Source organism: Psittacula echo (genome assembly GCF_963264785.1).
Source record: "Psittacula echo genome assembly, chromosome: 12".
Classification (NCBI taxonomy): Eukaryota; Metazoa; Chordata; class Aves; order Psittaciformes; family Psittacidae; genus Psittacula; species Psittacula echo.
This window is the reverse complement of record NC_137747.1, coordinates 9,305,358-9,423,121: the sequence shown is the minus strand read 5'-3', so window position 1 is coordinate 9,423,121 and position 117,764 is coordinate 9,305,358. Positions and strand designations below refer to the sequence as shown.

General features: G+C 60.8%; 14 protein-coding genes across 30 annotated transcripts in view; 3 read left to right on the top strand and 11 right to left on the bottom strand.

Annotated features, from left to right (window-relative positions):
• Positions 1–1,541: 1,541 nt before the first annotated feature.
• On the bottom strand, positions 1,542–4,875 carry LOC308226188 (bactericidal permeability-increasing protein-like; the record flags this gene model as incomplete). Its single annotated transcript, XM_080627687.1, has 14 exons — positions 1,542–1,583; positions 1,661–1,737; positions 1,830–1,893; positions 2,022–2,064; positions 2,282–2,349; positions 2,515–2,682; positions 2,818–2,919; positions 3,027–3,215; positions 3,370–3,638; positions 3,689–3,825; positions 3,935–4,090; positions 4,166–4,294; positions 4,408–4,522; positions 4,665–4,875. The coding sequence occupies 14 exons, from the start codon at positions 4,873–4,875 to the stop codon at positions 1,542–1,544; spliced, it is 1,770 nt and encodes a 589-aa protein (XP_080483813.1).
• Positions 4,876–7,920: 3,045 nt separating this feature from the next.
• ID1 (inhibitor of DNA binding 1) lies at positions 7,921–8,535 on the bottom strand. The gene is made up of 2 exons (XM_080628111.1): positions 8,187–8,535; positions 7,921–8,008 (listed from the first exon to the last, which is right to left on the bottom strand). The coding sequence occupies exons 1-2, from the start codon at positions 8,505–8,507 to the stop codon at positions 7,967–7,969; spliced, it is 363 nt and encodes a 120-aa protein (XP_080484237.1). The 5' UTR covers positions 8,508–8,535; the 3' UTR covers positions 7,921–7,966.
• Positions 8,536–13,635: 5,100 nt separating this feature from the next.
• Positions 13,636–25,311, bottom strand: HM13 (histocompatibility minor 13). Of its 6 annotated transcripts, none has more exons than XM_080628066.1 (13): positions 25,133–25,311; positions 24,118–24,216; positions 22,783–22,865; positions 21,912–22,000; positions 21,142–21,227; positions 20,911–21,036; positions 19,111–19,168; positions 18,510–18,593; positions 18,181–18,217; positions 17,144–17,246; positions 16,823–17,037; positions 16,564–16,649; positions 13,636–14,004 (listed from the first exon to the last, which is right to left on the bottom strand). In XM_080628066.1, the coding sequence occupies exons 1-12, from the start codon at positions 25,301–25,303 to the stop codon at positions 16,577–16,579; spliced, it is 1,224 nt and encodes a 407-aa protein (XP_080484192.1). In that variant the 5' UTR covers positions 25,304–25,311; the 3' UTR covers positions 13,636–14,004; positions 16,564–16,576. The 6 variants fall into 6 exon arrangements, with proteins under 6 accessions (XP_080484192.1, XP_080484196.1, XP_080484197.1 ...); XM_080628070.1 differs by having other exon boundaries at positions 24,583–25,249; XM_080628071.1 differs by lacking the exon at positions 25,133–25,311 and adding an exon at positions 24,576–24,593.
• Positions 25,312–28,060: 2,749 nt separating this feature from the next.
• REM1 (RRAD and GEM like GTPase 1) lies at positions 28,061–29,984 on the bottom strand (the record flags this gene model as incomplete). The annotated part of the gene is made up of 4 exons (XM_080627951.1): positions 28,061–28,338; positions 28,457–28,661; positions 29,469–29,551; positions 29,684–29,984. 4 exons carry the CDS (start codon positions 29,982–29,984, stop codon positions 28,061–28,063), a joined length of 867 nt encoding a protein of 288 aa, XP_080484077.1.
• Positions 29,985–39,682: 9,698 nt separating this feature from the next.
• SOX12 (SRY-box transcription factor 12) lies at positions 39,683–40,522 on the top strand (the record flags this gene model as incomplete). Its single annotated transcript, XM_080627845.1, has 1 exon — positions 39,683–40,522. One exon carries the CDS (start codon positions 39,683–39,685, stop codon positions 40,520–40,522), a length of 840 nt encoding a protein of 279 aa, XP_080483971.1.
• A 5,182-nt stretch (positions 40,523–45,704) lies between these two features.
• Positions 45,705–56,434, bottom strand: TBC1D20 (TBC1 domain family member 20). Of its 2 annotated transcripts, XM_080628188.1 has the most exons (9): positions 56,332–56,434; positions 55,537–56,176; positions 53,245–53,430; positions 52,381–52,461; positions 50,943–51,129; positions 50,193–50,294; positions 49,447–49,588; positions 48,687–48,871; positions 45,705–48,027 (listed from the first exon to the last, which is right to left on the bottom strand). In XM_080628188.1, the coding sequence occupies exons 2-9, from the start codon at positions 55,577–55,579 to the stop codon at positions 47,772–47,774; spliced, it is 1,182 nt and encodes a 393-aa protein (XP_080484314.1). In that variant the 5' UTR covers positions 55,580–56,176; positions 56,332–56,434; the 3' UTR covers positions 45,705–47,771. The 2 variants fall into 2 exon arrangements, with proteins under 2 accessions (XP_080484314.1, XP_080484315.1); XM_080628189.1 differs by lacking the exons at positions 55,537–56,176; positions 56,332–56,434 and adding an exon at positions 54,124–55,447.
• On the bottom strand, positions 56,333–77,824 carry CSNK2A1 (casein kinase 2 alpha 1). Of its 9 annotated transcripts, none has more exons than XM_080628190.1 (14): positions 77,697–77,824; positions 74,383–74,581; positions 65,517–65,707; positions 64,375–64,486; positions 64,008–64,109; positions 63,544–63,594; positions 62,789–62,848; positions 62,240–62,323; positions 61,957–62,067; positions 61,272–61,373; positions 60,387–60,487; positions 59,605–59,753; positions 58,032–58,118; positions 56,333–57,588 (listed from the first exon to the last, which is right to left on the bottom strand). In XM_080628190.1, exons 3-14 carry the CDS (start codon positions 65,615–65,617, stop codon positions 57,473–57,475), a joined length of 1,176 nt encoding a protein of 391 aa, XP_080484316.1. In that variant the 5' UTR covers positions 65,618–65,707; positions 74,383–74,581; positions 77,697–77,824; the 3' UTR covers positions 56,333–57,472. The 9 variants fall into 9 exon arrangements, with proteins under 9 accessions (XP_080484316.1, XP_080484320.1, XP_080484318.1 ...); XM_080628194.1 differs by lacking the exon at positions 77,697–77,824 and adding an exon at positions 73,255–73,341 and having other exon boundaries at positions 74,383–77,184; XM_080628192.1 differs by lacking the exon at positions 77,697–77,824 and adding an exon at positions 67,721–67,925 and having other exon boundaries at positions 74,383–77,184.
• Positions 77,825–83,166: 5,342 nt separating this feature from the next.
• TCF15 (transcription factor 15) lies at positions 83,167–88,289 on the bottom strand. Its single transcript, XM_080627572.1, has 2 exons — positions 85,102–88,289; positions 83,167–83,512 (listed from the first exon to the last, which is right to left on the bottom strand). Exons 1-2 carry the CDS (start codon positions 86,041–86,043, stop codon positions 83,438–83,440), a joined length of 1,017 nt encoding a protein of 338 aa, XP_080483698.1. The 5' UTR covers positions 86,044–88,289; the 3' UTR covers positions 83,167–83,437.
• A 1,294-nt stretch (positions 88,290–89,583) lies between these two features.
• Positions 89,584–91,753, bottom strand: SRXN1 (sulfiredoxin 1). Its single transcript, XM_080627996.1, has 2 exons — positions 91,437–91,753; positions 89,584–91,338 (listed from the first exon to the last, which is right to left on the bottom strand). The coding sequence occupies exons 1-2, from the start codon at positions 91,704–91,706 to the stop codon at positions 91,135–91,137; spliced, it is 474 nt and encodes a 157-aa protein (XP_080484122.1). The 5' UTR covers positions 91,707–91,753; the 3' UTR covers positions 89,584–91,134.
• A 3-nt stretch (positions 91,754–91,756) lies between these two features.
• On the top strand, positions 91,757–93,882 carry LOC308226340 (uncharacterized protein). Of its 3 annotated transcripts, XM_080627994.1 has the most exons (3): positions 91,757–92,695; positions 92,790–93,024; positions 93,194–93,882. In XM_080627994.1, exons 1-3 carry the CDS (start codon positions 92,383–92,385, stop codon positions 93,774–93,776), a joined length of 1,131 nt encoding a protein of 376 aa, XP_080484120.1. In that variant the 5' UTR covers positions 91,757–92,382; the 3' UTR covers positions 93,777–93,882. The 3 variants fall into 3 exon arrangements, with proteins under 3 accessions (XP_080484120.1, XP_080484119.1, XP_080484121.1); XM_080627993.1 differs by having other exon boundaries at positions 91,757–93,024; XM_080627995.1 differs by having other exon boundaries at positions 91,757–93,024; positions 93,178–93,882.
• A 1,134-nt stretch (positions 93,883–95,016) lies between these two features.
• Positions 95,017–97,976, bottom strand: SCRT2 (scratch family transcriptional repressor 2; the record flags this gene model as incomplete). Its single annotated transcript, XM_080627950.1, has 2 exons — positions 95,017–95,723; positions 97,853–97,976. 2 exons carry the CDS (start codon positions 97,974–97,976, stop codon positions 95,017–95,019), a joined length of 831 nt encoding a protein of 276 aa, XP_080484076.1.
• A 3,576-nt stretch (positions 97,977–101,552) lies between these two features.
• On the bottom strand, positions 101,553–103,287 carry SLC52A3 (solute carrier family 52 member 3; the record flags this gene model as incomplete). Its single annotated transcript, XM_080627931.1, has 3 exons — positions 101,553–101,765; positions 101,892–102,015; positions 102,245–103,287. 3 exons carry the CDS (start codon positions 103,285–103,287, stop codon positions 101,553–101,555), a joined length of 1,380 nt encoding a protein of 459 aa, XP_080484057.1.
• A 5,533-nt stretch (positions 103,288–108,820) lies between these two features.
• On the top strand, positions 108,821–112,008 carry FAM110A (family with sequence similarity 110 member A; the record flags this gene model as incomplete). The annotated part of the gene is made up of 2 exons (XM_080628147.1): positions 108,821–108,935; positions 110,851–112,008. The coding sequence occupies exon 2, from the start codon at positions 110,920–110,922 to the stop codon at positions 112,006–112,008; it is 1,089 nt and encodes a 362-aa protein (XP_080484273.1). The 5' UTR covers positions 108,821–108,935; positions 110,851–110,919.
• A 3,820-nt stretch (positions 112,009–115,828) lies between these two features.
• ANGPT4 (angiopoietin 4) overlaps positions 115,829–117,764 on the bottom strand; it is a gene marked incomplete at both ends in the record, with an annotated part of 7,025 nt that continues 5,089 nt past the window's right edge. Inside the window, 5 exons of the mRNA XM_080627770.1 lie at positions 115,829–115,989; positions 116,079–116,209; positions 116,848–117,014; positions 117,106–117,207; positions 117,642–117,757. Of these exons, the coding sequence (XP_080483896.1) occupies positions 115,829–115,989; positions 116,079–116,209; positions 116,848–117,014; positions 117,106–117,207; positions 117,642–117,757 (677 nt within the window). The remainder of the gene's footprint in view (positions 115,990–116,078; positions 116,210–116,847; positions 117,015–117,105; positions 117,208–117,641; positions 117,758–117,764) is intronic.

Genomic DNA, 117,764 nt, shown 5'->3' with positions numbered 1-117,764 from the left:
TACCCTGGGCTGGCAAAGGAGGGAGGCAGGCGAGGGGCAGAGCGCTTGAACCAGCCCCTGCCCTGGCACAAGGGCCCCAGGGGATGAAGGGACAGGGGGAGCGATGCAGGAGGGACAGCAGAGCCCTGGGAGCAGCCCCCCCCCATGGCCCATCCCTGGGGCCAGTGAGGGTTGGCACCGGCCGAGAGCCTCATTGAGGCCATCGGGAGCCACCGGCCTGGCCCCTGTATCCCTGCTCCCCATAGCACAGGCAGACCCTGTCCCCGGCATGGCTGTGACGGGTGCGTGCGGCAGCTTCTGAGCTGAGCTGAGCTTCCAGAACACCCCCCCGGCCCCCGGCGCAGGCAGCGCTGCGGCCCCCGCTCTGCTGTACAGACCCCGTAGGTTTTAACCCGTTTGTGAATACTCTTTAATGCTATTTTTGTTATCGCGTCTGTCCCTATTTATGTGTGGGGCCATGCTCCCTGCAGAGGCCGAGGGGGTGGAGGCGGGGGGGTCCTGCCTGGCCCCCAAGCACGGACTCGTGCTCCCAGTGCAGGATCCGCTCGCTCCAGGAGCAGATCCCGCACAGAGCGCGCAGGGAGCAGCATTTGCCCATTGAACGCTTCGGTTTGCAGGTGGAGGTGGGTCCACAAATAAACTCTTGTCATTGGAGCTGCTGCTGGTGCTGTGGTCTCTGTGAACACCGGGCTTGGCGATGGACAGGGACAGGGGAGGGATGGGGTGGCCCAAGGAGGGGTTGCTGTTGGTTGGCCTAAGGTGCGTGGCTCCATCAGGAGCAGACCCCTGCTCAGCCCCTTCTCTGCACCAAGGCCCGGCCCAAATGCTCGTTCTGTGGCCTCATGAAGGGGCTGTGTGCACTGATGGTGGCAGGGGGAGCATCCACAGTGCTGTTGGGGTGAGGAGGGCTGCTGCTGGGAAGAGGGGAAAGCTGTCAAGAAGCCTGGGAGGGGCTTTGAATAAGGGATGTAGGGACAGGACAAGGGGAATGGCTTTAACCTGCCAGAGGGGAGACTGAGATGAGCTCTTAGGCAGAAGCTTCCCTGTGAGGGTGCTGAGGCGCTGGCACAGAGTGCCCAGAGAAGCTGTGGCTGCCCCATCCCTGGCAGTGTTCAAGGCCAGGTTGGACACAGGGGCTTGGAGCAAGCTGCTCCAGTGGAAGGTGTCCCTGCCCGTGGCAGGGGTTGGAGCTGGATGAGCTCTAAGGCCCCTTCAGCCCAACCCATTCCACGGTTCTATGCTGACACCAACCCCAGCATCACCGCCCCAGCACGCCTCAAGCGCAGGGGGACCCCCCAGCACCCCACTGCGACTCCAGCATCCCCGGTACCGAAGGGGCAGCGCCTGGACACGGGCGCCACCTCGTGGTCACAGGAGGGAAGCGGCCGCGGAGCCGCAGCGCTGGGAATGGAGGCACAGGACTTGAATCCCTGAGGAGGAACCCCCCGGGAGGGGCTGGGGGGGTTCCACTGCCGGTGATGGGGCCACCGGGGCAGCGGGTCTCGGATAGTGACGGTGAAGGGGACACGAGGCATCCGGTCTCACAGCTCGTGCTGCAGGTCCGTGGTGATGAGCATGAAACCCTGTGGGAAAGGGGGGTGAGATGGGGACAAGGGGGGTTTAGGGGGCACCGCGGTGGGGGGACGGGAGAAGCACCCACCTCCTGCAGCGAGAGCCGCGGGTTGAGCAGGCGGAGGCCGTGCGGGGTGGGCAGGGGGACACGGGCCTGGAGCCACTCTGTGGGGAGAGCAGAGCATAAGGGGACAGCCCTGGGGCAGCCGGAGGGGGACAATGGGGACAGGAGGGGACAGCACAGGGATATCACTCACTGTTGGCTCTGGGCACCCCGAAAAGCCTCAGCCCCAAGCTGAGCAGCGTCTCCAGCCTCTGCACCTGCAGGAAAGGCAGCCCTGAGCCCAGCACGAGGCCCACAGCACCCCCAGGACCCCTGGCCCTGCTCCCAGGGGATGCAGAGGACAAGGCTCCCCTGTCCTGTCCCTGTCCCACCCACGGCCACTCACCTCCACCGGACCCACGTGCGATGTCACCTGCGTCACTCTGAGCCTGGAGGATGGGAGCAGGGTGAGAATCAGGGACAGGGATGGGGATTGGCCCCTCCCAGGGAAGGGATGGGTCCAGCTGAGGACCCAGCCGGGTACCAGTGCCAGGGCAGCAGATACAGGTGATACAGGACCCACGGAGGAAAACAGCCACAGGTGGGGAATGGGGAGAGCTCCCGGGTACATCCATGGGGAGGCCAGACCCAGCACTGGGCACTCACCCCTTCAGGTTCATGGTGGCCCCGAGCCTGTTCCCTTTGATGATTGGCTTCCCTGTCACGTTGGCATCCTGCAGCAGGAGGTGTTGGAAAGATCAGAGCAGGGCAAGCCTGCATCACCCAACATCACCCTGCATAACCCAGCATTGCCCAGCATCACCCCAGTGTTATCCAGCATCACCAGCATCACCCAGCATCACCCCATCTCCCTGCGCCACCCAGCACCCGGCACTCACGATGTCCAGCAGGAAAGCGGGGACACGGGTACCATTGGGGAGCAACACAAAGGCCTCAGCGGAGCCGAAGAGGGCCCCGTGCACGGCATCAGGGTGGCAGGAGAACAGCGGCTGCCGGCGGGCCCAGAGCTGCAGCTCCATGGGCTGGTCTGGGAAACGCTCCTGCAGCTGAGGAGGAAGCAGGGCTGGGCTGGCACCGGCACCAACCGGGGCTCCCGGCGGTCCCCACCACTACCCTGCCCTGCGCATCCTGTCCTGCCTGTGTCCCATCCTGCCTGCATCCCGTCCTACCCCACATCCCACCTCTGTCCCCTTCTCCCTGTGTCCCATCCCACCCGCAGCCACCTGTGGGGTGAAGATCTCAAAGCTCTTGGTCTTCAGCTGAACCGGGAACCGCTGCAGGAGCTGGAAGGCAGCAGAGGGTCAGGGTGCTGGGACAGAAGGCACAGGGACACCCCGGGGACACCCTGGGGACACCCCGGAGGGGGCAGCTCTGCCAGACCCATCCCTACCATGGCACTGGAGATGTTCCTGCGCAAGGCCCCGGCCGTGAAGTAGGCGAAGGCGGCCGAGTTGGCGACGAAGTCAGTGACAGCCACCAGCAGCATGGGCTCGTGTGCTGCTGGCAGCGACACCGGCAGCGCCATGGGCAGCACCAAAGAGGGCCTCTGCTGGAACTTGTGCACCCTGAAGAACTCTCCCTGTGCAGAGAGAAGGATGGGTGGGGGAATGAAGGGGTGGATGGAGGGAAGGAGGGATGGATGGAGGGGTGGATGGATGGAGGGGTGGATGGATGGAGGGGTGGATGTGAAGCTCAGCCCTGCTCCCCCGCACTCAGCCCAGGGATGATGTTACCTTGATGGCGATGTCCCCGTGCTCTGCCGTGATGGCCGGTGGCCCCAGCAGGGAATGATCGATGGCGACGAAGGCGTCCACCTGGGTGGATACTGCAGGAACACGGGGGAGGTTTTGGGGATTCAGCCCCACTCTGGGGTCCTGCAGACCCTGCTGGGCACCAGCCCCCCCATCCCACCCTGCCTGGCCCCCGGGGTCCTTTACGCACCTCTCATTTGCTTCAGGGCATCCTCCAGCTTGATGATACCTTTGCGGAGCTTGATGCAGAGCTGGGGGCAGAGCAGGGCATCAGTGAGGCCATGGATGGGGGTCCCCAAACCACTCCCTGTGCCTGCCATGGAAGGGGGACTCACGGACACCAACACCCCATAGGGCAGGGGCCGAGCACCCACCTGCTTGTTCAGCTCCTGCTGCAGGGTCCCCTGGAGCGGATGTGCCAGGAGGTTGTAGAGCCAACTGTGGGGCAGAGCAGGGTCCTCATTACCCCAGCTCATCACCACCCCACTGCGGACACCGGGGGGTCCCTGTGTACCAGGGACAGGAGGGGAGCGGGGTCCTGCATTACCTGTGCCCGCGGTGAAACTGCAGGTGCAGGTTGGTGCCGCAGGCATTGCAGCCGGCGCTCCACAGTGTGAGGCGGCCATCCCCACCCGCGCTCACCCCCAGCACCACTGCCATGGCCAGGTCCTGCACGTGGAGCTCCAGGGTGCCGCTGTCCTGGCTGGGGATGGAGGGGGTGAGCACGGACACAGCAGAGCCCCCCCGGTCCCCATCCCCGTCCCTGTGGAGGACTCACACGGCCCCCAGGCGGGCTCCCCACTCGGCGCTGAGCCGGATGCGGGCGCCCTGCACCGTCAGCCTCAGCCCCACGTCCTCGGCAAAGTCCACGCTGGAGTCGTTCACCTGCAGCTCCTGGATGTGGATCCTGCACGACATGGATGGCCCAGTCCTGTGGCTGCATCTGGGACACGGCCGGGATGGGGATAGAGCCAGGGATGGGGACAAGGATGGGACAGGGACACTATGCACAGCTCTTACCGGGGCACAGTGTAGGTCAGCATCCCCAGGAGCGGGATGTGGTAGGAGCCCTCCAGGTTCAGCTCATGCTCCTTCTGCAGCAGTGACTGGACCAGCTTCACCCCAAAGTGCCGGCCTGCAGCAGAGCAGGGATGTGACACCCAGGAAGGGGTTCGGGGTACCCAGGATGCTGGGGAGGGGACAAGCAGGGCCAGGACAGCAGCACCAAGGATGGTGTTGGAGGGGCTGTACCCGCAGACCAGGGGGCAGACACCTACCGAATTCCAGTGCCCTCCGGGTCACCCGGGCCATGATGCCGGGGTAGGTGCCAGGGTTGATGCCAGGTTTGATGCCGGGGTTGGTGTCGGGGTTGGTGCTGGTGATGGGCACGCAGGCGCTCAGCAGGAGCAGGAGGCAGAGCCACGCTGGCACCAGAGAGCCTTGGGAATGGTGCCGGGAGCTGGTGGCTGGAGCAGAGGACGCGGCCATGGGACACGCGGCTGGGCAGAGACCCCATCCCCAGGTCCTGGCCAGGGCTTATAACAGGACAGGCTTACATCAGCTCCTGCGCACATGCGGGGCCACCGCAGCGTCCCGGCACCGAAAGCCCGGCCTTGCCCAACGCGTGACTCAAAGGGGAAGCCACTTTCCCCGTTGTTTCCCACCCGTGGGAGCAAGGGGCAGGCAGGGTCCCACGGCTGCACTGCTGCCGGCCCCATGCCACCAGCCAGGGCTCCCCATAGGGACCCACGGCTCCATGGGGTTCACAGAGACCTTGCTGGGCCACGGTCCTGAGGGGCTTTGGCTATGCCGGGACTGAAGGTGATGGAGGAGCAGGGGGATGGAGAGAGTTGGTCCCGGGGCAGAGGCAGCTGCACTGGTGGGGCAGGGCTGGACCCACTCGCACTGGGGAGCAGCGGCTGCTCCCACTTTGGGAATGGTTCTGGGGCCCCTGCACTGGGGCACCCGGTCGCCAGTGGGGTCAGGGCGGCTGCGGTGTGGTGGGAACATCGGGGCAGTCAAAGCGAGAGCAGAACTGTGCAATCCCCTCCAAAAGCCCCGGCCGCAGGCGAGGAGCCGCTTGTGCTGCTGCTGGTGGGACCATCCCCAGCGGGGTGAGCCCCAGGCCATAAGCTGCGGCTACCGGGGCATCCAGGGGTCCCTCCAGGGGTCCAGGGCTCCACCCCAGCACCATGAGGGGGGACAGGGCCCGTGGCCAACCTCAGCAGAGGATCCACAGCGCTGGGCACTGCTGCTTTATGGACCCCTCAAGAGCAGCTCCCGCTCACCTGGAACCCCCAGCACCACCAACCATGGCTGCAGCGATGGCCACGGCCACCAGCAGCATCCCAAAGGCCAGCACTGACCACGGCCACCAGCCCCGTGCCCGCCACAGCCCCTCCATCCCCAAATACCCCACCATGCACCAAGACTCACCATGGCTGGTGGCCACAGTGCCCCATGCCATCGGAGCCACAGGTCCAACCGTTGGTCCCAGCTCTGCCATGTCCCCGGGGCCGTACGTGGCAGTGACCAGCTCTGACACCTGTGTCCATCCCGGGGTGGCCGGGCTGGTTGGACCAGCACGTCACCAGCTCCCCGGTCCCTAATCCCTTCCGGGATGAATCAGGTCCCATGAAAACAACCAGGGAGCGGTTGGGGCGCAGGTGGCCGCAGGCCTGGGCCCTCCAGGGCATCCTGGTGTGGCCAAATCCGGGATCCTGGCATGTGGCAGCAGCTCAGCCCCGCTCTGAGCCTGTCCCGATGATGCCAGCCCTTTGGCAACGCCGCACCGTGTCCCCCTGCCGTGAGCGGGTGATGGCCGGGGTTCCATGGCCGGGGTTCAGCTGTGGGGCACACGGGGCTTGGGCAGGGGGTCAGGGGCTGGATGTGGGGTCCAAGAGCCCCAACTCCCCACAGCTGCAGCCGAAGCTTCCACATCTACCGGCAATGAACGGGGCAAGGACGGCTCCGGGGGGGAAGAGCCCCAACACCCCCAAGAGCAGAGCCCCCAGGGCCGGTTCGCCCCTCACCGGGCCCCTGAGGAAGGGCGGTCCCGGCCGGGCTGTGCAGTGCGAGCGGGCACCGGCAGAGGGACCCAATGAGCCCCGCGCTCCGGGACAGGGCGGGAGCGGCGGCGACGGAGGGAACCTGGGGAGTGAAGGAAGAGACAGCAGCGGGATGATAGAGGGGAACTGGGGGGTGATGGAGGGAAGTGATGGCAGCGTCACAGGGGGTAGTGATGGAAGAGACATCATCCACAGCAACCTGGAGCCCACGGCACTCCATGTGCCCCCAGCCACTGTGTCACAGCCTGGACAAGCAGTGCCCCAGTTGCCCAAGTCACCTCCCCCTGCTCACCCCCTGCCAGGAACCTGCTGGGCTGTAGAACACGGGAGGGCAGACACACACACACACACGTGCATGGAGCTGTGAACATGCCATGGACATGTGAACATACACAAGTGATCATGCAGAAGGACACACACCCTTGCAGCCAGGGTGTGCAGCCCCTGCCAGCCCTGAGCTCCAGCTGCAGGGCCTGGAATGGGGCAGGAAGGGTCCCACTCAGGCAGCTCTGGCAGCAAGAGCCCCCCATGCACCCCGGTTTGCCCCGCCAGGCCCTCAGGAAGGTCCATCCACAGCTGCAGCAGGAGGCAGCTCGGCCCCGAGGTGTTTGTGAGTCACAGAGGAGCTCAGGTCAGCGCTGCTGCCCGGGGCACCCCCAGCCCGCGGGGTTGTGCAACCCCGGATGCAACTTCCTTGTCCCAGAGAGCTGGTCCAGCCCCAGCACCAAAACAGAACTGCAGGGACAGCACCCTGGGGCCTGCACCCACTTTCCCTTGGGGCAGTGCAATGGGAGCATCGCCCACAGCCTTGCACCCCAGCACAGCCCCTGGAACTCTGCAGGGTCCCTGCTGGAACTCAGTGCAAGGACAAACCTGTGCCACACACTCACCCTCATGCAGAGACACTGGGACCCCACAGTCTCCAGGCGGGCACAGAACCCTTCACCCAGCTCCATTCCTTCTGTGGTATCATCCCATCAAGATGCCCACACAGGAGAAAATCACCCCAGTGCTGCAGCTTCCTATGGCAGAATCCGGGGCACAGCAGCCCCAGCACCCCGTTCTGAGCCTGGGAGCAAGGGGGGAGCAGGACACGGAGCACACAGGGGTAGCTGCCTGGGGGTACAGTGCTGAGACAGGTCCCACAACAGCAGCACTGGGGGGACTGAGACCAGTCCATGGGGGACTCCAGCACCCACCCAGCCCACATTGGTCCCGACAGGATCCCCCAGCTTCGTTCTCCTCGGGGGGCTGTCCCCAAACCCGGGGGTTGGGGGGAGGAAGCAGAGACGTGCCTGGTCATCAGGGCTTGTTTAATAACAAAACTCCAGCTATTGTAGAACAATATTCTCCAGCATCATTGTAATATACAATACGGGGAATGCTCTCAGCAATCTGAGAAGGATATATCAGGCAGCACCCGCGGCCCGGGCTGCGGAGGGATTCCCCCGGGGGACCCGGGATGCAGGCGGCCACGGTCCCGGGATGTCCGCGGCGGGTCCGGAACGGTCTCAGCGGCAGAAGATCCGGTCGGCAGCGGGCACGCATGGAGCCTGCGGGAGAGGAGGGCGAAGCGGGCGGTCAGAGCCGGTCGGGGATGTCCCGGGGATGGAAAGGGGCAGGAGGAAGGGGCTGATGAAGCGCAAGGGGTCCGGGGAACCGGCTGGGCAGGAGCAGCCCGGCGGGAGAGCGGGACCAGACCGGTGCCAGTACCGGGGGGTCCGCACTCACCTCGGTGGGGTCTCCGGTGGCGGCGGAGCGGGGGGGCCCGAGCTGCAGCGCCAGCTGCAGGTCCCAGATGTAGTCGATAACGTGCTGCAGCAGCTCCACCTTGGAGACCCGCCGGTGCCGCGGCAGGGTGGGTACCAGCGCCCGCAGCCGCGAGTAGCAGCCCTTCATGTCGTACAGCAGCGCGGCGGCCGCCTGCTCCGCCGCTCCCGGGGACACCCCCGGCCCCGGCCCGCAGCGGGCGGCCTCCCCGGGCCGCACCGCCTTCAGCGCGCCACCGGCGCCCGCGGGCAGCGGCGAGGGGACAACGGCAGCGACCTTCATAGCGCGGGGTAGCGGGAAGAGACCGGCGGCGGCAGGACCCTGCGAGCGGACAGGGGAGCCCGCGCCCCGCCGCGCCAATTATAGTGCGCGGCTGATTGTGGGGCGGGGCCACGGGGGGGCAGTGGAGCCAATGGCAGAGCCGCTGCGGTGGGGGCGGCCCCGCCCATCCCATTCATGCTGTCCCGAAGGGCAGCGCCTTAAAGGGGCAGCGGCGGCGGGGGGACACCGGGGTGCGGGGCGCCGGTGGGTACCACCCGTCCGACAGCTCCCCCGCTACCACCGTGGGCAATCTCCCCTCGGGCTCCCGGGATCCGGCTCCCACAGCCCCGCTCCCCCCTTGCCCTCTCCCCCGCCAAATTCCCGGCCCCCCGCCGCCCCCCCGACGGCCCAGACCGTTAGACGCCAGGGCCGTGACGTCACCCATTCATAAAACCCCGCGCGCTGTCAGCGCGGCGCCTCGCGGGCGGTGCCCATGGCGACGGAGGCGGGACGGGCGGGGGGGACAGCGGAACCCCCGCGGGGGCACCGGGCAGCCCCGCGACCCCCGGGCCCCCGTTCGGTCCCACGGGGCTGCCCCGATCGCACCAGGAGTTGGGGGGTGCGGGGTGCAGCTCGGGGGGGTACCGGGGACGTGGGAGCCGAGGGGGGAGCTCCCGGGAGGGGGTCCCGCCGGGGACCGTGCGAAGCCGGTCCGTGCCCTCAAGGGCTTCCGATCCCGGCGGGAATTGCTCGTTATCCCTCACCTGCGGGGTGGTGCAGGCAGCGCCCACCGGAACCAGGAGCTCCGGGGGGGGACCCTGAGCAGGACCCTGGTACCCCCGAGCAGTGCGAACCGGGGCAGGAGGAGCAGACAGAACTGCGGCCTCTGGATCCACGGGGGGGTGTGCGGGTGTGCACAGAGACACACGCGTGCACACATGGAGACATGTCCATCACACCTTCACACACCCCCGATGTATGGACACTCTCACACATGTGCACAAACATGTCCATAAGTACATGCACACACATGGATGCAGGCACACACACGAGCACACACTCAGATATACACATACACAGATACACTCATGTAGGTTCACCTACACACTCTCATGTAGCTCACATGCATCATGTCTGTGCTGAGGCAGCCCCCACTGCCCTGTGGGTACCCCCAAGACTGCACTGCTGCATTATTGGGCTCTGCCATGAGCAAAGCTGGTGCAGGGCCAGGGCACCCAACAGTTCAGCTCCAATATACCCTGACCCTGCAGCAAGACAGGGCTGTCAGGGTGGGCTGCACCACCACAGTGCCATGGAAATGATGGCACCTTCATAGTGGCACGGCCACTTGCACCTTGTGCCCTTCTTGGCTGACGAATGCACCACGCCGACCAACTCCAGTGTGGGTGCAGGGGGACATGGCACCCAGCCCTTTGGGGTATGGGCTGGGGGGCACCCTCCCATGCTGGCCATGCTCAGAGCAGCTGCAGGGAGCCGAAGGCCTCCCCTCCTCTTCCCCCTGTGGTTTGTCAGGCAGCAATCCTGGGGAGCACGATGGACTGCAACCCTGCCAGCGTGGCTGCGGGGAGCTGCACCCCTCGGTCCCGTTGTCCCTCCTCCCGCAGTGCTGGTGGTTCCCAGGGTGGGCACGGCGCCGGGGTCACCCCCTCCATTCAGGGCTCGGCGGAGGGGCTGGTGCTGCCCGGTTCCCACCGCGGCTCTCAAAGCTGCTAATTAGCCCCCATCTGGCAGCGGTGGCCGGGCCGCGGCGGGGAGGCCGAGGACATTGTGCACAGGAATGCCTTTCAGAGCCGCGCCGGCCGGGCGCCGCCAGCTGCACCGCCAACAATGCGGCCCCAGCACCGGCCACCCCGGCGGCCAGCGCACCGGGCCCGGACCCGCTGCCTGCCGCGGCATAGGGGGCAGATGTGGCCCCGGCACAGGGAGACCCGCCGGTACCCACTGTGGGACACCTTCACTCCATCCTTCTGCATGATGCCGTGCTGGGGATGGGATGCCGGGGTCAGGGCTGATGCTGTGACCACAGGATGCTTCCCTGGACACATCTGGCAGCGGGTCCCGGCCAGCGCAGCCGGCGGTGTCCAGCAGGACGGATCGCTTCATTTCCATGTCAATTCTGGGAACGGGGCTGGTGGCGCAGTAACAGCGGCCCCGGCCATATGGCGCTGGCTGAGCACTGTGCAGCCGGGGGCGGCTGCTTCGCGCCGAGCTGGGGTTGCCCGGCAGCAGGAGCACATCAAAGCCCCCCGGCCGCCCCCCGCCCCGCAGGGACCACACAGGGCACGGCCACGCCAGGCCGGAGAGGGGCCGCCGGGGATGAATGTGCTGCGGTGGTGATGGGGACAGGGGAGAGCCGGCATCCCAGCGCCGGCGGCACCGCACCCCAGCACATGGAGACACCATGGTTAAGGATGGGAGCCTCCCAATGAATGGGACCCCCAGACAGGGGCTGCTCCTGTGCTGGCTCCATCCAGGTCCTCTCCTCCCACTGGAGATGCACACACACCCGCACTGGGATACACACCCCCTGCCCTGGGGCTGTGCGGAGCCTCCAGCCCCATGATCCCGCAGGATGGTGCTGAGCCGGGTGGCAGATGTGAGCCGGGGCCGCCGGCACAGCTGGAGCAGGGCTGAGGCCTGAGAAAGCCCCTGAGCGTTCCCCTCCCGCCTTCTCCCTTCCCGTTCCCAGCTCCATCCGCTGGAGCCCAGACCAGCTGGAGCCAAGCAGCCCTTCCTGGGATTTATTCCAGCTTCCTGCCCCTCCTCGCCGGCCGGCCGGGGCTGCGCCTGCTCCCGGCTGTTTCCTCTCCCTGCTCACAGCCGCCGGCCGGGCGCCGCGGGCAGGACCCCGGCTTTGTGCTGGGACCCCCACCACGGCCGGGCATCCCCAGCCCTGTGCGGGGAGACACGGGGGGCTGCAGCACCCGCACCCACCCCACATGCACTCCAGCTGTGGCATGGGAGGGTTTTACAGGGCTCTGGAGACAAGCATCCCCCATGTCCTTCCCTGCCCCAGGCACCAGCACTCCCAGCTATGAAACTGCCATCCCACTCCCTGGCATTTGCATCCAGGGTGCTCCCTACACACTCATTCCATCTCATTATGATCCCAATGCAATCCCTGGCAGGAGCTGGCCATGAGAGAAGGATGCCCAGAGGCAATCCCATCCCACTCCAATGTTATCCCTGGCAGGAGCTTGGCATGTGAGGAGGATGTCCAGGGGCTCCCCTGCATCACTGCCCCAGGGGCCATGGTGGGATCACCCCAAACCCCACACTGCCGGCAGCAGGACGCTCTGGCTCCAGTCCCTGCATGGAGGTTTCCCACCGGAGCCAGCACCTTCGTGCTTCCGCAGCCCTCCTGCACCGGAGGGACCCCGTGGCGAGAGGAAGGTGCCCCACGGCGAGAGGAAGGCGGCCCAGCAGCATCCCAGACACCGTGGAGCCGCTGGGATGCTGCGGCGATGCCACAAGCCCAGGTGCAGTGGGCAAGCAGAGCCGGGGCCGGGCCGACGCCAGCGACTCCTTGCAGGGCCCAGCGCGCTTCCTTCCTCCCGCCATTCCCGGCTCTGGGGCCGGGCAGGGTGAGGGTGACCCCGAGCTCTCCTCCCAGCCTTCCGCTCCCCGCAGCCCTGGGAATGCTCCTGGCTCTCTGCCGTGCTCCCACCGCACGTACGGGCTGGCACGGGCTGCCCGGAGCTGTGCAGCGGAGCAGGGAGCACGGTGTTGGGGGTACTGCGTTCTAATGGAAGGACATGGAGCTGTTGGAGCAAGTCCAGAGGAGGCCATGGGGATGATGAGGGGCTGGAGACAGGCTGAGAACATTGGGGCTGTTGAGCCTGGAGAAGAGAAGCTGCGTGGAGACCTCCGAGCAGCTTCCAGTGTCTGAAGGGGGCTACAAGGATGCTGGAGAGGGGCTCTTCATTAGGGACTCCAGCAATAGGACAAGGGGTGATGGGTTCAAACTGGAACAGGGGAAGTTTGGGTCAGATACAAGGCAGAAGCTCTTCCCTGTGAGGGTGCTGAGGCGCTGGCACAGAGTGCCCAGAGAAGCTGTGGCTGCCCCATCCCTGGCAGTGTTCAAGGCCAGGTTGAACACAGGGGCTTGGAGCAAGCTGCTCTAGTGGAAGGTGTCCCTGCCTGTGGTAGGGGTTGGAGCTGGAGGAGCTTTAAGGTCTCTTCAGCCCAAACCATCCATGATTCCATATGCAACCCTCAGCCTGCTCCTGTCCACACACGGGACTCCGGTGGCTGCATGGGGATGGGTATGACCACGGTGACAGCCGGTACCCAGTGCTGGGCAGGACCCAGTTGCAGACCTACACCGGGGCTCACACACTGTGGCAGTGAGCGGCGCCCCGGTATCCACGGAGCACTGGAGGCCGGTGGAACCACATCTGGAGTCTAGACTCAGTGGCTCCGTGGGCCGGGCCTGGCTGCCGCGCCGTGCCCAGGCCCCGCTGCACTCTGTTTGCTTAGCTGGAGGTATTTAATTGGAATTAAAGTGGCCCCTCTTGTTTTTGCGGCCGGGGCTGCTGGAAAAGGAGCTGTAAGTCATAGAAAACATCTGCAGCAGCCTGCGAAGGGTCATTAGATGGCAGAACACGAGGCGCCACTTTTAGTGCTCGCAGCCGAGGCGGGGAAGAATGGCTCAATACGGCTTTTGTGGAGGGGCTGCCAAGGCAGCAAACGCTGCCTGTTTGTTCTGGCAGTGGGCATGGCCAGAGGGATGCAGGATCCTCCCCCTCCGTGCGCCGGCCCCGAGGGCAAGCAGGGAAAACACCCTGGGGCTGCAGGACACGGGCAACCAGCCATGGTGGGAGCTGAAGCGGTTGCTGGAGCTGCCACCACCTGCGCTGTCCCCAGCTCAAACCCGCCCAAGGGTCAGCATCTGCAGCCCTAAATGTGGGTATTGCAGCGGGGGAAACCAGGCTGGGGAAGTCCAAGCACTGGAAGAGCAGGAAGGGGGAAGGGGACGGGCACTTGGAAACAGCCAGACAACAGCCCCGGGCCCCACAGGGAGAACAAGGCTGCGGGTGAGCCGGGACGCGCATCCCGGTGCTGGCGCCATGGGTGCAGGCTGGAGCATCCTGCGCGAGCAGCGGCCCCGGCGCCTCCCTCCTTCCTTGGACACGGTTTAATAGGAGAGAAAGCAAACGCACAATACAAAATTTAAAAACCAGGCTGTGGTTTGTGTCCCCCCTCCTGCACCCCCTTTGTGTGGGGGGGGAATCAGGGGCAGGGGCTGGAGCGACCCTGGGGGGGGGGCTTGGCTGCAGACATCAACCCCCCCATGGTGGCTGCTCCCACACACACAACACGAGGCTTCTTTGCACAATTGTTTCGTCGTCTGTCACTGGCAGAGGGGCTGGGGGGGCCCCGGCCCAGCGGGGGGGGCACGGCCCCTGGGCAGCGTCACTGCTCCTTCTTGGAGGCTGCTGTCGTCTCGTCCTTAGAGGCCCCCGGCCCCTCCTTGGGGGTAGAGCTCTCCTCGTAGCTGGTGGCGAGAGGGACAAGAGGGAGCAGTGAGCGGGGCTGGATCTGCTCTGGGGACAGAGATCTCTGCCCTGATGCAGTGGCTGAGCCATGCCAGGCTCCAGCCATTGCCCCCCAGTGCAGTAAGCCTGATGGGGCAGAGCCCCAGCAGGGACCCCACAGACACCTCCAGGGATGGGGAGGACTTCCCCAAGCTGAGGCAGCTCTGCGCCCATCACAGAGCACACCATTAGATAACCTGGACAGCATCACACAGCCCTCCATGCCGGTGCCAGAGGGGCTGGTTAATGAGGGAAGCCACAGCAAGACCAACAGTGCTGACACCCCACCACAGTCTCACTCCTCTGACTGCATCCCTCCCCCCCCCCCCCCGCAGTGGCCCTGGGGCCTTGACAAAGGAAACCCAGGAGCACTGCCTGCAGCAGGAAGCACAACGGGGACAGAGATGTCAAATCTCCCCCTTCACTGTAGGAACCAGCCCCTACCTGGCCAGAGTGACAGACAAAGGGCATCGCCTGCCACTGCTACATGGCACTGGGGCTTTGCTGCCGGCGTCGGCGGGGACAGGACAGTTTCTGCTGCATGGAATCAGCAAGGCTGGCCGGCGAGCCAGACACAGTGGGGAAGTGGGTAAGTCGTGGTGTGTGCGGCAAGATTTCAGCAGAGGATTCATAGCTGCAGGAGAGAGAGGAAGCAGGAGGGGAAAGGCGGAGGACAAGGACAGAAAGGAGGGAGGGGAGAGAGAGAACAAGCAGAAGAGTTTTGGAGTGAGACCACTGCAAACCCAGCACCCTGTGCAGGCAGCCCAGGGCCCCTCCAGCCACCAGCACCAGTGAGCGCAGGCTGGGGGGGCTCCTGCCTGCACTGTCCGTGCCTGCAGACCCCAGGGTAAGGCACAGTGGGGGCTGAGATGCAAGAGAAGGCAGCTCCTGCTGGCATGGACAGAGCCAGGCAGCCGGAGCCCATAGGAGAGCAAGCCTGGGCACAGGAAAGGCAGCAGCAGAGCAGCCCAGGGGCCGCACAGGCAGCAGAGAGATGCAGCAAACCCTTCTCAAGGCCAGATTCCTCACTGCTGACAGCTGACGGGGGCAGAGTGAAGGTTACTGCCTGCCTAGGGAGGCTCAGCAAGGCTGGGAGCCACAACACTGATCCCACTGTCACCCACCTCTGCTCCATCAGCACCCTGCAGCACAGATCCTGCCCACAGCACTGCCTGTATTTGCTCCCCCATCAGACTCTCACTGCCCTCTCCCAGGGCAGCTGACGGCTGCTACAAGACACCACATGCAGGCAGCTCGCTGGGTGCTGGGGACACAGGGAACTGCCAGCTCCATGCCGGCATCAGCACGGGCAGGGATCAGAGCACACCAGAGGCATGCAGGGGAGATCCACCTGGTGGGATTCCTGCAGTGAGAGCCCTCCGGGCAGAGCCCCATCCCTTCCCACTTCCTCTGCCTGTCCCTGGAATGACTCCAAGGGGAGCTGGACCCAGGCCCATCAGGGTTGCAGCCCCCCAGCCTCCTGCCCTGACAGCACTCAGCAAACAGCCGCTTGTGCCAGTGCTCGGTGGGGCTCTGAGCCCCGGTGCCGGGTGTCCAGGCTCCCCGATGCCAGGCCGGGCTCGTAGCTCATCCCTCCCCTGCTTCCTGGCACGGGAGGCGCTGCTGCTGCTGTCAGCTCTGAGTCACAGCCCCGGGAGAGCAGCAGCAGGATCCCAGGTGCACAGGAAGGACGATCCCAGGACACTCAGCGCCTGCAGCAGCGATCTCAGAAGCCAACATCAAAGGCCAGGCAGGTGCGGCAGGGCTGGGAGCCCGCTGACAGCGCTGGGAACACGCTCCCCTGCGTCTCCCAGGGGAGGGGAAGGAGCACGGGAGGACAGAGAGCCCCTGCTGCGCCCCACTCAGCTCCTGCTTTCCCTCTGAGCAGGGGCACTGCAGAGCAGGGAGGCTGGAGGGTGCACGACCCTGCCTGGGGATGAACGTTCCCTTCCCTCCTCTGCTTCAGATACCCTCAACCAACTGCACAGCTTGAGCACAAGCAGCTCAGAGCAGAGAAACAGCTCCCAGGCAGGCCAGGCCACACTGTGCAGCTCAGAGGGGACAGGCAGAAGACCTGAGCTGCCCACTGACAGCGAGCCTGGGGCATGGCAGGCTGAGAGAAGCACAGCAGCACAGCACAGGTCCCTTTCTCTGCACCCCGGGGCAGGGAGACTGCTGCAAACCCGGATGCTTCACCCCAGGAGGGAGGCTGGGATGTGCTGAAACCAGCCCCGGCCGCTCTTGCAGCAGCTCCGGCTCTGTTCTCCCCACCCAGAGGCCCTGGGACACAACGACGGAGTCTCTGAGCTCCAGGTGCGTGTCCCACCCTCCCCTGCCTGCCGGCACATGGGAAGGCTTTGTCACCAGGGCGGAAAGCACCACCAGATGCTGCCTGCCTGCCAGTATCGCCCCGGTACAAGCACAGACCCGCTGCCTCCACCCAGAGCGTGCCCAGAGGAATCCGTCCCTCCAGCTGTGCCCGGGCACATCTGCACACCCCGCACCCGCCTCCCGCTCACCTGAACAGTTCGGTTACTTCTCCCTTTGCCAAAGCCACAAGCAGCGGGAACCCGATGCAGGCAGGGACCAGGTACAGCAGAGCGGGCTGTTGGGAAGGAAAGCATCTGTTAAACCAAACCACCTCGGGAGGGCTTTAAAGCGAGCTGGCCCCAGACCCTCTGCACTCATGGTGTCTGGCACAGCGCTGCACAGAGGCTTAATGCCCCAGGAAGCAGCTTCGAGAGCCAAGTTACAGCTGCAGCAGCACAAAACGCTCACCATGAGGTCCCATGAACACACTGAGGACACCTGCAGAGACTAGAGACAGCACCCATAAAGTATGGGCTCCCAGGGCCCCTCTGAAGGACAGAGGATGGGACTTGGTTCCACAGAGCCACAAAACCACAGGGCAGCCCAGCCAAAGTCCTTGTCCTACACAGGGCTCTGCTCCAGCCAGGCACAGAAGCTTTGGGCAGGGAAGGTACAGGCAGACACTGGAAAAGCAAAGTGGGAGAAGGAATGCATCTGCTTTTCCCTGGCACGATGCAAGAACCACATGGAGTGTCCCACGTGGGACGTGCATCTCATGGCAGAGCTCACCTGGGCGTGCTTGAAGATGTGCATGATGAATATGGTCAGGCCCAGCCCGAAGATGTAGGCCACAAAGCTGGTGTAGAAATACGTGTGTGTGTTCTTCTTCAAGCTGCAGGAGAGAGCAGAGCTCAGTGACCCTGGGTCTGGGATGCCACTGGCCAAAACGGAGCTGGCCCAGTGCTTCTGACCACCTCCCACTGTGCTGGGGTGTGGGAGCTGTGCTCTGCTCATGCCCCCAGTCCCATGGGCATCGATGAGGTGACACCCAGTTGAGGGGCTGGGGAAGGGCAGGAGGCACAAAATCCTGCTGCTGAATGGCTACTGTGAGAGGAATCAGTGCTGGGACCCAGCGAGAGGGTCCCAGCTTCCTGGGGGATGCATGGCCTGTCCCTGGTAGCCCGCTCTCAGCTCATGCTGGTTCACTGCAGGGCAGGCCATGGGAACTGAGATTCCCAGCAGGTGCAGGCAGGATGTGGGTGGAAGCACCTGGGAAAGCTGGCACACAGCAGAGGGGCTGTGCCACAGCAGTGGGGCTGCAGCTCCACGGTGGCACCGAGCCAGAGACTTTCGGTGTGGGGCAACTGCCAAGAGCTGTGTCCTGCTGTGGGGGCAGCTGCCCCGTGTAGGGAGCCCAGAGGCAGCCAGTACTGCCGGGCACCCATCTGCATCCACGAGCACCTCCTGGGTGCCAGCACCCCCAGCTCTGTCCCACACCATCACTGCCCCAGCACTGCAGCGCTGCCCTGTCCTCGGTGCCAGGGAGCTGGTGAGGCTCGGGGGGGCTGCACTGCCCACAGCACCATCTGGGAACTCAATCACCCCGCACAACTCGGGACTTGCCCACCAGCCCCGCTTGTATCTACTCTTCCAAGAGCTTCCCTCGCACCCTTCTGCACTGTAAATGGCCACTCTGCCACCACCAAGCCCTGGAAGGGAACACACAACTCTGCTCCCGCCTTCCCCTTCCCCTTTTGCTCTCCAAAAGCAGCTCAAACACGCAGCAAACCCCACCGTGCCGAGACCCTTCCGCACCGGCCGCTCACCTGATGTCAAACCGCAGCAGGAGGGCGATGAAGATCCCTGCGGGGAGAAGGGGGCGGTGAGGGGCTGCGGGCGGAGGGGAGCCTGCGGCGCTGAGCCTGGGCTGACAGTGCCCTCTGGCGGCACAAGGCAGCAGCACAGCCCCGGGACCGGGCGGGGGGACCCTCTCATTCCACACAGCCCCAGCCCACGGAGCCCCCAAACCGCTCATAAAGTTCCCAAACCCCGCAGGGGATCCGCAGGGCTCTGCACGGCCGAAGGCAAAGCGAGGCTCCCACTCTGTCCGTTTAGACGGGGGAACCCGGTCATGCTTCCCCTCTTCTGTCCTTACCTGGAATGACAATGTCTCCCAGGCCCAGCATGGCAAAGTTGTCAGCCTCCAGCCCCTTCTCCAGCAGGTCCTGAGGGAAAACCACTACGGGGAGCAGAGAGAAGCACAGTGAGGGGGGAGCATCTGTGCTGAGAGACCCCAACACTGCTGAACCTGGCACAAAGGGACCAGAGCAAAGCCCTGACCCTGCCCTCAGCCCCCTCCTCACCCACAGCTCCCCTTGTTCCCCTTTCCTGGGACAACTCCAGGCATCAGGATGAAATCCCAAGGGGTTTTCAGCCAGCCCATGAGCAGGTTCCAACCTCAGCTACCAGGACCCAAACTACGGCTCCACAACAGCACAAATTCACCTTCCTGCTGGATCAGAGGGGTCTGTAGGGCTTTTTGCATCATTTCCTCTATAAGCTGCTGAAACTGCCTGCTCTGGGGGTACAACTAACCCAGCCAGCCCAGGGCAATGGAACCAGCCCTCTCTGGAGACCCTGCACCACACAGCAGCCTAAGGGGACACAAGCAAGAAACCTTCCTGCACACATCCCACCTCTGAGCCACCTCCAGGAGCACATTTCCCCCCTCCAGCACACAAGGAGCATCTACTTACGTTTTATTGGGGCCTCGAATGATTTGGCAACTGTCACCATCACGTTGGTGCCAAAGACCTAGGGACAAGCAGAGGAGGCTGTGGTGACCACAGCGGCACAGGAACAGGCACATGCTCAGCTACAACCTCACCTCAGGGCCCGGAGCAGCCTCAGTGGCAGAGAATAGCCAAAGAGGGGCAAAACCAACCAAAGTGCAGGCAGGGGAGCCCTGAAGTGAGCCCACAGCCCAGGGGAGAGGGCTCAGGACTGTGCTTGCAGAGGTGAGCATGGGCAAGGAGTCCCTGCAGATCCCAGTCAGCAGCAGGCTGCTGCCCGTGAGCCCCATCAGGGACCAGAGCAGTTGCCAGCTCAGCTGCATTTTCTCTGAGGTCATTTATTTGCTCTGCACTATCAGCTTTAAACACTGGCATCGTTCGGGGGTAGATGCCAACGCCCAGGTCAACCACCCTTATTGCTGTTCCTTTTCATCCCCAAGCCTCCAGGCTTGGCCATACTAAAAGCAGGGCATAAAGCAGATGCTGGTGAGCACTGGGTGAGCAAGATCCTAGAGACAGTGATTGAACAGAAACCTTAAAGCAAGCATTGAACATCAGATTAATGCCCATAAGGTGCCACAAGCTCTGGGCATTGCCATGGGGTGACAGGACCGCACACTGGGTCCAGGAAAAAGCATCACATGCGAATCCACCCCAAGACTATGAAGGGAGCAGCAACATCATTGATGCACTGAGGAGCTCTCCTTCCTCCCTGAAACCCTCCTTGGATCTGTGATTACCTCCATGCTTAGACCAAGCACCCAGTCCGTGCACAGGGGCACAATAAGAGGGGATCCACTTCAGGCCAGCCCTTCTGTGAGGCTCTGGCAGCAGCGAGCAGTGAGGGGCACAGCGCGGCTGTCTCTGAAGCACCAGGAAGACACTGGCACCCCTAGCAGGGCACGAGGCACCGGGTGCGCTGAGCCAGAAGAGCTGAATCCTCCCCAGCTGAGAGCAGCGCAGGAAGTGGCAGAGGCCAACGAACCACAGAGCTCACTCTGTCAAGGAGCCTGTGACACAGGGGCAGCTCCAGCCAAGTACACAGTAACACACAGCAGCCAGGCTCAAATAGGGAAGCATTATTCAGGCAGCTGCAGAGCTGCTGGACAGACCTCAAGGTATACAAGGCTCTCCGGCCTTTGGAAATGCAGTAATTCAGGAGGTGGAGGCAGCAGGAAAGACTGGGGAATATAGACATTACAAGGAGCAATATGCACTCAGGTCTATTGCAGAGAGATAAGGAAATGCCCAAAATGAAGCAGTCAGGGCAGGGCACTAGCTGAGGGGAACAGACTGGAGACATTCCAGTGTTTGATCCTCTGTGCATGAGAACAGAGGGATGCTGATGAAGCTGGCAGATGACAGAGCTGAGGCACAACCACACAAGCAGGATCAGTGAACCCCAGAGCAGCCTTGTCCTCCAGCCCACCCCGCAGCTCTGTCAGGCCTTGGGAGGACCTCAGTGGGGAACACAGGTCACCAGAACTGGATATGCCACACACCCAGGTACTCCACAGTAGCCCTGCAAGGATCCCTGCCAGCCCTAGGCTCTTTAAGCCAGAGATGAAAAGGCAATGCATTCACTGAGCCACATCCCACCCCTGTTTCACTCCATCATCACACCTCTTTGGGCTCAGAAAGTGGAAATCCTGACTACAAACGTGTGTCCAAGCAGTGTGCAGCCTCGAGAGAGGCACAACACCAGGCACATGGCCCCCACCACTGGCTGCACCAGCGCCCACCCCAGGGACTGCTCCTGTTTACCCAGAAGACGTCGTAGATGAAGAGGCCCCCGAGCAAGATGCAGCCTGTGCTGACGTTGTTCAAGTGCAGCAGCTCCACCCCGTTGAGGGAGAACGCCAGCCCAAAGAGGTTGTTGGCAATCCAGTGCTGGGAACGACAGGAAAAGGAGACTTGGGTCCCACTGCATGCGCTGACTTGCATGGAAAGGGCCCGGGTCTGATCCAGCCTGGTCCCTGGCTGCAGCTCACTTACCTTTCTCAGCAGGTACCAGACCCCCACAACACTGCTCAGGGCCAAGCACACGAGATCCTTGGTGTCAAACTCGTAATTCACTATTTCTGCAACAGAACAGAGAAGGTGGATGTTGGGCAGCTCCCCTCAGAGCTGCAGTGACACAAACCATGGCAATGGCTGCGCCCGCGAGTGAGCAGCCAGCCCTGGCAAGCCCAGACCTTCTCCTTCAGCCAGACTCTGCCACATGGACAGCATCTGTGACCCTTCTGTCAACAGGGGAATTGGACTCAGGCACTGCCTAAGGCAAGGAAAGGCAAATCTCCATCTTCCTGCACCAGTTAACTCCTGGTGGCAGCACTAGAAGAGTTCCCTTGCCAGTAAAGCTACTGGGTAGGATGCTTTTCAAAGTGTAAAGATTTGAATCATCAGATCAGATATGATCCTCAGTTAAGGCAGCCAGAATTGGGCTAAGGAGCTTAAATAAAGGTAGTGCATTTACAGCAGCCATAGCTCCATCCCTACAGCACTCTGGGATCTGCTTATGGAGTCCTGCTGCCAGGGAGAGGCAGCACAGAGGGCGAGCACCGGTGCAAGAAGAGGCACAGGGCAGCCCCAGCTCTGCAGGGACACACAGGCTCATTGGCTACAGAAGCACAGTGGGGAGCAAGAGGGAAGCCTTTAAGAAGGTTGTCTGAAGGGGCCGAAGGTCAAACCACCAAGTGAGCAAAACCAGAAGAGTAAAGGCAGAAAACATGCAGGCCCCCAGCGAGCCGGGCGAGCCAACGTACCCTCCTTGCTCTCCCCGGAGCCCTCGGTGAAGAGGAGCTGGTACTGTTTGTTGGGGAAATTTGCAGGGAAGAATCTGTTCATCATGGGGCTGAAATGAGAGGGGTAGAGAAGGGCAGTCGGACAGAAACCCTGCAGGAGGTGCTGCCCAGCACGGATGTCAGCCCACGCCCTTCCCAAGACAGGGAACGCTGGGATTTGCCACATCAGGGACCAGCAGCAGCCCCAGGTTCAGGCACCAAGCTGCAAACATGGGACACTGTCCTCCCCAGAGGTCTGACCTGTCCTTATGTGACAGACTCCCAAAAGGGCAAGAGATACAGAAGGGAAGACCCACCACAAGGCCCCTCGGACACTCAGAACTGGCTGGGCCAGCCCCACATGGCTCTTGTGTGGAACCAGGAGCAGAGGCAAAGCCGTTGCCCAGCACCAGCGGACGGAAAGCAGTGGGACCCCTCCGCCCTGGAGCTCAGGAAACAGGAAACCAGTTTGACTGTTTCAGTTACTGTAACAGCCTGAGCTTTCAACACCTCCTGCCAAGCATCAGGGTGAGAGGCAGGGGACGTTACTGTGAGCTCCAACTGCTGCTTCAGTAACACTGGTACCAGGGAGCAACCCCTGCACAGGGCAGCGAGGACTGTGCCAAGCCACAGCAGCAACTCAGGATGAGCTGGCCTTGTTCCATGATGTGGCCACCTATACCTCCAGGAGCTCTCCCAGTGATGCTGTGCAGGGCACTGGGTTGCTGGGACCCGAGACTTTGGTTCCTCAAGGAAGGGGTCACACCACCAAGGGACAACACCCCAAGAGCTGCAAGGCAATGGGGCGGCTTCAGACACCCCTGTCTTGTTCACAGCCTCCCCTCTGCTGTACCTGATGGTGTGGGACAGGGCGAGGATCCCCAGCACAAAGAAATACATGGAAAGCAGAAGGTTGATGTACTCTTGAGAGAATATCTGCAAGACAGATCCAGAGAGGGGTTAGTAACCGCAGTGTCCTCCCCACCTACAGCACTTCACTGTTTCCTATTGGCAGCTGCTGTGCCAGTGCTCCAGGGAGAGGAGAAGAATAGCTAGAATAACCCAAATTCCTGCACTGCTGATGGGAGATGGGTTGGAAATAGCCACGTGCTCACAGAACAAGCACTGGGCCTGCGAGCTGTCGTGCTGCTTGGGTCAAAAAATAACTCCTGTGTGGCAGAAAGGAGGACAGAGCTTCCTCCATGTGTCCCCTGCAGAGCTGGGCAGGGAGAGAGGCACAGCACTGCTCCTGGGGCTGCCCCAGCAGAGGGGAGCAGCAGCACCCCCTTCATTTACCCGGGGGTCATTAGAAGTCCTGCCCTCAACGCACGCTGAATCCCACCCCTACAGCCCAGCACAGGGGACCCCGGCTCCTCTCTGCTCTCCTGGCGGGGGGGGGTGGAACAGGGGGGCTCATGGCTGCAGGTATTAAAAGGGAAGAGCTGCTCATCATTCAGCAGGGCCCTGCTGCACATCCAGCACTCCTCTTCCTGGTGTCTCATCCCAGCCAGGAGCAAGCAGCAGTCGGCTGCTGTGTGGTAACGGCAGCATTCCCAACCTTGCACCTTAAACCTCTCCTAAGGGCCAGGGCAGGAGCATCCCAGCACCCCGCAGGCAGCCCAGGACAGCGGGGCTGGAAGCTGGAGTGCAACAGGACAGCATAACATGGAAAAAGCAGCATTTCATAGGACCATGGAATGGTTTGGGGTGGAAGGGACCCTAAAGCTCCTCCAGCTCCAACCCCTGCCACGGGCAGGGACCCCTTCCACTGGAGCAGCTTGCTCCGAGCCCCTGTGTCCAACCTGGCCTTGAGCACTGCCAGGGATGGGGCAGCCACAGCTTCTCTGGGCACCCTGTGCCAGTGTCCCAGCACCCTCAGTTTGACGCTCGGTGGTCCCCAGCACGCTCCGGTTTCAGTCAGCCCACAGGGACAGGCAGAGCTCAGGGTGCCCTCACACCTCAGCTGCTCTCCAGAGCCAATGTGTGCACAAACAGGCTCCAGCTGCCCCCCGAGCTGGGACAATTCAGGTGAGACCCAATGGCCTGGGTGACCCTGAGCAGCTCGAGCCGGGCAGCCTCACACATTCTCTACCCCAACATTAAGGGCCAAAACCGGAGTCAGCTCCACTCTGGGAGCTCCTGCCCCCTACCCCGGAGCATGCTAGCCCCTGCCGACGTTCTCACTTACTTTAAAGAAGAGGTAGAGCCCCAGAAGGGTGCAACTGGCCACGATGGGGAAGCGAGCAGCATCACGGCTGGTAATGGTCTCCGGCATCTCTGAGGAGTTCTGGGGAGGGAAGGAGAGGACAGGAGAGGTTCAGCCCCTGCTCCGGCTTCATACCCAAGCAGGAGGTGAATGCACACAACGAGCAGGGATTGGGGAGGCTTCGGGACCCTTCCCAGAGGTGGGGCTGTGACACAGGATGGAAAAGCAAACCCCACACTCAGCCTTCCAGGGGCTGCCACCATTTACTGCTTATGTCCTCTTGGAGAAGGGAAAATACAACCCCTGTGCTGGTGTCGCTTCTTCCCCCTGCCCAGGGGGCTGCTGGGCTCCCTCACTGCTCACACCCCAGCAGCCTCCCATCTGTGTACCCCATCTGCCCATCATCTCTGAGCAACGCTTCCCTCCAACCACCCTCTTACCCCTCACCTTGCTCCAGGGACTCTCCTTGTGCTCAGGAGCCTTTAAAGACCAGCACTAAACCAGACCTGGCAAAGCAGCCCCTCTCCTGAGCTTCACTGGTGGAATTCAGGTCCCAGCTGCTACCGGAGGCAGGCGAGAGCTGCACAGCGCAGCACAGCGGGATGCAGGGACGGGGGCTGCGGGCAGGAGCTTGGCAGCAACTCCGGGACCAGCCCCGGTGCTGCGGGGCGGGGGAGCAAAGACACAGCCCCCCCCCCCCCCCACCGCAGCATCTCCAGGGGCACACGGGGCGGTTGTGAGCTTGGCAGCGCTTGAATTCACCGAGGCAGCGAGAACGCGGCTGGAGAAGCCCCAGGGGAGGCAGGTCTGGCCCCGGGGCCCCCCAGAGACCCACCGGGGCGCGGGTCTTTGCCGGTCCAGGACCGGGCGGGGGGACAGGCGGGTGGGACAGGGGTGACCCGCGGCGGGACGAGGCCTATAGGCCGCGGAGGGTGCCCGGGAGGGTCGGGGGGCGGCCCCGCTGCCGGCGCGGGGAGGCCCGGGCGCCCCGCGGTACCTTGCTCTTGGCGCAGCTGACGGAGCGCAGCGCTCCGAAGAAGATGGGCAGCAGCGCCATGAGGACGAGGCTGCCGTAGGCCAGCGCCATGCCCTCGGGGGTGGCGGGCGGACGGGCGGCCGCGGCGGGCCCAGCCCCGGCGCTGCCGTTGTGCGCCGCGGCCTCCTCCATAGCGCTGCGCTTCCGGAGGGACACGTCCTCTTAGCGGCCGGAAGTGCGTCACAGCGCCCGCGGCGCAGCGCGCAGGGACCGCGCCCCCAGCAACCCGCGCCGCGTTGCTAAGAGACCGCGAGCGGCCGCGGCCCCGGGGGTACCCCGGTTATCGTCCATAGACCACAGCGTCCCAGGCTGGTTTGTGTTGGAAGGGACCTTAAAGCTCCTCCAGCTCCAACCCCTGCCACGGGCAGGGACCCCTTCCACTGGAGCAGCTTGCTCCAAGCCCCTGTGTCCAACCTGGCCTTGAACACTGCCAGGGATGGGGCAGCCACAGCTTCTCTGGGCACCCTGGGCCAGCGCCTCAGCACCCTCACAGGGAAGAGCTTCTGCCTTGTATCCTGCGGGCACCACCAGCATCCCCATGGCCCCTCCAGCCTGCCCATGGCCTCCCTCGAGGACCAGCCCCTCCGTAAGGATGGCTCCCAACCAGCAGGGATCCTCTCCTGCTGCTGGGCTGGGGCCAGGATCTGCTGGAAAATTGGCTGGAATGTGTGTTTTCTTCACAAAAATTCCCTCCCCCCCACGCCACCCTCAGCCCGGCTGCATCCTGAGCCCCCCCTTCCTCCTCCTCCTCCTCCCCAGCTCCCCTGTGCCGCGCAGCCCCGTTGCCCTCACTGGGTGCAAGGAGCGCAGCACGCGGTACAGAACAAGGCTTCATTTATTTGTCCAACTGATTTCCCCTTTTTCCTCCGAACTCTTCTATTTCTGGAGCAGGTGATTCACGGCGCCCAGCTCCATGCGAGGGCAGAGCCCCCCGGGATCCCTGCCCGCGGCGCTGCCCGTTCCCTGCTCTCCCACAGAGGAGGCGGCCGGGCAGGGGCAGGCAGCGAGCCCAGGCTCTCACCCCGTGCTCCCGCCCCGCTGCCTGCCATGGCCGGGCCCAGCGCGGCTCGGCCGCAGCAGACTCCGGGGCGGGATCTCCTCCTGCTGCTGTCACCGCCGCTCCCTATGGGAACGCTGCATAACAGAATGGGTGCTCCAGGGCGGGGGGGGGAATGGGGTGATGGGGCCATAATGAGAGCATCGCCCATCTCCATGTGTGCCAGGGTCCAACCATGGCACCCACCAGTGTGGGGCTGGCAGCTGGCTCAGCACCAGTGCTCAGGGCTTTGCCAGCAGGGAATGGGTTTTGCCCTGGAATGGGATGGACATCAGATAGTTGTGCATCCATAGCCTGTGGGGTACCATGTCCCAGGAAGTTGCTGAGCACCAGGACCGATGGCACTGGGACCAATGGCACCGTGGGGAATGGCACCGGGGAGCAGGTGGGACTGGAAGAGATCACACTGAGGTCAATGGATGGATCACACAGGGGTGGTGACATTGGGGTGGTGGCACTGGGGCAGCCCCTGAGCTCTCGCTGGAGGGGCTGCAGCCCCCAAGCCCGGCACTGCCTGCCTCAGATATGGGCCACATCGGGGGTCACGGGCAGCCCTGGCCCCCGCAGCGCCTCCTCCTTCCTTCCTCCCATCGTTTCCCAGCGCCTCTCCATGGCCCCCCCTTGGCCTCTCCTCCCACCCTCCGACGCGGCCGCATTTTTCTGGGTTTGAGCTCATTCTTTCCACTCCCCTCTCCTCCCGCTGCCAAGTTTCCATCCCGCGGCCCCCCCCGCGCCTCCTGCCGCAGGGAATCGCCGGCTGCAGCTGCGGGAGCCACAGCGGCACCGGGAGCCCCCAGCCCCGCTGCGGCAACGCCGTGTGAACGGTGGCAGCGGGACCCGGGGAGGTGCGCGGGGCAGGGATACCCTGGAACAAAGCCACCATCACCTGTGGCTCGGGGCCCCCCTGCACCGCTGTCCCCGCTCTGACCAACCCCAGCCAGCGGCTCCCCACGCTCCAGCCGCAGAGCGAGCGGAAACTCCTGACCCGACCCCAGCTCCCTGCTCGCCCCTGGCTCCGGGCCGGGGCCTCGGAGGTCACCGGTTACCCCTCGGCGTCCCAGGAACAGCCCCCAGAGCCCTCGCGGCGCCCGGGGTCACCGCTGTTCGCTGCATCCCGGCACGTCCCGGCCCATAGCGGCAGTGCCGCGGCTCCTGCCGCCCTCCCGGCCCCTGCCCGGCGCTGCTGGAGCTACCGGGTGCCTGGCAGGTTCCAAGCCACCGGCAAGGAGCTGGGCTTGAATCCATTCACACGGCTCTAGGATGCAGCTCCCCACAGTAGGGACCAGCACCCCCCGACGTGGTTTATTCTGCAGATCGAGGTTTTTCCCCGTTGCACCAGTACAGACACAGCAGAAAAACCTTGCTCTGAGAACCACCAGTGCCAGGAGGACTTGGAACAAAGCCCCGGGCGATGCTGCCGGTGCTCCCCTGGTCCCTCCACCCAGCCAGGCTCCAGGATGTCCTCGGGGTTGTCACCACCGTGGTGCCCTCACCAGTCCCTGCTGTCCTGTGAAGGATGGGCACCACGAGCAGGACCTGCCACGCACCTAGGGCACGGCCACCCCTCACCTCCGCTGCCCAGGAGCATCTGTAACCCAGGATCCCACCCTCTGCTCCATGAGTGCAGCCCAGGGGACCCGGCCCCACTTGTCTCTGCTCCTGGAGGGGACATGGCCAGATCCAGAACACCTCAGCACTGGTTAAACCAGCTCCACATCCTCAGCATCGCTCTGGTCCTGTCTGGGTTCTCCACGGAGCCACCGGCCACGCTGCTGGCAGAGAGGGCAGTCACAGCCTGGGCGTGCAGAGTGCTGGGCAGGCACCGACGGCTCTCAGAGCACAGACAGGTCGTGGCAGGACTTGGAGCGGAACTTGAGGGCCACTTTGCTGCTGTTCCTGGCCACCAGCCTGTCGAGGAAGCGCCGGGCTCTCTTGGTGAGGCTTTCCTTGCGCCTGTGCTGCAGCGCAGGGCGCGTGTGGGGCTCCTTGCCCCCGCGGCGCAGGCGGAGCTGCCGCACCACCCCTTCGAAGAGCTCGGCCACGTTGTGCTGCAGAGCCGCTGATGTCTCGATGAACTTGCAGCCGAACACGGCAGCACAGGCACGGCCCTCTGCAAGGGAAGGGAAAGGAGGGGACATGGCCCCGCTGGCACCCCGAGCACTGCCGCATGGCTGGGACAAGGGGACAGCCACAGGGGGATGCAGAGGGACCCCACCAGCCCTGCTCACCTTCAATGGAGACCTCGCGGCTCCGCACCAGGTCACTTTTGTTGCCCACCAGGATGATGGGGATGTCCTCGAGCTGCCGCACGCGGCGCAGTTGGATGCGCAGCTCCGAGGCGCTCTCGAAGCTGCCCCGATCCGTGATGGAGTAGACGATGACATAGGCGTTCCCGACCTGCAGGCACTGGCTGCGGCGCTGGCTCCCTTTGCCCTGCCACCGCATGGGGAGTGACATGTCACAGCTCTGCAGGGGCTGCTGGCAGCGCCCCAGCACACCCCACCAGCCCCTACACCATGGAGAGCAGACCTGTGGCCCCCTTAATAAAGCACAGATTAAAACCTTCTGATTTTGGGGGTGTTTGAGAGTTTCCTCCTCTACCAACAACAAACCGGGGCCGTGAGCTCAGCTTGGCTCCAGCCCCACTCCCAGGGACTGGTGGCACCCGCAGGAATGCAGCAGGGAGGGGGGCAAAGGGGTGTTTCGAGGGAGGCAGCGTCAGTGGTGATGGTATTTCTGCCCGGGAGGTGCCTCTGTGCTCTGGGCGGGAGGGATGCCCAGTGCCAGGCTCCTGGGGCCACCGCTCTGCCGGTTAAAGCACGTGCCCTGGCTGGCAGCACCGGCTCACGTGGATTTGCTTCGTTAGCTCCTTCAGTTCCAATCCCAAGCCATTTCCATTCGTTTCAAACGGGCTGGCACCACGTTCCTTCCCCACAATCCCTTCTCCCTCCTGGCCCAACCCTCACACGAGGGGCTCCCTGTGCCCACCCCACAGTGCACATGATGGGCAGCCCCTTATGCCAGCGAAAGGTGGGCAAAGAGCAGCTCAGAGATATGACCCCAGTCCCTGTCTTGCCCAGCATGTCCCCCAGCTCTGCTGCAAGGGCAGCAGCGAGAGCCAAGGACACGGCAGGGAGGCCCCCAAGGAGGCTCCAAAGCAGCGGCTCTGCCTGTATGGCATCCCCTGGGCACGTCCCAGGGGCACCGCAGGCTTCCAGTAGTGCCCATCCCCGGCCATACCCGCTGCTCCGGCTCCCACGTGTCCATCACGAGCAGCGTGGTCTCCTCACCATCTACACACAGAGTGCGCTCATAGACAGCCTCTGCAAGACACCGGGAGAGCCCAGTTGGTGCCAATGGCCACGACCCGCTCCACACTGATGGGGTTTTCCCGTTGTGGGGCTGGACAAGCGCCACCACCCCGTTACCTCCTCCAGTCCCCATCAGGCACCCACCTCCATGCTGCTCTAGCAGATCCCGCTCCTGGACGCCGGCGAAGAGGCTGACCAGGCTGGTCTTGCCCACGCCGGGGTCCCCCAGCAGCACCACGCGGTACAGCGGCTCCCAGGCGCCGGAGGAGCCCGAGGACTCAGAGGACCAACTGCCGCGGGGGGCCGCGGCCCTGGCGCCCGGCTCGGAGGCGCGGTGCTCCAGCTGCGGGTGACAGGAGACCCCCGGCGCCCCTGGCCGCGGCACAGGGGTGCTGGCCCTGCGGCGGAGCGGGCTGTGGCTCCCGCGCTGCGTGTTCAGGGTCATCGGCGGCGCCCAGGGCCGCCCGAGCACCGGGGCCCGGGGCCGGTGTCAGTGCCGGTGTCAGCCCCGGTGTCGGTCCTGGTCCCAGCTTCACTCCAGATGCTGGAGTCACTCTCGGTTCCAATCCTGGTCCCGGTCCCAGAGCCCGCCTGAGCCGCCGGCAGCACGGACACAACTTTCCCCGGGACAGACCCGCCGCCGCCCGGCCCCGGGCTTTAAACCAGGGAGGCGGAGCCGCTCGCCTCGGCCGGTCCCTCCCTCCCCGGTCACAGCCCTGGCCGCAGCGGCCTCGGTCCCCTGCCCGGTCCCTGCGGTCCCCGCGGGGCTCCCGATGCCGCAGAACGGTTGGATCCCCCGGGGCGCGTTCCCTCGATCCCGGGGAGCAGCTTTCGAACCAAACCAGTCTGCGGGTCTATAGAGCCAGCGGGAGAAGGCAGAGCCGGAGGCTGGCTTGGCAAGGGCAAGAAGCAGAGCTGGTTTGATGTGAGCCCAGGGGCTGTCCCGGACCAGGGGCAGTCCCAGGACACCCCTTACAGGCAGAGCATAGCAATGGGGAGGCACCTTTGGCTTTGACCCCTCCCCAGTAACTCAGCTCCCAGGGCTCATCCCATGCACCTTCCAAGGGACCACAGCCATGAGCACAGCACAGGAATGATGGCAACACCTTTACTGCACCCTGAACCCACAGCAGAGAGTGCCCGAGGCAGCCGAGCAGGGCTGGGGTGCAGCACTGGTGGCAATGGAGGTGCTGAGCAGCTCAGCACCGAATCAGGGCCTGGGTGCACTGAGCACTGGGTGAGGGACCTGCGAGTGGAGCCTGGTGACAGCAGAGGAGTCTTCTCGGTGGGGATGCTGAGGACCACCTCTGTGTCTGACATGCACTTGGGGGACAGGAGGGACAAAGAGTGGGAATAAGCCATGATTGGTGTGATGAGGAGGAGGAGAAGCTCCTGGATAGCCCAGGCAGGAGAGGGTGATGGATTTGGGCTCAGAGACATCCTGCTCCAGGTGAAGGGAAGCCTGCCTCGCATTTGCTGTTCTGCCTTCCCAGTGTCTCCAGTGTCCATGACTGGTTTTCAACGGGGATGGCTCAGGTGCTTGTTCTGGGACACAGAACAAAGGAAGCAGGGAGGAGCAGGGAGAAAACCATTTTAAAGCCCGATGATGGTTGTTGTGCCCAGCCTGACCTCCGCTTCCCAGCACCACTTTGCTTTCCAGCACACTCATTGTGGTCTGCCCCAGGTACTGACTCCTCTGCCTGGGAAGGAAACCAGCACCAAGCCCAAGCCCTGCTCTATGTACTGGTCTTGCAGCCATACTTGCAACGAAGCCCTTTGCAGGGCAGGCTGTGAGCTTGCTGCTTCCCAGAGAAGCAGAGCCAGGCCTAACCCCAGGGCTCCGAGAGGAAGAAGGAATGAAGCAAGCCTCTCTCAGTGTCAATGCCAACAGACAAACAGCAGCAAAGAGCCATTGGGAGAAACAGGTACATCTGCTTTCTCGCAGAGACAGGCCATGTGCAGGGAGCTGGGCTGGTTCCGAGCTGTGCTCATCCATCTCCGTCCCATCCAGGGCAAACCGTGCATCCAGAGGGTCCCAGTGCAGGGCTGGAGGCTGCTGCTGAAATCCACCCATGGCCTTAGGAGCAAGAGGATTGTAACAAGGGGAAGCTGAAATACAGCTGGGGAAGGAGATGCAGGGACCCGGGGAGGGCAGGAAGGGCCCCATGCTCCTGAACATCCAAATGCTCCCAGACCAAGGGCAGCTTCCATCTGATTTTCCTCTTTAGAGAAGCAAATCCTGTGTCTGGACCCAAAGGGTTAACGGGAGCTGGGGGAGCCGTGTGAGAAGCTGCCGGGAGGTCAGTGGGAAAGGGCTGAGGGCTGCAGAGGGCGCTGGCACCGGCTCCGGCTGTCAGGGCGGGTAAGCACCGAATGCCTGACTTGTGATGTTACAGAAACTTTCCACTTGGGCCTTCCTGCTATTTTTAACCTATTTTTAACTCTTGTCCCAGCCACCCCCACCCCCACCCCCAGCTGTGCAGGAGAAGAAATTCCTTTTTTTATGTCATTTTTCGTTTAAATCAGAAATCTCCCAAGTTGTGCTGCTCCATTGCCTCCCCCTGCGCTCTCCTGACATGTTCCAGCCTTCGCTCCTGCTGTGACTTGTGTGCCCACAGCCATACCTGGCCTCCAGCTAAAACCTGCCCCTCCTGCATCACTCCCACTTCGCTGCTCATCCCAAGGGCTGGTATTTTCACCCCAAAATAAGCCCCACGTGTGTGCAGGGAGCCGAGGGGCCTGTACCTGCAGCAGCAGCACAGGCTGGACAGGAGTGACTGTTAACAGGCGCCTCTGTGCCAGGAACAGTTTGTATGGCAGCTGCTGTAAATAACCCACATGTGCACATTGTCCTGCTCACGGCTTCTGCTCGGGGGCTGTGGCACCCTCCAGATTTAAACACATTTGTCCCCTGGTCAGCAGACAGCAACAGAGAGAGCCAAGGCCCCTCGGCAGGTCCACAGCACTTGGGATTTCTCTGACCCATCCTGGGGACAAGGGGCAGTGCTGTCCCTCAGCCTGACAAGGGTAGGGTGGAAAGCAGCGTGTCACAGCAGGCTGCTGGCCTGCCTGGCTCTGTCCCCAGGGAGGAGAGCCCGGTGTTCCCGTGACTGAGCTGGCAGGGCTGCTGATGGTTCCCATCAACACTACATGAGGATTCTCCTTATGTGTTGGTATTCTTACATCCAGGACCAGCACACACTGGGAGTGGGGATTACTCCCAGCACCCTCTCAGGAATTATTAGCTATCAGAGAAGTGGGGCAGATCTGCTTGGGCACGGAAGCTCCTTGTGAGCCTTCCCCTTCCCTCAGTGAGAGGAAACAACAGAATGGGAATCAGTGTGGGCACAGGGGCCTGGAGAAACTCCCTTGCTCCTCACTCTCCCCGCCTGCAGCCACTGGTATCTCCCCTTGCAGGCTGCACAAAGGGAAGCCCAGAAGAGAAATGTGATGTGCCCAAGGATCAGTATTGGCTGTGTCTGGTTCCTGGCTGCTCTTAGGGAAGACCACAAGACTCTGCAGCCGTCTGCCCAAGGAGAACCCAGTGTAAGTGTGGGTTTGTACCCAGGCTGGGTGTGGGTTTAACAGTGCTGCCTGTGGGAACAGTGGGGTTAGGTTATCAGCACCCAGGGTCGGAGACTCTGCAGCCCAAGCCACAGAAGAGGGCTCTGACACCCATAACCAGCCTTACTTGGGTCTGTGGAGAAGAACGTCAGCAAAGATCAGCTCTCTTGGGTCTCTTGCATTCTGGCGGAGGGTCTGGATGCTTCTCTTTAGCTCCTCGATCTCTTCCTCTAGGTCCTGAATAACCTAAGGAAGGACATTTCTAAGAGCTCTTTACTTTGCAATAGGAGCAGGAATTAAGTTTTGGAGATTGTGCAAACAGCAGAGCTGGAAACCATCCCTCACGCAATAACCCCCCAACAGCTGCCTGAAATACTTGCTCGTCCTTGGGATGTCCTAATGGGCCATTGGCTCCCGGGCACATGGAGGACAACAGACCCCAGTGGGGCAGAGGAAACCCTCATGAAGAGCAAACCCTGGGGGTGTCAGCTCTGCTGCTCCACGCTGGCTCTTCCCCAGCTCACCCACCTCCCTTTACCTCTCTATATCATGCCACAAAACATTGTTGCTTATCATCATATGCCTCAGGCCTTCCTGGTTCAATGTCATCTCCTGGGTGGGTGAAGAGAAGCAAAGCAGCTCAAGAAACTCCCCAGTAACCACCAGTATCAAACCCCACTGGGTGGCAATGCTGTGCCAGATGTGCCACTCCTTGAGAGAGTGAGGTTTGGGTTCCAGCTCTACAAGCAGCCTGTCACTGAGGTCACCTTCTGCTGACCATGGAACAGGGCTGAGGAACTCAAGAGATCCAGTTCAGTGTCCCAGGGAAAGCTCATTAATATTGCTTGGGTAACTCCTTATCACCTGTGCTTACAAATTCACCCACCAAAGGGCACAGAGGTCCTGTGCTGTAAATGGAGTCAGGAATTAACACTTCTTAGTGCTCTCAAGCTGCTAACCCAGGAAAAGGGCTAAGCACAGCCTGTGAGCAGGGACTGGGCAAGAGGACCCGGGGAAGAACCGCAGCAGTCCCTGCCCTGCAGTGCTGCACAGAGTTGCCTTTCCTGTGAATTCATTACAGATGTGTGTGTGCTGTCACAGCAGTGTCACAGCTCATCAGCAGAGCAGCCACCTGAACACTGTGGTAACCCAGGGAGTGTACAGGCAGGTGAGTGCTGGGTCACAGTGCACCCACCTCCAAGTGGAAAACTCTCAGGAGCAAGTCTGAGAGTATTTCAACCAGTCAGACTAGAGCAGTGACTTGGAAATGCTTCACGTGTACCCCCCAGCTTGGCAAACAGCTCTGGAATGGCACCAGGAGGGGAGCAGCGATGCTGTGTTACTCTCTGGGTGCTAATGGGCAACGTGTGGCAGCCTCTGCCTTGTTTCCCAGGTCCCAGGAACTGGTCCCTGTGCTGGGATGTCACATGAACTCCCCAAACCTCCACGGTTTTCTGGAACACGGCCTCTTGTTCCGCCTGTGCCTTCTTTTCCAGTTTCTCCAGGATGTGCTTCCCCATTTCTTCTGCCTTCTCTATCTCCTCCTGAGCAGGCAGCAGTGCACAGACACAAGAGGAGCTTTAGGCAAGGCAATCACTGCATTCCTCTCCTGCCCTCTCCTTGCTCCCCAGCACTGCTGCAGGGAAGGGGAGGTCTCAGCACCTTCTGCTGCCGTTTCAGTTTCCGGATGCTGTGCTGCAGAAGGATTATCTTGACAGCTTGTTCCGGATAGTGCTCATCGGTGCAGGGCCGCACAACCCTGAGCTCCTCCTGGAGAGCCTGCACCTTTGCTGTGACGTCCTCCAGCTGCTGCTGGAGCTCTGGTTGGGATGAGAATAGAAATCCTCCACTAAGGGCTGCAGAGCTTCACCTCTGAGCTGTGGAGCCCTGAGCCCTTCTCTCTGCAGGGATTACACCCCCTGAGGGAAGCAGGAACGGCCACCCCTGGCCAGACCACCTGGAGCAGGTCCTGCCCCAAGGGGATGGTGCAAAGAACTGCCAAGGAGGTGACTGCTCCTGCTCCCTCCCTCCGGACCCGCTGCCCGGAAGATCCTCTCCACAGGGAACTGGGATCCGTGTTCAGAAATGGAATTGTTTGACATTTATAAGATCAACACAGTGTCTTTAACCTCAGGAGATGGAAAGCCAAGGTAACATGGTTGTACAGACCACATTTCACAGGAATGTCAGCAACTCATGGTCCAGATTCTTTCCCATTGTTTTTTCCATTTCCTGCAGCTCTGCCTTTGCTGTTTCCAGGTGGTTCTGATTGAAGGTCTGCACCATCACCTTCATCCTCTGTGCAGGGAGAAACCCAGGCCCTGCTCATTCCACAGAGCTCTGAAACCTACCCCTTCACGATCCTTGACCTTCCCCTCAGCAGCACACAGGAGCCCGTTGCTGGAGCTGGGGCCACGGCCAGCTGGAGCTGGGCACATTATGGATGGATGGATTTGGGCTGTTAAAGGGGGGACTGCTGTTGCTTGGGCCAGTTACAGTCAGATGCTCTCATGGCTTTAAAATACAGGCACAAAACAAGAGCACTTCACAGGATCTCTGGGCATCAGAGAGCTCTCCCCGGCACTGGGGATGCTGCATTGCAGGGAAGGGCAGTGCTGACCCTACGGCAGCACTGAGGAGGAATTCTGCTTTGGATTGGGCCTTTGGATCAACCCTAAAGCCTCACCTGGAACGCCTTGTACTGCTGCAGCAGGTGCCTGGCTTGCCTGGCTGTGCTGTCATCAGTGTCCTGGATCTCCTTCACCAGCTGGCAGTTTGCCTCTGCACTGCTTCAGCTTCTCAATGGCATCTTTCTTCAGATTGGTCGCATCCTGCAGGAATTTGTGGATTAAAGTGTTGTGGATTCCACCAGCCCCACCTGCCCCAAGCTTTCTCAGCATCCTCTGCCTGCCTGGGGTGTTCCTGTCCCATGGTAAGAGCAGCCTCACTGGTGAGGCACTCTGACTGTCCCCCCCCGCCCCGCTCCCACATTCCTTACTGCAGGATCACAGCCTCCTTACCTTTATTATAACCATCTCTAGTAGAACTGTTATTATAACCATCTTTAAGGTCCCTTCCAACCCCAACCAGTCTATGATTCTATGATCTTCCACCTACTAAAGGCTGTGGTCATGTCCTCAACCTTCTCTTTGCTAGACCAAGACCATCTGATATCAACAGCCCTTTTCTAGCAGGTCACATTTCCTACATCTCATCCCTTCCACTGCTTCAGGCTGGGCTCTCTCTTGGTACCTCTTAATTGTTCTTGATAGACATTATCAGGGTTGGATGTCAGCAGCACCAAGCAGAGCAGTGTAACCACCTCCAGTGGATTGAGAAAGAAGCATCCCCCAGTTTGCAGGGGTGAGTGGGCTGCAGAGGCTCCTGGGGGCAGCCCCTGGCTCTGCTGCCTCAGATGTGGGGCACGTACCATGGTGATTCGGATCTCTTTCAAGGTTTTTGTTAGTTCAGCCTTCCTGAGGGCTAATTCCTTTGGAGATTTCCCTTGGGATGATGATGGCTCTGAAAGCAAAAGCGGTTTTTTACTCAGTGTAAATGCAACTGTGAAACAGAAAGAAACCCAGGCCTGGGCTTATTTCACAGCCCAGTTTCAACCTTGCATCTACTCTGTCATGTATGTGGCTAAGGGAAATATAAAGAGCTGAACTCAAACCTTCTGTAGCCCCAGGAAAAGCCACTGGCAGTGACAGCCCAGGAGCTGAGCCTGCAAAGCTCTCCCCGGCCTTTTCCACTCCTCCCTCTTTGCTCCCAGCATTTCCCTTTGGGTAATTTTCTTTCTGTGGCTTTTGCTGAACGTCTCTCAGCAGAAAGCACTGGGTAAATGCTGAAGTGGCTCCATGCAGGGGCAGCAGGGCAGGGTGCAAGGGAATCTCTCCCAACCTGGCTTGTTCTTCTTCTTAGCAGTGAATGGTGGCAAAGTCAACCCTTGGCCTGGAGATTTCCTCTCCTCTGCTGCTGCCTTCTGCTCTTTGCTGCAATCCTAAATGCAGCCCGACAGTAGCACAGGAAAGACAATGAGTCAGAGGAGGTTTGTGAGCAGAGACCTCTCAGAGCTGATCCACAACGACACCCACTGCTCCTTTGGGGCTTCCAGGTACCCCTTTACCAGCCTGGAGCAGCAAACCCCAGGCCTGTTTGGGGTGCAGCGCTCACAGCCACAGTGCTGTACGTGTGTGGCGAATGGTGTAAACCTAGGACGTGTCATGGGCCTCAGGGAGCAGGAGGCTCGCTGTTCTCCTGACCTCTTCCATGATGCTCGGGGCTGGGCTCTGTGCATCCACCTCCATGCAGGCTCTGCAAGGAAAAAGCACCATGCCCTGAGGAGGCCGAGCCCCCCAGTTCTGTCTGTGCCCATGGAGAAGCCTCAGGGTGTCCGTAGAGCAGAGAGGCAGCAGCACCCCTGGGTTAGGGCACGTTTATTAGTGAACCCCATCTTCACTGCCACCCCTGCCCTATGGGGAGTTCCCGTCCACACCCTACACCCCATGGGGCGTCCTCCTGCCTGTGCCCTATAGGGGAAGATAAACAGAGCCCCCGGTCCGCTCCTTTGTCCCATTGGGACCCCCATAACCGCCGGGGAACCCCCTTCGGGACGGCCCCCAGGGATCCCCCGTACCCCACAGGCCCCCGGACATGCTCCTGCTCCCCGGGCACCCCCGGGGCTTCCCCGTACCCCGCGTACCGGTGTCCCGGCCCCGGTCTCCATGGCGACAGCGGGCGGGTGCAGACACCGGGCGGGGCGAGCGCTCCCGGGAAGGGGCGCCCCCTGCCGGCCCCGCCCCGGCACCACAGGGAGGGAGCGCGGGAGCCACAGGGCCGGGATCTGAGTGCCCGAGCTCGCCCGGAGCGGAGCCCCGTGGGTCCCGAGGAACGGCAAAGCGGGCGCACGGTGCCAGGGTCACACGGGAGCCACGTGCCCAGTGCCGGCCATAGCCTCCGGGCACGGTCTCCGGGCGCACGGGGAGGGAATGGCTCAGGGAGGCACCTCCCGCAGGCCCCGCGCAATGGGGAAGATGCGGGGAAGGGCTGTGTGGTGTTCCCGGGGTACCGGGGGGACGCAGAGCCGGGCCCGAAGGACTGTAGGCCCCGGTACCCGGTGCGGGCCGGGGCCCCGGGGCCCTGTTACCACAGCAACTGCCGGCGGGGCGCAGCCAATGGGCGCACGCCCTGCGGCGGGCTCGCGCGCCGCGGCAGCCGCCAATGGGCGCGGCCCCTGGAGGGCAGCCCGCGGTCTCCGGGGCAACACGGGCCGCCGCCGCCGCGCCATTGGTGCCGCCCGAGGGGGGCGTGGCCTGACCGGGAGGGGCGGGGCCTGGCGGGGCCGCGCCGCAGGGGACGAGGTCCCACTCGTGGCACCGGCAGCGCATCCTCATCCCTCCGGTCTCGGTCCCGGTCCCGGTCCCGCCGTCCCGGGGAGGTGCCCGTGAAGGCAGCGGCCTTCCCATACCATGAGCCCCTATGGGAATGACCCCTGCCGGGGGTACCGGGGTTGAACCCGGTGGACCGGCAGCGACGGCGTCTAAAGCGGAGACCCGGGGCATGCTCAGAGTACACGGGGCGGGATGCAGCTCCCGGGACGTGTGGGGGCAGCGGGGATACACACACGCGGGTGTGGGAGGCACCAGGGGAGCAGCGGGTATTGGCAGTAGCTGGAGCAAACCCGGGAGGGTACCGGAGGGCACAGGGAGGTACCGGAGGGCACAGGGAGGTACCGGGGTGCCCAGGCCTGGGGAGCGGGATGCTTGTGTGATGGTAGCAGGGATGCTGCTCCAGGAGGGGCACCGGGCGTTGCCGAGGTGCGTTACCGACAGTATCGGGGGGCACCGGGGCGTGCCGCCCTGCCATTCTCTCCAGCAACCCCGCTCCAGAGGGCGCCCATTGGCGGGGCTGGATTTTCCCCGCCGCCCCGCGGCCAATGGGCCGGGGGGAGGCGGTGCCTCCCATTGACAGAACCGGCGCGGCGGTGTTTACCGGGGGCGGAGCGGCGCCGGCTATAAGAGCGGCACCGGGGGGCGTGTGGCTCCCGGGCTGCCCGCACCGCCCCCGAGCACCCCCTGGCTCGGACCCGGTGCAGCGTCCCCGATGGGAGCATCCACCGACTTCACCGGGGAAGCATCACCAGGGCGGGGCGGAACATCCCGGAGCATCCTCGAACCGGTGCAGAGCATCCCTGGGGCGGCGAGGAGCATCCTTTGACCGGTAGAACATCCTTGGGCTGGTATAGAACATCCCTGAGCATCCCCGGACCGGTACAAAGCATCCCGGAGCATCCCGGGACCGCACCGCTGCCGAGCATCCCTAAGCCGAAGACCGCCGGCCCGGCCCGGGGCCCTCCCGGAGCATCCCAGCAGCCGCCGCCCCGGCGGAGCCGCCTCCGCCGTGAGCCCCCGGGCCCCGGTGCGGCCCCCGGCGCCCCGCCCTGCCGCCGCCGCCCGCTCCGCACAATGGGGGCGGCGCGGCGCGGCGCGTAGCGGCGGGCGGGGAGGCGGCGGCGGCGGGCGAGGAGGAAGAGGAGGAGGAGGAGGAGAAGGCGGCAGCGGGGGGGTCCCGGGGCCCGGCATGGTGCAGCAGCGCGGGGCGCGGGGCCGGGGCGCGGAGGCTCGGCGGGAGCCCTGTGCCCCGCTGCCCTCCCGCGATGCCGAACCGGCGTGGTGCAAGACCCCGAGCGGGCACATCAAGCGTCCGATGAACGCCTTCATGGTGTGGTCCCAGCACGAGCGCCGCAAGATCATGGACCAGTGGCCCGACATGCACAACGCCGAGATCTCCAAGCGCCTCGGCCGGCGCTGGCAGCTCCTGCACGACTCCGAGAAGATCCCCTTTGTGAAGGAGGCCGAGCGCCTGCGCCTCAAGCACATGGCCGATTACCCCGACTACAAGTACCGCCCGCGGAAAAAGGGCAAAGTGGGCACCGGCGCGTCCCGTCCGCGGCTCCCGATGAAGATCAAGCCCTCGGTGCTGGGCCGCGTCTCCGCCGGCCGCAGGCAGCCCAGCAAGCCCCCAGTGGAGCCACAGGAGCCCGCACCGGAGCTGTCCCCCGAGGACAGCCCCGCGGCGCCCGGCGCCCAGGAGCACCCCGCGCCCCCCAGCCCCGAGCCGGGGAGCTCCCCGCAGAGCGGGTCCCCCTCTCCCATGTCCGCCGCGTCCCCTCCCTCCTCCTTCAGCTCCTCTGATGAGGAGCCGGAGGAGGAGGCGCTGGGGGTCGTGCCGGGGCGGGCTCCCCCCGGTGCCACCGGCACTGCCCTGGACTGGTCCGTCCTGGACAAGGACCACGACCTCTTCCCGCGGGGAGGCTCCTCGCACTTCGAGTTCCCGGACTATTGCACGCCCGAGGTGACGGAGATGATAGCGGGGGACTGGCTCATGTCCAGCATCTCGGACTTGGTCTTTACCTACTGAGTCCCGCGCTCTGCAGGTAACACCCCCGTTTCTTGTTTTCCTCCCCCCACAGTCAGGTCATATCGATAAAATAAGAACCGAAACCAGCTGTTTACATGCAGGAATCAGGGATTTTGCCTTGAAGGCGCTGGAAGGCAGAGCTCCCGCTCACCCACTCCCGGCACACACCCGCTCCTCGCCTGCCCATCCAGCCCGGACTTGTGGCTGCTCACCTCTCATCGGGGTTTCATTGTCAGGGCCCGGCCCCTTCCCATGGCTGCTCCCATCCCCACCAGCCATTCCCTCCCACTCTCCAGCAGCCGGAGCACCCACACCGGCCCTCGGCGCCCATCCCATCCTCCCCATCCCTTGGGGAATGACCGATTCCTTCTGCTTTTTGACCGCGTTTCAAGCACGGCTTCAATTTCCTCCTCCCTGACGCAGCCCCTGGGGATGGATGGATGGAGGCAGAGCCCCACCGAGCCCTCCTTGCCCGGCCCCCCATTCCCTGGGTGTCCCTGGCTGTGGGGGTTCCATATCCCCCGGGATCGGCGCTTTCCCTGCGCCACACGCTCCCGGCCGCTCGCTTTGGGAAGAGCGAAGTTGGGCGCACGTGACGTGCACGTGGTGCAGGAGGTTGTGTTGTTCCTCTCGCCGGGCAGTTGTGCGGAGGAGGCTGTGCCCGAAGCCGCCCTGAATTCCAGCTACCAGCCCTTCCCAAGGCAGCCAGCCCCCATTCTGGCCTCGGAGCTGATGCCCATCCACTGCTCTGGCTTGCTTTGGCCGGTGGAGTGGGTCCCACTGTGCTCGGCTGCAGTGAGCGATGGTGCCAACGTGGCAGAGGGAATGCTGCTGGAATTCTGCCTTAAGCAACCACCCGAACAGGGCCCAGAGCAGCAGCAGCCGATGCCAGTGCCGTGGGTGATGCTCCAGCATGGGGCTTCCTCTACATGGCACCACGAGAGCGCAAAGACATCCCCGGCAGAGCGCTGCTCCCGGCAGGAACGGCTCCTCCGGCCAGGTTTGTCTTTGCTTTTCCTAATGGCTCCTTCCTGCACTGAGCCGCCTCCTCCTGCTGCCGGGAGCACGTGGCTGTGGCTGCAGCACCGGCTCAGCCTCTGCGGCTGTGGGTTAGGGCTGTGCTCTGTGTGTGGGGCTGCTGAGGACCCCGGACACCACAAGTGCCAGCCCTGGGGACATGGCCATGGCCAGCAGTGCCCGGAGGAGCTGCATTGGGCTCAACGGGGACCTCTGCTAGAAGCAGCCTCTGAGGTCCCTCCTTGCCTTGAGTCTCCAGGGATGCAGGAGCCCTCTGACCCTTACCAGGGTCTCTGCATCCCTGTTTAGAGGCTGCAGCTCCTCCAGTCACAGGCTGCCCACTGCTATGGGGCTGCCATAACCATGGAAAGTGCATCACCCCTGCTCCAGGGTCCTGGCACCCCGCAGTGCAGCTCAGAGCAGGGACCTGCCCTGATGCCCTGGCACAGGTCCCTTCACAGGGATGCTCCATGTCCCCCATCCTGGGCAGTCTTGGGGTCCCCACAGTCCCCCCAGCATGGTAGATGTGTCGGTGTGTAGCGGTAGCTCTGTGTGTGTCAGCATTGCGTTAGCGCCGTGTCCCCGTAGCCCCGGTGCGGCACCAGCCTGCAGTGCCAGGCGGGTGTCATGCATCACACACGTGTTCCCCGTATAGAGCGTGTCCCCATCCCTGCTCCCCATCCCGGGCCATTCCCCACTGAACCCAGGTCCCCTCACATGGAAAAGCCAAATCAGCGCTGGGCCAGCTGTGATGCCACAGCCGGGGGGGCTCTGCCTTCCCACCCCCTGGGCAGCCCCACACCAGGAGCACCCTGAGCCCCATCCCTGCATGAGCCGGGTTTGGGTGCCCCATGGGGGCTCCCTGATGTGCACAGATCTCGACCAGCACCTCGGTGCCTTCTCAGGGCACGCGGCCGCCCCGCGTCGGAGCCTCCCGCCCTCCATCCCCATCCATGGGGAAGCCAAAGCCCCCAAGTACCGGCAGGGCCTGAGGCCATGGTGAGGGTCTCGCATCACTCGTGTGCTTTGCCGGGGCTGCACCTGCCGGTCTTGGGGTCCCTTCGTGCCGAGCATCACCCGTGGGCCGGGCGCTCCCTCCATGGACTATCAGGCGAAACGTTTCCTCAGGAGCAGGTTCTGGGCCAGCACCAGAACCGGAGCCAAGAGCCGGGGCTCCCCCCCCCAGCCCCGGCCACAAGCACAACAGCATCCGCTTCGTCCCCATCCCCTCCTGGTCCTTGCCCCCTCCTCGAGCCTCGCTGGGTGTCTTTGTCAGGGGAGAACCGTCGTGGACAGTGGTGGATTGTCTGTGCCGTGTGGTTGTAGTGCTTAGAGACCCCCCCAGCGTGCGGCCCCCTCCCGCTGCGCCCTCCTCCCCGCTGCCCGGTGCTGCCCGGCACACGCGCCTGCGGCAGCCGCCATCACCAGAGACAAAGCGAATAACGGTAATAATGAACAATAATAAGAATTAATAAGAAGAAGAAACCAAACCTCTCTCAGGAAGGAGCCGCCCCGGCGGCGGCCGAGCGGGCCGGGGGCTCCCGGAGCCGGTGGGGCCCCGGCGCAGCCTCCGCACGGGCGCCAGTGCTCGGGGTCACCTTTGTCGTGTTCGTGGTAGTGAAGGAACCTGTAGCTGTTGTCTTGGAGAAACAGGATTTCAGCCGAGGGCAGCCCCGGCCCGGGGCCGCGCTGCTGCCGGCTCCGGCTCTGCCCAGCTCGGCTCCCGGTTATCCTGGCTGTTGTGACTATGGAATAAAGTGTGTTGGTCTGATCCCCGCGGCTGCGGCTCCTCCTGCGCCACCTCCATGGGGGGGGATGCAGGATTCCCAAGGGAGGATGTGGGTTTCCAGAGGGATGAGGCACTCCCGGTGGCCACCATCCAGCTCCCAGTCCCTGGGCTCCCACCCTGAGCCCCAGCTCCCGTAGGCTCCCCACGGATCATTCCCTGGGGCAGGTTCACTCTCATCAACCGGACGGGCTGGATATCCCCAGGGTGTGTGTGTTTGCATCTCCCTATGTGTGTGTGTAAGCACCTGCTTGGTGTGCAATGCATGTGTGCACCCTTGCATGTGTGTGGATGCACAGCACAAGGGGGTGTGTGCACATGTATGTGCTCTGTGCACGGCTGCACATGCATGTGCTGTGCCTGCTCTGTGCCCCACAGCCCTATGGCCCCCGGGGGGGGGTCTTGGCTCAGCCTAAGGGGGGGTCAGGCGTTAATCCAGCCCTGCAGGAGGGCCCGGGAGGGAGGGGGGGCAACGGGAGCACACACGCTGCTTGCGTCACCGCATCCCCCCAACCCCGCCCGCGGTTGTTACCATGGCAACAGGGGAGCCTGGAACATCCCTGGGTACCACCGCCCTGCACCCGGGTGACGCTGGGGACCCAGGTGGGGGATGGCTGCACAGCCACCCAGGGCCCAGCATCCAGAACCAGTCCCAAAGCCATGGGGACAGCGATGCTCCAGCACCGGCTCACAGCAGCCCCTGGCCATGGCACCAGGCTCCTGCCTGGGGTCACCACCCAGAGCAGGAGGCTGGTGGGTCTGGTCTGACCGTGATCCATCTCTGCTGCCTCCTGCCCTCGCCACAGGCTGGTGCCTTGTGTGGCTCACACAGGCCCATGCACACACCAGCACTGGCCTGGCTTTGAGCCACACAGCGGCTGCAAACAGCATCCCATCAGCTTCACCGGCAGCATCTGCCCGGCACAGCCCCCCCATCCCAAGGACAAGGACAGTGCCAGGGCTGTGCTGAAGCTGGGGGTAACACCATGGGATCCCTCTGGACACAAGGATAGTAGAGAGACCTGGAAAAGAGAAGGATGCTCTAAGGCCTCTGCCCTCCCAGAGGTAAGCAGGGCGCAGGCAGGGGTGTGGGCAGGTGAGCCCATGTGGGGACACTTGGGGGGATGCAGGGTAAGGGCAGCCCGGGCAGGAGGCACGAGCACCAGGGATGCACTGGGGTGGGTGGTCCCCATGGTGCCAAGCCCCACCCCACCAAACGCTGGCAGCACCAGGCTGGGCCCCCCCTGGACCCCCGCATCCAAGAACCACCCTGATGGTCCATGGAGGCAGTGTCAAACGTCCCCAGCTCTAGGAACAGCCGGGGCATGAGCAGCGCATCCCCCCTGCAAGGCCTCCCCAGTGCAGGGCTTTGTTCAGCGCCGCGGCGGTACCGAAAGGGTCCTGGTCCCCCCTCACCCTGCTCGGGGCTGGCACTTCCCCACGCGGGGCAGGCACAGCAGCGGACGTGGTGGCCGTGTCCCCGCACGGCAGCGGCCCCTCGGCCCCCCCCACTGCTCCTCCTTCCCCATGGCCGCCGATTGGGTGGCTGCGGGTGGCCTGATGTGAGGCCCGATCCTGCCACCGCGGCGGCGGGGCCGTGGGGGTCTGGATGCGGCTCAGGACAGGCACATCCCGGTGGTGCCGGGGGGCTCCTTCCTCCATCACGTGTGGAAGCCCCACCAGGATGAGGGCAGAGATGCTCTTGGTCTGTCACCCCCAGGATGTGGCCCTGGCTGGGTCCTGGTGGCCAAGACAGAGCCCTGGGGGGGGTTTGGGGGGCAGCTCTTGGTGTCCCTCTTGGTGGTCCCCAAAACTGGCAATGACCCATGCATTGGGGTGCACACAGCACGGTGCCCTGTCCCCCCCCCCCGCACCCCAGGGTGCTGTGGCTGCAAGAGGAGTTGGTGGTGGGTACCAGGGTCCCTTTGCCCTCCCCATGGCCTGGCCCCCCCATCACCCCCAGACCAGTGCCCAGTCATGAGCCAAGAGTGCAGCCGTGGGCCCAGCGTGGGGCAGGGGAAGGGGGTCTCTCACCTTCCAGATGTGGGGGTGAGGACCTGTCCCCATCCCCATCATCAGCGCTGGCTCTGGTACAGTCCTTGTGGCAGAGGTGGTGTCCCATCATGTCCCACAGCCGCTCGACTCTGCCAAGGCCAAGTGATGCTTCCCGGCATTGGGAGCGGCTCCTCAAGGAGGATGGGAAGAGCTGCCAAATGCAGCTGTGGTCCTGACCTCAGCACGGGGCTGAGCTCTGCCCCATCCACACAACAGCACCAGGGGGATGTGGGCACACAGCCCCCATTCCTGCTCCTTTTGGGTCAATAAAGGTGATGTTTCCCATGGGCTCTTCTCTGCACTGAGTCCCGAGTCGGCCACGGCTGCCCGGGAAGAGCCTGGAGCAGCCCAAGGGACCCGTGAGCAGCTCAAACCCATCCGGCTGCACGGGGAGGCCACAGGGATGTGCCAGCTCTGGGATACAGGGTGCCGGGAGCACAGCCCCGGGGGCAGGGAAGGAGTTAGTAACTGTTTATTGTACGGGGTGGGCTTTGTACAAATCCGCATGTACAGGGGGATGTGAAGTCTTTGTACAGAGTAACTGAAACACCTGAAGCATCTCCTCCAGCCCCTTTCTCCCTGGGGACAACACAACTAAAGTGCATCACGGGCAGAGAGCTGGGGGGCTCCAGCATCCCCTCCTTTGGGGTGCTGGGGAGTGCACAGAGGGGCCCTGGGACCCCAGCAGCCCCCCCAGGGCACCACGAGTTGCTAAAGTGCTAAAGCCCCGTCCTCTTCCCCACGCACTGCTGCCCTGGGGGGGCTGGGGGGCCAGGGGCCGGCTCTGCCTTCAACCACACCAGGAGGGAACTCTGAGAGCAGCCCCTGGCTCCCACCATGGGCACACAGAGCCCTGGAGTGAAGGAGCAGCAGCAGGAATGGGCCTCAGGGCCCATCCTGCCTGGGCCAGAGCACATCCAACCGCTCCAGATGCAGCCTGCAAAGGAAACTCCTCTGCTCAGAGCTTCACGGAACCACAGTCAAGGCATGAGGAGAGCCTGTGTGCCCTGCGGCCACCCTGATGGTCACAAAGGCACAGGCCCTCAGGGCAAACCAGAACTGCCCTGAGGAGCTTATGAACCCCAGCAGAGGGTTGGGACATGCAGGGAATGAGCTTTCTATCCCAAACTCTTCAACCAATGCCTATTCCCAGGAGTGCAGCCCCATGGCAGGGCACAGACAGCTCTTGGCACCACAGAGCAATGGCAGGGGAGCAGGGTGGGAGCAGAGGGACAGGTAAGGGCACTTGCGGGAGGTTTAGCAGCTCAGGGAGAGGTAGAGGCATAGAGCGGTGCCTGGCTTTGGCTCAGTGGGACACTGAGCTGGGCAGGGGGGCTGCTGCTTAGCTGGGAGGGGAGGGAGCGCTGGGGCTGTGAATGGGGCTGGAGGCGAGGCAGGAGCTGTGCCTGGGGGGGGCCTGACTGGGAAACTCCCTCCCTTGTGTTACTGTGAAGTCTGAGCAGCTCCCGGGGGAGGTTTCTAACAGGTTTCCTATTGCCGTGACTCTGACGCGTGCAAAGGGAGTCACAGGGTGGAAAAAGCCTTTCTCTGCGCTCAGACCTGCTCCCAGAGCTGTAAGAGAAGCCTGCAACGGGTGTTTGTGGTGCTGCTAAGACTCGTGGTGACGTGATCAGGCACATGACAGCACACACCTCTGGCAGCGTGTGTGACACTCGGGTCTCCCCTTGCTGACCCACACTGCTGCCAGCGATGGAGCCCCAGCCAGGGGCAGCCAGGCTCCAGGTAGCCACCCCAGTGTGTTCCTGTCCTTGCCCTTCCCTCCTGCAAACAGGCTGCAGAGATGAGGAAGCAGAATGGGGAATGTTCACGCTGGAGAGAACCTCATGGCAGGGCACTGGGAAAGGGCTGGCTCTGCTCAGAGGCTGCCATAGGAAAGGGTTGGACCGTGGGGCACTGGCAGCCTGCAGACAGGAGTGATGCAGAGCTCAGGGCTGCCTGGCTCCTCAGGAGTGTAACACCCCCCAGGCCAAGTGAGACTCTGCTCCAGGCAAGGATCTGCCCTTGCTCCCACCTAATTACCCCACAGGGATCATTTTGGGATAGCCCCCACACAGCTCTCTGCTCAACAGTCACCTGGGTGCAGCCTGAAGAGCCAGACGCATCCAAACTCCGCTTCCCCACAAGGTGGTGGCAGTGCCTGTGTGCTCAGCCCTGCCCGGGGAGGAGAGAACACGGTGAGCATCGCTGTGGGGTCCAATCCTGCTGGACTGGTTCCCCTTGGTCTCCGTTGCGAAGGCCAAAAGCGTCCCTGGACGCAGCAATGATAAAACCCAGTCTTTAGACAGGTCATTTCCAGCCACGTCCTTGTGCCAAGCACCATCCCATGCGTGTGGCAGTGGCGTGGGGCCAGGGCCAGCCCTTCCTGGGGCGTCAGGGGAAGATCTGCAGCTCAAACTTGGGTGCCCACTCCAGGGCGCTTTTCACCACGGCCAGGGCAGCGGCTCCCAGCGCGACCGTCAGCCCCATCACAGCCAGCTTGACAAAGCGGTTGGTCCTGGGCTTTGCCAGGATGGATTCTGTCCTCTCCTCCGCGCGCAGCCGCTCCCGGAACCGCTGCCGCAGCACCGTGTCGGGTCTCTGCTGCACTGAGGCCAACTCAAAGTCCTTAAACGTGGAAGCCGCGGTTCTGCAAGAGAAGAAACTGGTTCAAGGAGTGGCCTCAGCTTGTCCTTGGGACCTGCCTCCTGCCAGGGGGGAAGAGCATAGAACCATGGAATGGGTTGGGGTGGAAGGGACCTTAAAGCCCATCCAGCTCCAACCCCTGCCGCAGGCAGGGACAACTTCCACTAGAGCAGCTTGCTCCAAGCCCCTGTGTCCAACCTGGCCTTGAACACTGCCAGCGATGGGGCAGCCACAGCTTCTCTGGGCACCCTGTGCCAGTGCCTCAGCACCCTCACAGGGAAGAGCTTCTGCCTTATCTCCAACCTGAACTTCCCCTGTTTCAGTCTGAACCCATCACCCCTTGTCCTGTCACTACAGTTCCTGATGAAGAGCCCCTCTCCAGCATCCTTGTAGCCCCCTTCAGACACTGGAAGCTGCTCGGAGGTCTCCATGCAGCTTCTCTTCTAAAGGCTGAACAGCCCCAGTGTTCTCAGCCTGTCTCCTTATGGGAGGTGCTTCAGCCCCTGATCATCCTTGTGGCCTCCTCTGGACTTGCTCCAACAGCTCCATGTCCTTCTTACGCTGAGGACACCAGAGCTGCACACAGTGCTCCAAGAGGGGCAGATCTTCATGAGGAAGCAAGACCCAGCCAGGGGCTGGAGCGAACCCAGGGGCAGCACTCACCGCTCAGCCTGCTGCTGGGCTGCCTCCCGGGCGAGTTCGGAGGGTGGGAACTGGACAAAGAGGTCCCCGGCTCTGCTGATGAGGGTCTCGTAGGGAAGGTCCTGTGGGATCTGCGACAGGAGGTGGTGCACAGAGGCCATGTCGCACTCGCAGTCCAGGACTTCCTGCTCGCGGTACAGCACGATCTGCGGGGAGCAGTGAGAGCTCTGAGGGCAGTGGGAAGTGGGGACGAGTCCCTGTCACCCACTGGCACTCCCTTCAGAGTCACAAAACATTTCACTTCCAGCTGGAAGAGCTGCCCTTCCTCACGGGGCCACGCGGCAGTGAAGCATTCCCTGTCTGGGAAGTGCAATGCCAAACCCTTCTCAAGGCTGAGGCCGTGATAGCCCCTTTCTGGGCTCAAAGAGAGATTTATCTGGATCCCCATAAGGAGAAAGGGCAGACAGATGCACAGCACAGGGCTGTCCCCAGCCAAACAGGTGCCCCAGCAAGTGCCCAGCAGCAGGGCCAGCACACAAAAGCGAAGAAAAGCACTGCTCCTGCTGCTCCCACAGCACTGAACTGGACCAGGCTGTACACCTGGACCCATCCCAGGCCACCCCGAGCTCTCCTGCATCCTCGCTGCCATTGCCAAGGACTTCACTGGCCTTGGGGGTCTCTGCAGAGCAGGGGACAGCAGCAGCACTGGGTTTGCCAGCCCGAAGCCACCACCACTTCACGACAGTCCAGCTTCTCCCCTGCCATTCCAGCCAACACCTACCACAGCAGCGAAGTAAATGGGCATCAGGGGATGACAGGCCAGGAAGAAGTCGTACAATCGCACCACATGCCTGAAGTCAGACAGAACGTGCCCAAACCAGGTGATCAACCAGCTGAGAGCAAAGATGGTGCCCACCTCCGCACTGCACAGAGACAAAGAGCTGTCAGCCCAGCTGAGGTGCTCCTGGTGAACCCTGCACTGCAGCCCCATGCCTGGCAGGGCCAGTCCTGCAGCACAGGCAGCTCTGCAGGCTCCTTTCTACCCTCAAGGCTCATTAACATCTGCGAGTTGTAATCCTGCTTGGTACCCAAGAACATCTTGGCCATGAAACCTAACAGAGGCACTTGCCCAGAAAAGGACTTTGGACTGAACCTCCCCACTCACTTTCCTGCTTCTGTTTCAATCTCCCCAGTCTACACTTGTGGGGCCTTAATTCCCCAAATCCTGGGAATTATCCCTGAAATAGCAACAAACCAGAGCAAAGTGACACCAGGCAAAAACCTGGGCACCTGAAGTGGTTGTGGCAGCTCTGTATGATCCCAGCCACAACCCCCCACTCATAACCCCCCAGCTTTTCCCAGTGGGACTGCAGAATAATGGGGTGAAGACAGCATCACCTAAACCTCCTCAAGACAGGCAGCACAGGAGTGGGTCTGCTCAGAAGCAGGGGACACATGGCTTTGGGCTGTCACTGTTGGCTGTGGGGCTGCAGTTGGCACACTTGTGTTGAGGGAACGTCTGCCTACCTCTGCATGAAGTCATGCACCTTAGGGTTCACCTGGTCTATGATGGGCATCAGGTAATTTAAAATGTGCTTGGTATTATCCATCGTTGGGTCCATAAAATCCCTGAGGGAAGAGGGAAAAGAAGCTTCATCAAGCAACCATGTCAGTGAGCTCTGCCTCCAGGGAGGCAGCCAGGAGGTAAAGAAATGCACTTGCAATAAACAGCTTTGCTGGCAGGGTGGCCCCAGCCCCAGGGAATTCTGTCCATTAGGGACAGCCTCCATCCTACCTGAACCATAAACCATTCCCAGCACCCAAAACCCAACTCCCTGCCTGGGAAAGGAGGGAGAACCCCTCCAAAATAGAACCCAGCTGAAGGCTTGGGCTTGTTTCAGTGCACAACCAGGATGTGGGACTCAGGACACTGCTGGTGCAGATCACACTGCCCAGGGCTGTGTAAGGGTGAGGAGAAGGCACAGCCAGGCCCTGGCAGCAGAGGCCAGAGAGCTGTGCATAATGCAGGGAGTTGGCTTTGCAGCTTCAAGAGATGCCACCAATTACCTGGCAGCCTTCAATTAGCCCTTACGCAGAGCACGGCTCCTGCCAAGCCATGTGAAGTCACACTGCTCCCCACAGCACCCCTCTGGGTATGGCCTTAAGCCAAGGCTCTGCCTTCCAGGCTCCCCTTCCAGGTCAGCTCTGTCTGTGCTGTGTCCCCACAGCTTAGGACACACATGGAGCTCCTCTCCTCCAGCTGAGCCCGCTGAGTACCTGAGATGATGTGTTGAGAGCTTCTCCACCAGTGCCGTGGCCAGCCTGTCCCCCACCACCAGGAGGAAGGTGACCACGATGTCATGGTAGCCCTGGTAGTAGTGCAGCTGCGGGTTGCGCTTCAGGACGTGCAAGATGATATCGATGAGCTCCTCCTGCAACCCTTCCCGCTGGTCATCCGGCATTCCTGTGGGAACAGCACCAGGCATTCGGAGACACTGTTACACATGGATCTGCTGCCCTGAGACTGGTAGGACACAGGCCTGTGTGAGCAGCAGTGAAGGAATGGTTTGGGTTGGAAGAGACCTTAGGATCATCCAGTTCCATCCCCTGCCATGGGCAGGGGCACCTTCCACTAGAGCAGCTTCCTCCAAGCCCCTGCGTCCAACCTGGCCTTGAACACTGCCAGTTTACTGCTGTGCAGAGCTGTGCAGGATGGTGCTGCACACCCAGCACTGAGGACACTTCAATCATTTTTAATTTCCCAGAGGTTCTACAAAGATTAAACAGGACCCAGCTTCACAGAAACTGTGTCAATGGCCTCAGAGCAGCACCCACCACAGCTCCACATCAGTCCCTGCTAACACCATGGGCTGAGGGACAGGATGTGACAGGAAAAACACTGCTCCTGTGCCCACAGCTGCAGCCGGTTTCTGGCAATCACTGTCCACAGACAAAACACTCACAGGCCAAGCAGCAAGGCCCAGTGGAGATCCTGCAGTGATAAAGTTGCTTTCTCCCCTGCTTCACTGATGCATCTAAAAATAGGCAGGAGGCTGCCACTCAGTGTGAGCAGCCCCGTCAGGAATGGGGCATCTGCTCTCCAAACGGAATCAGGGTGAATCAAGCACTCACTCACACAAAGGCAGCAGAAGGGGGAAGCAGGTTCTGGCCAGAAATAACGACTGCTCTGCAGAGCTGGGGATGAAATGCCTTATAAATAGCATAACAAGGCACCAGCCACGCAGCAGAACGGAACAACTGCAACATGTTTTGCTTCTAAAGGTTCAGGGTCCTCCTAAAGCTGGTGCATGAACCCGATTTGGAGGCTGTTTAACACTGGAAATGCTTCCAACCGCTGACAAAGCTGCTTTCCCCCTCCCTGGGCCAGAGCAGGATCTAAAATAAACCACAGCAAACAGGCTGCTTCTCAAGCACTCCATCAATGCAAACCTCACCCCGCTCCCGGCAGGTGAGGGGCCGACAACTGTTCCATGTACAGTGTGGGGTGCAGGGAGAGTCACACCAGACCCAGCTGAAGGGACCTGAGAGCTCAGAGTGGCTTTGCTGCATGGAGAAGGTGCTGTAAGCTCTGGCTTTCTGGAGTCAGGCTCTTGGAGTGTCACCTCCTGCAACCCCCCCCAGTGAGGCCTGAGCTGGGGGAGCCCCATAGCACAGACCTCACCCCCAGAGAGGACAGAGGAGAATCTCCCCTCACCTGGTGGGAACCGGCGCAGGGATCGCCGCACGTCCAGGAGCACTTGCTGGTAATCCTTATTGTCCTCCCGCAGCTCCTTTCCTGTGAGGAAAAGAGGAATGTGGTTAACATGGAGGAGTGCAACGGTACCAGGAAGAGAGGTGGGAGATGCCCTGCTGAAGGCAGGAGGAGGAGGCTGCACACACAGACATGACATCCCATGGCATGTCCCCCTTTTCACGTGTTGCACTCCAGCCCTGGCCCCTCACTTTTGCTGCTGTGTTCAGACACTAGCACACTTCAGTGCGAGGCAATGAGACTGTTACCTACAGAATCAGAGAACCCCAGACTGGTTTGGGTTGGAAGGGAACTTAAAGCTCACCCAGTCCCAACCCCTGTCACAGGCAGGGACAACTTCCACTAGAGCAGCTTGCTCCAAGCCCCTGTGTCCAACCTGGCTTTGAACACTGCCAGGGATGGGGCAGCCACAGCTTCTCTGGGCACCCTGTGCCAGCGCCTCAGCACCCTCACAGGGAAGAGCTTCTGCCTAAGAGCTCATCTCCATCTCCTCTCCTTCAGTTCAAAGCCAGCTCCCCCTCGTCCTTCCCTGCAGGCCCTTGTCCAAAGCAGTCCCTCTTCAGAGGGAGGTGTGGTCTTCAAACACAGCACTCCCAGCACTCCTGGAAACCTCCCTGCTCCACAGTTTTGCTATGCAACTCAAAGGCCCCCCCACAGCAGCAGGGCATGCCCGGCTCTGAGACCAGGAAGAGCAGTTCATTAAATACCACCCATCTGAACAGCCCCAGATTCAGCCGACCCAACAAACCCAGTCCTGGGCCAGTGACTGTGGAAGCCCCGGGGCTCACTCAGAGCTGGGTGCTGTACCTGGGAGGGGGGGCAGGTCGTCTGTGCTCACACTGAGCAGCTTTGGCCACACTTTGCAGCGGATCTCATCGGTCAGGAGCCCCCCCTCGCTGATCGCCATCCGCCGGAGCGTGGCCACATCGATGGGGTCACTGTTCAGGGCCTGGTAGATCTCTGCCACTTTCCTTTTCTTCTTGGCATCAAAGTCTGCAGGCAGATGACAGAGAGAAGCTGGCAAGGGGCCTGCAACTCATGTTATGAGGGGGCAAAACCCACTCATGGCGATGCCACACACACACACACAGGGAAGATGACACAGGACAGTGAGCACAGGGCCAACCCATCAGCTCCATGTCCCCATCTCCTCAGGCTCAGCACTGGGGGCACCTCACAGCTCACAGAACATCCCCACTGGCCCCACTGTGGGAGGCAGCTGCTGCTCCTCCAGACACAGTGCCCAAGGGATCCCTGTGCCCCACGTTCCCAATGGATCACGGCTCCGTGCGGGACGGTGACAGCCGTGCAAAGCCACCTGCAACTGTTTGCTCCCTGACGCAGCCGCCAGCTCCGGTGTCAAGTGTTTGCTAAGGACAGGACTTTGTGTTCCTGCTGCCTCCAGGCTGCAGCTCCCAGAGGCAGCGCCCTGGGGAGAAGTCTGAGCACTTCCACCGACCACAACAGGCACAGGAAGGGACTGAATTAAACCAGAGGTAAGGAGTCATGAGCACAGCAACACAAACCTGGCACATCCCAGTACAGGCACAGGTCGGCCAGCGTGAAACCACCACCACCGTTTGTGGATCACATGATGCAGATAGGGGAGGGAATAACACAGACAGGGGAGGGAGGAACAGGCAGAGCACACAGTGCTCCGGTTTCAAACGGCTTAAACGCACTTACAGGACTCGAGAGCGCTTCCTGGGGACACCACTTCCCACTGCATCCCGATACCCGTCCCCGCTGCCCCACCAGCGGGAGGAGAGGCCGTCAGGAGCCACCCGATATCCCACACCAGGGAGGAGTTTCCGTCAAGCAGCCGCGGGGCCGGAGCGCAGGATGAGGCCACCAGCGCCGCCTTCACCTAAAGGCTTTCCCAACAGATCCAACTACCCTGGGGATCCGATCGGGATTCATTCCATAAGGACGTGTCCGAACCGGGTTTGCAGTGGGAGGAACTCAAAGGATCCCGATGGAGAAGCAGCTCTTCGCTCCCTGCCCACGTGGCACCTCCGTTGTCCCGGCGCTGCTCCGGCCCTCTCCCCGCTCCCGGCTGGAATTCCCGCCTTCAGGAATGTGTCCGGACAGGGTACGTCCGGCTGCTCGGACAGCGGGGAGGCCACCAGCAGCCACTGCCCCTTCTCGAATAAGTACCCTTTTGAGATGAAACCTGCCCCCGCCTGCGCCAGCTCCGCAGCTCCCCCGGGCTCCGAGTCCTGGTAACGTTAAAGCACCAAACCCTCCCCCAGCGACCACGATTTCCTCCTCTCTCCTTCCCCACCCCTTGTGCAAGCAAAGTTATGTGCGGAGAACAGCAGCCGACCCCTGCTCCCCGCTCCCTGCCCCGGGCTGGGCGCTCTCACCCCGGTAAGGAGGAGCAGAGCTGCGCAAGTTCCTCCTGGTCACACACAAAGCACTCGGGGAGCAGCGCGAAGGAAGGAGCAGGAACTGGGGGCTCCTCGTCTGAGCTTTCCTGGGGAACATCCCTTGATTTACCCGGGCCAGACACACACAGGACGATGGCTGCGTTAGACACAGGTGTCTTCCAGACCCTGCTCTGGGCACCCGTAACCTGGACTCGCATCGGTCACACCGGGGAGCGCCGGGAACGCACGCGGGGCTCACACCACCGTCACTCAGCCTGGGGCTGCCCCGGCCCGCTGCGCCTGGGGCTCATTCTGCAGCCAAACCCCGCCGGGAGCGGCTCCAACCGACAGTGCCCGGGGCGCAGCCGCGGCCCCTGAGCAAGGCTTGGCGCTTGGCGAGGCCGGGCCAGAGCCCTCCCCGGTTACTGCCGCGGCGGGCGGACCCGGGAAGTGAAGCCGGAGAGCTCAAGGCCCCGGCTGCTCTACGGCCCAGCTAGGGCCTGCGGCGAGAGCAGGTCCCGCAGCCGCGGCGGGTGGGCGTGGGCGTGGGCCCGGGCCCGGGCCCGGCCCCTTCGCTTGAGCCCTCCGCGGTACCGGTAACCTCCGCGCGTGGTCCCCGCCTCGGCGGCTCCGGGAGCGGCGCCGAGTTTCGCCCCGCCGTCAGGGGGCGCTCTAATCCCCGCCCACCTCAGAGGATCCGGCGCCCCCCCAGGCCCGACCCGGTCCTTACCGTGGCCGCCCACCCCGTTGCGCGGCGGGCTCCGCCGGGCCATGCTCCCGGGCGCTGCGGCGCATGCCGGGCCGGGCTGGGGCTCCACGCTCCCGGCGCCGTCAGGTCCGGTCCCGTCCCGCCTCCTTCTCCTCTTCTCCCCCCCCCCGCCCCTCCGCCGGCGGCGCGCGGGCGGGACGTCACGACACCCCACAGCGCAAGCGCGGAGCCATGAGGCAAATCACGACGGCGGAAGGCGCGCGGGGCTTCTGCGCATGGGCGGAGGAGGACGCGCAGTGAGTATCGAACCCGCTGTACTTAATTCAGGGTTTTCGTTCAAATACACCAAAACAGCGCTAAAACCCCCAAAAGTGAGCGGTTGTGCCCGAACATCAGCGGGATGGCAGAGCGGGGGCTGCTCTGGTACAGCACAGCCAGGCAAAGGACCACAGACCAGCCTTCCCCTCATTCTGGGCTGTAAATGATGGAAGTACGACAGGCTTCCATGGAATGCTGTCCTGGAGAAGCTGCTCTTGTGTCCATGAAAGACCTCACCTCCCCACAAGCATTTCAGTCTCCTGCTCCATTTCTCTCCAGTCCGTTTAACCCAACTCACTGGCTCCATCCAAACACCAACCCGGAAGGACACAGCCATCCCCCTCTGCAAGAGTGACAAACAAGGGACAGGTCCTGTGAGGATGAGCAAGGGCTGAAGGCCAACAGATTGAACAGCCCAAAGAAGCAACAGCCACAATGGGTTGGGGACAAGGGGACCACAGCCCCAGGAGGCCTCTACACAGGGAACTTCAATCTAACCTCGATAAATAAAACCAAATGTTTATTTACACCAAAGAATTCCAACACTGGATCTTTCACATATGAAGGACAAAGTATATATACACAGCAAGGGGTAGCAGGGCTGTAACGAGGGTGCTTTTTCCGTTGTCAATGATAATAGTTGTCCACGATTACTGATCTACCATTCCGGGTTAAGGGAACTCGCTCCATCCTCTCAGTGCGTATTTACAGGACTGTGAGGTAACTGGATTCTCACCACATGGCACGTGAGGGAGGGGATGGGGGTGAAGATGTGGGATCGGACTTGGCGCAGTCTGAGTTTTCCAGCTTTAAGTAGCCACCAGCTTGAAACCTAGAGAAACGATTTAAAAAAAACAAGATACCCAAATAACAAAGTAATTCCAGGAAGAGTAATTCTGGGAAGAGGGAGCTCCAGGACCCCAAGTGAGCAGAAACTTCATCTTTTAAGACTAAAATGACATGCAGGGGGGTGAGCTGGCATTGTGGTTAGCTCCTAAGGAGACATGATTTAGTCCAATTTGGGTGTCAAACATTATCTGCACTCACTCCTTTTAAGCTTTATCCCACCTCTCCATACTGGAATTGTCTCCTCAGCAGACCCCGGCTGGGTGGCAGGCAGGACATGGGGTTCAAGTGAGTGGTACTGTAAGAATCCCCCTCCCCTGCCCCACGAAGACTTGGTTTGGTTCTGGAGAAGAGTACAATGCCCCAGGGTGTAGGCTCGTGGAGGAGGAATGGTGGGAACATGAAGAGATTTCCAGTAGGATGCAAAGAAATGCTGTTGATTCAATCTTTTGTTCTTAAATGAAGAGTACTTTTTTTGGGGTGGGGATGGGGGGGTGGGATGGGGAGGGAACAACTGTCCAAGAAATATTCCAGCTGTGGGTATTTTCAGGGAATCCCCTGAGTTACGAAAAAGTTCAAGTAAAAAAAGAAAAAAAAAATCAGCCTATAATAATTTTGTATATAATGACTGAACTACTATAAATCCACAAGCAACAGTTCAGACACGGTGCCTCCAAAGCGTTCATCCCCTCCCTTCCCCTGCCAGGCACGAGCTGCCTCCTGAGCAGGGGGGTGAGGGGAAACCTCTTCCCCACCTGACCCAGCTCAGGCCGCAGGACACAGGAGCCCCTCACTACTGCTGAGCGCCTGCAGCAGCTGGCACGGGCATCCCCAGCGTGGTGGTGGCAGAGATGACGGGCGAGCCTGCTAGAGGTCCCAGGGGGGAAGGTGTTGGCACTGAGGAAATCCCTGGAAGAGAGACAGGGAAGCAGGAATTAGAGCGGCACCAGCGCAGCGCTACCCGGGACTCAGCTTCGTAACCCAAGTGCTGTCTCTTTGCAGGTTAAGTTTGCTGCTGCTTTGTTACGCTTTCAGAGCTGCCAAAATAAGCTGAGATTAAAGAGCTCTCCCTGTTCTCTGCAGGCTCTGAAGAGTTGCTGAGGGGCAGATTCAGACTTCAAAACATCCAACTGCAAAGCACTTCTTAAAGCAAGACCAGAAAAACAGCTCAGGCTGCGGCGAGGCCTTATCACACTCTCTCACCCACTGCTCCCCAGCCCTCTGTGCCCTTGTCATCGGTCCCAGGAGATGATCTAACGCCCCACCCGCAGACCTCACCCTCCCGGATGCTCACAGCGCATGTAAATGCTGTCACACAGCACACAAGGAGGAGGGTCAGCAGCAGAACTGACCTGACATCATACTCGCACTGCTGACGGGAGTGCTGCCACCCGGCATGTTGGAGGAGCCCATCCGAGCCTGGTCTTTCACGATGGGATCTAGGAAGAGCAAAGTCCCCTTAGGTGATGTGTCAGCAGGCAGCAGCTGAAGCACAGACTGCTCAGCCGGTCCTGACAAGCTGCCCACAGCAGGTAACATCAACCCTGGTCTACCAGAAGTTTCCATCAGCTCCAGTGGGAAGCACCCAAGAAGGTGTTAAGGAAATACCATCAGTGAGAAGTCACCGAAATGATGTGCTTTGGAGTTCAGCAAGAGGAAAAACTGAAGGACATAAAGGTAAAGTTTATCTCCTCTGTGCTAAGGAACTGTGTAACTGCAAAGCCAAGCCCAGAGAATGGGTGTAGCAAGCAGAGATTAGCACCAATTACAACTGTATGTCGTGTCTCTACACACATCCCACAGAAGCCCGAGAGCTGTTGTGTCACTGAGCTCCTTGTTTCCGTCAGCTGTTCCCAACTTCTGCACTAACTCTGTTCCAGGGTTTAAAGGGTGGCTAACAAAGACAATGGAGACTCCTGTTTGACAAGGAGTCACATGGCAAAGACCAGGGAGGATGGGCACAAGTTCTTTCTGGGGAGATTGCAGTTGGACACAAGAGGAACATTTTTCCCACTGAGAACCATCAGCCACTGCAATAATCATCGCAGGGAAGCGGTGACTCCCCCAGCACTGGTCATGCTTGGACTAGAAAGGTTGGACCAGATGATCCTCGAGATCCTTTCCAACCTGGAATTCTGTGATTCTTCATTTCCACCTGCACGTAAATAACATTGCCCCCTGAGCTGTGACAACCTCCTTCTGCCTCCCAAACCTACTGCATCAGAGAACTGAACTCCAAATGCTGCCCTTCCTCACATGGAGTTCAGTACAAGCTCTCTCTCAGTTGGGACACAAGTTAATTTAGCTGTTGGTCCAACTCTCACAGCCTTCAGCTTTACTAATCCTCAGACTTGCAAAACATTTCACTTTAACATCTGCCACAGGCGTAACAGAGCTGTGCTGGTTGTTGGGGACCCAACTCTGTTCAGTGGCAAGGAAACAAAAAACTGAGGCAATACTCATTTTGCATTGTTATAGCTGCTTTAAACCCCTAAATACCAAGATCTGTGAAAAGCAGCAAGTGGTTAAAAGCATTTAGAAGTGAAAGTACATTTCGGTTTGCAAAGCCAAGACCTGAATATACCATTCACTAAGGTACAATTAGGAACATAAGTTGTTAAAAGGGCCTTGACAAACCAGAGCATTCTGGGTTTATGTACCCCACCACCTGCTGAAGTTAGCCTGGGTTTAGCTGCCTGAACACGGGGCTGCTCATTCACTGGCCTGACTTGGGTGTATAACACCATTTCCTCAGCTGGTGTGGGTGGCAGCAGCCTGTTTGCTCCACCACAGAGGCATCCTTGGCTCCAGTGCAATTCTTGCAGACCAAGCTCATTACGCTGCTGTTCTGAGCTCTTATCTGCACAATCTACAGGGACAGAGATTTCCCAGAGGCAGAACTCATTGAACAACCCCTGTACTTACAGAAGTAGGGGTGTTCCATGGCTTCTCTCGCTGTGAGTCGTGACTGGTGATCATATCGCAACAGCTTGTCTAAGAAATCCAGAGCTTCTGGACTCACCAGATGCTGGTTCTCACTGTGAACAAAGCGCTCCCATCGCTTACGGGAGTGTCTGCAGGGAAGAAGACCCCAATCAGGCAGGGAAGAGGACAGCAGTGCCAAAAGTCACCTTTCTGAAGAGCAAGAACTGCTCAGATGTCCACCTCTGCTCAGTGTGGCAGCCCCAGGGCTGAGCTGTACCAGTGCACAGCAGCAGTACACCACAGCTCCACACGGCGGCATGAGGACTCAAGGTCAGGATGGATTTACAGGCCTAAAATCCAGCTTCTCTTCCTCTCTTATTCCCTCAACATCAGTCCCTTGTGGCTTGGTTTGTGTCACACAAAATGAAGGGAAAAAAGACACAAATGCCATCTTTTGCAGCACCTGATCTTTTGCACTTAGAGCACTGTTTTGTTTTCTCCCCAGAACACTGGAGAGAGCATCTGCCCTTCATGCTTTATGCTCCAGCAGTTCATTTACTGCCTAAATGCCATTAAAAACCTTTCCTCAAGTCCATTTCCAGAAAAAGGACCAGGGGAAGCACTGGCAAAAGGGATCAAAGGCACAAAGTGACAGCTCTCAAGAATCTTGGCTCTGATGTCTCCCAAAAGCATGAGGTTTAGTTTACTTCAGGGGCTGCTGACAAAGCAGTAGCTCTTTGGGTCTCCCAAGAGCTCATGAGCTACTCTGGAGCTTGGCTCACCTGCCCAAGATGTCATTGAAACGTGGATCCAGCTCGATGTTGTACTTGTCAATGTAGTCATACAGATCTTCTGTTCCCAGCACCTTGGCTATCCTCACCAGCTGGGAACAAACAGACCAAAGTCACAAAGGCAGCAGCACACTCCCTTGGGAGACTGAATGAGGTCTCAGTGCCTGAACCAGCAGCCACAGGGTGTCCATGAACATGCCTCCACTCACAGCTGGAATTCAGTAACCCCATAGGCAGGAGGGAGCTGCACATCCCAACAGCACTAACACCCGAGACCCTGCAACACCAACTCCCCTGGTAGCAAGATAATACTCAAAAGTGGTGGGGGGAAGGCAAGAATAACTGGTCATGAAAACACGTGCAGGGTGAAGTACCAGCCTGGAGGGCTCCAGAATGGAGGTTTGAGAACAGAAGGTCACTGATTTTCCAGGACTGCCCACCAGTCAGATGCAGAGCATGTGCTAAAGGTTTAAGTATAAAAACTCTGGCCTAAAGGCAACACAAAGTTTTCAGAATCTAAATAAAACAGCACCAAATGCCCAGTTTCCAGACAGAGGGGAGGGAGGATGGACAGTGCCAGGGGTCTGCACGTAACAGAACCTCAGGAATAGTCAATCTATGTGCCAGAACCCACCAGCATTAATATTGACAGAACTTTTCCAGATACTGAGTAGCTCAAAAGCACAAAGTACAAATCTATGTCTGCGTAACTGGTTAGATAATCCTGCACACTTGAGAGAAGGAATGTGGCTTCGGACTGAGCAAAGAAGCCATTAGCAAACTGCTTAAATTCTTCTTCAGATATCCTGATAGAAGTGCAAGGAGGAAACCTTTATTGTGCTGAGAGTACTCTGACTGTACAGGACCAGCTCTCACCTGATCATAGTTGTCATGGCCATGGAAAAAGGGCTCCTTTCGGAATATCATACTAGCCAACATGCAACCCAAGCTCCACATGTCCAGACTGTAATCATACATCTGTACAGAACCAGAAGGACAATTCAGTGTCTAGTGAATGAAGCAGAACAGACCCTCAATACTAACAGGGGCCCCCCTCCCTCCAGTGATCCAAGGGAAGCATCACAATGAGAACCAGAAGAAATGGACTCCACAACATGCATGGACAGGTGAGGAAGTGCCTTCCTTCAGAACCAGCATGAAGTGGAAGCCACCAGTATCGCTGCTATTTCCAGCCCATAATGCAAACTGCCATCAGCTACAGGGATGGTTTTAGCTTTATTTAGTCCATGCAGTACTGGCTGTTCCCAGAAGAGCTTTGTTTCATTCCTGGACTTACTGCAAACACAGTCCTGCTAAAAAACACATTCAGCATTTGTATTCCCAGCACCCTGATGACAGTTCTGCAGCTCTTCCTCAGGTCCTGAGACTACTCAATAGTTTCTTTAACTCGGCAGCTTTACAGCCACTGCTTTCTGTGATGCATTTCACAATGGGCTGTCCTTAGCTCCAGGTCTCCAGGAACCTGAATTTCTGGTTTGCTGCCTGGAAATGGCACAGACTTCCCATATGGAAGCTAGCGACAAATCCCAGTATTTCTTACCTGATAATCTACAAGGAGTTCAGGTCCTTTGAAATATCTGGAAGCCACTCTGACATTGTACTCTTGTCCAGGGTGATAGAATTCAGCCAAACCCCAGTCTATTAGTCTAAGCTAGAAGTGGTAGAAAACAAAGATCAAGGGATGCTTAAGAGTTCCATTTTACCCTTCTCCACCCCTGTGCAGATATCTGCTAGCACCACTATGCAGGGGTATCCAAAAGGGATCCTAGTTTGCCAAGGGAACAGCAGGCCCCCTTCCCCACCCTCCAGCCAACCCATGCTACCTTTCTGTGCTCGTGGTCAATCATGACATTGTGAGGTTTGACATCTCTGTGCATGATTCCCATGCTATGGCAGTAATCTAGAGCCTGGAGGTGACATACAAAGAAAGAGATGCTGCAGTCACAAGGACCTTTCAAGTTCAACAATATTCAGAGCTATTTCCACATAAACCCAGTCTAACCAGATTGCCCATAGGGTTATATCCTGGACAAGGCTTGGGGACCACAGACACTACTTCTAGAGCTCTCTCTCAAAGGGATGTCACAGCAACAGAAGTGTTTTGACTTCACCTCATGCGATTCCTCATACAAATGGCATTTCAGAGTTCCTAAAAGCACAGTCACTAGGCACTGATCACACACACCTCCCTTCTCCAGACTCCCAAGGAGAGAATATTTGTTTCAGAAGAATGGATAAATACATTTAACTTTACATTAGAGCACAAAAGCAGCCAGCAACAGCTTACAATCCCCACTAGTGGGATAACAACCACCTCTACAGAATTAGCTGAGTGCAAATCCTACAAACCAACCAACAAAACACTAACTTACCTTCAAAATCTCATACATGTAGAATCGAATATCATAATCTGTTAATGTCTGGTACAATTGCTGTGAGACACAAACACATCCTGTCAGTGTTCAACACCTCAGCAACACCCCATCCCTGCCAGCCCACAGCAATCCAGCTCTGTGCTCTGCTGCTGTGCTTCTCCAAACCTCCTTGAAGGCACAGGACAAAGTTTCCCAAGTTCCTCTGATCCCACTCCCAGCTGATCAGGCTGTTCCTAACCCTCAACCCTTACAAATCCCACATTTACTTCCAGCTCAGATAGTATCCCCCTCTTCGCCACCACCAGCCTGATGCATTATGCTGCAGACTGTGTCTCAAACAGACCCCCTCCTGAGGCAGGTCAGGAAGGAAGGGGACAAAATAAACATTTAAATCCCTTTCCCCAGAAGCATGGAAAGCCATAGAAACAGCTGTACACATTTAAAGTCCTTCCAACAGTTATACAGCAAGCATAAAAGCAAAATGTTTCATAAGGACAGCACTGACAGGCCACAAGGTAACAGATTAATTTGCTCTGGAGGTTAGAATGTCACTTGGAACCTCTTGTGGCAAAAGGGCGCTAAAGGACTAGTTATAAACTTCTGCATTTCCCTTTAAAAGACAGTTACTACGTTGGAAGGAAGTGATCAACCAACCCACCTGCCCACTCTGTACTTGCCTTTCCCCAGAAACACATTAAAAAGAGGCTTTCAAATGGAAAACATGAGACATTCACACCCCCCCCCCACTGTACCTTAAAGTCTGTGTTGTTTACATGTTCAAAAACCAAAGCGGGTGTTCGAGACTGAAATAGAGAGAACAGGGTTCAGCTGTGGTTAAGATGAGATAACATGTTTGCACTTAGGATAATGAGTTAAAATCATTTCTACTTCTAAAACTGGTAGAAGCCCCTCTGTCTAGGATGTACTTGATTCCCCTGAGACAAAAAGCAGAGGCAAAGCTTGCAGCACCGTCAGCAGAATGCATTAACTTGTCTCAGGTCACTGGTATCTCACCCTTACAGCAAGGGGCTGAAGGCACCTGCAGGGGAAGGGCCCTCTAAAAGGAGTTAATCAGATTAAGAGCTGATCTGATTAAGCAGTTCAAAAGCAGGATTTAAGAGCAGGGGAAAACAAAGAGCCAGATCAGAGCTGAAGTCAAACACAGCAACTTCACCATAACCCCAGAGGACCCTTTAAGGTCCCTCTCCATACTCACCACAGGATCTTTTACTATATCTGCAAGGGTGATGATGTTGGGGCCGCCCCGCAAGTTCTCTAAGATCTTGATTTCACGCTTGATTTTCTTCTTTTTGACAGGCTGGAGAGCAGAAAAACAACGAGTGAGCCAGAGAACTGCAGTAAAGGGAGGCCAAGAGCTCAACATCACAAAGGTGGTGACTGCAAGTGAGCAAAATACATTGGAGTCTTTGCAAGTGAAGTTCAAACAGATCTTCTTGTTACCTGACTGCTCAGTATCTGCAGTATCCTTTCTAATCATACAACCCTGACAGCTACCAACATTGGTTTCATGTAAAGGAGGGTCAGGAAGATGGTTTCTATCTCTTGCCCAATCCCCCACTCACCTTGAGAATTTTAACAACTACTTTTTCATTATTTGTGATGTTGATGGCTTCAAACACTTCACTGTATTTGCCTCGGCCTAATTTCCGAACTAGCTGGTAGTCATCTTGATTCCTGTGGAGATAAGAAGTTAAGAGTTAGTTCCAAAGGGCTCTGTCATTTGCATCACAATTCACAAACTGGTCCTTAACACAAACTCACTGCCTCACCTTCCAGACAAGGTGGATTAACGAGTGTCTTCATCTCCTGAACACAGTGATTCAGAGTTAGGAGAGGAACAGGGAGTTTCTACTTGCCCAAGTTAGATTCAATCCAGAACTGATTTCTTCCACAGCAGGTAACATAAGCCTGACTATGCATCTCGGCATCAGCAAACTCGACCTATCCCTTCCACTGGTCTCTACATTTCTCCTTGTATAATGTTGTTAAAAATCAACACAGTCAGAAAGACCAGAACTTTCAGCACTGGCTTGTTTAAAACCAGAGCAGGCACAAGCCACCGCTTCAGCTCAGCACACTCAGTACACTTCAGAACCCAGGAAGCACTACAAAGCTGAGGGCAGAACTTAGCCCAGGCTCTGCTATACAGAATGGGGAAGGCAGAGCTACAAAGAATGGTGTCACTGCTGGCTGATTCTTGGACAGTTCAGTCATGAGCTCAATTTAGGCACCTCCTTCCTTCAAAAAGCAGCAGACATCTCTGCCAGTCACTCAGAGAGCTGAGCAACAAGTCACAAAATAGCAGGTACCTATTTAAGTCTGCTGAGTGCCTTCACCCACCCAAGGCAGAGGCAGCTTCAGGCTTTTTATTTCTTTTCAGCCCTGATGTTTAGATTGTTTCAGAACAAGATTTTCTTCCCTCTGAAAGGGGCCATTTCCTGACTCCCTGCAAACACTTTTCAACCCAAACTCTTTAAGGAAGCTGCTAAAAACATTCTTGCACTGTTGGGGATTTCACATTTTGACAAGAAACACTTGGGAAGCAAAGTTGTGATCCAAACACTTGCCATGCACACAGGCAGCTGCCAAGGAGCAGGATAAAGCCTGACACTGCTGGTGCCTGAACTCCCCATGCACCAGAATGCAGGATCCTACAGGGATTGATCCCAGCTCAGGGACAACCAGAGGCAGCCCAGAGACTTACCCCCACTCAACAACATGCGACTCATAATCCCAGTACTCCCGGGGTCTGTGTGTGTTCACATCCGTGTAGACTCTGGCCCTGCTTGGCACGGGTCCCGACATATCAGACAGGTTGGCAGGTGGGAATGATGGGATGGCAAATCAGAGGCTGCCCGGTCTGCACTGGAGGACAATGGCCTCGGATTCTTCCACCTGCAGAGGGAAAACCAACCAGAGGGTAAAAACCTCAAGACACTATAAAAACATTCAAGTTAATCATTAAAAGCTGCTGAGGAGAAGCTGGAGCCCAGCCACAGCCTGGGATCATCTGCCAGAGCTTGAAAACTGTTTGTCTGCTCCCCCCTATGCGGGATGGGATCACTTGGCAAAAGTAACCCCCCGGACTTTGAAACTTCAGCATGGATTTTCCAAATGAGGGTTATAAAGAGAACCTTCCCAAAGAGAAGAACTGCAGTGTGTGAAGAACTGCAGTGTGTGTAGCTGCAGACTCACTCCTGTCCAGCTCCAGAATGAAAGCAACAGCCACAGGCTAAACCTCTCCCCATCCAGGAGGAATGTGCCTGCCATGGAACAAACACACAGGCCGCACTATCACTTCTTTCAAGGCACCAATGAACAATGCTACAAAGGGGTGACAGACCAACAGGTCACCTGCACAACCTAAATGAAGCACTTTCTGAAGTTTCAACTTCTAGAAGGACCGATTTTCATTTAAATCAGAACTTTGGGATTTACCTGCAATTCCTGAAAAGACCAAAGCCTTTGTGCTCACACACAAAGGTTTGTGTGGCTACAGTGAGTCCTTCTGTGCAAAGAACAACCAGCAGCAAGACAAGAAAGGCCACTGTGAACAAATTAAGGCCAGTTATTACCAACCATTCAGGGACCCAATGGCCTGAGGATGCTCAGAGCACTTCACAGCAGACAGAGGCAGACAGAAGAGTATAACTGGGATGGGGCACCAGTTTCAGTCATAACTTTCTACAGTCGTGACATTAAGAGACAGCAGCACCTGTGTTAGACGTGGTGATTTACCCAAACACAGAAGAAAAACTCTGCTGCAAGTCTAAAGATGTTTCTTTGCATTCTGCTTGTGCACAGTTGCATTATGGAGACTAGTCAAAATGACTCAAAAAGAAAGTTACTGTATGCCACACTCTAATTTCTGAACATTTATCAGGAACTTACTACAGTTTTATACCAACGAATAGTGTCCTACCTAAAACAAAAGCAGAGGCTCTGCACCTCTCAGATCCTTCCCAAGTGAAAGCCAGAATATTTTTAAACATTCAAGTACAAGAATCTCTTTGTTAGCTTTCAAAATAACCCACGAGGAAGGAAGCAGCATCGGAGCATGAAAGAGCATTGTTCAGAGTGCAGCATGTGGCAGAGCCTGCACAGCCCTGTTTAAAGAGAGGCTCTTGAGCAGCAGGGCAATAACCTAAACACACAGAACGTAGGTATTTGCTGTGCCAATGTCATCCCTCCACAGAAACACCCACCAAGTTGCAGGAGGAGGTTAATAGCCACATTCATCAGAAAGATCCAGAACCCACTCAGTTAGCTCAGGCTATCGGATACATCACACCAGAAGGAAATTCTAGAAGCAAAATCCTGCTCTACTGGCACCATTTGAGGTCTGCAGCACTGCAGTCTGCTGCAAGGACCACAGCTACAAGCAGAAGATGGTGTATGACCTGAGGGATGAAGGTCTGATGTCCTTCACCACATCCCACAACCTGACCAGCAGCTGGCTCTGCATTTGGGAGCACAGACATGAGGTCTCCTTCTGGTATGGACCAAACCTTCTTGGCTGACATGGACCTCAGGTTAGTTTTTGACCTACTGACACACAAACTGTGCTGAGGGCAGCTCCGGGGAAAGAGGGGCTGCGATAACCCAGTCCCAGTGTCAAAAGAGACAGGACACTGGTCCAAAGCCCACAGTGGAGGTGACTGAAGGCCGCCCATCCATCCTCAGCCCAAGCAAGGAAGGATGGGGCACTGCAGCCAGGTTCAGCTAATGAAAAAATATGAAATATGACTAAATAGTCTATTCCTGGACAAAATGTTAGTCCTGTAACAAATTCCGCTTTCAGAAGATGAGGCAGGAATCATCCGAGACCTCAAACCATTTATGTGGCATGACTCAGACCTGTAGAAATTAGATGTATATTCCCAAAACACACTTTGGCATTAACAGCACCTGAGTTCACTGCACCCCTTTGAGGACAGTGAAATTTAGTGGATTTCAGAGTTCATGTTTCCCCCCATTCCATGTGCTTCTGGCAGGAGATGCGCAACACTCCTGTGTAGGAATTAACCAAACGCCTCAGTTGATTTTTGATTCGAGCTTTTCAGCGCAAGTGGGTATCAGTGAGAACACGTGGCTGCTCCTCACCCAGCCCAGCCTGGGTTCAGCATGGAAAAAAACAAGAAAGAAAAAGAAAAATCAATCACATTATCTAAAGGTAGATCAAATTGCAGAGCGGTTCTTAACTCTGTCACGTAGCTCCAGCCCAGCTCTGCCTGCATGTTGTATGAGAAGGGCTTTTTCAGGAAACCATCGACTGCAGCTTCTAAGAACAGCACACAATGCCTGTGTAGGGAGGTGGGTATTATTGTCTGCTGTTCTCTCTACAGGAAGGGGAGAGTCTGCACACATCATTTGTGTTTCAGGCAAAGACAGTACATGCATCTACACTTACCCTGCCCCAGAGCTGCTCGAACCACTCAGGAATTTGTATGTATTTTTCTCTCCCTGTCCCCAGAGGGGGATAATTTTGCAGAGGCTCCAAAAGCTCTTTGGCAGAAGGGACTGACACAAATAGGGACAAATAATGGGGACAGGTGTGGTCACGGAAAAGTCAGTTTAGCTCCAGTTTAAAGGCAGAGAATGTGCAGTGTGAGCAGTGACTGCACCTACATGAGTGTCCTGAGCTTGTTATAAGAGGTGAGTTCTGCAGAATCCAAACAGAACATGTCATTTATTCATTCCTGCATTAATGACAGGATCACAGAATCATTTATATTGGGAGAGACTGCTATAAGTAACCCAGCTAAAGGAGATTGAATTAGATGAGGTTGCCATGTGCAGCTCAGCCTTGAGCATCTCCAAAAGGCAAAAATGAATCTGAGAGTTTTAATTCTCTGGTAGAGAAATGCTGAACTGGAAACCACCACTTTGAGGCAATAAACCAGAGGTCACAGAGAGAGGAAGACATAGCTTCCAGTTACCACCTGACACAAGCTGCTCAGTGCTAAGGTTCGCCTGTGCAAGGCCAGAAACCAGGTCCTGTGGTGTAGCACTCGTGGTGACCACCTTGGGAAGACCATCCCCAATAGCACTCATACCGTAGCTGCAGCAAATAAGCACCAAGGAAAAGTTTCAGTGCCAGGTTTTCCCACAGACCTTCCTTTAAAAACACATTTGAGTATTAGCAAACTGATAAGTAACTCATCTCTTGCACAGTCCCTTATCAAGAGCACCCCAGCAGACCCTGTTCATCCCATGTACAAACAGCTCACACTAACACAGCAGAATGCACCCTGCATGTGCTGCTGATAGTGAGCAGCTGGGAGACAAACCCAACTGCACCAGCACCACACAGGAACATTTTAGTTGAAGGGCTACTAATCAAAAGAGATTAGTTCTTCAGTTTGAGTTATTCAAAGGCCAGCCTGAACAGCTTTGCACACCACGTTTTGTACCTAAAGTTCAGGAAACCAGGAAAAAGCCTCTCAATGTTCACTCCGAGTTGGGTTTTTAAACCACTTTCATTTAAACCATGTTATAACCTCCCTCCTTTTAAAAAGGAGTTTCATCACCCTTAAAACGCACTCTCATCCCAGTGGCAACCCCATAGAAGACTTGATTTCTTGTGGAGTATCCATACTTACAGCACCTCAACCCTACAGAAATTCCTACAGGAATTTCTTATGCCTTCTGTCCTTCCAGATGCATCCACTCTGAACAAGTAGCAACAAAAAACAGCTAAGGAATCTGCACATTAGTTTGAGAAGCACCTGCTCACCCTCTAGTAAAATTCACCTCTTTTTAGTCAAGAGTAACTGAGATACTGGAATATTACTTTTCCTCCTTTCAAATGGAAATGCTTTTGGCACAGAGCACACAGTTACTCACTCAGAACCTTACACCTAGGAAGTGGCACCAGTATGACACAGCACATAGACTCTGAACGAGCTGGAAGCCAAGAGCTTCCCAGAACACTGGTGTCCCAAGGAACCTGGCCAAGCAATGACCTTTGTGGATCAGATTTGGAGTGTAAATATTGCACCCAGGAACACAAGCACCACTTGACACAGCCTCCCTCTGGAATGCTGCTAACAGCACAACCTGCCCTCGGCATGACCAGTGCCCTACCAGGGAGTTCCAAGTTCATCCCGAGACGGAACCCAGGGAGCCACGTTTAGCCACACCAGTGTGGTTACTACACCCCCCCAATTCCACCAAGACTAACTCAAAGAGCCATGACAGTATTTCCAACACTTTCCCAGTTCCTGACAGGCTGTCCCACACAACCTCATCCTGCTTTCATGGAGAAAGGGACACACAGAGCTCTGTCAGGGCTGGAGATTCCCTCCCGCTTCTACTTTCCCCACATAAGCTCATTACCAGCAGTGACTGTGAAAGACTAAGGCTGTGAACAGGTCAGGCCAGGCAGTAGCTGGGTCATTCTGGGACTAGAAAATCTATCTGCAGCTGAGAGGAGCACAGTTCCAGTAAATAGTCTGGAATCAGAAGGTTATTCCTTTCCTTTACCCACAAGTGCAACTGAGATGCTCCCTTTCACGGTAACAGCTTAAACCCAGGCTCTGAAATCACGAGTGCACAATGTGCTCTGTTAGTGAGAAGAAGCATGACAATTAGCACATAAAATTGATTATCACTTCCTTCACACAGCTCATTGATTCCAGGGCAGGGGCACTCGCTGCTGCAGAGCGTGGGGAGTATTTAGTACTGGACAGACACCACTGAAAAGATCAAGACATGCTTCAACACCAGGGTCCAGTCTGCTGCTGGCAGCCAACACCAATCAAACCCCAGCCCACCTTTAAAGGAAGAATTAACAGAAACCAACTTTACAAAACCCCATGTTGTAGCTCACAAAAGAAACCTGATTTGTGTGTTTCCACGATGCTGGAGCTGCAGCAATGCCATGTGGAACAGATGACCTCCACAAGTCCCTTTCAACCTATATTTTTCTTCTGATTTTATAGCTGAAATAGAAACAAGCCTGGATTAACACAAATGACATTTTACATCCTTTCCTGGAGACCATTCACCTACTAAAGGGAATTCAGCATCAGAAAAGGGGATTTTAAAATATGATTGAGTTAAAAAAAAGCTTAGTTTTGAAATCCAACTTTTCTCTTGGTGTTTTCTTGGAACAGCACATTCTGCTCCAACTACATTCTTCCACCAAAATCATCTTCTAGGTTTCTCTTAAAGAGCTGCTTGTGGAGAAATAACAAATCATGATATACAACGACCTCACCATTCTTTTAAAGAAGACATAACCAGCCATTAGGGAAAACAGTCAACTGCTTTAGTTGAACTGGAAGAAACATCTTGAAGTAATTCTGCATTAGCAATATCCTAAAACCAAACTGGTTCCTCCTTCACCTTCACTGATTCCTCTCTGAATTCCTCACAGCTCCTGCCAATGAAGGAGTCAATCTCAAAGGGAGCATCACTGCCTCAAAGTCACAGGACTGACCACAGGACGGTTTTACTCTAACTCCATATTCTGTGATCACTTCCATACTTGGGGAAAACTTCACTCTCCCACTTCACAAGCGCAGAGGGTGGTGTCTGTCACGTCTGACGCTCCCCAGGCTGCCCTGGCAGTGTCACTGCAGCCACATGCTCTCCCAGCAGCAGCTCTGGCACAGTCCTCATTGTTGTGCAGACCTGGAACGGCTGAATTTTAGTGGAGCTTTCACAGACCCTCTACAGGTCTGCAGCATCTCAGCTTAGTTTGGTGTCCAAAGCTCCAGTGTTGGCAGCAGCACATGTACCTGGGGCAGGACAGCCGGGACCTGCTCCAGCAGCAGGATGCTGCCAGTGATGTGAATGCTCCTCACTCCATCTCCTAAGGGACTTTATACAGAACAGTCAACTCTGAAAGCTCCTCTCTTCCCACTTCTCTCCAAAACCCATGGACCATCCTCATATTTCAGAGCTAGGCCAGCTCACAGCACACAGAGCAAAAGGAAAGCTTTTCCCAACACAAACACACCAGGACTGATCTGGGATGAGGCTGTGTGGAGATCAGCAAGACACCCAAGCCCCAGTAGCCAAGCGCAGGTTCTGCCACCATTCCCAGCCACCCCAGAGGATATCCTCATTGCCAGTGCTGCAGACTCCTGACACAACTACATAGAATGGCTACAAAAGTAACCAGGAATTGCCAAGCTAACCTGCTGGAACACGCATACCAAACCAGAAAGGGATGGCAGCACACCTCTGGGGCATCTTCCCCCAACCCTGCCAGTTTAGGCTGAGCAGGGAGTGCAGGGAAGGTGGTGGGGTTTTCGAAGGCACATCTCTTTAGTCTGGCATAAAGCCAAAGAGAACCTGCAAGGACTTCAATGGGAAGAGATTTTTTTTCTTCTAGGAGCACTAATAAAAGCAAAGCTCCTCCTGCTGGGGCTTTGGACAGTATTTTCTAAGAACCGTTTCTGAGATCCAGGTCCAACGGGGGACTTCCTGAGGGCTCACCAAGGGGAATGTTCAACTGCACTCCAGGCTCTTCCCAGCTGACATCAGGTCAACTGGCAGCATCCTCTGGAAAGTTCTCCTTTCCTCATCACTGCTAAGGGACACAGTAACTGTTTCCCTCACTAATGAGCACACACAGGGTAGGACAGGCCAATCCTTCAGCTGATTTGTTTCCTGTGGTTCATGGAGAGAGATTCAGCTAGCACTGAACCCATCAGATGTAAAGTTACATATTTTTCATTGATCTGACAATGCAATTCCTAGAGGCAGGAACTGACACAAGAGCTGAAGGATAAACCTGGTGCAAACCCCTGCCAGGAAGCAAAAGTTCTACCATAATTCTCTAAAAACTCATAGTTATTAACACAAGATGAACCTCGCCACAACCATTCTGACAATTAAATGGGAAAAATAAGCTATTAAACTCCCCAAATCAGTACCTATGATGCAGCAACACATCACAGCAAGTGCTGGATTTACACAGCCTTCACCAGGTGAGGTGAAGGTACTGACTAAGATTTTAGTACTTCACACCTGTGTTTTGGAGCCTGGCTGAACCTGATGAGCACAGCAGACACCACACAGGGTAACCTAACAGGGACACGAATGCTGAACCCACCCTCATCATGCCCAACCCACAGCACTGCAGGCCACAGGCAAGGACACATCTGTCCATCTCCATAGCATCGTTCTTCACACCCTGCAAACACCCCTAACACCACTGTGCAGCATCAAGTCATGGCTTAGGATGAGTATGTATTTATATGCTTGGTAGGATGCATATGTTGGACATATGCCTGGATGCATCATTCCAAACTACCCAGATTTAATGTGTAAACTCAGCTGAAATGGATCTGAATGCTGCACAACTTCCTCAGCAAGCAAAACCCTCCTTTTCCTTCTGGAGTACAAAGTGCTGCTTGATCTGCAGAAGGGAAGGCTGGAATTCCAACAGCACACTGGTAACAGACAGAGAAACGTGTGACAAAACTCACAAGAGGAGGAACACTGCAGGAGCTCTTGCTTTGCCACATTGGAAATTCATCCGTGGTGTGTGTCCATGCTCCTCCATTTGCAGAACACTACAAGTAAAGATTTACTGACAACTGCTGCACAGGCGTGCAAAGATGTGCTGAGGAACTGCCTCCCCCTGGGCAGGAACAGGGCAGAGGCACCACTGCTCCTCCCTGGACATGAAGAGGACTTCGGGGCACTTCTACACCACATGGTGAGACCTCTCCCACCCAGCTCTGGCTCTTAACCCAGTGTTAACCGCCCAGCACACACTGGACTCTCCCAACATTTAGCTGAACCAAAACCAAGATGACTTTACCCCTTGGTTACTCAGAAGGTGCAAGGGCAGAGGCCACTTTTCTGCAGAAGCAGACTGAATAACTCCATTTTCTAGCACTGTTGTTAACACTCAAAGACATGACCATCCCACTGGCAATCTGAAATCAAACTCCACTTTGGCCCTGAATTATTTTCCACTTCCACCTAGTACATTTTAGTCAGCATCCACTTCAAGTGAATTGCCATAAACTAATCCAGCCATTAGGTCAAGCAGCTGGACTGGCTGCTCCATAATATTCCTTATATTCAGGTGGGTCATAAGGACCATGGCACAGGGTGCCCAGAGAAGCTGTGGCTGCACCATCCTTAGCATTGTTCAAAGCCAGGTTGGACGGGGCTTGGAGCAAGCTGCGCTAGTGGAAGGTGCCCCTGCCCATGGCAGGGGGTTGGAACTGGAGGAGCTTTAAGGTCCCTCTAACCCAAAGCAGGCTGGGACTGTATGATGAAATAATCTAATTTGCAGAAATAAACTCTGTGGCAAATTAAAACAGTAAAATGGTGACCTCCCAACCAGGAGTCAGTGGTGGTATTGTCTCGAGCCCACAAAGGACTCCAAGTCTCCCTTCTGCTCCTCAGCTTCCCAAAGCAGCAGCATGAAAAGGATAATAAAATCATTTGTTTGAATAAAACTGTCCGGAGCAGCCTGAACAAAGGAGAGGGAAGACTTGTGTCAGGCTCATGTGGCTGCTGCTCCGCTGCTGAGGCCTGGCCAGCAGAGGATATCTGTGAATCATTGCTCCTACAACCACATCAACAACCCCGATTCTCACCTGCCTTTTCCCCCAACAGACAGGTTTGGCACCTTGATGGCAAACAGGGTCCAAAAAGCAGCTTGTAAAACCCCTCTGCTTTCAGCAACAGTTCAGGAAGCTGCAGTCTCCTTTCCAGGGCAGTTTTTCCAGGTCCAAAGGAGAACTCTTTTAGTCCAATCGGGTTCTGTAAATTCCAGGAGTCAGATCTTGGAAGCCCCTGGAAGGAGATATCCAAGCTCAGAGAAGTTATCCAATAGTCATCTTGCAATGAAACCAGGGAATGTCTGCAGCCACACTGAGGCACAGTCCCTCCTGATCTTACATCTGGGGGTTCATTCTCTCTAGACCCTGACGGAACAGTAAGATCTAAGATGGCCTCAACCTCACCCTGAGTCTATAGAACAGACACCCCAATGTAAGTAACTGAGCAGTGGAGGAGCAGTGGAGATGCCAGGTCTGGTAACCCAGAAATAAAGCCCTGCCTCCTCAGAAATGTGCCATGAAATTAATCACACCACCACAATGTCACCCATTTGCTTCTGCCTTCCTTTGCCTGATTCCTCAGAGGGCACGAGGACAGACAAAAAGAGAAAATTAGTTCTGTAAGGAGAAAATGCAAGGAAAAATTCCAGTGGAAGGAGTGAGGACACCAGACAATAAAGCAGGAGAAGTTACATCCCTGTCCCTTTTATCACAGTTTTTTCCTCTACAACTCCACACATTTATAACCACCTTTTGGCTTCCTGTATTCCCAAGATTTTCACCTCAAACCCACATCAAGTCTATGCTCCCAACCTGCACTATTTGAAAACATCCAAATCTCAAGTACTGAAGTTCTTGCATGTCTCACCTTCAGGGACCGTATTTTCCCAGGTCCTTCCCCAGCAATTCCCCACTCCCATGTTTGCATCCTCATTCTCAATGTTGCATCAGCTGCTTTCCAGTAAACAAGAGCCATTCAGTGTCCCTGCACACAACTAAACTCTGCTTCATGTCATGAACAGTTTCCACACCATGGTCCAGCTTCTTCCACGTGTACTAGAACCTACCATCAATTTCATTCTCCCTCTTCCAAAGAGCCACATTGGCAACAGATCCCATCCCTGCTCCATCATGAGTTTGCCCAGTGCCCTGGCAAACCAGAGAACTTGCTCTGAAGCTTCCACTTGGAGATCTCCACTTTCTCCTCCAGCACCTGACCCTCTCACCGCATTTTTCCATGCTCTGGGCCTCATACCCACCTTTATGTTACCTAGTTATTCAGCACAGCAGCTCCTTTCTTTACTATGGCCAATGCTGACACAATATTACCATTCTCACTGCAAGGCTGATGTTACCCTCCTTACCACAGGGATCAACTCTGTTTCCACTCCTCATGGGCAGCAGTGCCTCTGCAAGCCCACTGAGCTCCCTGCTGCAGCCCATGCTGGGCACCACAGGACAGGGAGAGGTTTTACTCTTAGTGAAACCAGGTAACAGAGAAAGGTGGAAAAGGGAACTCTCTCTCCACTGAAGGATCACTGCCTACAGCAGAGATGTACACACTTCATACTCAGTGGTCTGGACCTTTACATAAACCCTTCTCTGGCAGCAGGCACTGAAGAACTGGACTTCCAGCCACAAGACACGGGTGGATCTTCTGAAGGTGAAAGCAGACTGTTCTGGACATGGGACTGGATGCTGCCTGTGGGAGCCACATCCCATTCCAGTTTTCTTTCCCCAGTTGCAGACACAGCATGTGTCTCTACAGAGGAGGTGCCACTGTTCCATGTTTTACCCACACAGGACACAGTGCTGTAAGAACTGCAACATTCCCTGAATCCCAGTTTTAGGCCTAACTAAGGAGCTGATCAAGCTTCACACTTTACCTAAATCCTGTATAATCTTTCCAAGCCCAGTCTCCCCTCTCCCAGGACAAGCTTCACCCTTTCCTACCTTACACCAACATGAACAAAGCACAGTACAAGCAACTACGCTGCACCAACCCAGGGAATCCAGGATCCACATCGGCAGAATCACATCCACACCCAGGCCACTGCCAATCCAGCACACCACCAACTCTGAGTCTCAATATTCTGAGCAACTCTTAGGTCTTTGAAAAGAGAAGTCAAAGCACAGCCTAAATCACTGCCTGCCCCCAGCAGAAATGCTGCTGTCTCCCTGCGCTTCTACCTCCAGTGGGTGCTCACCTGAAGACATGGAATGAGCTGCTCTTCCTAAAGGAGGGCAGAGCTCACACAACCCAGGTGAGCACACGCTGGGGGCTGTGCATGGCACCCAGTTTCAATGCCTGGCATCGAGCTGCAAGAGCAGCTCTGCAAAACCCCAACCCAGCAGCAGGCTGGCCCAGCACTGACCCCACACCACTGCAGGCCTCTGGCACATACCAGAGCTCAGCACAGGCACCAAGGAGGAGCCCATGGCTCGACATAGGCTCAGGACCCATAAATTTAGAATGCAGAAGTGAGGCACTTGCCCTCATGAGTCTCTTCATAGATCAACCACTGCTGTCAGCAGAAAACATACCAGTGAGGGAGTGTTTATAACCCAAACTCTATTGGTTGCACCCATAGCCCTCAGTAAGAAAGAACAAAGTGCTCTGACCAACACCACACACACGGGCCTTCATAATCTTATCTGTCCCCTCGTCCACAAAGCACATTTTACCAACAACCCCGCAGCCTATTGCCCCGAGGCACAACCACAGCAGGGCCGAGACTGACCATTGCTGCCTGCTGAGGAAAGCAGCGACTGGTGCGGAGACCTGTGCGAACGACCTTTCCCTCGGCCCAGAAAGGCCCAGAACCGAGCCCCTGCGCGGCTGAAAGCGGGGAGCGAGCACAACCAGACCCCCCACACCCCCCCGCTCTGCCGGGCAGGGCGGGGAAGAGGCGAAACGGAGCCTTCGGAGTAAATAACACCTACACCGTGCGGGCTGGACGAGCGGGGGGGGGGGCGGGGGGGGAATGGCCGCCCTTCTGTGCGTCCCAGCCGTCCCTGCGCGGCCACGGGCAGCCCCGCGGCCGGGCCAGAGGCACGGGAGGCTCCGACCCGCGCCCCTTCCGCCGCGCCCTGCCCGGCTCCCCCCGCAGGCCCTGCCCGCCCCGCCGAGCCCGCCCGCTCCCCCCCCCCGCACCGCCACCGCCTCCCGCTCTCCCTCAGAGTCCCCCACCGCGGCCCAACGTTCCTGAGGGGCGGCCCCGGCCCCTCCACCCGCACCGCGCCCGCAGCGGAGCGGGAGCAGGGGAGCGCGGGGGGAGCGAGGCAAGGGACACGGCGCCTCCCCCCCGTCGCCCGCGGAGTCCCAGGAGCGGCGCCGGAGCCGCCGGTACCTGCCGCGGCCGCCACTCGCCGCCCGCCCGCCGGCCGCACACAGACAATATGGCGGAGGCACAAGGCTCGGCCGCCAGCCGCAGGGACCAGAGCGAGGCGCGCCGGAACCGGAAATAACGCAGCGAGCAGCGGCGGGGCGGGGAGCGTAAGCGGAGGGGAGGGGTGTCGCGCCGCAAAAGGTCATGGGAGTTGTAGTCCGTGGTGGGGCGGTGCCGTGGAGTGGGGCGGTGGGGATCCCGGCCTGCCCGCACTGGGAGACGTCCCCGGCGGCTCGGCCCGCACCGTGAGGCGAGGCTGGGCCTGCAGCCCAGCGCGGCCCGCCTGTGTCGACCTCCCCCGCCTCGTGGTGCCGGTGGGAGGCTTAGTCTTGCTCGCTTCCCTTCTCCTCAACCCCGGTCTCGGTCCCGCTCCGCTCCGCTGGCTCTCGAGGGGCCGGCGGTCCTTGTCGGGGCTATGCCCGGGGCCCGCCGCCAGGTGGCAACTGCGGCCTGCGGAGCCGAGCCAGGCCCGCAGCGACCCCGGCCCGCCCGGGCTGAGCGCGGCCCGGCACCCGGTGACCGTGTCTCGTTTCAACCCCGATTTCCCGTGGTACAGCCCCGGGATCGGCTTTTCCCCGAGGGATGGGCCAAGCGCATCGTGCACCCAGCTCTCGGTCGCGGGATGAGCCGGGGAGCCCCTGGGGATGGGGGTAAACATCGGAGCACAGCCGGGCCCCTCTGCACCGAGCCCCCCAGGGCAGGGCTGCGCCGTGGCTCACAGCAGCCTGGAGTGGGGCTGGATGGGGACACGCACCCTGGGCTGGTCACAGCCACCATGGCCAGGCCAAGCACCACAGCCCATTGGGAGGTGTTGGGTTGTGTGAAAGCCATGTCTATCCCCCCCCCGCACCGAGCCCCCCATGCCCCGCAGCAACGAGCAAAGGAGCCGGCCCCGCTGTCCATGGCCTCATGGAGAGCTGAGCACGGCCACGCTTCACCCCATTCCCCCCCCCCGGGTGTGGAGTCTCCCCCCGGGGAGGCCGCTGGCCCGAGTCCCCCAGCCCCTCACCCCGGTCACTCCCATTAGGTAAAGGAGCAGCTCGTCCTGGCGGGGGTATCTCCCTCTGCCGCTTTCCTTGTATTGTACGGGCCTGGGTCATCGAGGAAATCTTCCAGGTCCTTCTGCTGCCGAGTGCGGGCGGGGGAAGCCCGGCCCCCTTCCCCCCATTGTCAGCGGCGGGGCCGTATCCCCGCTCCGAGCCCCGGCCCCTAAAAATAGCTCTTTGTCAGGCGATTGTTCCGACACCTTCGCGCCCGCATTGACGTGGGCCGGAGCGGGAGAGCGCTGGGGTAGGTGGAGGGGAAGGGCTGGAGGTTCCCCCTGGGACCGCTCCGAGGATTGGCCGCTGATAACGGCCCCTGTTGGGGGGAAATGGGCTCCCGGAGCGGGGCACCGTGCCGAGGGCCTTCCCGTGCCGCTGCCCCGGCCCTTCTGCACCGGGACCCCCACTTTGGGGTCCGCAAATGGGGGACACGGGTACATGGAGGGGATGGAGCCATCCTGCGCCCCTGGTTCAGTCAACGAAGGTTGGGTCCAGCCCCGTGTGCCCCCTGCCCTGCTGCCCAGGGGGGAAGCAGCTCAGACCCCAGCCTTGCAGAGCTGCCCTTACCCCAGGTCCATACTCGGACCCCCAACAAGCTGGAGGTGAGCATCCCCATCACCTCTCCTGCTCAGCTCTCCCCAGCTGCAGATCCATCCCCATGAGCAGGTCTAGATTAAAATGAGCTCCTGGCCCAGATCCCTTCTCTGGTGCTGCAGGAGATCTGTGTTTGCTGCCAGTGCTGCCTATGGGCACCCTCCACCTGCATGCCCCTGTGATGGGGACAAGTCCATCGAGGGACACATCTCCCTTCCCATCCATGCCTGCTCATGCTAGCTTGTGGGGCTGAGCCCCGTGGGGCTGCTGGCCGTGGGGCAGGGCACAGGGCCAGCCGGGCTCTGATTACCCCCAGCGCTTTTTCCTCTTTCTGCCTTAATTTACTGAGTACTAAATGCAAATATTACAACTTCCCCTCTGCGTTACGCAGGCGGCCCCGGCCGGGCATTGTCTTATTGTTTGCAGAGGGAAGCTCCAGCAGGAGATTAACCTGACTTTCACCCCACGCCGCGCTTCACACCCTGTCCCTGCCGGCAGGGCCCGTGTCCCCCGGGACCGCGCCTGGCACCGGCTCCTGGCGGGGTGAACGGCTCCGAGGGGGCTGCGCTGGTGTCCCCTGCGTCCCTGGGACAAGTGGGACCTTGGTTGTGTGTCCCTTAGGGATCGCACTGGGCTGTGGAGACACCGCTGGCCTTGGTGGGGTGGTGAGAAGCTGGCGAGCGTCCTGGGAGTCTCAAGCAGACCTTGGCTTTGGTTCTCCCCCAGGGACACTGGTAGGGTGCTGGCAGGGTCAGTATCCAAGGGTGGGGGCCTCCACACTGACCCCTGGTCTGCTCATCCCATCCCATCCCCTCCCATCCACCCTCTCCCATCGCAGCCCTGCCTGCCCATTCTGGTCCTTTCCTCCACCTGTTCCCCTGTTCTCCCTTCCTTATCTCCCTATACCCACCCGCTGCCATCTAGACCCTGGGGTTCACTGAGCATCACAGGTCTGATGGGGCAGGGGGTGAACTGTGGTGCTCAATCCATTGCTGCCACAGGGAGGATTCCCTGGACAGCAAACGCTGAGCTTTGCTCTGGTGCAGAACATGTTGGGATCTTTGTCTTGAGCCTCTGTGCTGCGATAAGCCCAGGGAGGGCCAGGCAGCACCCAAAGGTATTGCCAAAGGACAAGGCCTGAGGAGGGCTGGGTTCTGGGGCTGAAATCTGCCTCTGTGTCACCCAGCCCCAGCTGCCTCCTCTTGCCTGGCTGACTCAGGCCCAGGCTGGGGCTCAGACATGGTTTGACCCTGCTGCCGCATCCCAGGGGCTGTGAGTCAGGAAAGCAGCGCAGACCCCTCTGCCCTCCATCCTCCCACACCTCCGTGGCTGGACAGATGCTCCTGGGTCCCCACATGGCTTTAGGTCCCTTCCCACCATCCCTGCTGCACAGCGGTGCTGAAGGCTATGAGGTCCTGGTCCCCCATGAGTGGGAAAGGAGCCCCTGGCCATGGCTCCAGTAGCTCCAGCCCATCCAGCTCCATCCTGGGCCATCCACCATTGCAGGCTGCGGGTGCAGCCCTGCTGCATTCCAGCCTTGCTGGAGAGACTGAACTATTTGGGAGGGGAATGGAGAAGGGAAAGGGAAAAAAAAAAAAAAAAAAAAAAAAAGAGAATTCTATAAAAAGAAAGTTTAAAAACACAAGTTAAAGAAAAAAATACCGTGCGCGGAGTGCAGCTGCGGTCCTGGTTCCAGTTCCCAGGTGATGTCAGGCCTGGAGCCTCTCCAGCCCCGGCCCCTCGGAGACGGTCTTTGTGGGTTCAGCACTGAGTGTTTTTCCTTCCTGAGACTCGGGGACACCTTCCTGTCTCAGAGAAAGCGGCCAAGAGCCTTTCCAAGGGTGTCCGAGTGCAGGAAGGGGAGAGGATGGGAGGGGAGAGAGGGGCTGCAGTGCCCAGTGCTGAAGCTCGGGTGCTGGTGGCCGTGACGCTCACCCTGCATGGGGCAAAGGGGCACCCGGCTCCCATAGGGCCCATGGGCTCCAGTGCCTCTGAGTCACCGTTTCCCTCTTGTGGTGCTGGGAGGGGCTGGAATGTGCTGGGACCCATGGGCTTGGCACCGGCATGTGCTGGGACCCACGGGGTTGGCATTGGGACGTGCTGGAACCCATGGCCACAGTGCTGGGACGTGTTGGGATGCGCAGCTCCAGTGATAGGATATGTTGGGACCCATGGCTGTTACATTGGAGCTTGCTGTGTCCCTAATTGCTGGCACTGGGACGTGCTGGGACCTGTGGCTCCAGTACTGGGATGTGCTGGAATCCATGGTTTACACTGGAGGCTTGCGGGATCCCTAGTCCCTGGTACTGGGACATACTAGGATCCATGCTCCCAGCACTAGGACGTACTGGGATTCATGGTCTTTACACTGGGGCTTTTTGGAGTCCCAGTCCCTGACACTGGGACATACAGATTGCACATCTCCTGCACTGGGACTTACTGGAACCCATGGCCTTTACACTGGAGCTCTCTGGGGCTCTCACTGCTGGTGCTGGGATGTGCTGGGACCCCCATGCTCAGCGCTGGGACACACTGGAACCCACATCCCAGCAGTTGGGACACACTGGGACTTATACACTGCATACTGGGCCCTGCTGTGCCCCCAGCACTGGGACCACCAGCCCTCGCTGGCCCCGGGGGGCTCTGGAGTCACCACTCGGGGGCACAGCCCCCTTTCATGTGCGGGTCGGGCTGTTTGCAGAGCACCCCCGCTTTGCCCCCCGATAAAGCCGGGGGCAGGATCCTGTGTCCAGGGCTGTTTGGAGAATCTCATGGCTGTTTATTGGGGCCTGGGACACATTATCCACGCTGAGAACAAACCTCTCCCACCCACCCCGCTCCCTGCCTGGGACCAGCTCTCACAGCTGTGCTGCGCTGTCAGCTCCATAAATCAAACCCGGGACAGGGGGAGCCCAGGACAGGGGGGGCTGAAAGGTGCCGCTGGGCTCCTGCCTTCACCCAGCCCCATGGCTGGGGAGGGGGAGGCTCCTGCGGGACACCGAGGTGTCCTCCTGCTCCCCACTGGCTGCAGCACCCCAGGGTGATGAAGCAGGGCCCCCCCTGCAGCCCCATCTGCAGCTGCGGGCCCCTGGGAGCTGTGGGGCTCAGCACGGTGGCACCTTTCCCAGGCCCGGTGACCCCGACATCAGCTGAACTGGGCCCCCCCAGGGGGAACCCGGCCTGGGAACCCCTCTTGTCCCAGCCTGACCCCATGTAGGTGCTGCCGCTGCAGCCCCACCGCGCATGGCCATTGTGGTGGCAATGATGGTGGTTGCAGATGCAGTGCTGGGGACCATCACAGTGCAGGTGGCACCAGCAGGGTGTTGGCGGCAGTCGTAGTGGTGGGGCCCATTGGTGGCCATCGCGGTGATGGTGGCAGTGGCGGTGATGGCAGTCACAGCAGTCCAGGCATGGGGAAGGCACAAAAGCACAGACACCAACCCCAAGCCACTGCCCGGGCGCTCATGGCTGCGGCACAGGGCTGGCAGCGCCGTCCCCATCCCCTGGCATGGCACAGCACAAATGGTATTGGGGCTCCCATGGCTCTCGTGGAGCCAAAGTTGCCATCAAGGGCTGGGGATGTGGGGACAGCGTGTGCCCGAGGGCCTTGCCCCATGTGGATGCATGGGGAGAGCTGGGACGGTTGCACTGGCTCCAGTGCCATGGAACCGGGTCCATGCCCCCTCGCCCCCCACCCTGCCCCACGCTGGGCTCAGGCAGGCACTGGCCCATCACAAAAATCAGGTTTATTTCCAGGCGCTGCAGGAGCAGAACCAGCGCCGCGGGGCCGCGATCGACACCGTGTGCCCAGCCCCGAGCGCCTCGACGCCAGCTCCAGTGCGCCCCTTCCAGTGCAGCCCCGGGGCGCGGGGACCCCCATCTCCGGCAGCCTCGGCCCCAGGAGCGTCCTCCCGCCCCACTGCCGGCGCCGGGGTCGGTGCCGGTGTTGGTGCCGGTGCGGTGCCAGCCCGCGGCCCTGCCGCTATCGCGGGCTCCGGCTCCCTCCCTCCCCGCTGTGGTCTCTGGCGTTGCCGCTGTGTCAGGCGGGTGCTGCCGGGCCCCGGCTCATCTCCGTGACACCCGCAGCGGGGTCACCCCCCGCACCTTCAGGCAGTTGCCCCCGAGGTCCCTCCGGCCGCCCTGCGGAGAGAGGAGGGAGAGCTGCAGGCACCGGGGGTGTCCCATTGTGGGGTGCCCCATTGCCACCCAACAGCGCCCTGTGATTGCCCTGCATGGAGGAGTCGCTCTGAAATGGCTCATGGGGATGTGCTGGGGTGGTCCAGGACGGGCAAACAGACAGGGACCTGGGTATTGCATGGGTAGGTGGATGGGAGGTGGATGTTGTGGTGGTGGACGTTATGGGGACCCTGAGGAGGGTGCCTGTGGCCCTGTCACCCTGCAGGGACACAGCCCTCATGGGTGCTCAGTGCTGCTGTGATCTACAGACCCAGGACAGAACATGGCCCCACTAAGGATGAGGAGGCTCAACCCCATCTCCCAGTGCACCAACACAACTTCAGCCTCACTGTGCCCAGTATAATCCAGCACAGACCAGCGTGGCCCAGGTCTAGCCCTGAACAGCCCAGTATAACCCAGCCTGGCTCAGCAGAGCCCATCACACCCCAGCCCATTTCCAGGCTAGCACAGCCCAGTGTGCCCAGTACAGCCCATTTCCAGCCCAGCCCATTTCCAGCCCAACCCAACTCATTTCCAGCCCAGCCCCAGATTCAGGAGGCAAAGAGCTGGGTCCCAGCCCAGCTCCTGCCATTGTCCCCAGTGCTGTGGGTTTCACAGCCCTGGTACCCCTGCAGGGTCCCCTGGGGGTCCAGCACTACGCCAGCCCCGCAGTTCCAGCCCTGAGGAGCAGTCCATGGACACAGCTCAGCCCTGGCCAGAGGGTCTCAGCCTGGGGCAGCAATAACAAGGAGCAGGGCTGGAGGTCCCCTGGGAAGGGCTGTGGAAGCTGCAGAGTCCGGTGGATGGGAGCAGGAGGAGCAGTTAAAATGGAGCAGCCGAAACAGAAAGAGCCCCTAGGACTGGAGCGTGCCCCATGGTCACACATGGGCCAGCTTGTGGGGCCAGTGGCAGGTCCACCAGCCCCAGCTCATGGGCCCTGCCAAGGGATGCTCATGGGGCCAGGATGCTGCCAGCCGCTCACCCTGCAGAGCCCATTCCAGGGGAACCCAGGGTCCCAGTGTGGGCAGTGGGATGAGCTCACCATGGGGAAAGTGCCCTCTGAGCCGCAGGGTGCTGGGGGGTCAGGCAGGGCAGGGGTTCCATGCCGTGACCTAGCTCAGCCCTTTGGCCCACGGGGGAGCCGAGCTGGTGCTGCTGACAGACCCTGCGCGAGGCCAATGCATGCTGTGCACTGCCTGTCTCATCACATCAGGAGCTGCACAGGGGCACAGGGACGGGGACGGTGACAAGGATGGGGTCAGTTTTCGAGCTCTGAGCTCCCCTCCCCGGAGCAGCCAAATGCCCCCAGCACCGGGGTGACTTTAACCCCACGAGACCTCCCATCCCGGACGGACGTGGGGGAGCAGCCCTGCCCTCTGACGCGAGCGGGAGCTGTGGGCGTGCGGCTACGAGCAGCATTTGGCCGGGAGCAGCCAAAGCCTCTGGCGGGAGCTGGAGCCAGAGCCTGCGGTTCCCACCAAGCCCCTCAGCACAGGAACCCCCATCCCATTGCCCCGCTCCCCCATGGACCCCCATCCCAGAGCCCCGCTCACCCCTTTCCGCTGGTTGCTGAGGCAGAAGGTGCAGATGCTGCGGGGCTGCTTGCTGTCCAGGTCGCCCTTGGCCCCGTAGATGGCACTGAAGCAGGGCTGCCCGTCCTCGCAGCCCTCGCCCAGCAGCAGCACGTTGGCCAGGTGGGAGATGTAGCTGGAAGCCAGGCGGAGGGTCTCGATCTTGGACAGCTTCCGATCCACAGGCTCGGTGGGGATGAGGGTCCGCAGGGCGGTGAAGGCCGTGTTGACGCTCTGGGTCCGGTCCCGCTCCCGCGCGTTGGCCGCTTGCCTCTGCTTCACCATCACCATGGGCCCCGGTTTGCGCGGCAGCTTGCGACGGGCCTCGGCACCCTCGCAGCACCCGAACGACTGGTCCGACGTGTCGCTCTCGCTCCGGTTCTCCTCGTCCTCCGAGAGGATGCTGAGGTCAGGGTAGAGCACGCGGGCGGCCACGGGGCGCAGCATGGTGAAGGCCATGGTGGGGTGCCCGCCCGTGCCCCCCAAGGCCCTGCTGGGGGCACCCCCCGGGGCTGCGGGAAGCCTTCCCCTGCCGACACGGCCGCTGCCGGACGCCTTCCCGCGGCTGCTCCGCTCCGGCGGCCGAGCAGGGCTGGGACGAGCGGCTGCGGGGGGGACTCGGGATTTATACGGGCGGGGAGGGGCTGGCGCCGGAGCCCACCCCCAGCCGGCCCCCCGCGCCTCCGGCCAGGGCCGTGTCCTCGCCCCGGCCCGCGGGAGCCAGCGCTGGCTGCAGCCGCGGACCCGGCCCCACTCCAGCGCCCCGGGCTGGCCGCGCACCTTGCACCGGCGCCGGGCTTCGGGTCGTGCCCGCGGTGGTACCGGTGGTGCCACTGCCATTGACACCGCATGGGAAGCGCTCCCTGTGCTGCATTCCTCAGCATCTATGGGCTGCGGGGTGATGCCACACGCTGTGCCACCCATGGGTACTGTGTCCCCACCCTCTGCCAGCCTTGGGTCCTGCACGGAGCAAACTTGGCGCACGGAAGATGGGATGGGGCTGGTACCCAGGAGTGGGCGGCAGCAGTGCAGTCCCCAGGGTGTTTATTGGAAGGGGACACACTGCTCTGACACCCCACTGGGCTCTGCTAGAATGGGGTCTGTGCCCAGGAGGATTCCCGGGGCGGGCAGGGATCAGCCATTGCCACAGGAATGCCCTGCACCCATTGCCCCTCCATCCCCAGAGCCTGGCACCTGCCTGCCCACTGTAGCAGGGGACAGGCGGATGTGAACAGGGGCATGGGCAGTGTTGCAGGCAGCATTGCCGGGCAGCAGGAGCGTTTCCTCCCTCCGGTGTGCACCGGCAGTGGGAGCTCAGAGGCTTTTCCTGTGAGGGCAGATCTGAGCTGGCAGCAGCCGGAGACACCGGTGTCCCTGCGAGTGGCTCCTGGTCCTTCCTGGGCACCCCATGCTGCAACTGATGGTCACCCTCTGCTCCTCCTCACCGGGGATGTCTGTGTGGGTCCTGCTCTGCCTTCACCTCCCAGCCCCAAGCCCAGCACCCCCAGAGCAGGAGGGGGGCAGCCAGCTGAGCCAAGCAAGCAGGAGGGAGGTTTCCTGCCTGCCTTCCTCCCTGGCCCCAGCGGCTTGGCGATGCTCCGGGCATGGCAAAGGTGAGCAGAGGGCAGGACCTGGCTCCCAAGGACGTGGCCCACGGTGAAAGCCCCGTGGCTGCAGAACTGGAGCTCATGTGGGGCTCTGGGGCTGGTGTTGCTGCTGGGACCATGGCCGGATGTCTGTGCTGCCCAGCACCGATACTGCTTCACTGCCCACCGATCCGACCGGCTGTGAGCAAACGGCCCCTGTCCCCCCCGTGGGGCACAGGCAGCCCCTCACCGTGAGACCCCTGCCCTGTTTTCCTTCACCATTTGTCTGCCATTGCAGAGCCTGTAAATCACACTGTGGGGGGCAGAGGGCTGTGCTGGGGGCTGGAGGTCCTTCTGGGGCTGGGGGCATCCGCATGGCCATGGGGATGCGTCGCTTGCCAGCTGCATCTCCTGCTGCTGCTCACCTCACCTTAACCCTGGCAGTAGCCCCTGCCTGGGGCTGCTCCTACCCGTGCAGAGGGGCAGAGCAGGGCATGGACAAGCCCCTGGATGCAGGCAGGGAGCCCGCAGGTGCCGGTGCAGAGAGCGGACCCCTGCTCCTGCCCTGTTCTCGCCCCGGTGTCCTGCTGGGCCGGTGCTGGGGGGGCCGCAGCAGCCCCCAGCCCTGACAGGCAGCAAGACGGATGGCAGGGGCTGTGTACTCAGCTGCACCGCCCCACACATGGCCACCAGCTGACAGGGACAGGCTGGGGGGAGCCCTGGGGCTTCTCAGGGGGCACGGCCATGTGTGGGGAGCTGATGGCCTGTGCTGCTGCTATGGAGGACAGGACACGTGGGGACACAGCAGCAGTGTGTGTGTGGGGGCACTGCATGCGTGTGCACATGTGAGTGCATGCGTGTGCATGCAGGCATGTGCGTGGATGTTCATGTATCCACAAGTGCATCCACTCATGTACAGGCATGTGTGCATGGATGTGTATATCCATGCATGTGTGTGCATGGATATATGTGAGTATGGGGGTGTGTATGCAAGGCTGCAGCATCGCAAACCTGAGCTGGTGCCAGGATGATCCTGTGTTTGGCAGCCTGGCTCTCCCAGTGAATCCAGCCACACAGAAGTGGCCACTGGACCAAGGGCTGCAGTTCCAGTGCCACAGTTCACAGCCCTGGGCATGGAGCAGGCAGCACCGTGGGTTGGGCATGGGTGGAAGGCCGGGGCTGGATGGGACCATGTGTGGCACGGAGGGGACATGGCCTCAGCACCCAACCTACCAGGCACCACCAGGGTGAGGGTGGCCAGTGGAAGGGCACCCTTAGGGCTGGGTTCGGGTGCTGAGTACCCTGGGGCCAGGTCCTGGCTCCACTGGCAGGGAAGTGCCCCCTTGCCCCCCGCACTGGGGAGTGTTTATGTGCGAGGTGATGCTTAAGTGTAAGAAAACAAAGAGGGAGCAGATGGGCCGGGGCCGCGGCTGCCCCCAGCCCCCGGGGGCTGCTCTGGCCCTGCTGGGAAAACACCACTGCCGGCGAGGCAAATGGATTCCAGACCCACGGCAGCGCCGGCACATGTGGCCTGCAGGACGCTGGGTCTGACCCTGCTGAGCCCCGGGAAAGCAGTGCTGGGCTGACCTGACCCATCCCATCATATCCTACCCCATCATACCCCGTCCAATCCATCCCATCATATCCCACCCAATCCATCCTATCCCGTCCCACCTGATCTGATCCCATCCCACCTCATCCCATCCATCTGATCCCATCTAATCCCATCACATTTCTTCCCAGCCCATCCAACCAAGACCCCTGAAGGTGCTGCCTGGCCCCACTCACCCTCACCCCCCAACCATCCGCAGCACATGGGAATGGCCGGGAGTGGTCCTTCTTGCTGACACAGGGAGACCAGGACCAGCAAATCTGAGAGCCCCCAGAGCTCCCCTAATGGGGAGAAGCAGTGAAAAGGGCTCAATGGAACCAGGAGGGGTGAAGCCTTTAGGGGAGCTCTGGGTGAGGGCCCTGCCTGACACCCCTGGGGTGTCCCTGGGCGTCCCCAGGGCAGTGTGGGGTGCCCCAGGCCCCCTCCACGCAGGGGGCTGTACCTGCGGGCGGGCTGTGGGTCTGGAAGGCATTACATGCCTGTCGCGGGGGGAAGTCTGCCCCAGTTCCGGAGGCAGGACCCCCCCCAGCCAGCGCGGGCCCGGGGGGAGCCCACAAAGCGCCTTTGTTCCTGCCCTGGAACGAATGGATTGGAGGCAGCCGGGATCGGCTGTCAGCGGCGACACCGGAGAGCCCCGGGTCAGGCAGAGGGAAGGGGGACAGGTGGAGGGATGGACAAACGGACACATGAAGCCGATGCGGGGTCGCCGGCGCTGGTGAGACCCAGTCCTGTGCCAGGGATGTGGCACCGGCAGCACCAGATGGGGACCAGCTCATGCTGCCTGCACCCTGCAGCCCTGGGTTGTGACCGTCAGCCCTGGAGATGCTCACACAGCCCCAGGGACACAGTGACCAGTCCTGGGTGCAGCCGGTGTCACCAAACCCTGGAGCGGTGTCACAGGGCACTGTGGGGCTGGCAAGGATAATCCTGGCACTGGTTAAAGGGAATGGGAAGCTGGAAGAGTGGATCCTGCAGAGGGTATCCCAGCCCCATGGGGTGCAAGGAGGGTGGTGCAGGATGTAGTTTGTCCCCTCTCATGGGGTCCCAGCTCTGCTGAGCTGCCTCCCACCCAGCTCCCTTTGTGAGGGGCACAAACCCGGGGAGATGGGGATGAGCAGAGCCCATGGGAGACGCCCAGCACTGGGAGCAAATCCCAGTCCCTGCCATGGGGCACCCACCCGTGGGCACCCTGGTGCCGTGCCGCGCCGCGCTGCCGCAGGAGCTGCCACCTCCTCCCTTTCCCCCATCTCTGTAACAAGAGGAAACTTTTTAGCACGCCACAATTCTTCAGAGAAATTTACGGCCCATCCGGGAGCCACGGACGGGGCTGCTCACTCCATGAGCGCTTCCAGGGCTTCCTCCCGCCGGAGACTGCTTGGATGCCGCACATGGAGCTGGAGTCTCCATCCAGCCTCTTTCCTTTTCTCTGCAAGGGAAGGGGCTGGGGGGGATGCTCTGGCACAGCAGCCCCCAGCCCAGCCTGTGCTGTCAGCAATGGGCAGCAGCGCCAGCTCCCGCCATACAGAGCTGTTGCCTGCGTGGCTGTGCCCTCCTCCCAGATCCTCTTCCCAGTCCATTCCTGTCGTGTCAGGGCAGGATCCATCCGGGAAGGAGCGTGGCTGAGGGAGCAGAGTGAGGGCAGAATGTCCGGCTGTGGTTCCTGTCCCAGTCCTGCTGATTCACAGTGTGGGGGGTGAGTCAGTGGCCTTTCCCCTCCCTGGATCAGGGTTCCCTGCTCAACGGGATGCCGAGATGCCCAGGGGATGCTCAGGGTGGGTTTTCCATCCTGCACATGGGGTGAAGATGTGGCCGTTTGCAGTAATGACAGCATCCCAGCGTGGTGGGGCCACATGTGCTCCCATGTGAGAACTGACCCTGGCTTCAATGCATGGCAGTGCAATCTGGCAGAGCATCCATCCTGAATACAGCATCCACCCCCTTGCAGAGCATCTGATCCCAAGGAAAGCATCTGTCCATTTGCAGAGCATGTTTCCCCAACACCAGGCCCCAGACCTGTGGGGTTTGATTGCCTTTATTCCGGGTGCAGCAGGGGTGTCCCCATGGGATGTGTCCAGGGATGGGGAGAGGAAGGTTTTGCGGCAGGCATGGGGCAGGCACAGCCCAGGCACAGGGTGAGCCTGATGGAGACTGGCCGTTTCGTTCAGCTGTGCCTCTTCCCAGTACAGCTGTGTCCTGCTTTGACTGTGTCCCGGTTTGCCCTTCCTGGTTCAGCTGTGCCCTGGATGGGCTGTGACCTGGCCCAGTTCCAGTGTGCCCTGGTTCAACTCGTTCCGGTTCAGCCATTCCCGGTTGAGCTGTGCCCCGCTTCAGTCTGTTCCATCCCAGCTGAGCCCATCCCTGTTCAGCTATGACCCGGTTTAGCCTGTCCTATCCCGTCCTGGTTCAGACCACCTCAGATCATCCCAATACAACCCACCCCAGTTCATCCCATCCCCGTTCAGCCTGTCCTGTCCCATTTCATCCTAGTTCATCCCATTCCATTCCAGTTCATCCTGTCTCATCCCATCCCAGTTCATCCCACCCTATCCTGGTCCATTCTGTCCCATCCCATCCCGGTTCAACCCGGTACATCTTGTCTTGTTCCGTCCAGGTTCATCTCATCCCGTTCTGGTCCATCCTTTCCCATCCCGCTTCATCCCTGTTCATCGTGTCCCTGTCCGTCCCATCCCATCCCGGTCCATCCCGGTCTACCCCGGTCCGTCCCGTCCTGATCCCAGCGGCCGGCATCGGCTCACGCGGCACAACAGCGCCACCTGCTGTCGCCGCCGCGCTCCGCCGCCGCGCCGGTGCCCCGGGCTAGCGCAGGAGCGGCGTGGAAGAGCCCAGGTAGGTGCGGAGGTCGCTGAGCGTGGACGGGATGATCTTGGCCGGGATGGTCTCCCGGTTGAGCGCCTGGTGGGCGGCAAAGCGGTGGCAGCCCCCGAAGGAGTAGAAGTAATCCCCGCCCTGGCTGCCCTTGATCCAGAGCACGTCGATGGGGGGCACCCGCTCGGGGTCCTCCTGCCAAGGACAAGACCCCCCCGGCAGTGACACCACCACCGCCTGTGCCGGGGGTCCCCATCACGGTGGAGGGGTCGCGGGGGCGCTGGGCCGCTCACCTGCAGGGTCTCCATCAGGCTCCGCACCTTGTCCGGCTCCAGCTGTGCAGGGATGGGCCGGATGAGGACGCGCATGGGCACGTTGTGCACGGCCGAGATGTGCTGCGTGTGGATGCTCTGGTCCCCGGGCTCAGCCATGGCTGCTGCCGCCCGGAGCTGGCCTCGTCCTTCCTCCTGCGGGCCCGGCTGAGCGCACCGCTCCACCCCGAGCAGGGCAGCGCCCAGCCGGGCCCCTTTACTTCCTCCCGGCCCGGCCATCGCCACCGTCATCGCCACCGCGTCCGCCCCGAAGTTTTGCAGAGTCACAGTGAAGGGGCAGGACAAGCTGCGGGCCCGGTGCCAGCGCTGCCTGGCCCGGTGCCCACTGCTCTCCGCCCCGGCGAGGCTGCGGGCAGGGCTGAGCCCCTGCTCCGGGGCTGCTCCATGTGCTGGGGGTCTCTGCTGCTGCTTGGGGGCTGCCCGGGGCTCTCTGCTCCTGCCTGGCCATGTGGGGCACTAAGCCTCAGCCTGCAGCATCTCATAGGGGCTGAGATGTGCCCCCACCCATCCCTGCTGCACTGACGCTCCTGGGTTCCTCGGTGAGGAACAGGAGGCATGAAGCAGCCCCAGAGCTGAGCAGTGAAGCACAGATGCTCTGCAGCCAGGCACACACCGCAGCATTCCGGCTCTGAATCTTTCTAGGTCATTTCTCCAGCCCAGTGTTCCAAATGGTGCAGAGGCTCCTGGGAAGAGCTGGGTCTCATATCCCACTGGTGGCTGCAGCCACGGCAGCCTGGATGCATGATGCTGATGGATGGCAGCTCCCAGTCCCCTCACCCTGGCTCCCAGGGGGCACAGAGTGTCCCCAGCCCCAGCACTGACTCAGAAGCACATTGGTGTGACAGGGCACTGCCTGTGTGAGGAGCAGTGATGGGGATGGTCAGGGACCAGTTTATGAAGCTGCAGGATGAGATTTTCCCAGGATGAATCCGGTGGTGACTTCACAGGTCAATCATTGTGCCTGAGGGGCAGCACCGATGTCACCGGGAGCACAGGGCTCAGCGAGCGCTTTGCTGATGTCCTGGAGGCCCAAAATAACTCAGCTTTTCCCTTTGGCACCCATCCGGGGGGAGGGAAGGCATCGAGTGGGGTCCAGGAGCTCCTGCCTGCCCTGGAGCTGTTCCCACTGCCCCAATCTGTGTCTCTGTGTGGGCAGGAGGGGCTGCAAACACCAAATCCTCCCCATTCATCACAGCCGAGTCCCAGGGGTGATACTGAGGGTGCGTGAGCATCGCTGCCCACCCCCCCCCCGCCCCGCTGCCCTCCGGGCTCTGAGCCCCGCTGCCAGGATTTCACACAGCGCTTTACTTCCAGGTCGCTGCTCTGCCGCATTCGCAGGCAGGGCGATGTTCGCAGCACACCGCTCATCGCAGCAGGGGGTGGCTGGCTCCTGCTGGTGCTGGCAAGGCAACGGGGCAGTCCTGGGTGCTCGGGGTGCCAGGACACATCCACCCCTTGGCTTGGGGAAGGTGATGCCCCTGGGACATGGCTCCACGGGATGGGATTCCACCACCCGCCCGCCTCCGGTACAAATGCCCCGAGACACACGGTTAGTGGCAGAAATCCCTTTTATATCCCTGAATTGCGTTACAAGTAATACTGCGGGCGGCCGGTTCTCAGTGGATTTCTCCTACTGGGGGCTGGCGAGTACAAAACCTGGCAGAAAAAATCTATCATCATGCACGGAAAATTATTGCTGTAGTGTCTGCTATTTACAGGAGAGACGGGGGCAGAGGCGCGGGGCCGCGCCGGCACCGCGGGGGAAGCCTGCACTGCTGCTATGCGCTGGTGGCTGCCTGCGCGGCCGCGGCGCTGCTCTGCCCCTGCGCGGGGTGCGGGGGACACGGCAGCGAAGACCGTGACAGGGACATCCCCGGGGAGGCGCGGAGCCTGCGAGCAAGGGGAGCACCGAGGCGGCGGGAGGAAGACGTTGCAGGGAGGAAGACGGCGCAGGAAGACTGCGTGTGGGGGGAACGCGAGCCCCGCGGGGTGCCGGGGTTGGATCCCGAAGGTACCGGGGACCGGCACGGGGTGATGGGGCCGTGGCAGCTCGCGACCCGAGGTAGGAAGCGGAGGCGCGGGTCGGGCCCCGCTCCGGGATGCCGCACGCACGGCGCTTGCTCCAGGGATGCTCCGCTGGGACGTTGCATAGAATGGGCTGGTTTGTCCCCACTGCTGGCGCGGGGCAGGGAGCAGCGACGCAGACAAAGGGAGAAGGGCTTTGCCTCTGGAGAATGCTTGCAGGGCGCAGAGCCCCGGGTTTCCAGCTCGTGCCCTCCTGCCTCTGTGCCTGCTGCGTGATCCGCTCTCGGGGTGCCGTCCCCATCCGTGTCACCGTGGCTGTGTCCTGGGGACGGCAGCTCTGCTGCAGCTCGGCCACCTCCAGCGCTGGCACGGCCCTGCCAGTCTTGGCAAATAAATAGTGAAAAGCATAAGTTATAAATAATATAAATAAGAATAATATAAATAGACTCACCCAAACTTGACGGCTACACTGACCCCTCCTCCTGAGCGCAGGTGGGGCGACGATGGGTTAGGGGGGCTGGCAAGTGGTCTGGGCAGAGGCTGTGGGGACATGGGGGGTGGTTGGGGGCTTGGGTGCTTCCCCAGGGCTGGCTGCTCAGCTCAGTTGCCAGCCTGGCTGTTTGCACAGCAAGGGGGCTGCACTGGCCCAGGGGGCTGCTCCCCAGCCCATAACCATGCCAGAGCCCAGTGGTGCCTGCCCAAGCTGGGAGTCAGCAAGGGATGTGTCCCCTGGGGGCTCTGCTGGGAGCCCCTTGCTCTTCCTAGGGCTATGGACCCACAGTGAGCACCACAGGGCCATGTCCCATGGGATCCTGCTGGCCAGGGGCATCAGGGTGCCCCAGGGCCCGTGCAGTGGGCTGCAGGGACCCCATACTCCGGGGGTGACTGACAGCCCAGCCGCACCATCCATCAGTCCCACCAAGCCATCGGTAGTGCCAGCCCATGGTCCCATCAGTGTTAGGGGTCAAGGTGAGGTTTTGCTCCTGGGGGGGGGAGCAGAAAAGTGTCTTTTCTCCCCTGGGATCCCCCAGGGAGGAGAAGCAGCAGCTCTAAATAAATAATAGTAATAAATTAAATAAATAGAGGTGAAAGTCAGGAGCTGGGGGAGGAAAAGTCTCTCCTGGGTCTGGAAGAGGTTCTGGGGTCCCCGCAGAGAGACCTGCCTGGCTGCGGGGGGGCTCAGGGACCTGCAGGCAAGGAGCTGGGTCCTGCTGTGGTCCCGGCTGGATCCAGCCCTTCCCAGGAGCTCTGGGACACCCTCCTCCCAGGTGGGGAGTGAGTATGTGGGGATGCGTCCTCCAGCCACGGCACAGCCACAACTGGGCTGGCTGCAGCTGCAGGAGTGCTGGCGCGGGGACCAGGACCGGGATGGGGACAGGGATGGCAATAGGGATGCAGATGAGGATTGGGATGGGGATGTGGATAGGGATGGGGATGGGAATGGGGATGGGACAGGGATGCGAATGGGGAGTGGGATGGGGATAGGGATGTGGATGTGCCACAGGGGGCTGGCGGGCTAGTTCCCTATTGCACAGCTGTGTTCGGAGCCCTTGAAGCAGGCGGACTCATAGTGCTTGTTGAGGTACGACTTGAGGGCGAAGGTCTTCTCGCACTGCTTGCACTTGTAGTGCTTGAAGGCTGAGTGGGTCTGCATGTGGGCGCGCAGGTTGGAGCGGTCGGCGAAGGCTTTCCCGCAGTGGGAGCAGCCGAAGGGCTTCTCCCCGGTGTGCGAGCGCATGTGGCCCTGCAGCAGCCAGGGCCGGCTGAAGGCTTTGCCGCACACGTCGCACTTGTGCTTGAGGTTGTGGGTGAGGACGTGCATGGCCAGGGCGGGCATGGACACGTAAGCCTTGCCGCAGGTCGGGCATTTCCTCGCCATCTTGCTGTCCAGGCTGCGGTGGGTTTGCTTGTGCCGGCTCAGGTTGGAGGAGGTGGCGTAGGTCTTGCCGCACTCGGGGCAGGAGTGGCGGTGGCTGCCACGGCGCTGGCTCTCGCTACGCCGGCGCGACCGCCCGTCCGTGATGAAGAAGGCATCCATGGAGTAGCTGTCCGTCACCGCTGCCTCCCCGTTGAAGTAGCGGGCGGAGAAGCTGGACTGGGGGCTCTCGGGGTCGCTGTACTCCTCGTGGCTGGGTGCATAGGCCGGGTCCGGTGGTGGCGGTGGCAGCCCTTGCTTCTTGTCGGTGTCATAGCCGGCTGGTGCCAGGCAGTGCTGGAGGTACCCTGCAGGGGCGACACAGCGGGGTCACTCCGGGCCAGCCCCACCGGGGATGGGGAAAAGCCACAGCCAAAAGTGCTCACTGGGGATGTGGAACCAGGGCTGTGCCCACTGCACCGGTCCCTGTTCCTGCTCAGCCCCAGGGGCTGCCCTTGAGCACCGGAGCTGCCTCACGCACCCAGGGGCTGACTTTGCCCCACATCTGCAGCAGGATGGGTCCAACCCGCAAGGCTGCCCGGGGTGGGAGAGGGATGGGGCTGCAGGACGTTCAGCTGCTGCTGCCCGGGTGCCGCAGCAGCCCCCGGGGGCCGCCCGCCGCCGCACAGCTGTCGGTGCAGAGCCTCATTGTTCACTGTAATGAGCTCTGCTCCGTCCACCTCCCCGCAGCCGGCACCGGGCGAGCGGGAAAAGCCCGCCCTGGGTTTCCCTTCTGCAGCAAAGGGCATGGGAAAGGCCCCCAGCCTCCCATTGAGCCCCACTAGGGCTGATTAGAGCTCCTGGAGGGCAGCAGCACCGGGGCAGTGGGCTCCTACCAAGAAGAGGGACTCGCAGCCCCCCAGGCACAGAACAGGGCTTGGGTGCTGCTCCAGTAATGTCACCCCTGTGTGACATTGGTGCAGGTCTGCTCATGGCCTGACTCCTGACCCTGGCAGTGCTGGCACCGCGTGGGCATTCCCATCCCTCCGTGCTGGCACATGAAGGTCACTGCAGGAGGAGCAGTGCAGTCCTCTCCCTGCGGGGCCAGTGTCCCTGTGGGACATGCTGCCACCCCTGGTCCCCCAAACTGGTCCCAGTGATCTCCTGCCTTGTGTGACCAGCCTTTGTCCTGCTTCAGAGGACACGTCCTCACCGTTGGTGGCAGTGGGGGCTGTCAGGGGGCTGGTGTCAATGCATGGCCAGGCTCACCAGTGCATGACACCCACTCCAGCTGCAGCCAAGCATCCCTAAACCTAGGTCCTGCCCATGGGATCTCCCACCCATGGGACCCCCAGCCCAGGGCTAGTGGCTGCTGTTGAGTGTTCCACAAGGTCTGGGGATGCCTGCGGTGGGGAGGGGGCTGAGTGGCAGGGGCAGAGCTCGGCCCCTCCGCCCCCCCCCCCACTGTGCTGACAGCGCGGGCTGTGCAGAAAGCGCTCTGCTCAGCAATTTCTCACACTGCCTCCGAGCATGCAGCAAGGTTATTTCCAGGAGAGCAGCGTCGGCAGCTTCTGCCCAGCTGCAGCACATCCCTCCCCCACCGGCCTCTGCTTCCCGATGCGGGAGGGGGGAAGCTGGGGACCCCCAGGCCCTCACACCCTGCCCCGAGCACAGAAAGCCCACCAAGGGCTGGGGAGCAGCCAAAGGGGGGGACAACGCAGCATTGGGATGATGCTGGCTTGTGCTTGCCTGGATCAGGCCCATTCCTGCATCCAGCTCAGCATCCCGGTATCCGAGCAGCCAGGACCTGCCAGCCCCTGCTCTGGGACAGGACCCCTCCCTCGGTCCCCTCTCCCATGGCAGGTCCCTGGGCCGCCCCGTCGGGGGTCTCTGCCTCCCGGTGACCCCCAAAGCTCCTCCCAGTGTTCCCCAGCGGGACGCGGTTCCAGAGACCCCAGACCCCCCCCCGCCCAGCCCCGGCACCTCTCCCAGCATTGAGAGGAGGGGGGGCTGCCCCTCGCCTCTTCCCCGCCTGCTCCCGGTACCCCGGAGAGGCGGCGGCCCCCCCGCGCTCCCGGGGGGGCTCGGGGCACCGCGGCGAACAATGAAACCTGCGGGCTCGGCGCGGCTCCGCTGCCCCCCGCGCCCCGGCGGCTTCGGACCCCCCGCGAACTTGCCATGGGAAGGGGCCGGCCTCGCTGCACCCCGGTTTGGGGGGCGCGGGTCCGGCCGGGGCGGGGGGTGCCCGCGGGGATGCCGCTGTCAGACCGGAGATGCTTCCCTAAGGAACAACTTCGGCAGAGGCCGGTGGCCCCGGAACCCCAGGGGGGAGAAAGGTGCGGAGGGATGACCCCGACCCCCCCTCACCCCGCTGCACCCGCGCTCGACGGAGACCCCTGCCCCGTCCTGCCCCGCTCCTGGTGCGCCCGGTGCCCCCGCGGTCGCACACACAATAGCGGCGGCGGGGCCCTCCCGGACCCCCCGTCCCCGCACTCACCATCACCGGCGGCGGGGCCGGGCAGCGCGTAGGGGGGCTCCAGGGGGGTGTAGGGGGGCGCGGGAGCCCCGGCGGCCGGGAATGCCTCCGCCTTGAGCTTCTTCACCAGGAAGGAGCGGGGCATGGCGGGGCCGGGCCGGCGCCCTCAGCACTGGACAGCTCCGGTACCGGCACCGCCACCGGCCCCGGCCCCGGCACCGGCCCCCGCCCCGCCCGGCCCGGCCCCGCGCTGCGCCCGCTGCTCCGGCCCCGCGGTGCGGACGGCGAGGAGCGGGGAGCGACTGCGAGGGGCGGGGAGGCAGGCAGAGAGCAGGGCGGCGAGGAGGAGGAGGAGGGATGAGGAGGAGGAGGGGACGAGGAGGAGGATAAGGGGGAGGAAGGCAGGCGGCGGGGGGGTGGGGGGGAAGGGGCCGCTCCGCCCGGCCGCGCCCGGGCCCCCCCCGGAGCCCCCTGAGCCGCCGGCAGCGCGGGGAGCCCCGGGCAGCGCTGTGGTGCGGGGTCCTCGGTCCCTCCCCCCGGTTCCCTCCTCCCCCTTCCCCGGACACGGACAATGGGGACACGCGGGGACGGGGGGTGGGACACGCTCCGCTGCCTCCCACCTCCTTTGTCTCCTGCCGCCAGCCCCCAGGGCTGTGAAGGACGAGGCTGCGGGGCGGGGGTCCCATCCTTGGCCCTGCTCCCGTCCCCATCCCCGGCCCCGGCCCTTGTCTCCACCTCTGGCCCCTGTCCTTGTTTCTTGCCCCTTTCCCCTGTCCTTGCTCCCTATTCCTACCCCTGTTCTCTGTCTCCATTCCCATCTGTCTTGTCCCTTCCTGTGTCCCTTGTTCTCTGTCTCCATCCCCATCCCCTCTTCCCTGCCCTGTCCCCTCTGCCCTGTTCCCATTGCTGCCCATTATCCCTTTCCCCCTCCTCATCCCTCTTCCCTGTCCCTTTTCCCACCTTCTCGCCCTCTCCTGTGGCCCCGTTCCCATCCCAAGCCTGTGACCTTCACAGCCCACAACAATAGCTGGGCTCGGTGCATTGTTCCCTGCCGGAGCCTCCTCTCCCCCCCTTCGCTGCTGGAGCAGGATGAGGCCCCGGTCCTGCAGGCACGGGTGGCCTGAGGCTGGTGCCCCTGTGCCACTGGGGCTGGAGGGTGACACTGAGACCTGGCTGGCCATGGGTCCTGCTCTGCCCGAGCCCAGTGCTGTATCGAGCGTTGCGGTGCTGAGCTAAGGCCAGTCCTCATCCGTCACTGCAGGCAAAGCGCTGGCACGGCTGTCACAGCGCAGCCCTGGGCACCCCCGACTGTGGGAGCCACGTGGCATCAGGGCTGGGGGTCAAAAGCAGCCCCCCCGTGACGGCTACCCTGGGTCTGACTGCTCACAGCCATGACTGGGAGCCAGGGCTGGGGCCATCCTTTGAATGCAGCGGGCTCATGGCTTTGTGTGGTACCCCATAATCCAGGGCATCCCACAACATCCCACAGCCCAGGATATCCTACAGCATCCCACATCACTCCACAGCATCCTGCAGAATCCCACAGCCCAGGGCATCCCATAATCCACAGTATCCAATAGCCCTGAGTACCTTAGAGTCCACAGCACCCCACATCCCACAGGGTACCACATCCTTCAGCATCCTAGAGCCTACAGCCCCACATGTCCCACAGCATCCCACCTCCCACCTCACCCCAGACCCCAGTGCCTCCCTCAGCATTCCGCACCTCTCAACCAGGCCATTGCCGGGGGGGCCCGGGGTGCTCCCCACATGCGCTGGGGTCTCACCCCCCATCCCATGAGGCCTCGCAGGCAGTGTCACGGGTCCCATCCATCCCTGCAGCATCCCTGACATGAGGTCTCTGCCAAGTTCAAGGTCACCTCTCCCGCAGGATCACGGCCCTGGGGAGCTGCCGCCTGCAGGGGCTGCTCCCGGTGATCCCCCCCTCACACCGGGCTCCCGGCCTCTGCTCCATGATTCATTACCCGGGCGTGTGCCGGGGCTCTCCTGGCAGGCGCGCTGGCAGAACGGGCCATTACTTACGCCCCAGTTGGGCCGGGCCTGCCCCGCTGCCCGGGGATTTTGTCTCTCTCCAGGCTGTGGTGTAATAAGGGAGGTAATTAAGTGTAAAAGACAGGGGGAGGGAGGGCTGAGAGAGGGGGAATAGGAACCCGGCTCCTTTCAGAGGCAGGGGACTGAGATAATGTATGTTAATAACCTGCAATCAGTCCTGCCGAGCTGTGCTGATATTGCTGACTGCAGCGCCTGGGCCCCCCCAAACCTGCCCCCGCCGCGCTGGGGAGGGAGGGGAGCTCCAGAAGAAAGGCTCAGCCTTTCTCCTCGGCTGCGGCCGGGTTTGTGCCTTCCTGAGCAGCTGTATGGAAATAATTCCCATCGGAGCCGATTGTTTCCTTGGCGAGAGGGAGGGGGCCGGGGGGGGGTGTGTCCGGTGGGCGAGGGTCCCAAGGGCAGGAGCATCCTTATGGGGTGCAGCAGGAGAGGGTCCCTGTTTCAGCTCTCAGGCTCCTTGCAAAGGCCGTGGGATGCATCCTGCTCGTGGGATGAGGCAAATCACCCCATGGTGCCTCTCAGAAGGCCACATCCCTCTGTCCTGACACTGAGCATCCCTCATGGGGCTGGACCCTTGGTACTGTGGGGTCAGCCAGGAGGTGCCGTGGGGCAGAGCCCGCTGCCCTCGCTCCTGCCTCTTGCCAGTGTGGGGGGGCTGCCGGCCATTAGTGATTCCAACCGCGTCCTTCCCGGAGGCGGCCGGGCCGCAGCCGGAGCCCCGGAGCGGCTTTGAGGCAGAGGCTGGGTCTGGCGCTGCCGCCAGCTCCGGAGCAGATTGCCAGACAAAGGGTCGGGGACAAAGGCCCGGCTGCCTCGTGCCCCGGGGAGGGGGTGCAGGCACGTGTGGGGCACGGGGGCTGGCCCGGTGTGGGGCTGCTGCTGCTCCCCGGTCACCAGCGCCTGCCATGCCCCATCCCAGTTGGGTACCGGTGGTCCTGTGCCACCCCCGACTGTCACTGTGTCCAGGGATGCGCTGCAGCCCCAGTGCTGCCCATCTCGGGGTGCAGCAGGGCTTAGGTGGGGTACAGAGGGGCACAGGGCTATGAGGAGAGAACAGAAAGCATGGACAGGGACACTGTGCCCTATGGAGGGAGGCAAATGTCAGGCAGGTTCCCTCAGTCTCCTGTGCCTCAGTTTCCCCCCCCCGGTGGGGCCCTTGTGAAAGCCCCATGGTCTGTGTCCCCCCACTTCCCTTCCCCATGGCCAGGGCAGGGCAGGCTCCAGCAGGGCTCTGGCACAGCTCTGCTCAAGCCACCTTTGTCCCTGCTCCCTGCAGCTGGCTGTAAACTCACTGACAACCTCTGCACGGCACAGGGCTGGGAATGCCGCTGGGAATGCTACTGGGGCCATGGGTGCAGCTGGGGACAGAGGGGCTCTGGAGCACGATGTCAAACGGTTCCAGACCCCCCCAGGGGATGCGGCCCAGAGGGGCAGCAGCACGGGGGGTGCAGGCAGCGGGAAGCCAAGGGCTGAGCAAAGACCTTCTATTGCTTTGAACACAACAGGGACACCCGGTGCTCGGAGCCACGGAGCTGCCCCAGCCCATGGACACGACAGAGCCTGGTGCCCGCAGCCATCCCGGTGCCAACGCTGCCTCCTGGCCCTCGCTGGCTTTGGGTGCACAGTGACAAGAGGGGGTGCCCGGGGGTGCTCACGCCGGGCACTGCAGACTGCAGTAGTCGGCCGATGTGAACAATTTGTAGATGTTGACGAGGGGGAACATGAGCAGGGCCCCGAGGAGGGAGCCCAACTGCTCCATCGCCCCGTACCACACCAGCTCGTTGCGGCTGCAGCTGCGCAGGATCACCCCGGCCATCGCCTTCATGTAGGAAAGCGTCCCGGTGAAGAGCACCCAGGAGAGGACCTGGAGGGGAGAGCGGTCAGCAGGGCTCGGGGGGTGCCCAGGGTGGGGATAGGGGACATTGTGGTGAGGGCAGAGCTTGGGGTGGCCCCAGAGACCTCGCCGGGTGAGGGGGACCCAATGACTTACAATGGTGACACCTCCCCATTGGGACTGCTGGAGGAGTGGGCAGGGACTCATCACCGCGATGGCCATGTTGTAGGCACCAAAGCCTGTGCCCAGCATGGTGAGGGTGCCCAGCAGGGCCAGGGACCTGCAAGGGACATGTGGGTGACACTGGGGAACACTGGTGAGGGGCACAGACCCATGGCACAGGCTCCATCCTCCTTCCCTGCAGTGTCTCTGCTGCCAGGGCACGGGAACCCCACAGCCCCTCTCCCACCCAATGCCTCCTTCTTCTCCCATTGCAAAGCAGGGCCTGTTTTGGGGGCAGAAGCCCCCGGGGTGCACCCCACCACGGCCCCCAGCACCCTGATACCCACCTGCCAGGTAGGAACATGGCCACGATGCAGGCCAGAGGGTTGGCCATGGAGCTGAGCGTGGTAGCGAGGTGGTAGGCGGTGTTGCCATAGGGCAGGCATGAGTAGGACTGCACAGACGGCAGGACCCCATTGGTCAGAGCGCTCACCCAAGCGACGAGGAGGTAGATGAAGGTGAGCTTGGCCAGGGAGTAGGAGGCCTGCTCCGGCACGATGCTCGTCAGCCCCTTGGCATCCTTTGGGCATGGGCAGCCTCCGCTCAGCCGGGAGCCTCCTTCCTCACTGGGGGTTTGGTCGATTGAGCTCAGCATGATATTGCTGGGAAAGAGCTGCTGCTGAGAGAGCTCCCACTCCTTGGGCTGCCTGTTGAGGAAGAAGAAGGCCAGCAAGCAGGCCAGCATCATTACCGTCATGAGGAGAAAGAAGACGAGGGTGGAGAAGTTGGCTGGGAGGTAGCGGGTCTCCATCTGGGAGATGGTGCTCTCCACGGTCTCATTGCCAATGGTGACGTTGACCAAGCAAGTGGTGTTGTCGCAGGTGGTGTTGCCACAGGTGGACATGCCAGAGCCCTGGGCCAGGGCAATGAGAGCAGGGATCAGCCCACTGAGCCCTTCACCTATGAAGAAAGTGTTGAGGAACTGGGGCTGCAGCTGCATCATGAAGGGCAGGAAGGTGACGGAGGAAGTGCAGTCCACCAGGGCCAGGAAGAAGGTGAGGAGCAGGAAGGCGGTGCTGTGGGGTGCCCCGGCAATTGAGGATGTGTAGTTCCAGAGGAAGGCTAACAGTAAACAGGCCAGGACACCCACAGACACCACCACGTAGATTACAGCCTCCTCCTTCAGCAAGCCAGGCCGAAAGCGGTGCATGAGGGTGACGAAGAGCGGCCCCACGTTGGCCATCTGGATGATGATGGTGATGTATGATGGCAGATCCCACTGCTCCGGCAGCACCGCCACCAGCAGCGGCAGCTCGACCCACAGCCCGTTGATGGCCACCCAGGAGCCCATGCCGAAGGTGCAGGCGAGGAAATGGGTGAGCAGCGCCATGCTCAGGGATGGGTGCTCGGGGGTGATGCTGCTGTGCTGCAGGGAGAGGTTTGCATCAGTGGTGGGGTGAGACCTGACCCCCCGGAACCCAACCCATGGCCCTGCCTGCGTTCCCCCTCTGTGGGCAGCAGGCAGAGCGGCTCCTCTCCATCACCCCATGGTGGTGTGGGACTCACAGAGCACCATGCTCACCCCATGGCCCATTCCCAACCCTTCCTTCCCCTCTACAAGCCCATGGGATCCCCCTGCTTCCCACATCGACGGCGATGGGCCCCATCCCAGACAGGCACAGAGCAGGGACAGGACCCTGCAGCCATTGGGCCCGTCCCAGGTCAGGGCACGGGGTGACGGTGGCTCTCACCTGGGTGCTGGGAGCCCTGGGCAGCGGCTCTGCCGGGAGCAAAGGCCTCGAACCTCCCACTGCACCCACAGCGCTCGTCTCCTCCCCGCCGCGTCCCGCGGGATCCGGGCAGGCTCCTGCGCCTGCGGCAAGAAGAGCTCTCCCGGCAGCCCCACCTGCGAACCGGGCCCGGCTCCTGCCTGTGCGCTGAGTCAGCAGGGACCCGGCCGCATACCCTGCCCTGGGCTCCCAGCCCGCTCCTGCCAGCAGTGACCCCCACGGCCCCACGGCCGCGTGGGTGGTACTCGTGTCTGCCCAGACCCAGCCGACCATGGCCCCGGCCCTGCGGGGAGGCGCTGGGCACGGCGAGGCAGAGCGGGGGCCAGCGCGGAAGCGGGCTCCTGGTCTGACCGGTCCTGCAGCAATGTCATGGCAGGGAACTCACTGTGCCTTGGGGAACCGGCAGCAGCCGCGGGTGGGAGCGGGTCCCCGCTGCCGTGACGTGAGACGAACGTCACCGCCTCCGGATGCGGACCGGGGAGCGGCGGGCCCCGCGCTGCCGCCGCCTCTGCTCCTGTCCTGGGTCCTCGTCGGGTCCCGCCGGTGGAGACCCCGCGCTGGGGATCCCCGTGTCCTCCCGCACGTGCTCAGGCTCGGTTCAGGGCTCCTGCCCTTGGCGGGGGGGTCCCAGCAGGTCGCAGGGAAACACGTGAGCTGCAGGCTTGGTCGGCTGCCAGCACAGGGTGTGATGGGATAAAAGCCATCAGAAAGCATAAGGAAACGCGCTGTAGTTCCTGGAGGGATGGGGAGCGGCGCGGGTCCTGCTCCCCAGGGGATCCTCATGGTCAGAGGGAACAGCTCCTGTCCCAGCCATATCCCCCCTGCCATAGGACAGGGGCTGGCTGGTGTCAGCCTGGGCAGGGGGCATGGCCGGAAGGGACAGAGGCTCAGGACCCCCCCGCTCCTGCCTCTCCTGCCGGTGGATTCCCTGTTTCCACCAGCTCCTCCCGCACAGCCCAATCCCAGGCGCTGGAGCCTTTAGCTCCAAACTCCGTCCCGGTGGCCAAAGTCCACCTGCGGCACCTCCAGCTCCTGCCAGTCCGGGGACACCCCATCCCCTGCCCGGGACCACCACTGCCCTCCGTCCTCACGTGCTGCCGGTGCCCGGGGCAGCGCCGTGCCCGTGGCCGTGGCGCGGGGCTCTCACCGCAGGGTGGCCGCTGGCCCGGCGCCCCTGGCTTGGCCCGGTGCCGGTGGCTATTCTTGGCAGTGTCCTGGGCTTTGCGCGTGTCCCCGTCTGAACCGCATCCCACCTATTTCAGGCTGCTTCTCGCAGTTGGCAATGTCACCTGGTGCCTGTCCCCTCCGGGGGTCTTTGCAGGGGCAGCGGTTGCCATGGGGCCCTCGGGGACCCCTGAGCGTGGCTTTGTTCCCTCCTCGGGTGCACCCTGGCTCATGGCAGCGGGGTGGCACCAGGCGGGCAGTAAAGCCCTGAGCTGCGCATAAGCCGCTTGCAGCAGCTGGGAGGTGACTTGGGTGAGGCCAGGGCAACGCCAGCAGCACAATCCCCGCCTCTCCCCATCGCAGCACCCCGGGGTGCCTCACGGCGGCTCTTCCCACAGCACCCACCGGGTGTCGCTGGGACAGCGGCTGCAGAGCCTGGGGCTGCCTTCCCCGGTGCCTTGCCTATGCCTGCCCCTGTCCCTGTGCCTCCCTGTGCTGCCGGCCCTGACCCAGCCATGTGGTGCAGCAGGGACACGTAGGGACAGGCCAAGGGGAACGGCTTTAACCTGCCAGAGGGGAGACTGAGATGGGCTCTTAGGCAGAAGCTCTTCCCTGTGAGGGTGCTGAGGCGCTGGCACAGGGTGCCCAGAGAAGCTGTGGCTGCCCCATCCCTGGCAGTGTTCAAGGCCAGGTTGGACACAGGGGCTTGGAGCAAGCTGCTCCAGTGGAAGGTGTCCCTGCCCGTGGCAGGGGTTGGAGCTGGAGGAGCTTTAAGGTCCCTTCCTACCCAAGCAATTCCTTCACTGCTGCCCAAAGAGGCCTGTGTCCTGCCAGTCCCAGGACAGCAGATCCATGTGTAACAGTGACTCCAAATGTCTCCCTCTTCCTTCTTTTTCTCCAGCTTTTATTGCTGAGCAGGAGAGCCCATAGCCTGGGGTACCCCTTGCTCACTGAGGTCTTCTGTCCCAGTCTCATTCCCCCCCAATTTTCTTTGCATCCCCAGTCTCCTCACTGGTTGGGCACCGTGAGAAGCAGACAAGACCCTGATGCTGTGCAAGAGCTGCTCAGTGATAACCGAAACACCCCAAAGTTATCTGCTCTGTTGGCAGCAAGAATCTAAACCAGCTACATACCTGCTCCTATGGAGAAAATCAAGTCTATCCCAGCACAATCCAGTGCTGGGGGGACCTGGAAGCAGGGGAGCAGGTCCAAGGTGCTAGAAGGAACCAGGCGCAGGGGCTCTGGCTAGTTCCTTGTTGGGGACAGGAGGGGACAGTGTTTCATTGGTATTTAATGTGGCAGCACAAAGGAGACCCTTGCGGGGGCAGCCCAAGGGGTGCTGGGTGCGGGACCCCCATGCTGCTGCTTCACGTTCCTCATCCTGATCCACCCAACACATGCTGCCCCCTCCCATGCTGCAGCTGAGCCCCCGGCCCTCTGCACCCCGGCAGATGCGAGCCAAGGCCTTGGAGGCAGATGGCTGCATTTGGGAGCCGAATGGTCCCCGGCCACTGGACTCTGCTGGGCTCTGGTGACCGAATCACTGGGAAGCCGCCTCCCCATCACCGGTGAGGATGGGGATAGGAAATGGTGGGATCAGCGAGGTCCATCCTCAAGCTCAGCCCCAGCAAGAGCCATCCCCGAGTAGCTGCTTCACTGAGAGCAGTGGGGATGCTCTTTTAGGGCAGGGGAATGCAGCTGCTCCATTACAGGGGGACAAGGGGTACACCCTCGCCCCAGGGACCGCCGGCTACCCCAGGCACATGTGTGTGACCCCCAGAGCTGGGTGCAGGTACCCGCTGTCGGGTCGCAGGCGCTGGCTGGTGGCAGCCGCCCCTCCCGGTGCCATTTGCATTCCATTTCCATGTGAAAGGACCAGGTCAAGTTGAAAGTTGAAAGGCGGAGGGGGGGGGGGGTGGGCTGCGGGGAAGGGGCCGCTGCTGGAGGTGAGACTCGGACAAAAGGGCCGGCTCCCCAGGGCCCGGCGCTCTCCCGGCCACGGGCTGCGGCCCCGGCCCCGCCGGCAGCTGCCATCTGCATGTCCGTGCCGCAGCCACCACGCAGACAAAGGCCTTGTGCCCGGCCTGTCCCCATCTGTCACCTCCAGGCTCCGGGCCCCGAGCTGCTGCCTGCAGAGATGTGTGGGGAGAGTGGGGTGCGGGCAGCATCCTGCCCTCTGCCCGTGGGGAGCAGAGCAAGGCGGTGCTGGACACCCCATTGAGTACTCACATCAGAGATCCCAGACTGGTTTGTGTTGGAAGGGACATCAAAGCTCCTCCAGCTCCAACCCCTGCCACGGGCAGGGACACCTTCCACTAGGGCACCTTGCTCCAAGCCCCTGTGTCCAACCTGGCCTTGAACACTGCCAGGGATGGGGCAGCCACAGCTTCTCTGGGCACCCTGTGCCAGTGCCTCAGCACCCTCACAGGGAAGAGCTTTTGCCTTGTATCCAACCTAAATCTCCCCTGTTTCAGTTTGAACCCGTCACCCCTTGTCCTATTTCTACAGTCCTCGATGTAAATGCTCCTGCCTGACAACTGGGGAAACTGAGGCAGGAGCAGGCCGTGCCTTGCCCTCGGTCAGGGCACATGGCATAAGGGAGATTTCCCTGCTACAAAGCCGGGCACAGCCTCGGTGTAATTAACCATTGGGAACCAGCACTCACCAAGAAGAGGTGTTGGGGGGCTTCCTGGCTCTGCGATGTCTGTGCCTGGGGCTGCCGCGAGCCCTGGCACCCACAGCTGCGTCCACTCAGCACTTCCAGCAAGGATTTGGCCTCTGAGTGTGTTTTCTGCTCCTTGAAGGCTGTGTTTAGTTCCTGGAAACCCTGGAAGCAACACGCTGGGAGGCTCAGCCCTGAGCGCCCGTGGGAGGTGAGAGCGAAGCCAGTGCCAGCACCCGCCTGTCCTTCTGCCCCCAGACACAGAATCACAGAACCCCAGCCTGGGTTGGGTTGAAGGAACCTGAAACCTCCTCCAGCTCCAACCCCTGCCATGGGCAGGGACCCCTTCCACTGGAGCAGCTTGCTCCAAGCCCCGTCCAGCCAGGCCGGGTGGTGTCAGAGGTGCTGGGGAGTGCTCCCACCGCTGGCTGCCTTCCCAAACCCTGTCCTGGGATGCTCCCAGTGAGGGTGAGGCTCCAACGCCCCACTCCAGGAGCACCCGACATGCCCGGGCAGCCGCCTGCACCCTCTGCTGCACCCTGCGCAGGCTCGGTGCCCATGGCGGGGCTCAGCCCATCCAGGCAGGCTCTGCACAGTGTTTTTCCAGCCAGGATCATTGTGTGGATCCACCTTTGCTGTTGGCCAGGCACAGGGCAGCCCTGTGGCACCCAGGCACTGTTTTCTGTGTGTTTCACCCAGCTCTTTGCTCTCCGCCTGCTACTTGTCTTGCTTTCAAAAGCAGTTGGAAAAGCACACAGCTCCATCCGCTCCTCACCGCGGGAGATGCCTGTACCATGGCACCCGGAGCCACTCCAGGGCTTGTGGCCGCAGGCTTGGTGACCCCGCTCCGGTCCATCACCTCCATTCACGCTCTCTGGGTTGTTTTCCTGCGGTTTGGAGCTCATTCCAGAGGGCTGCTGCTGGGTTCATGCGGGAACAAGGCAAGGTTTCCAAGTCGGAGCAGGCCCCGCTGGCTGGCTGTGCCGGCAGGGAGCCAGGCTGGGAATCTTCCCATCTCCCTGGATCCCTGCCAGGGCACCAGGACCCTTTGCCCAGGGCAGGCAGAGGGCATCCAGAGGTGATTTGGCTTTGGCAGTGGGAGCACTTCAGGCCGCACGTCCCCATCCAGCACCACGGCTGAGCCAGCACCACGCCGGGACGTCACCGTGTCCCATCATGCTGCGTGACGCAGCCTGGCATGGAGGATGCCCCACGGTTTTAATCCCATGTGAGCTCATCCTCGCCCAGCACTGACTCAGCGGGAGCAGCCGCGGTGCGGAGCAGCTCCCGGGGGAGAAGAGGAGGACGTGGCCGGGGACCAGGACGCACAGGGACATCGGGACAGCCCAGACGAGCGCAGGAAGCAGCACTGTGGCGGCTGAGCCGTGCCGAGCCGGCTCCCACATCGCAGGGCCCATCCAGGTGGGTGCTGGAGGTGCTGCTGGTCCTGTACCAGCAGGATTGCCCGGTGAGGGGGGGCACGACTGCACTTCTCCCAGCATGGCTCTCTGGAAGCACTTCCTGGGTCGTTCCGTGTGCCAAGAGAGCCTGGTTGTGCTGCCTGCACTAGGAGGGATTGGAGCTGGGGCCATGGCTGGGCAGCACACAGTGTAAGTGGGGTTCTGAGCCCTGCCATTTGGATCCCCACGCTCCGGCCGGGCTGGGGGCATGGGACGATGTGGCTGTGATTTGGGGGGTTTGGAGGGTGGCTTGGCCCAGCTCGGCTCGGTGCAGCCCAGCCGTGCCAGGGCAGGAGGCTCAGCACCGCAGGAATGTGGAGCAGCAGGTTGTGCCCGGCCCGACCGTCCCTGCTGGCCAGGCAGGGAGGGGAGCCCACGCTGCCCGCATGGCTGTGCTGGGGGCCCTGTGCCACAAGAGCCGTCCCATGGCTCACCCTGGGGCTGAGCCTCCGCCATCAACCTGAGCTCCACAGCAGCGTGGAGCCGGGTCCCCAGTTTCCCTGCCCGGGTCGGGGGGGGGCACGTTTGCCCCTTCTGCAAGCCGAGGATCTGTGCATGGTCCCCATTGGGGTGCAGGTGCCGATGCCCTGGTGCGTGTGGCTCGGCGTGGCTGTGCCACGGTGCTGTGGGTGCCGGCGCTGGCTCCGGTGATGCCGGGGCTGGCCCTGGGTGGCACCCAGGAAGTTGTTGTGCCGGGGAGTGGTGACGGTGAAGGCAGGCGCCGGGGTCACCACGGGAGGGACCGCGGCCACGGCACCGCTGCACCCGGTGAGTGCCGGGGCTGTCATAGCACGGGGTCACTGTGCCCTGAGCTGGGCACCCCCATGCTGGGGGTCTCAAAGCAGCTTGGGAATAGGGGGGAAGATCTGACCGCATGTGCCCCCCGCTGCTGCCTGAGCCCCTCCGTGTGTTGGGACCCCTCCAGCTCTGCCCACCTTTGGGCAGGGGCACTGGGAGCAGCTGGGAAGGGGCTGCAACAGGGTTCAGGGCTGGTTTGGACCCTCCCCACGCCGCTATGGGCAGGCCAGGGCTTGGTGCATCAGCTGGGGCGGGCGCTTGTGATCGTTGGGGTTGGCAGGGGCCCAGGGACGTGAGGTGCACGGGGCCCCTGCGCCGCTCCCAGCACACCTCGGCCAGGGAAGTTCAGGTGGAAAATCCCGGTGGTGCTTTCCAATGGGATCCAGTGTGGGAGCACGGAGCTGGGAAACAGAGAGCAGGGGGAGTGGAGCCCCAGAGCCCCCACCTGGCAGGGTGGTGGGTGAGAAGGGAGGATGATGCACCCCTGGACATGGGGGATGCTCCTCTGGGAGTAGGTGATGCTCCCCTGGGCATGGGCATTGCACCCCTTGATGTGGGTGTTGCACCCCTTGATGCAGGTGATGCACCCCTGGGCATAAGCAGTGCACCCCGGGAGTAGCTGATGCACCCCTGGGTGTAGGCAATGCATCCTTTGATGTGGGTGATGCACCCCCAGGCATGGGAGATGCACCCCTTGGTGCAGGTGATGCACCCTTGGGCACAGGCGATGCAGGCAGAGCGTCACTGAGGGGTGCAGGACCAAACCACCCCTCTCCACCCTGGCCTCGCTTCCCGGGGTGCCCCTTGCCGTGGCTGGGGCTCCCTCCCCGCCATCCCCATTGGTCCGAGTGCGGTTTGAAGCAGGCTGGCTGCGCCGATTGGCCATGCTTGGTGCCGGGGAGGCTGCGGTGGCGATGGAGGCGTGGTTCCTGCCTTCAAATAGCAGCCCGGCGCTGCCGGCGCAGACAGTGCGGCACCGCACACAGCCCGGGCAGCCTTTGTCTGCGGTGGGGCTGGGCGCCGGGCAGGGGCAGCGGCACCGGCACCGGCACCACACTCACTCCAGCCCCTCTTTGCAGCTGCCGGCACGTGAGCCCATCGCTGTAGCTGCCGGGCACCCACCCAGTGCTGCGGTGCCAGCGCCGAGGATGCCCGTCGAGGCACTGCAGGCCGGCGACGCCATGAAGGGGGTGCCGGTGCCAGCTCCCTTCACCTCGACCATGCCTGTCCGCATCCTCCGCAAGGGCCCGGCTTATTTCCGCTGTGGCACTGAGCCGGGTGCCAGGAAGCCGAGCGCGGTGGAGAGGCTGGAGGCAGACAAGGCCAAGTACGTGAAGAGCCAGCGGGTCGCCAGCACCAGGCAGGAGCCGGTGAAGCCACCGCTGCTCAAGCAGCCCCTCTTCACAGCAGGGGTGCGCCGGGCAGTGCTCACCCCCAGCCGCAGGGCACCACCAGGACCGCGTCGCGCCGAGCCTGCGGGCACCAAGACCTGCCTTGACCTGGAGATCCTCAACAACCTCATCAACCTCTGCGACAGCCCCTTCCCCAAGGCAGAGAACCCGCTGGGCAGGGACTGCAAGTGGAGGGCGGAGGTGCCGGCGCCGCGGTGCAGTGGGGCAGACGGTGCTGCCAAACCACCGGAGAGTCCCGTTGCCGCCAAGCCCCCCGGCAGTGTAGCCGTGAGGAGGGTGGACGTGCGTCCCTGCGGGGCTCCGCTCAGGACAATGACACCAGTGACACCAGTAACACCGATGACACCGATGACACCAGTGACACCAGTGACACCGATGACACCAGTGACACCAGTACCCGCATCCCCCATCCCCGGTACGCTGCCGGCAGCCCCGGCACGGAGCTCGCCCACCCGCCCCGAGAGCGCGCGCCGGCAGCCGGTGCTGCACCGCTCCAAGTCGGACCTGAGCGACCGCCTCTCACGGGCCACCGCTGACCTGGAGCGCTTCTTCAACTACTGCGGCCTGGACCCCGAGGAGCTGCAGGACACGGGCGCTGAGCGCTTCGCCCGTGCCAGCTCCGACATCGTGTCCCTCAAGTTCCACAGCGTGAGCACAGCCAGCTCGGAGGGCGGCCGCTCACCACCCAGCGCTGCCACGCCGGAGGGGCGCCCGCCCGAGCGCGTCCCTTACGGCATCTCCATCATCGAGCGCAACGCCCGCGTCATCAAGTGGCTGTACGGGCTGCGCCAGGCCAGGGAGCACCAGCAGGTCTCCAACGTGTAGCCGTGCCGTGGTGGTGGAGGGCGCCGGGGTGGGCTGCTCACAGAAGGCAATGATGGACATGGAGGAGCAGGGGACCTCTCGGTGGGGATGGGACCCTTGAACTCAGACCCATTGTTGCTTCCGTGGTGTGGTGGCCACACATCCATCCCACTGGCTCTATCAGAACCCTGTGCCAGCACTGGAGAGCCAGGGCACTGTGACCCCATGGCAGGGCGAAGGACACCCATGCCCATGAGTGTGTGGCAGGTCCCCGACACCTTCCCATTGCCCATTTGCATGGGAGCCCATATGTGGTCACCCTGCCTGCTCTGCTCCTCGCCAGCACTCATGGGTGGGGGGTAAGGGGCTGTTTCTCCTCTGCACAGAGCCCCCTAAGGGGGCTGTGCTGGCTGGGATGGGGGCTGTATCCTGGGGACCCCCATCTTAATGATCTGGGAGAAGCTGGATGCTTTGTGGGGTGGGGGCAAATGTGAACCCCCCACTTTGAGCTCCCAGGGCTCTGTGTGTGTGTGTGAGTGTCTGTGAGTGCTCGTGTCCCCTCCCAGGACACATCTTCTATTTATGACGATGACGTTGTTGGTCTTTTCCTCATTTCCACTGGTTTTCCTGATGTTTGACCTGTAAATAACAATAACAACAGCAATGCAGGTGGTTTTATTAAATCTCTGTGCTTTGGATGCTCTGTGCGGTGCTGTCTCTTGAGGAGGTGAGGTCAGGACGGGGCAGGGACCCTCAGGGTGCCCACCCTGGTGCCGGGTGCTGATGGCAGCGCTGGTGCCGTGCCGTGCCCTAGTGTGCCAGCGCGGGGCCCGGCAGGCATGGTGTGGCGGCGGTTGGTTCCGGCAGGTCCTGGCAGAGCCCTTCCCGCGGGATTCCCCTCTGTGCCGCAGCCAGCACTGTGCCGACCGTGCAGCCTCCCATGGGGCTTGGCCAGGCTGCGGCTGCTTGGGGATGCTGAGATGGGGCGATGATAGCAGGGCCCTCCGAGGCGGGCTCAGGATTAAAGTGAGCACAGGGAGAGCTTTGAAGATGAAAAGCACCCGGGTGGTACCCCCGGGGTGCCCCCTGCAGCCTCCCAGCACTGTGGGTGCTGCCTGCGCCTGGGAGGTCCCCCCCATGCTGCAGGGGAAGGGCACCAAGGCACCAGTGCCTGCACCCCCGGGGACCCTGCCTGGACACCGGCCCTGCCTCTGCCTCCCTGCAGCTCCGGCAGTGGTGTCTGGGGCCATGGCTACAAGTGGCTCCATGTGCTGGGAGCCAGCCCGGGGGCATGGGTGCTGCTCGGTGGCAGCAGTGGTGACAGACCAGGGGCAAGGTCCAACTGCAGGGCTGCAGGTTTCGTTCCTGAAGGGGTCAGATCCATGCTCACATGCCCATGCGTGCATGGATAAACATAAATGTGTCCAACAGCCATGCACACGCCTGCATGCCCCCTGGCAGGGACTCTTGGGGTCCCCAAAAGAGCCCTCATGGGGATGAAGTGCTTCCCCCTCCATCCTGGCTCCTGCACTGTGAGTGTCTGCCCAAAGCCACTGACCAGAGCGCAGGATCCATCTAGCTCCTGCTGGGATACAGGCAGGTCCAGCTGCCGGGGATACGGCGGTGGTGGGCAGGATGCGGTGTGCAGATTGTGGTGGGCAGCACGTGGTGGGCAGGATGTGGTGATGGCATCTGGCCCATGAGTCAGGCTGACAAATCAGGCTGGGGAGGAAGCACACACTTAAGGGATCCTTAATGATGGCACGTGGGGCACAGGAGCTGGAACCTTTGGGTGACGGGGACCCCAGGCACATGCTCAGGGCCAGGATTCCCTCTCAGGAAAGCTCATTGGGAAGCAGCTTCTGGCCACTGGCAGCACCGGCTGCGCTGCCGGATTCCTTGGTGTGGCCCAGGGCTTGGTCTAAATTTGCTGCTGCTGCCAAGGACAGGGGGGTCCCACCGGCCCCTTGGCTTGGCTGCAGCGTCCCAGCACCTGTGTGTCCTTGCAGAGCCTGTGTGCTGCTGCGCGTGTGTGATCCTGTGCACGCGTGCACGCATGTCCATGGGCATGCACGTGTGTGTGTGCATGGGTTTGTGTGCACGTGTGCCTGTGTGCACGCACAGGAGGAGCCGTGTTCCTAAGGCTTCTGACCCTGTCCCCATGGGACTGCAGCATGAATCCCTGGCACAGGCGCATTGAGGCGATGCATGTCTCCCTGGGAATGCCCCCCTTGCTGGGACAGCAGGATGGCCCCAGCGCTCCCTATCACTTTCCATGGCAGCTGCCTCTCAGTGGCTCTGGTTTCGGTGAGGGCCACAGCTGATCCCGTCTGTTATTCCTATGAAGCAGGGATGGCCGGGACAGGGTTTCCATCACGCTCACCCCTCCATGCTGGGCCCTCCCATAGGTGCCCATGTGCAGCACCCTAGGGTAGGGACCACCCCATCCTCCTGGCACCCAGCCCCAGCCATGTGGGGGGTCATGGCCCGTGGCTGTACCGTGCCGGTTGCCTCCTGCAGCGCCACTCGCTCCCAGCATCCCCCCTCCCTCTGTTTTCCATCCTGTCATTATCCCGCCCTGATGAGCATCTTTGGGAAGCGCCAACCACTCCACGTGCTTTAATCACAGTTAATTAGCGAGTGCCGAGGGCAGCGTGAACGGAGCCTCCCCCCTGCCGCCGGGTGTCAGCGGTGCCAGCACCCTGCCAGCGGGTTCCACTGTCCTGATGGGCAGGACAGTGTCCCCCCATGTCCCTCACCCTGCTGTGGGGTACTGGCCCTGTTCCCCGGGATACGGGAAATGGGGTTTGGTGGCAGCAAACTCAGTTCTGTGAGGTCTCTGCTGTCACCCAGCCAGCAAGGGGTGAAAGGGATCTGTTTTGGGGTTGTCACCACTGCCACCCAGGGCTTGGGTACCAGTGGGAAAGGTGACCTGGGGACGCAGTGGGGCACTTGGGGGTGATGGTGCTGCAAGGAGCCACAATTGGCTTGGGGGGGAAATCTAGTGGCAATGGGGCTGAAGGGGACGAGGACAACAGGGGGACAGGGACTGGGTGTCACCGAGCCCTGTCCTCCTGCGTGCTCACCCATGCACTGAGCTGCACAGGCCTTAGGGTCCCCTGAGGTTGCCTGGGGTCCCTCTGTCCTGCCCTGTTGCTGAATAGGAGGAAGGGTCCTTGCAGGCTCTCCCCCCGTGCGCCCTCCACACACTTGGAAAATAAATATCTCTTAGTACAAAAATAAAAGTGGCTCCAGCCCAACCTGCGCCAGCTCCTGGGGCCGCTCCTGGGGCCCTGGTGCTGCTGTACGGAGACCGGGCTGCTCCGTACCCCGCTGCTCCGGCTGCTCCCCAAGGTGCCCTCAGCCTGGTTTTGCCATCTCAAAGCATCCGCAGTGATGGGGTCTCACTTCCTGCATCCCCATCTCCTCGCATCCCTGCCCCAGCTCAGACCCCCCATGCAACCTCCCCAGGACCCTTCCCATCCCCTACCCACTGCACAGCCCCATCCCCACCCGCAACCCCTCAAACCCATCCCGGAGCTCTGCCAGCCCCTGCCAACACAAGCCTCCATCATGAGGATCCCCATCCCCTCCAGCTCCCCTGATCCCGTGGGGAAAATGAAACAGCGGGAGCTTTGCAATGCCCAAAGACAGGAAAGGCAAAGCCCTGGCGTGCCTTGGAGCCTGGCTGTGTGTGCAGAGGGTCCTGGTGGGCCTTGGACCCCCATCCTGGGGCAAAAACTGGAGTCCCAGCAGAAGGATGGGAAGAGAAGCGAGGTGGGATCTGGTGATTCCCCATGAACCATCCCTTGTCCCGGTGCCCCTGCCCTGGGCTGAGACGCTAGAAGCCGGCAGGTCGGATGAGCATGCGGGTGCCCTTCAGGGAGTAGCTGGGCCCCTGGAAGTGGTGCCAGCGGATGCCATTGAGCTTGCGGATGTTGTGCCGCGCTGGGTAGTAGATGCCGTTCAGGTTGGAGAGCCCACAAGCATCGAACCACCAGCCTGTGAGGAGGGAGCAGGCGGGAGGGTGGCATCCCATGGGGAGCACCCATGGGCGTTCTGCATTGGGTCCCCCCCCAGCCTCTGCTCACCTCCTGACAGCATCTGGGCACACTTGCAGAGGCAGTTGTCGTTGTCGGCGTCGCGGGTGCTGAAGCGGGTGCCCTGCAGTGCCAACCCGCTCTGCTGCCCCGCCGTGCCGCTGTAGTCCTGCAGTGACAGCCTGCAGCATGGGTGGGCATGGACCATCAGTGCTGGACATTGTCGGGGCCACAGAGCCCTTCAATCATGATCCGGGGGGTTGAGGGATGTGGGATGCCACCAACAGAGGCACAGAGGGATGCAGGCAGAGATTCTGCACCTCCAGCTTGGCCTTGAGCTGATGGTTTGGGGTCGCTGAGGGTGGGGGTCATGCTATGCTTGGGATTGGGACCACAGACTGATTTGTGTTGGAAGGGACCTTAAAGCTCCTCCAGCTCCAACCCCTGCCACGGGCAGGGACACCTTCCACTGGAGCAGCTTGCTCCAAGCCCCTGTGTCCAACCTGGCCTTGAACACTGCCAGCGATGGGGCAGCCACAGCTTCTCTGGGCACCCTGTGCCAGCGCCTCAGCACCCTCACAGGGAAGAGCTTCTGCCTCAGAGCTCAGCTCAACCTAACAGGAGCCTGGGGAGAGCAGAAGAAGCAGCAGAGCAGAACCCCCAGCAGCGGGGGATGAGTTCTGCCGAGCCATTACCCCCCCCCCGGACACCCCAGTGAAGCCCTGTGGGATCCTGCACCCTCAGGGCACCGCAGCCACCTCGCCCATGGCCACTGCGGGGCAGCAGGGGACAGGCAGGGCTGGAGGTGCCTCTCTCCTACCTGTACAGCTGCCTCTCGCTCCCCAGCTGGAATTTCCCGTAGTGGGCATAGACCTGGCCGCCCTCCCAGTCCCGCAGCTCCACTCGCAGGGCGTAGGGACCCTGGCTCGTCAGGAGGTGGACGGGCTCGTTACCCAGCCAGTACTCGCCTGCGGCATCCCCGAACCCCTGCGGGAGCAGTGGGGCAGGTGAGTGAGGGGTGCCCCCGTGTCCCCAGGTTGTCCCCAGGGTGTTCCCCACTCCCCAGGCAGGCACAGACCTGTTTGTACTCCCTCCAGCTCCTCTGGAAGCTGAGGCTGCCGTTGGCCCGGAGCTGGATGACGGTCCAGCCGCCGTGGTCTGTCTCCATGTCGCAGTATGCCTGCAGCGGGGAGAGCCGGGATGGGCTGCGGAGCGGGCAGCACCAGCCATGGGGGCTGCATGGGTGCTGTACAGGTGCTGTATGGATGCTGCAGCTTGCTGAGGGGTCTGTGCAAGCCCTGCCTTCACTCAGCAGCTCCTCCCTTCACCCTCTCTGCAGCCTCAGCCCTTCCAGCCAGATGGGGTTGGGATCATAGAACCATAGAATGGTTTGGGTGGGAAGAGACCTTAAAGATCATCCAGTTCCAACTCTCTGCCACAGGCAAGGATGCCTTCCACTAGAGCAGCTTGCTCCAAGCCACATCCAACGTGGCCTTGAACACTGCCAGGGATGGGGCAGCCACAGCCGGGCAATCTGGATACCAGCACTGGTCTGGGGTTAGCGTGCACTGGGGTTGGCAGCACTCTGGGGACCCCTTGCTGGGCCACACTCACCTTTTTGGGCTCGGTGAGGTTGCCGATGTGGAGGGTGTAGACACCGCTGGCACGGATGCCGGCCCGGTGAACCTCGGCACAGTCCTGGAATTGCTGCTCCTGCCCCGGCACTGTGGCTGCAGC

Bases quoted from the DNA above. Each gene is read 5' to 3' on its own strand.
- ID1 (XM_080628111.1), bottom strand. From the start codon at position 8,507: ATGAAGGTCGCTGCCGTTGTCCCCTCGCCGCTGCCCGCGGGCGCCGGT. The intron at 8,009-8,186 runs GTGAGTGCGGAC...CCTCTCCCGCAG, and splicing joins CCACCGGAGACCCCACCGAG to GCTCCATGCGTGCCCGCTGC.
- HM13 (XM_080628066.1), bottom strand. From the start codon at position 25,303: ATGGAGGAGGCCGCGGCGCACAACGGCAGCGCCGGGGCTGGGCCCGCC. The intron at 21,228-21,911 runs GTACGTTGGCTC...GTTCTGTTGCAG, and splicing joins CTCCGGGGAGAGCAAGGAGG to AAATAGTGAATTACGAGTTT. The intron at 18,218-18,509 runs GTAAGGACAGAA...TTCTCCCCGCAG, and splicing joins GGGAGACATTGTCATTCCAG to GGATCTTCATCGCCCTCCTG.
- TBC1D20 (XM_080628188.1), bottom strand. From the start codon at position 55,579: ATGGCCCGGCGGAGCCCGCCGCGCAACGGGGTGGGCGGCCACG. The intron at 53,431-55,536 runs GTAAGGACCGGG...ATCTGCCTGCAG, and splicing joins CAACGGGGTGGGCGGCCACG to ACTTTGATGCCAAGAAGAAA. The intron at 52,462-53,244 runs GTACAGCACCCA...TTTTCCTCACAG, and splicing joins CGACCTGCCCCCCCTCCCAG to GAAAGGAGCTGCGGGAGGAC.
- CSNK2A1 (XM_080628190.1), bottom strand. From the start codon at position 65,617: ATGTCGGGACCCGTGCCAAGCAGGGCCAGAGTCTACACGGATGTGAAC. The intron at 62,068-62,239 runs GTAGCATGGGTT...TACCACTTCTAG, and splicing joins TTGACCACGAGCACAGAAAG to CTTAGACTAATAGACTGGGG. The intron at 58,119-59,604 runs GTAAGTACAGGG...TGCTCTTCCTAG, and splicing joins CATGGAACACCCCTACTTCT to ATCCCATCGTGAAAGACCAG.
- TCF15 (XM_080627572.1), bottom strand. From the start codon at position 86,043: ATGGGTGGCACAGCGTGTGGCATCACCCCGCAGCCCATAGATGCTGAG. The intron at 83,513-85,101 runs GTGAGCGGGGCT...CTCTCTCCGCAG, and splicing joins TCAGCAACCAGCGGAAAGGG to GGCGGCCGGAGGGACCTCGG.
- SRXN1 (XM_080627996.1), bottom strand. From the start codon at position 91,706: ATGACGGTGGCGATGGCCGGGCCGGGAGGAAGTAAAGGGGCCCGGCTG. The intron at 91,339-91,436 runs GTGAGCGGCCCA...TGTCCTTGGCAG, and splicing joins GCCTGATGGAGACCCTGCAG to GAGGACCCCGAGCGGGTGCC.
- LOC308226340 (XM_080627993.1), top strand. From the start codon at position 92,453: ATGTCACCGGGAGCACAGGGCTCAGCGAGCGCTTTGCTGATGTCCTGG. The intron at 93,025-93,193 runs GTTAGTGGCAGA...TGCTATTTACAG, and splicing joins CAAATGCCCCGAGACACACG to GAGAGACGGGGGCAGAGGCG.